We start from the raw sequence: 127,304 nt of genomic DNA, 5'->3' as shown, positions 1-127,304 counted from the left end.
CGGCACCAATACAACTGACTGGCTTCGAAATCAGGCTTACTGAACAACAACACTTTCTGAGGCAAACAGAAGCAGAAGGATCTGTGCACCCCATTTAATGAAAATGCAACAGAGGTAATTTGGTGATCCATGTATTTGATGAGCAACCTTGCCTGAGACCTGAAGACGTGTTTGTTTGACTGATGGAGTTCTAACCATAGAAACAGTGATATCTTGATGGTTCTAACCCAGGTCTCCTGTGCACCAGAAAATGCAACTCAGACAAGATACTCATAACACAAGTGTGGTCACCGAACCACCTGTGTTACACTTCACCCCGCCCCCCACCCCATTGACCTGCTTCTTGAAGAGACCAGTCCAAGTGACAGGACCAATGCCTAGGCTGTAGCTCAACAGGGTGCGACAGTCTTAACCCAGCCAGTCACATTTTAACCTTACACTGAGTGTACAAAATATTAAGAACACCTGCTATTTCCATGACATTGACTCACCAGGTAAATCGAGGTGAAAGGTATGTTATTCATGTCACTTGTTAAATCCACTTCAATCAGTGTAGATGACTGGAGGAGACAGGTTAAAAGAAGGATTGTTAAGCCTTGAGACATGGATTGTGTATGTGTGCCATTCAGAGAGTGGATGGGCAAGACAAGATTTATGTGCCTTTGAACGGGCTATGGTAGTAGGTGCCAGGTGCACTGCTTTGCGTCAAGAACTGCAACGCTGCTGAGTTTTTCCACACTCACCAGTTTCCTGTGTGTATCAAGAATGGTCCACCACCCGAAGGACATCCAGCCAACTTGACACAACTGAGGAAAGCATTGGAATCAACATGAGCCAGAATCCCTGTGGAACGCTTTCGACACCTTGTAGAGTCCATGGTGGGTTGGAATGCTTCAGGAGGACGGTCACCTGTGTTTGCAAGGCAGAGGTTCTCAATACGAGTCTAGGTATCAGGGGAAACAGTACTCGTCAAGCAAGCAGCATGTTGTCCTTTACATTAACTTCCTGAACTTATCCCTATAGGCTTTAGCTAAGTGGGCTAAAACAGTCTTATGACATGAATTTTGGGCAAATGCCAGATGGGCTGGTCCACTTTTAGACCGCAACTTTTTAGGCCGCAACTGCTCAGCTATAGCGACCAATACATTTCAGTTTGCTACTAGCTAATTTTGCAGTCTGGTCGACATGGATAAATTTATTGTAAAAACAGAAACGTAAATCTATTGACAATGAACATGAGGGAGAAGAGCTGGAGAACAACGTGACAGCTATGAACGAACAACCACCGGAGAACTAGGAAGATGGCGGCGGAGAAATGCAGATAGCTACTTTACCTAACGTGCCTCCAGTGGCTAAGGATATGGTCGATTCAAGAGGAACACAAAGTTCCAAGAGAAATTAACATTCAAGTATTTTTTTGTACTTCATGATGGGACTAGCTCACTTTGTCTTATTTGCCAGAAGGCAGTCAATTGTTTTAAACGAGCAAATTCAGGGCAACATTTCCATTCACACCATGCCCACTTTGACAAAACATATCCGTCCCAAAGCAACCTTAGAAACAACAAAATAGCACAACTCAATAACAACAAATGATGGACAGATCTAGCACTGTGGCAGAGAAAACATATGAGCTTGCTTGGATACTCGCAAGAAACAAGAAGGCCTTCACAGATGTGGAGATTGTCAAATAATGTTTTTTGGCCTCAGCCAAAATGTTGTATGCTGATTGCACAAACAAGGAGGCTATTTTAAAGCAAATTAAGGGACTGCAACTCTCAGACTCAACCATAACAAGACATCGGCAAGGACATTGGTAAGCAACTGATTACTGACATATCCGTGGCGCTGTGTTTTAGTATTACGCTTGACGAAAGCACTGATGTAAGTGACATTGCCCAATTGTTTTTGGGTCCACTTCCCTCAAAACGAGTCATTCAGAGAGGAACCTTTATGTTTACTGCCCCTTCAGGGTCAAACACGAGAGGATATTCTGAAAGCCCATGTTGTTTTTTTTGCTGCTAATAATATTGACTGGTCAAATCTGGCGCCCCAAACACACGGGGAGAAGGGACTCATAGGCCTGATGAGAAAGAGAGAGAATATTCCCAAATTTGTTACGTTTCATTGTATCATTCATCAGGAAGCACTTGTGGCTAAACTCAAAGACTGACTTACAGAATGTGATGCAGCAAGTCATGCGAGTGAGTGGTGAACCTTATTGCGAGGGCACTGAATCCCCGGCAATTCTGCAAGTAGCTGGAGGAATACCAGACAGAATACAGCGACTTGATATTTCACAATGAGGTGAGATGTCTGTCTCGTGGCAGAGTTTTGGAAAGATTTCTCTCTCTCCTCCCTCAAATCCATGAATTTGTTGCAAGCAAGGTGAGAGAGGAGCCAGAGCTGGATGATCCACAGTGGATATTAAAGCTGGCTTTTTTAACTGACATCACCTGCCACCTGAACATGGTGAATCTCCAGCTCCAAGGGAAAGCTAAAACTCCGGGCAAAATGATGTGTGTGGTCACAGCATTTCAAAATAAAATCATTTACAACATTAACAATGTCTACACTGTATTTCTGATAAATGTTAATGGATAAAAAATATGCTTTTCTTTCAAAAATAAGGACGTTTCTAAGTGACCCCAAACTTTTGATCGGTAGTGTAGATGTTTCCAAAAATCCCTGTGAGGTATTGGATGGAGACAAACAAATTAAGATATCAAATTGGGTCCATTTGCTAATAGGTTTTTATTTACTAAGAATATTATCAAATCAAATCAAATTTTATTTGTCACATACACATGGTTAGCAGATGTTAATGTGAGTGTAGCGAAATGCTTGTGACACATTACATGCTACAGAAAATAAAAGGTCAAATTTGAACTTCAAATAATATGGTTATAGCAGAATGACACAACTTGAAATCAATAAATCAGTCATCTTTCTTTTTTCACCTGCTCCTGTCCTCTTCTAAAATATAGGGATGGCACAAAAGGAAAATTGTGATTGGGTACAAAAATACAAGACAATGAACACCATTTGGCATGATCAAAATAAAACCTAAAATGATGGCTAACGGGGGTAACATAGCAGATAAGATGCATTAAGGGGATTCAACATTGAGGAACTTTTGTGAAAGGACACCATTTTAAAGTCACAGATTCAAATCCAAGTATTAATTGGTCTACAGGCAAAAATGGCTTTACCTGACTGGCCTATAATCCTCTAGACAAATCAGTAATAATATAATCATCTCCCTCTATGAAATAGAGACAGTCTTTTCTCTTCAAGGAAAGCATGAAAAGGAGTTGGATGACAGACAGGGGTCACTGGAGGCAACATGCAAGGATGACTGACGCGTGGGGTCCATATTTGCGAACATTTAAAACTTTCTCCTCAAAATCGTCATCACCCAATTAAAATTGTCAACGTAATTGCACGTGATAAAACGCGACATTAACTATTCCCATTACATAACTTGGCACATTTAGCCCTAATGCTAACCTGACCAGGTGGCAGTGATTATTTCCTGTAACAAATTCTGCATCAGCCTATCAAAGATCTTAGACCTTATATCCACCAACCAATAGATGGGTTAGCTGAAAATGAAAATGATGCACGCTCTTCAATGGAGTAGAAAGACCCCATTGAAGAGCGTGCATCATTTTCGTTTTCAGCTAACCCATCTATTGGTTGGTGGATATAAAGTCTAAGATCTTTGATAGGCAATGAGCTCTTTTTAAAAATGGCGGGTGGGGAAGCGAAACTAATGCGTGATAGTGAGGAGAGATGTCATGAGGGAAAATTTATTTTTATCCACTCAATCTGTCCAATTTATCAACTTATCGCCTCTAAAATGTAAATAAAACACTATAAAGATGTTCTATAATGTGTCATTACATACATATTTGAAGGTTTGTGTCGAATTTAAATCGGGTTTTTAGGGCGGTGCTAAAGTGATCTTAGAAGTAAACGGCTTTGAGAATGATGATCGCATGCAATGATGATGCAAAAATGACTAGGTATCCCCCCTTACCCCCGTCACTGTCCATTTCTTGTTTTTAAAGGATGAGAGAAGTGCTACACCTGGTGGAAAGAGATTGTAAGACAGAAATAGTTGCTTTATGCGTGCACGACATGACACGTCCCGATGTAACAGTTTTTTCAACATTTCTCCAATACTATAGAGCCATTCCCATGTGGATCAACGCTTGAATAGAAACCTAGTTCACACCCCCGATTTTGAAGTCAACACAGGCCCATTAGTTTTCTTTGTAGCCTCGTTAGAATGTTGTGGTTACGCACATTTGTACAGAATGGGTTGAATTTACGTTAACTACTAACGTTCAACAAAATTCCAAAGGCATATTTTCGAAATGACAAAATCACAAATGTTCTTATCCTTTTCACACATCTTTGTGCTTTTACGGGAAAAAGATAAAGGTCTATAAACAATATATATGTTTATCGTACATCGTAAAAACCAAACTGGATGAGCCTCATGGTCTTGTTAAATAGCTGTGGAAGAATGTGCAAAGTAGAAATAAATATTACCTAGTTACAGTTCATAGAAGGAAATCAGCAATTTAAATAAATTAATTGGGCCCTAATCTATACATTTCACATGAGTGGGCATGTGCGCAGCCATGGCTGTGCCTGGGAGGGCATAGGGAGCTATATAAAAGTCCCACAGTTGACAGTGCATGTCAGACCAAAAACCAAGCCATGAGGTCGACTGAATTGTCTGTAGAGTGCCGAGAGAGGATTGTATATGGCACAGATCTGGGAAAGGGTACCCAAAATATTCTGCAGAATTGAAGGTCCCAAAGAACAGTGGATTTCATAATTCATAAAAATGGAAGAAGTTTGTAACCACCAAGACTCTTCCAAGAGCTGGCCGACCAGCCAAACTGAGCAATCGGGGGAGAAGGGACTTGGTCAGGGAGGTGACCAAGAACCCAATGGTCACTGACAGAGCTCCAGAGTTCCTCTGTGGAGATGGGGGAACCTTCCATTTCTGCAGCACTCCACCAATCAGGCCTTTATGGTAGAGTGGCCAGATGGAAGCCACTTCTCAGTAATCTCAGCCCACTTGGAGTTTGCCAAAAGGCACCTAAAGGACTCTCAAACCATGAGAAACAAGATTCTCTGGTCTGATGAAACCAAGATTGAACTCTTTGTCCTGAATGCCAAGTGTCACATCTGGAGGAAACCAGGCACCACTCATCACCTGGCCAATACCATCCTTACGGTGAAGCATGGTGGTGGCAGCATTATGCAGTGGGGATTTTTTTTCCAGCGACAAGGTCTGGGAGACTAGTCAGGATCGAGGGAAAGATGAACGGAGCAAAGTGCAGAGCGATCCAGAGCACTTAGGACCTCAGACTGGGGTGAAGGTTCACCTTCCAACAGGATAATGACCATTGGCACACAGCCAAGACAATGCTGGAGTGGCTTCAGGCCAAGCCTCTGAATGCCCTAAACTGGCACAACCAGTTTGAACCCGATCGAACATCTCTGGAGAGAACTGAAAATAGCTGTGCAGCGACGCTCCCCATCCAACCTGTCAGCGCTTGAGGATCTGCAGAGAAGAATGGGAGAAACTCACCAAATACAAATGTGCCAAGCTTGTAGCGTCATACCCAAGAAGACAAGAGGCTGTAGTCGCTGCTGAAGGTGTTTCAACAGGGTCTGAATACTTATGTAAATGTACGTTTTTTTACATTTTTTAATACATTTGCAAAAAAAATTCTTGCCATGTCAATATGGGGTATTGTGTATTGTGTGTAGATTGAGGAACAATAATAAATAATTTTAGAATAAGGCTATAACGTAACAAAATGTGGAAAAAGTGAAGGGGTCTGAATACAGTCCACAGTAGCCTTCCCAATCAATGTATTGACTTTATAAAAAAATATTAAATGTTGTGCAATGGGGATGGGAACTGCAATGGGAACTGCAGTTTAATGTCACATTTTCAGTTTGAGTTTCAGTCACATTCATTCATTTGTGCAAGTCTTTCTCAGTCATTGCTAATTACAGATTGCATAATTTCAAATTCACAAAACGCTTTGAAATATTCTTACACAGGGGCGACAAGGGTTGTTGGTTCTAGCAGTGACCCTGGTCTTGTTCAGTAGGGAGAAAACATTAAGACAGAGTGAAACTGGGAGGTACTACCTGAACTTGACCAATAAGAACACTGATTCCCCCCATTGCAAACATTTTGCTACATTGTACCCTACTGAACACAACACTGGTGCTTTCTGTAGAAGTCATAGTTCAATAATCCTCTTGCCATACTACTCCGTCACTGAACTCAGTTTATATCACAAACAGAGCATAAAACCATTAGACATTACTATTCATTGTCTCATAAATACAATCCCACTGCAGTCAACGCAACTTATGCAGGTTGCCCTCAGTGTTGCTTTCAATAGAGCAACCATATTGTCTATGTAAACTTTAACAAACATCTGCATAGGGCTTGTTAATAGTCTAACTCTTACTTAGTATTATTAAAAAGCCTTGCAGCTTCATTAGAATTGGACTTGGAAGGAAAGGGGGGGGTTCTTACTCTCTTGTGAAACTTGTGCACCTAGCAGGCCAATTCCCAGCACATATTTACAAAATACCACAGGATATAGTTGAGGGAGTAAGGAAAGAGTGTTTTGGCTATAATTGCTCCTTAAAACAAACAAAAAACATTTCCACAAAAATACTGATGAACTGAGCATGGCACTTCAGATCAGCTTTTTTCCATATGTCTGAGGGGAAAAAATCTATATAAATTAAAACAATTCAGACACGAGCTAGAGAGGACAAATCAACAGGCTCTCCCTAAATGACAACGATTGGCCTAAAACGCTCCCATATGCCTACGATTGGTCCACACACCCACCCATGTTACTATGATTGGCTAGTGACTATGTGCCTTTCACCCACAGTCCTTTAGCAATGTGGTCATCTGCATATGATAACGTTTAGCATCCTGCAATGCATCTGGCATGTCAGTGGCTTTGTGTGTCATAGCTGAGCCCAGAGGGTAGGTATTGGGTGAGGGTGACAGATTGGCACCAAGGGAGAGACTCTAGGGAAATTACTATGGTTGTGTTTAGTCGGGAGGAGAGAGAGAGACATTTTGAAACTGGGAGGTACTACTTGAACCTGTCCAATAAGAAACATTCATTATTGTTTTCTGTTACAAAAACGTTAACACTTTCAACACTGTGCCTTACCAAACTCAACCCAGACCTAACTCGGAGCTCCGAGTTGAAACTAAGCGAGCAGAAATGAATTTAGTACATGTAAAAACGTGTATGTACTGTTTGTTACAGTCCGCATGGGATGGAAACAAGCGGAGAGACCAAAGGATTAACGCTGTGGCTTTGTGTTGATTATGACAATGTGAGGTTCTGAATCATTTTAAATATGTTGACACATTTCCCCCTGCCAAAAAGGCCTTTGTATACAATAACACATACTCAGCAGGTGTATCTAGTGTCTTTGACATGGGGGAGGCCGGGAGGAAATGGATCGGACCATTATATAAATGAATGAGACAGGAGGAGATCAAGAGGATGGGAAAGGAGGGGACCGGGGCAGACCAAAGTAAGAGGAGAGAGAGTGTTCAAATATCTGCTTGGTATTTTTATATACAAAGCTGTTGTTTGGCCATTGTATCTCTCACAACAATGAGGTGGACTGGACAAAGGCCCCATACTTCACAGTCCTAAGGAATGTCTCCACTTACTCCCCAGACACAGACAAGACACAGTCATCATAGCATTTCAGAAAGTCAGTGATCACACAGGGCGGCGAGGGTCTGATCATGCACAGGGTAAAAAGAAACACACAAAAAAACATTTAACATAATATTTAGTATGTAATGGTGTCATATGTCATAATATTTTCCATTTAATTTCCGTACAAAAAGAGGACTTCGTAGTGTGGGGTTTGTAGCAGAGGGGGTTGGTTAGGGCCCCGTTGGTGGGTGTCCTGTGGTAACTTGTCCTATCTGTGGAGTGCAGCAATGGTCGGTTTCAGTCGCAGTGAGCGTCTTTCTCCACTAGAGGGAGTCAATCAGGAGTCAGTATGGCCACTCTTCTCCTCTAGGTCCCAGATTCCCTGTCCTGTACTACAAAAGGGTGATCCATGAGTCTGTGAGAGAAACCACATATACACCAGCGTCTGGTCCGTGTGCGGGCATGTGTGTGTGTGCGTGCGGACAAATATGTGTGTAAAGGACGATTTCATGCCAAACATGGGAGACTGCTGTGTGTGTGTGTAGTGTATCAGGACTTCAATACAGGGGTAGAAGTGTAAATTATATTATGTGTGTGTGAGTGAGAACTTCATATAAATAAATTCTCTCTCACACACATTAGCAACAACAGCGAATGAGTTGCAACTTCTGACCACTGCAGTCCGTATATCATGTGTTATTTTCGATCATAGGTGAAAATCACAGAGGAGGAATGGATTGGACTTATGTGAAGTGAGGAGTGTGGCTGTGTAAGTGTGTGTGTGTGTCTCAGCTCTCGTCCTCGGAGTGTTGGTGGTCCAGCAGCCGGACATGCGTAAAGGGAAAGTGGCCTCGCTTGCCCTTGCACTCGCCCTCCCACTGGCCGTTCACGTTGATCTTAGTCACTTTCACCATGTCTCCGACCTGCACAAAACACACACAGGTTAGACTATAGAGACAAATTGGGTAGAAGCAATACCTTTTTGGTTAGGGGTCTGCAACGTGTGGCTCTGGAGCCGCTTAAAAAGACCCTATGGGGCTCAATGATGTTCAATAGTTATTTAAAGCAGCCTAATCAATCAACTATAATAGTAGTATAATTAATACATCAAATCAACTCTATTCACACTTGAACCACATTAAAATGATTTAGCCTAATTAGTTGGCTACAGCCCTTAGCCTGACGACTCAAAGAGAGAGAGTGCACGCCGCAGCAGGTGCCAATGGTGGGGGGAGGGGGGGGGGAGAAAAAAAAAGTAACAACTGACCCCTGCTAGTTGACAAACTTGTAAATGCCATAGGTTATCTATCATCCCATCTGGCAGGGCCTGTCTTTACTGTATTAGGTCGAGGTAAAGAAGCTAGCTATGATTGCCCGATATTATCTAGCCAGCTTGCTAGCTATGCCAGTTGAGGCTATTTTGCTGCGCTCCTCGTCCTCTACACCAACTCCATGCATTAAAAACAGCAGCCTAACTTTTGGTTGCTCGTTGTAACCTACTTCTCATTTAGCTAACTTACTTCAATTTTTTAAATTTGCATTAATTTGAGACCTCCCACTTCACAGCCTCCGACTGTAGTGCCAACAACAAGAAACCTGTGTAGGCAAAAAGTATTTTGATTGTAAGTCAGAACTCCATTCAAAAGTTTGTTTTATTAGATTAAGAATTTCAAATATCATGGCATATGTGTGTAACAACGTCAGAATGATTTGATTTAATTGAGACAAACTTTTCATTGTAGGCCTGTGACCCCCCCTCAAATAAATACTCTCACAAGTATTCTAATACTAACGTGCCCATCCATACTGACAAGCACAGTAGCCAAACTCTTTATTTCGTTTCGCTAACCCAGGCCAGGGTTGGGGTTGCTTCCATTTCAAATACACTCAGTTCATGAACAGTTTCAATTGGAAATCAATGTGAACTACCGGTATGTCCACTGACTGACCAATATTGGTATGGAATTACCCGAACCCTGATTGTGTAGATCAGCAGCACAGTCCTACTAAGCCTTTACCTTGGGATACACACTCCATGCCAATTCCCCACCATTCACTATAATCTCTGTTGCTCCCCCCCCCTTTTTTTTTTATGGTCCAAAATTGCACCCTGGCCTATTCCTTAGATGGTGCACAACTTTTGACCAAAAGCAGTGCACTAAATAGGGAATAGGGAGCCATTTGGGACAAAACCCATGTTCCTCTCATGACATACAGTTATACCTGCAGGTGTGGTACTACAGGAATGCTCTTTATCAACTAGAGGTCGACCGATTAATTAGGGCCGATTTCAAGTTTTTATAACAATCGGAAATCTTTTTTTATTTTTTGTATTTTTTTAACTAGGCAAGTCAGTTAAGAACACATTCTTATTTTCAACCTAGGAACAGTGGGTTAACCTCTTGAAGCAAGGGGGCAGTATTTTGATGTTTGGATAAAAACGTTCCCAAAGTAAACTGCCTATTTTTCAGGCCCAGAAGCTAGAATATGCATTTAATTGGCAGATTAGGATAGAAAACACTAAAGTTTCCAAAACTGTCATAATATTGTCTGTGAGTATAACAGAACTGATATTGCAGGCGAAAACCGGAGGAAAACCCAACCAGGGAATGCTGTTATTCTGAAATCTCTCTTTTCCATTGCAAGCCTATCCTCCATAAAAAGGGATATCAACTAGATTCCTTTCCCTATGGCTTCCACATGGTGTGAACAGTCTTTAGACAGTTTCAGGCTTTTATTCTGAAAAATGAGCGAGAATGATCACACCAGATTTGTGCATGTGCGAGCAAGACCTTTTCTCTCTCTCCTATTGAAAAGGCTACTGTCCAGTTGAAATATTATCGATTATTTATTGTAAAAACGACCTGAGGGTTGATTATAAAAAAACGTTTGCCATGTTTCTTCAAACTTTACGGATACTATTTGGAATTTGTGTCTGTCCGTCGTGACCTGCACGAGCCTGTGGATTACTAAACAAAACGCGCCGACCAAACAGAGGTTTTTGGATATAAAAATAATCTTTATCAAACAAAACAAACATCTATTGTGTAACTGGGAGTCTCGTGAGTGCAAACATACGATCATCAACGGTAAGGGATTAATTTGATTGCTTTTCTGACTTTCGTGACCAATCTACTTTGCTGCTAGCTGTTTGTAATGTTTTGTCTGCTGAGAGAGCTGTCCTCACATAATCGCATGGTTTGCTTTCACCGTACAAGCTGTGCTTTGGTGTATTGCACTTGTGATTTCATGAAAATGTAATATTTTTAGGAATTTAATTTGAATCTGGCGCTCTGCAATTCACCGGATGTTGCAAATGATCCCGCTAAAGGGATCGGCGCGCCAAGAGGTTAACTGCTTTGTTCAGGGGCAAAACGACAGATTTTTACCTTGTCAGCTCGGGGATTCAATCTTGCAACCTTACAGAGTTAACTAGTCCAACGCTCTAACCACTTGCCTCTCATTGCACTCCACGAGGAGCCTGCCTGTTACATGAATGCAGTAAGAAGCCAAGGTAAGTTGCTAGCTAGCATTAAACTTATATTATAAAAAACAATCAACCATAATCACTAGTTATAACTACACATGGTTGATGATATTACTAGTTTATCTAGCGTGTCCCGCGTTGCATATAATCGTTGTACAATGTAACAGCAATATTTAGACTTAGGGATGCCACCCGATAGATAAAATACAGAACAGTTCCGTATTTCACTGAAAGAATAAACGTTTTGTTTTCGAAATGATAGTTTCCGGATTCTACCATATTAATGACCAAAGTCTTGTATTTCTGTGTGTTGTTATGTTATAATTAAGTTTATGATTTGATATTTGATATAGCAGTCTGACTGAGCGGTGGTAGGCAGCAGCAGGCTCGTAAGCATTCATTCAAACAGCACTTCCGTGCGTTTTGCCAGCAGCTCTTCGCTGTGCTTCAAGCATTGAGCTGTTTATGACTTCAAGCCTATCAACTCCCGAGATTAGGCTGGTGTAACCGATGAGAAATGGCTAGCTAGTTAGCGGGGTGCACGCTAATAGCGTTTCAAACATCAATCGCTCTGAGACTTGGAGTAGTTGTTCCCCTTGCTCTGCAAGGGCCGCGGATTTTATGGAGCGATGAGTAACGATGCTTCGAGGGTGGATGTTGTCGATGTGTTCCTGGTTCGAGCCCAGGTAGGGGCGAGGAGAGGGACGGAAGCTATACTGTTACACTGGCAATACTAAAGTGCCTATAAGAACATCCAATAGTCAACGGTATATGAAATACAAATGGTATAGAGGGAATTAGTCCTATAATAACTACAACCCAAAAGTTTGTACCTGGGAATATTGAAGACTCATGTTAAAAGGAACCACCAGCTTTCATATGTTCTCATGTTCTGAGCAAGGAACTTAAACGTTAGCTTTCTTTCATGGCACATATTGCACTTTTACTTTCTTCTCCAACACTTTGTTTTTGCATTATTTAAACCAAATTTAACATGTTTCATTATTTATTTGAGGCTAAATATATTTTTATTGATTTTATATTATATTAAGTTAAAATAAGTGTTCATTCAGTATTGTTGTAATTGTAATTCTTACAAATACATTTTCTTAAAAAAAAGTTTTTTTTTTTAAATTATTTTTTTTTTTTTTTTTTTAAATCGGCAGATTAATCGGGATCTGCTTTTTTGGTCCTCCAATAATTGGTATCGGTATCAGAGTTGAAGAATCATAATTGGTCAATCTCTATTATCAATACTGACAAATTGGACTCTTAAACTGCAAGCTATGATCTGTGAGGCAACCTTTGTTCAGGCATTGCCATTTCTACTGTACGACTCGCAACCTTCAAACAGCTTCTAATCTTAAAGGGTTAGTTCTACAAAACTACATATTTATGTGGAGCTGAACTATACCTTTAATAGGTATTTAATAGGCGTTTGTCTCATTTTGTCCGTTTGTTTCTCTACTTAATTATACAAGAGGAGTAGAAGAGCACAAAAAGTGTAGTCTTTGGTACAGAGAGGGATGAAGGTGAGAGAAATAGAAAGAGAGGGTGCACTTCTTCATCTCTAATCTGTATTTGATAACCAGGACAGTGACCTCTCTGACTCCAGCCAGCCTCATTTATTCATTGTGTTATTATTTTTTAACTGCATTGTTGGGAAGGGCTCGTAAGCAAGTATTTCATGGCCCGTTCTGAAGGTTGGGCCCAGGCGTGTTGAAAAAGGGCTGAGCATACTGGCCCGACTCCCCTAGAGGCAGGTAGGGCAGCTGGGGCACTGCTCCGTCCATAGTACTGCCCCCACTATAATTTATATATATTTTTTTACTTTACTTTGCATCGTTGTATTTAGCGCATGTGACAGTACTAGCTCTCCTCTCGGTCTGCTTTTCTCTATATTCATGAACCCATTATACATGTCATTGTGTATGTGTGTGTGTCTGTGTAAGCATGCAAGTGTGCCTGCCCACATGTGTATGGATGGTTGTGTATACTTAGAGGAAAGAGTAAGCAATTACAGCAGCAGCAGCCTGGCTCTCTGAGCAGAGAGAACATATAGGGGACATGAAACAGAAAAGAGGGAGAGAGTGCCATGAGGCACAGAGGAAGGCGAAGGGGGTGAACCAATACCTCCAAGGCGAGGGCCGTCTTGTCGTAGGCGTTGGGCACCCTTTTCTGAATGGCGCGGGCATAGACGGGCCCGTTCTGCAGGTTGGGCAGGGGAGTGTTAACCATGGGCTGGGCATACTGGCCTGGCTCTCCCAGAGGCGGGGGCAACTGAGGTACTGCTCCATCTGTAGTGCTGCCCCCAACACCCGCCGGCCCTCCCGCCACCGAGGTGGGCGAGGCGGGTCGGTACTTCTCCACATAGGGTACGGGGATCATGCCGGCGCGGCACTCCTGGTTAGCCGCGTTCCACCACTGCTCCTCAGGCTTCTCCAGCACACGCAGCACGTCACCCTTGCGGAAGGGCAGGTCCTCCTCGTCGTTGCCGGGGAAGTCGAAGAGGGCGCGAACAAACTCTGCCTCCTGCGGGGCACTGCCCGATGCAGTGGGAGGGGCGGTGGCGGCACAGCTCACAAAGCTAGTGTGCTTGGCCTTGCTGATGGGCTCGATCAGCGTGGTGGTGTCCAGGTAGTGGATCTTGTAGAACTCCAGAAGGATGGGCAGGGCGTCAAACTCCTGGTCCCCGATGCGGAACCGCGGAGGGGCCAAACCTGGATGGCGAGAGGATGACAGATTTATTTTTTAAATTATCTTGGAACCCTGAGGCTACTGAAACTTAAAGTGCCTCACAGCTGAGCATTCTTCTGACAATCGAGTCCTAACAAAACAATTAGGCTTAAGCCAAGGACTTAGCTGAAATAGTTTGTTTAAGCCTCCCACGGCTTCACATACAGCATGTATACACTCCCTGTCACAACTTTTGCAAGTTTATTAAGAAAAACAATCTGTTCCAGAAGATATAGACCTACTCATTCGATAGTTTTCAATTCAATTTGACAGCTTTGCTAATGGTCACACACTCGCAAAGCCTGCAAGTTAGGACATGTATGGTGAAATTTCCAAAAGGAAGTAGCCTAAACAAATAAAAAAGTCCTGAGTGTGTGTGTGTGTGTGTGTGTGTGTGTGTGTGTGTATGTGTGTAATTAAAACAGGGCAGGACCACATGCATTCCACACACACCATTCGAGAACAGTCATCCTCCAATTGTGACAGCATGTCCATTCATTCATAGGATCAGCCCAATCCGACCACTCACTCACTTTCTACCTGGCTCTTACTAAAGGCAAAGTACCGAAAGCCTGCAGCTGACAAAACTAAACAAAGACATTTAAAAACCCACCATTACTACGGTTACAAAAACCACAGCCAGGTATGTGTAGCAAGGTAAACACACTACAAAATCCCTAAGTAAATACTGTATTTCCAAATCTTGGTGACTGTTCACATTTGAGCTCACTAGCGAGCCCAGACCACGACTAAGTTAATTGACACAAACTACATAATGACTGTCAAGTAGTTAACATAACTAGGGGGTTACTTGTTTCTGTGCAGCCATAGTTTGCCTTCCGTTCCAAAAGCTAGCTTCAGTCCGACCGTAAACAAGAATGATAGCTAGCTACTGATACTAAGTGTTCATAGTGTAATACAGTTTTCAAACGTATACTCAATTTTGTTTAGCAAACTAACATTAGCTATGTCTGGTGTAGCCAGCCGAACTAAATTATCTTAAACGTAGACGTAGTTATGTACCGCTAGCTAGCGCCCGCTATAACTGGGTCAGTGGTGTTTTCCCACGTTAGCGAGCTAGTATGAGACAGTAAACTAGTTATCTAATCTTACCTGATCCAGATTGCCGGTTGTTGCTGATGCTGTTGATTATATAATGTGATACTTTTGAGTTCTCTGAAACGGATAGCACGTAGTCCCCGGGACTGGTAATAGAGTCTCTGACGAGAAACACGCCATGTCTCTGACCCTGCAAGAGGAAAACCGCCTCCTGTCGGCTCAACCTTCCCCAGTACCAGCTAGCACGATCCTCCGCATCAAAATTCCCGGCCATTACTGCAAATCCACTCCGAGGCCTTCCCCTTGCCTCTCCCTGTCCACAACTAGGATTCAACTCATACAACTTTGTTTCACTGTAAGAACACGCTCCGGGAAAAGACACGGCATCGATACCGCTTTAAACCGTTAGATGTATATAAATGTAACCGACTACCACAAAACAATACTGTCCCCCCCTTAAGAATTAATTGTTGCAACCAGAACTATATAATGTATTTATTTATCAAGGCGTTTTTAAATTAAATCTGAAGTCATTTGCAACGTGAAACTCAGGGGCTGAAATGGCGGATCTTGGGGTAAAGGTTGACTTCATCCCCCTGGATTTAACTGGGCGTAGTTTGTCACGATGGGGCATGTCCGCTAGAGGCTGCCACTGAGGTATGGAATGTCATGATGGGCATCACATCCATCCATTTTGAGAAGGTCGAGAAATGTTGATCACATGCTCTGACTTCAAAACTCAGCTGGCTGCTTGTTAAATATTACAATACCAGGTTATTTCGCCTGGACCGAAATATTTTGTTATTGACAAGTAAAAAACAAGAAGACGAATATGCCGTTTCAACAATTTGACACTAGATGTCATTCAAATGTCACTCCTGAACGCCAAGGTAGGTGTGGTGAGAACTCGTTCTGGTGGAATACGAAGACACGAGCGCTTATTTCAAAGAGCGCTCCGTAAGCCACGCCCCAGTGGGTAGAGCTGGACATGTTGAACTGGATCACGTTTTAATACGATTAAAAGACTCTCATTTTACAGTGGGTCCGCCATGGTTCTGTGTAGCTTAGTTATGCTGATATATTTCCAGTTAATTTGGTCTTTGACGTAGTAAGTAAAACATGGAAACAACAATGATCGAGTCACAGACAGTTCGCAGTAGAACTAAACAGAGAAGGGCATCGTTTACTACTTAAATTATTGGGATCATCTGGTTACCGCCAGTGTTTGGAATATGACGAGCTCGTTGACAAAACAGACCATGAGACGCCTTTTTTACACCGATATTTATTTGTTAAAGGTCCGCGGTGGGTCGGTGTAAACTATGCGATTAAATTGGAAGAACGTTTATAGCAGTGAATGTAATCTATTAATGTACTTTTATAGTATTTTTAAGTAGCAGCCATACAACAGCCAGGGAAACTTATTGTACTCACTCTCTAACATTCCGATTTTTCTGCCTGACTGGCGCTCTTTATCTGAATTTATCCATGATTTCCAGGTAATCACAACAAAACTACTTATTTTGCTCAAATAGAGATAATTAAATGGTGTTTTCTTTGAAAAGATTGGTCAGGCCAGAATACAACATTCTGTTTTCTGCATGAGTTTGGCGCTGTTTATTGCAATTTTCTGGATTGTCATGTGATCAGAATAAAACGTAAATATTGAAGACTCATCTCTTCAGTAGGGCCTATGATTGAGTGTAGTCTGGCCCAGGAGTGTGAAGGTGAACGGAAAGGCACTGAAGCAACGAAACGCCCTTGCTGTCTCTGCCTGGCCGGTTCCCCTCTCTCCACTGGGATTCTCTGCCTCTAACCCTATTACAGGGGCTGAGTCACTGGCTTACTGGTGCTCTTTCATGCCGTCCCTAGGAGGGGTGCATCACTTGAGTGATCTTCCTGTCTGGGTTGGCGCCACCCCCTTGGGTTGTGCCGTGGCGGAGATCTTTGTGGGCTATACTCGGCCTTGTCTCAGGATGGTAAGTTGGTGGTTGAAGATATCCCTCTAGTGGTGTGGGGGCTGTGCTTTGGCAAAGTGGGTGGGGTCATATCCTGCCTGTTTGGCCCTGTCCGGGGGTATCATTGGATGGGGCCACAGTGCCTCCCGACCCCTCCTGTCTCAGCCTCCAGTATTTATGCTGCAGTAGATTGTGTCGGGGGGCTAGGGTCAGTCTGTTATATCTGGAGTACTTCTGTCTTATCCGGTGTCCTGTGTGAATTTAAGTATGCTCTCTAATTCTTTCTCTCTTTTTCTTTCTCTCTCTGAGGACCTGAGCCCTAAGACCATGCCTCAGGACTACCTGGCCTGATGACTCCTTGCTGTCCCCAGTCCACCTGGCCGTGCTGCTGTCCAGTTTCAACTGTTCTGCCTGCGGCTATGGAACCCTGACCTGTTCACCGGACGTGCTACCTGTCCCAGACCTGCTGTTTTCAACTCTCTAGAGACAGCAGGAGCGGTAGAGATACTCTAAATGATCGGCTATGAAAAGCCAACTAACATTTACTCCTGAGGTGCTGACCTGTTGCACCCTCGACAACGACTGTGATTATTATCATTTGACCCCGCTGGTCATCTATGAACATTTGAACATCTTGGCCATGTTCTGTTATAATCTCCACCTGGCACAGCCAGAAGAGGACTGGCCACCCGTCATAGCCTGGTTCCTCAAAGTTTATTCCTAGGATCTGGCCTTTCTAGGGAGTTTTTCCTAGCCACTGTGCTTCTACACCTGCATTGCTTGCTGTTTTAGTGTTTCTGTACAGCACTTTGTGACATCAGCTGATGTAAGAAGGGCTTTATAAATACATTTGAAATTTGATATAATTATTTACTCAACTACAGCTTGAAATAGTATTTCTTAAAAAAGATGCGCCTGGCTGACATGGACTGTTTCCCTACCTTATTCCCTTTGTGGTTATCCCTGGTTGTTGGTTATTTACCAGGTAACAAGTGAAAATGAAACAAGGACCGAAGCAATAGGCTCCTTATTTTACTCAACTAGAGGGTTTCTTTGAAGAGATTGTCCATGGCTGACTTTAAAAATACATTAAGGGGAAAGGATCCACAGAGAGGCTGATTATCTTTCTGCACATCTCTTTATGTCCAATGCTGGCTGCCATTGATATCATATCACAGGGGCACAACTTTGATTTTTAAAGTGGGGGGGACATAACCTGGCGAGGGTCTGGGGGAGGACTTTTTTTGGCCATCTAAAGCTGCTTTCCTGCATTTCTACACAATCCAATATGTTGTATTTCTGTCTGTAATAAAGCCCTTTTGTGGGGAACAACTTTGATTGGCTGGGCCTGGGTGATGCCTGTGCACCTGCCTAGTCATTTGAAATCCATAAATTAGCGACTGATTAACTTATAATGAATACTTTCATGTGACTGTTGCGCAAAATAAATTCAATTGAAAAAAATCTCATCTTTTAAATGGTTGCATGTTGTTCAGTATAATTAATATCACTGTTGAGCTCTTTTTACTTGCACACAATATAGCTGGATCCACCGCTCTGCAGCACCCCAACCCAACACACCCTACTCAGCTTTAGGATCTTAGTGAAACATTTATTACTGGTTTCAGGTGTGTTAGGCCAAGGCCAGAGTGACAACACACAGGACAGCAGAGCAGCCAAGCAGTTAGGGACTGCCTAAATAGATATCTCCCCTGAGATATTATGTTTTCAATACAGACTCCTTTCTATCGTTCACTGATATTGTTAATATACTGCAAAAGTCACAAGCTCAATAGACTGGTCTTCCCTGGCTGTCTGTCCCTGCTGGGACACCTGTCACCATCTGATCCTGCTTAGACATGATGAGCATAGTGTTGTGTACTGACTGCACCATGACAGTGAAGCCAGTAGAGATGTTAATTACTGTGTTTGAAAAGTGAAAAGTAGGGAATTAGCTTGGGAAACTGACAGATCAATAACGTTACATTGCTATACTAACTAATATAAATTCACATTGCACTGAAAAAACGTTTGGCCGCTGGTTTCATAGTTTGATTCAGGTCTAGTGTGATTCAGGCAAAAAAATAATAGCTACCGTTAGCCAACATTTGTCCAGCTCTCTCTCTAACGGTACATCAACTGGTGAAAGCTAGCCAAGTTAATTTACGTATGTTGAAACAGGACAAAGCAAAGGATAAAAAACATTTCCATACAAACAGATTTTAGATAGTAATAATAACCTCATATCTGACATAGCTAGAGGCTAGAGCTGAACTGGCTGTTAGGTAATTTAGCTACTAGCTAGCTCATTTATTAATCTCAGTGAAGAGGGGATGAAACATTAGCTAACATTACATGTTAGTTACACTAGCTAATAGCTCAGCACTGGGAATAAACACTAGTTTAGTTTTTTTCTTTTAAGTTAACCAGCAGTTACCTTGCCAGCTGCATCACTGATGATGATCAGTCAACAAAAGACTGGTCAATTTCTGCTCTGCTTGCTTTAACAACTCAGAAGAAAGTGCACATACAGACAGCAGCTGCCTCTGATCAATTATCCTGTGCTGGTCCAGCCACCCTTCCAGAAGCTTTGCCTTTCACACAGCCTGTCCGCCCACTCTGCACTGTCCTCGTGGTCCTAAATCCAGACGGCTGAAAACTAAACAGCCTACCCGACTGTTCTAAGGCGTCCGAATGGTCCAAAAGCACAACCCAGTGTCTCTTCTTGTATCACATTGCAATGATAAAACTGGGAGAGACAAAAGTGCAATTTTAGAATGTGGAGGGGGACATGAACCCCCCATCCCCAGTGAAAGTTGCGCCCCCGTTATATCATATGGTTATTATTCTTATGCTTAAGACATGCAAATGTACAGACAATATGAACATTCCAGATGTTTTCATATACAGTTGGTCTGTTATGTCACCAAAGACCATTCTTCTAAAACTACATGAGATCCAACTGAATCAGGAGAACTTGACCTCATAAGAATCTGACTTTCTGGGCTAGAGTTAATGAAACTAATTCAATGGGGTAAAATGTACAAGCAGACCAATACGATAGTCACAGATTCTTAACAAATGTACTGTGCATATAAAAATATACATACTTAAATGGAATAAAAATATTGGTAGTTACATTTGGCATAATGTTTATGCTTAAGCCATGCATAGGCCTATAAACAAGCAACGCATGTGTTCCATTATTTTCGTTACTTTGACATTAGCAAACTAAATGACCTTTCTCAGACATTGTAGATCCCCTCTAACTTGCATACAGTGTACTTGGAAAGTATTTAGACCCCTTCCATGTTTACACATTTTGTTACATTACAGCCTTGTTCTAAAATGGAATTTAAAAAAAATCTCAATCTACACACAATAACCCATAATGATAAATCGAAAACAGGTTTTTAGAAAATGTTGCTTATTAATAAAAAAACACAAAACAGTAATACCTTCTTTACATAAGTATTCAGACCCTTTTGTATGAGACTCGAAATTGAGCTTGTGCATCCTGTTTCCATTCATTGGAGTCCACCTGTTGTGAATTCAGTTGATTGAACATGATTTGGAATGGTACACACCTGTCTATATGGTTGACAGTGCATGTCAGCGCAAAAACCAAGCCATGATGTCGAATAAATCGTCCGTAGAGCTCCAAGACAGGATTGTGTGGAGGCGCAGATCTGGGGAAGGGTACCAAAACATTTATGCAGCATTGAAGGTCCCCAAGAAAACAGTGGCTTCCATCATTCTTAAATGGAAAGCTTTTGAAACCACCAAGACTCTTCCTAGAGCTGGCTGCCAAACTGAGCAATTGTGGGAGAAGGGCCTTGGTCAGGGAGGTGAGAACAAGATGGTCACTCTGACAGAGCTCCAGAGTTCTTCTGTGGCGATGGGAAAACTTTCCAGAAGGACAACTATCTCTACATCACTCCACCAATCAGGCCTTTATGGTAGAATGGCCAGACGGAAGCCACTCCTCAGTAAAATGCACATGACAGCCATCTTGGAATTTGCCAAAAGGAACCTAAAGGACTCTTTAGACCATGAGAAACAAGATTCTCTGGTCTGATGAAACCAAGATTGAACTCTTTGGCCTGAATGCCAAGCGTCACATCTGGAAGAAACGTGGCGCCATCCCTACTGTGAAGCATGGTGGTGGCAGCATCTTGCTGTGCGGATGTTTTTCAGCGGCACGGACTGGTAAACTAGTCAGGATCGAGGGAAAGGTGAACAGAGCAAAGTACAGAGAGATCCTTGAGGAAAACCTGCTCCAGAGCGCTCAGGACCTCAGACTTGGGCAAAGGTTCACCATCCAGGACAACGTCCCTAAGCACACAGGACAACACAGAAGTGGCTTCAGGACTAGTCTCTGAATGTCCTAGAGTGGCCCAGCCAGAGCCTGGACTTTAACCCAATTGATCTCTGGAGAGACCTGAAAATAACTGTCAAGCGATGCTCCACATCCAACCTGATAGAGCTTGAGAGGATCTGCAGAGAAGAATGGGAAAAACTCCCCAGATACAGGTGTGCCAAGCTTGTAGTGTCACCCAAGACTCAAGGCTGTAATCGCTGCCAAAGGTGCTTCAACAAAGTACTGAGGAAAGTGTCTGAATACTTTTGTAAATGTATTTCAGTTTATAGTTTTTATTTTTGATACATTTTCAAAAGATTCTAAAACGTGTTTTTGCATTGTGATTATGGGGTATTGTGTGTGGATTGATGACGCAACAAAACAATTGCTGGCCTTCTAGGCAGAGTTGCAAAGAAAAAGCCGTATCTCAGACTGGCCAATAAAAATAAAAGATTAAAATGGGCAAAAGAACACAGACACTGGACAGAGGCACTCCCAGAGTCGCCTCTTCACTGTTGACGTTGAGACTGGTGATTTGCGGGTACTATTTTTAATGAAGCTGCCAGTTGAGGACTTGTGAGGCATCTGTTTCTCAAACTAGACACTCTAATGTACTTGTCCTCCTGCTCAGTTGTGCACTGGGGCCTCCCACTCCTCTTTCTATTCTGGTTAGAGACAGTTTACGCTGTTCTGTGAAGGGAGTAGTACACAGCATTGTACGAGATCTTCAGTTTCTTGGCAATTTCTCACATGGAATAGCCTTAATTTCTCAGAACAAGAATAGACTGACGAGTTTCAGAAGAAAGTCTGTATCTGACCATTTTGAGCCTGTAATCAAATCCACAAATGCTGATGCTCCAGATACTCAACTATTCTAAATAAGGCCAGTTTTATTGCTTCTGTAATCAGGACAACAGTTTTCAGCTGTGCTAACATAATTGCAAAAGGTTTTTCTAATGATCAACTAGCCTTTTAAAATTATACATTTGGATTAGCTAACACAACATGCCATTGGAACACAGGAGTGATGGTTGCTGATAAATGTGCCTTTGTACGCCTATGTAGATATTCCATTAAAAATCAGCAGTTTCCAGCTACAATAGTCATTTACAACATTATCAATGTCTACACTGTATTTCTGATCAATTTGATGTTATTTTAATGGACAAAACATTTGCTTTTCTTTCAAAAACAAGGACATTTCCAAGTGACCCCAAACTTTTGAACAGTAGTGTGTGTCTGTGTGTGTGTGTACACATATATATATATATACAGTGCATTGCGAAAGTATTCGGCCCCCTTGAACTTTGCGACCTTTTGCCACATTTCAGGCTTCAAACATAAAGATATAAAACTGTATTTTTTTGTGAAGAATCAACAACAAGTGGGACACAATCATGAAGTGGAACGACATTTATTGGATATTTCAAACTTTTTTAACAAATCAAAAACTGAAAAATTGGGCGTGCAAAATTATTCAGCCCCTTTACTTTCAGTGCAGGAAACTCTCTCCAGAAGTTCAGTGAGGATCTCTGAATGATCCAATGCTGACCTAAATGACTAATGATGATAAATACAATCCACCTGTGTGTAATCAAGTCTCCGTATAAATGCACCTGCACTGTGATAGTCTCAGAGGTCCGTTAAAAGCGCAGAGAGCATCATGAAGAACAAGGAACACACCAGGCAGGTCCGAGATACTGTTGTGAAGAAGTTTAAAGCCGGATTTGGATACAAAAAGATTTCCCAAGCTTTAAACATCCCAAGGAGCACTGTGCAAGCGATAATATTGAAATGGAAGGAGTATCAGACCACTGCAAATCTACCAAGACCTGGCCGCCCCTCTAAACTTTCAGCTCATACAAGGAGAAGACTGATCAGAGATGCAGCCAAGAGGCCCATGATCACTCTGGATGAACTACAGAGATCTACAGCTGAGGTGGGAGACTCTGTCCATAGGACAACAATCAGTTGTGTATTGCACAAATCTGGCCTTTATGGAAGAGTGGCAAGAAGAAAGCCATTTCTTAAAGATATCCATAAAAAGTGTCATTTAAAGTTTGCCACAAGCCACCTGGGAGACACACCAAACATGTGGAAGAAGGTGCTCTGGTCAGATGAAACCAAAATTGAACTTTTTGGCAACAATGCAAAACGTTATGTTTGGCGTAAAAGCAACACAGCTGAACACACCATCCCCACTGTCAAACATGGTGGTGGCAGCATCATGGTTTGGGCCTGCTTTTCTTCAGCAGGGACAGGGAAGATGGTTAAAACATCCCGGAGTCATCAATTCCCTGTTGATGTTGAGACTGGTGTTTTGCAGGTACTATTTAATGAAGCTGCCAGTTGAGGACGTTACAAGTGGCCTCACCAGGTCCATTCCCACCAACGCCCAAGGTTCTGAGGTCTGAAAAACATTTTGATTGACTTTGGGACGATACATAGACAACTCCAACATTATAACTGTGCCTTTTTTTTAAGACTAGATTTTCACAAATGTATAATTCACTTCCTGAATGGCACAACCAGAACTGGCCACCACTCAGAGCCTGGCTCCTCTCGGTTTCTTCCTAGTTTTCTGCCTTCTAGGCATTCACTCTGCTTCTGCATTGCTTTATTTTAGGGGCTTTAGGCCAGGTATCGTGAAAGCATTTTGTGACAACTGCTGATGTAAAAAGGACTTTAAAACATAGATTTGAATAGAAAGGATTGACTTAGCGATTTGGACTCCATATCCACCAGAGACATGTCCACCTGTACATTAAATGCTATGAGTATTATCATCACCCAGTTAAAAAGCACTTTTTATTTGAATGATTATCAAATGCAATGGCATATAGAAAGGTGTTGAATCAATGGCTCATACGTTTGGGCAAAAAAAAAAAAAAAAAAAACAGGAATACTGTCAGAACCAGTCACTTTGAAACCTATAAAACATAGTGTCACGACAATTTTCAATCACAATGATAACTAACAATCAATAGCTTTGACCAATCCCAAGGTTTGTAAGACCATGGGTTTAATAATAATTAGGCAAAGACTCAGCTTATGCAAAAGGTCCGTACAGTTTATTCATGAGAACGTTCTGAAGTCCATAATACAAAGACGTCCATTTTATAACTCGCTCCCTACTTACGCACATACTTCCACACAAACTGTAGATATCCTATGCACATACATACACACGAACAGTAGGTGAGTTGTATCCTTCCCCAAAGTTCCCACCACTGTTTATCACTACCCAGTCAACAGTTCCATCCCCCAGAGATTAGAGGAACCCTGAGAAGGACTCCCTGTCCTATCATAAGGCTACGCTAGGCCAATTGTGCGTCGCACCACGGACCTCCCGGTCGCGCCGGTTACGACAGAGCCTGGGCGCGAACCCAGGGACTCTGATGGCACAGCTGGCGCTGCAGTACAGCGCCCTTAACCACTGCGCCACCCGGGAGGCTGCAATACCACTATTAATGGCCAGCAGGCTTCGACAATATCCAGAAAGTATTAACACTTCAAGGCTTTTCATAAAGATGTCACGGTAAGTAATGGAATCCAAGTATCTGGGTGTTTGGGTGAGGGTGTTCTATTCTGGCAAGACCCATCTTTTCAAGGAAAACACCATTTAATTCTCTCTCAATTTGAGCAAAATAAGTAGTTTTGTTGTGATCACCAGGAAATCCTAATAATTCAGGTAAAGAGCGCCACTGTCAGGCAGAAAAATCTGAATGTTCTATCATAAGGTGAGTACAATAAGTTTCCCTGGCTGCTACTTAGAAATACTATAAAAGTAAATTAATAGATGACATTCACTGCTTTGAACCTTTCTCCAATATAAATAGATAGTTTACACAGAACCACCGCAGACTTTTGACAAATAAATTCCTGTGTAAAAAGGCATCCCATGGTCTGTATTGTCAATGAGCTCATCATATTCCAAACACTGGTGGTAACCAGATGATCCGAATAATTTAGGTAATTACACGATGCCCCCATTCGGTGTGTTCTATTGTGAACTGTCTGGGACTCGATCGTTGTTGTTTCCCAGTGTTCTACTCAAAGACGTTTTACTTATTAAGTCAAAGACTAAATTTACTGCAATACATCGGTCTCAAAAATATGAGCATAACTAGGCTACACAGAACCATGGCAGACCCACTGTAAAATGAGAGGATTTTAATAGTATTAAAACATGTCCCAGTCACACATGCCAAGCTCTGCTCAATGGTAGCGCTCTTTGAAATAAGCACTCGTTTTGTCATATTCCACCGGATCTAGTTCTCTCACCACACCGGTGAGAGATTGGTCAACCTCTGTGGTTCTCTCCTCCTGTAACAATGCTTGAAAAATACAAACACACACTTGATGTCTCCTTCAATTGTGATAATTTAGCAGTAGGGGAGAGAGGGGTATGTGGAGATTTTTTCACATTTAGCATCAAGGGAAATATAGTATTCTTTCTAAGAAAGATATCTACATATAAATATACAGTACCAGTCAAAAGTTTGGACACACCTTTTCTTTATTTCAACTATTTTCTACATTGTAGAAAAAGAGTGAAGACATTAAAACTATGGAATAACACATATGGAATCATGTAGTAACCAAAAAAAGTGTTAAACAAATCAAAATATTTTAGATTCTTTAAAGTAGCCACCCTTTGCCTTGACAGTTTTGCACACTCTTGGCATTCTCTCAACCAGATTCACTTGGAATGGTTTTCCAACAGTCTTGAAGGAGTTCCCACATATGCTGAGCATTTGTTGGCTGCTTTTCCTTCACGCTGCAGTCCAACTAATTCCAAACCATCTCAACTGGGTTGAAGTCGAGTGATTGTGGAGGCCAGGTCATCTGATCACTCTTGGTCAAATAGTCCTTACACAGCCTAAAGGTGTGTTGGGTCATTGTCCTGTTGAAAAACAAATGATAGTCCCACTAAGCCCAAACCAGATGGGATGGCGTATCGCTGCAGAATTCTGTGGTATCCATGCTGGTTACGTGTGCTTTGAATTCAAAATAAATCGCAGACAGTGTCACCAGCAAAGCACCCCCACACCATCACACCACCTCCTCCATGCTTCACGGTGGGAACCACACATGCAAAGAGCATCCGTTCACCTACTCTGCGTCTCACAAAGACAGGGTGGTTGAAACCAAAGATCTCAATTTGGACTCATCAGACCAAAGGACAGATTTCCACCGGTATAATGTCCATTGCTCATGTTTCATGGCCCAAGCAAGTCTTTTCTTATTATTGGTGTCCTTTAGTAGTGGTTTCTTTGCAGCAATTCAACCATGATGGACCGTCATTTCTCTTTGCTTATTTCAGCTGTTCTTTCCATAATATGGACTTGGTCTTATAGGGCTATCTTCTGTATACCACCCCTACCTTATCACAACACAACTGATTGGCTCAAACACATTAAGGAAAGAAATTCCACAAATGAACTTTTAACAAGGCACACCTGATAATTGAAATGCATTCCAGGTGATTACCTCATGAAGCATGTTGAGAGAATACCAAGAGTGTGCAAAGCTGTTTGAAGAATCTAAAATATATTTTGATTTCTTTAACACTTTTTTGGTTACTACATGATTCCATTTGTGTTATTTCATAGTTTTGACATCTTCACTATTATTCTACAATGTAGAAAATAGTAAAAATAAAGAAAAACCCTTGAATGAGTAGGTGTGTCCAAACTTTTGACTGGTACTGCATTTCAGAATATTGTGTATCACTGGAAATAAAACATGATTCATGTAAGAATAGTTTTTAAAAAATAGCTTGTCCAAAAAAAAGTGGTCTCTCGGCACAATTTAGGGTAAATTGAGCGTAGGTACAGGTTAAGTTGAGCCGCTTTGGGGTAAGTGTCTACATATTTTCTTCTTCCAATTTTTTTTTAATCTCTTGCAGCTGCTCGAATGGACTTCTTCCCTTCTCTCACTTCTTTGGCTGGTCTCTCAAGCAGCCAGGTCACCCGTGATACAAGTCAGTATTCGACATCCATCCTCGTCTGAGGACATCGGGAGATGAAGTGGAAACCGGCCATTAGGGGCAACAGTGAGCGCTGCTACCTTAAAAGTAGGTTTCGGTTTTGTGAGGTTGTTGTAGACGGGGATGGCAGATGGGCGTAAGCATATGCTTCTGATTCCCAAGGTGGCAGTTTGAATCCAGCGATAGAAAGTTGTTTTAGGTATTTTGATTTAAGCCTATCCAAAACCTTTACCTTAACCATTCTGAGTTAATGCCTAAGGTTACGATTTCTGAGTCAATGCCTAAATTTAACCCTATCCTTAAAAAATCTAAATTTGATGTTTGGAACAACTTTGAGAAACATGGATGAACATCTAATTCTGACCTGAGACTGTGAGAGCTAGTTGCTCTCAAGAACCTCAAGGGCAGGTAGACACCTGCATGTTTTAGGTTTGTATACACAGGGCATGATGATATCTTCTCTGTAAGAATACAAATACATCTTGAGTTCATATGCATGACACATTGCCAAAATACAATGTATAGTATTCCGAAAACTGACAAAATAATTTCTATCATAATTTATATTGGGTATGGTGGCCATTGTCTATATTAGCCCAGGATGGATGCACTTTCATGTGAGGTTTAAGACCTCATATTGTAGCTCTATAATGTATAAAACAATCTTAAAACTATCTACTTTGGTTTAGATACGAGCATCATGAAACCTATAACACTTACCACTTCCTTCACAGACTCCATGAAATGCTGACCTCTCCCTATATATTTGGTCACATGATTCATTTTGTTTATGGTTTCCTAGAAACAAGGGGTGGCTCGATTAACCCTTTGGCTCAACTTACCCCACTCTCCCCTACTGCTATTACTTGACTTCTGCCTCACCAACACAAGTGACTGTCCTGCTTGACAACGTACTAACTGTGGAAACACCACTGAAAAGGATTCAATTCAATGGCGCCATTGACAACTTTTCAAGCTGTGGGGTAAATTTTTCCAGTACAATCTCAGTCTGTTACATCAATAAGAATGCTGACACTGTATTTTACGATCAACATCCATTGTATCATCAACTTGGCCACAATCACTGCTATCACTGGTGACAGAAATGACTCCTCATATAATCAGAAATGTTTCTATCTGTCCTTGACATGTTATTGGAGAAAAGTGGGTGAGAGCAGGGGAGAAAATAAGTGGGTACAGTCCAGCACGGCGTCCCAGCAAAATAAATTGTGGGGGTACGCCGTACCGGTAGAACATGAGCCTATCGCAATAATTAAAATGAAATGCCAAGGAAACTATAGGCAAATAATTATTTAACATTACCGCATGTCAGGTGCATTACAATGAGCAAATTGACTTTAAAATGGGTGGTATATGCTCCAAATTGTGGTTTAACGAGAACACAAAAGTTTTGCCAAGGTGGAGATTAGTGGCAGTCTCGAGGTATGGTTCGCCTAAAGTAGAGTACCATAAGCCATAAGCAAACAAGAAAATGCTCATCCAGAAGCGGCGCTCCTAGTGGCCGTGGACTTTAATTCCAGCCAAACTTAAATCAGTTTTACCCCATTTTTACCAGCATATCACATGTGCAACCAGAGGGAAAACAACTCTAGACCAACTTCACGCCACACACAGAGATGCATACAAAGCCCCCCCAAGCCATAAGACTGCTGAACAATTAACAAAATGGCCACCAGACTATTTACATTGACACTCCCCCTCCATTTGTTTTGTGCTGCTACTCACTGTTCATTATCTATGCATAGTCACTTCACCCGTACAAATTACCTCAACTAACCTGTACCCCCGCACACTGACTCGGTATCGGTACCCCTGTATATAGCCTCATTATTGTTATTTTATTGTGTTACCTTCTTATTATTTTTACTTTAGTTTATTTGGTAAATATTTTACTTAACTTCTTGGTGACAGGGGGGCAGTATTGCGGTCCCGAGAGAGTTACCTCTCGTTCCATTGCTTTTCTACAGACATAGGAATTGTTCGGTTGGAACATTATTGAACATTTATGATGATAACATCCTAAAGATTGATCCTATACTGAGTTTTACAAGTTTCTACGGGCTGTAACGGAACTTTTTAAAACTTTTCGTCCGACGTTCGGCTGGACCTGAACGCGCGCTAACAAAAGAAGCTATTTGGACATATATTATTAACTTTATCGAACAAATCAAACATTTATTGTGGAACTGGGATTCCTGGGAGTGCATTCTGATGAAGATCATCAAAGGTAAGTGAATATTTATAATACAATTCTGACTAATGTTGACTACACAATATGGCGGATATCTTTTTGGCTGCTTTGTTGTCTGAACGCTGTACTCAGATTATTGCATTTATCCCTAAAGTTTTTTTTAAATCTGACACAGCGGTTGCATTAAGGAGAGGCATATCTCTAATTCAATGTATAACACTTGTATTTTCATCAACATTTATGATGAGTATTTCTGTAAATTGATGTGGCTCTCTGCAAAATCACTGGATGTTTTTAGAACTACTGAAAGTAACGCGCCAATGTAAAATGAGATTTTTTGATATAAATATGCACTTCATCAAACAAAACATACATGTATTGTGTAACATGAAGTCCTGTGAGTGTCATCTGATGAAGATCATCAAAGGTTAGTGATTAATTTAATCTCTATTTGTGCTTTTTGTGACTTTTTGTGACTCTTTGGCTGGAAAAATGGCTGTGTTTTTCTGTGAGTTGGTGGTGACCTGACATAATCGTTTGTGGTGCTTTCGCTGTAAAGCCTTTTTGAAATCAGACACTGTGGCTGGATTAACGAGAATTTTATCTTTAAAATGGTGTAAAATACTTTCTCCAATTTAACTTGGATGAATTTTTTGTTTTGTTTTGTTATTATGCTGTTGTTGTATTCGTTGCATGTGACAAATAAAGTTTGATTTGATGACAGACTTGTGCATAAAGCAGTGGACACATCAATTCAGGCTACAAGTGTATTGGGCCTAATGACAATCACTTAGTTTTTTTTGTAACAGATGTATTTATCCATTTATCAAATTGTGGGTGTACAGTGCACTGTTTGGCTGCTGGAATTATTTTGTGAGTGGACAAACGTGTGTGGCTAGCCAACAGGAGCGCCTTTTGTTAAGTTATTGTTTGACAATCAGATGAAAACGTTGTAACTGGTTGTGTTTACTAGGCCTACGGCGTGCACACATAGTAGGTCACGTACCGGTAAGAAATTAAATCTACTTGCACCCCTGGGTGAGAGACATTAGTTCAGACTAGGCACCCTCTGTAATCTCACCCTATCTTTCAGCCTCATACTGTATGTACACAGGAAGGTGTAAGGTTGCAAATTGTGGTTTCTTGAATCTCTGGAATCTTCCCAAATTCCCAAGTTCATTCCCTCCTGATCCCGGGAATCTTCCAACCTGGAAAACCTGGGAATTTTGGAAAAATTACCAAAATATTGCAATTCTAGAGGTGTTAATAATACCCATGTATCAGGGGCCTGCTCAGAAGAGAACTATGTTACAGATAGTAATGTTTTGTGTAGAAATGATCTGTCATGCAGAATAGGGAAAGGTGTCAGCTCTCTTCATGACGTTTCTATCTGCAATTTTCTGAATGTTTCACCTCACTCAATACACAGCCAAAAATAATTTTTCAGTTCAGATTGGTTGACTGAGGGGACCCGTGATCATCAATCTCCCTGCCACGGGACGCAACGCTCTTTAAATAATTTTGTCCTCTGTCTCCATTCATTGGATCTCTCTTTTCCTTACTCTTCGTTTCACTGCTTTCAATCTCGTGCGTCCTCATGTTATAGTCCCATAGTTCACCCTCTAACTCCTCTGTCTCGTCCAGTGTCCTCGATCCCTGCCACTCATTAGAGACCCCAGCTCTTTCCTCTGGTAGCCTGCCATTTGGGTCTTCTCCCTGGGCATGGCCCCCCTGTCCCTGGGCCTCTCCCTGTTCCTGTATGGTGGGCAGCTTGCCCTGCTTGGGACAGCGCTTCCTCAGGCCCATGAGGAAGGGTTGGGGGAGGGAGAAGATGTCCACATTATTGCCCAGGTCCATCCAGGTGAGGGCGGGGAAGCAGCGCGGGTCCTTGAGGGTGTCGGTGAGCTGGCGGAGGACGACGCGCGTCAGCCGGTTGCCATTGAGTGCCAGCGTTTGGAGGTAGGGCAGCGTGGACAGCGTGGGCAGCAGCAATAGCAGTGCCTGTTTAACAGAGGGAGTAGGGTGAAGATGCCTTTAGTCACTGATGCATTTTCCCCACACATTTTTAAGGTTAAGATTGGGGAGGGGGTACTGATCCTGGATCTGCACCTAGGGGAAACTTCCCCCTGGAGCATAACAGAGATGAAATTGCATCCCTTGTAATATTGTGATTAAAATATATAGTTATTTGGTGACAACATCTGTGCATTACTAGTAGGGTGTAATTTCCTTTCTCGGAAGATGTTCCATGCTGTTCTAGGGATGGGTTACAGCATAGAGATAAAACTATTTAGGGTTCCATCTCTGTGGATTACACAAGCTCTTGCTCAGTTTAGAATTTTTGTTTGAGAATATGAAATACCATGATTTTTGGTTGAAATTAGAATGTGTTGTAGTCATTTAATATATTATACAAGCTGTATTCGTAACGATGAGCTGTTTTCATAATACCTGGTCTGTGAGCTCGGTGAAGCCCAACTCGAGGCTTCGCACAAGGGCGGCGTGCAGGCAAAGGTGTGCGGCCAGGCGTTCCGTGTCCCGTACACCCAGTGGCACGCCAGAGAGGTCCACAGTACCGCCCACGGGAGGGGAAGAGAGGGTGGCTTTCAGACTGGGAAGAGGAGAGACATTAACACGGTATATCAGGGGAATAAGAAGAAGTAAAGGCCTTGTTCCAGGTCTGTATACAAAATGGCACCCTATTCCCTACATGATGCACTACTTTTGACCTGAGCCTATATAGTAGTAAAATATTGTGTCTTCTGAGGGAAAATCTCTATGAATGTGCCCAGTTAATGTATATTTGAATAAGTATTTTAGTTTGCTTCAGGACATGGGTATGGGGGTTGGAATGTTTTTCAGGGTCTGCCTGACTAGAAGTGCTACTGCACTTCTAGTCAGCCAAAGAGTGACAAAGAGTGACTTAAAGCTGGTCTTTATTAGCTGAGAGAAAAGCAATAACTCGGTAACACGCACACACTGTAAAGTACACCAAAAATGAGGGTCAAATGACACTGAAAGGGTATCTTGTCAGCCCATTGATCAATGCTAAGCCAATTAGGATAGATCTCCCACTGAGGCCAGGGTCCCACTGACCCTCTGGAGAAGATTAATGGCACTGGGGATCATACACAAGCACACACACACTCAGAGAAGCAGGCGCTCACACACACACACACACACACACAATGGGAAATGTTAAAATGCTTGGCTTCTGGCCAATTGGGGAAAGAAGATGCAGTATGAGAGGCAAATGACTGCAAACACATCAATCCTCTAAACACACACTGTCACCGTCAGTAATTACCTGACTGCTAAATGAACGCCTGCTTTCAGGTTTGCTCACTGATTCAACTGGATTAGGACACAGGCCTTTGTTGGCTTTGAGGTCAGGGCAACTAATAATAAACTTTCCTTTCCCTGCATCCTCTCCTTAATGATCACTGATAGGTGAAAAGACTTGTTTCTACATCATTGGTTTCTACCATATGATGACAAGTGAGATGAGGGCAGTGGGAAGGTAGGCCCCTAAATGGCAGGTAATCCAAGAAAGAAGAAGAGCAGGCGGCCAGTACGTTGCAATAAACTTTTGTGAACTATTACAGTTTTTTCCAACTGCTTACACACAAAATCTTTTCATGTCACACGATTTTTGAAACCTCTCACTCAAAGTGCAAAACTACACACCAAATATCCAAAACCATAAGCTATTTCTCAGCCTTTGATTCAGTTGTCAATTGCATAAAACACTTTTTTCAAAACACTACACATAGTACTACCTAAAACACAAAAATCTAACAGGAAGTGACTTGCTTTCCTTTTCTAAACACAACCAATCAAAATGCTACACTTATTCACCTGGTCACTCACATGTGCAAACACTAATAGCCTAGTATAGGCCTATAAATAGGTCAAAGGTCAGATTACCTGTTTTGAACAATGGATGCCAAAAATGGACAGAGAGCAAGAGGAGTAGGAGGGAGAGGAAGAGGAAGAAGAGGACGAGGGCAAAGAAGAGAAGGAAGGAGAGCCATCTCTGATGAGATTAGGGCAACACTTGTTGATCATGTGATCAACCACGGTTTGACCATGAGAGAGGCTGGACTGAGAGTCTGTGTTTGAATTCTGTACAGAGTGGAAAGGCAAAGACATCATGGAGGACGAGGACTCTTGTTTAGAGATGTACAAGAGACTGCAATTATAAATATGGTTTTGGCCAATAATGCAATTAGGATTAATATTTAACAACATCAATGCTGTAAGCCTGTCGACCATACAACGCATCCTCCAAAGGCACCGAATGACAATGAAACAACTTTACAAGGTGCCATTTGAGAGAAACTCTGACAGAGTCAAGGATATGCCACATGACTTTGTAGAGGTATGTATGCAACACTACTTCCAGTACTTCAGACATAAACTATTTACTCATCTGTATATCATTTTGTCTGTTACAGAGAGTATTGGAGCTGGATGCCCATGTTATTCGCCATTAATTTATTTATGTGGATGAGGTTGACTTCAACCTCACCAAAACCAGGCACCGCGGAAGAAATGTAATAGGACAGAGGGCAATTACCAATGTCCCTGGACAGTAAAATAACTGTGTGCTGCCATCACTCAAAACGGGGTCCTCCATCACAATGCCACACTGGGTCCGTACAACACCGGCCATATGCTCACTTTTCTGGATGCAATTTACACAATGCTTGTCCCTGATCCAGATCAGGAGCCTGCTAGAGTTTTATGGGACAATGTTAGTTTTCACCGGGCTGTTCTGGTCCAAAACTGGTTTGCCACCCATCCACAATTTGTAGTTTTGTACCTACCCCCATATTCACCTTTTCTAAATCCCATAGAGGAATTCTTCTCAGCCTGGCGCTGGAAAGTGTATGATCGCCAACCCTATGCCCGCATGCCGCTTCTCCAGGCAGGGACATAGAGGTTGCCTCTGTCAAAGGTTGGATACGCCATGCTAGGAGATACTTCCCTCGATGTTTAACAAGAGTAAACGTATCTTGTGATGTGGACGAAGTATTGTGGCCAGACCCAGGCCGGAGAAGAGATGAAGCGTAGCTTAGCACTGGTGACTGCCCCCCCTACCAATTCCTGGACTGCCCCCCCGGGACCCCACACACACAATTGTGTTCTTTACTGTATTCTAAAGAATATACCTTTGGTTTACATATGTTTATGGTTTTGTTGTATGCTACTGTATACAACAGTAATGTTTGGCCGAATAAATATTTTCTGTTTCTACATTGCATTGGTGTTTACAGTGTACTTGTTACCCCTCTCGGCAGATTACCTTCACTGTAGAACATTGTATTGAAATGTAGATATAAGCCTATGAAAGACCAAAGAGCTTTAGATTTAGAACAACAGTGTTAACATAGTATATCCAAAAATGTACTAGTAGGGGGCAGTATTTTGATATTTGGATGAAAAACGTACCCAAATGAAACTGACTATTTCTCAGGCCCAGAATCTAGAATATGCATATAATTGTCAGATTAGGATAGAAAACACCAAAACTTCCAAAACTGTCAATATATTGTCTGTGAGTATAACAGAACTGATATTGCAGGCGAAAACCTGAGGAAAATCCAACCAGGAAGTGCTGTTTTTCCTGAAACCTCTCTGTTCCATTGCATGCCTTCCCTCCATTTAAAGGGATATCAACCAGATTACTTTCTCTATGGCTTCCACATGGTGTGAACAGTCTTTAGACATAGTTTCAGGCTTTTATTCTGAAAAATGAGCGAGAAGGATCACATCGCGTCAGTGGATGCCTGGGTGCCAGCAGAGTTTTGCATGCGCAATAGCTTGGAGCAGACCTTTTCTCCCTCTCTCCTATTGAAAAAGCTACGGTCCGGTTGAAATATTATTGATTATTTATTGTAAAAACAACCTGAGGATTGATCATAAAAAACGCTTGACATGTTTCTACGAACTTTACGGATACTATTTGGAATTTTCAACTGCCCCGTCGTGACCGCTCGAGCCTGTGGATTTCTGAACAAAACGTGCTAACCAAATGGAGGTATTTTGGATTTAAAATTTTCTTTATGGAACAAAATGAACATTTATTGTGTAACTGGGAGTCTCGTGAGTGCAAACATCCGAAAATCATCAAAAGGTAAGCGATTAATTTGATTGCTTTTCTGACTTTCGTGACCAATCTACTAGGCTGCTAGCTGTTTGTAATGTTTAGTCTGATGTCCTAACATAAACGCTTGGATAGCTTTTGCTGTAAAGCTTTTTTTAAATCTGACACGCCAGGTCGATTAACAACAAGCTAAGCTGTGTTTTGCTATATTGCACTTGTGATTTCATGAAAATGAAATACTTTCAGGAATTTAATTTGAATTTGGCACTCTGCAATTCAGCGGATGTTGACGAAAATAATCCCGCTAACAGGATGGGTGCGCCAATAAGTTAAGTGACTTGCTCAAGGGCACATTGACAGATTTTTCACCTTGTCTGCTCGGGATTCGAACCAGAAATATTTCAGTTACTGGCCCAACGCTCTTAACCACTAGTCTACCTGCCTCTGATTATAGTTCAAAGTTTATTGCAACGTACTGGCCGCCTTACTCTTCTACCATATGATAACTCATTCTCTACCTATCAATGAAAGGGAAGGAGGATAGGGAGCAATTTAGGATACATAGACCACATTGTCATCTCACAGCCCAGTGTGTTCCCAGACAAAGAGATGTGAGGGATAAAACTGATAGGAATTAATTTCTCTTTATCTCGATGATCAGAGGTACCAAGAATTGGAGACGGTCCAAAATGGGACCTCTCCCCTCACATCCTCTGCCATCTCTTTCTTGGCAATAATAGCCTCTTAACGAGGGGGAGGGCACTTAGTTTAAAGTGGCTTAACGATGGAAAACAACAGCTTACTAAATTGATGCCTTATCTCCAACAGACATAATGGGTAGAGGATTGCTTCCTGTTCCTGTATTCCAGACGCTAAAAGTTGCCTCTAACTGCTGATCCAGAGTCAGATACAGTGCCTTCGGAAAGTATTCATACCCCTGGACTTATTCCACATTTTGTTGTGTTACAGCCTGAATTCAAAATTGATTAAATAAAAACTCACCCATGTACACACAATACCCCATAATGACAAAGTGAAACATGCTTTTATAATGTTTTGCAAATGTATTGAAAAGGAAATACAGAAATGTCTAATTTACTTACATGCAAGTATTCACACCCCTGAGTCAATATTTTGTAGAAGCACATTTCACAGCGATTACAGAGTCTTTCTGGGTAAGTCTCTAAGAGATTTCCACACCTGGATTGTGCAAAGTAAAAAAATAATAATAATCTAAATTCTTCAAGCTCTTTCAAATTAGTTGCTGATCATTGCTAGACAACCCTTTTTCAGGTCTTGCCATAGATGTTCAAATAGATTTAGTATTGTGGAGTAACTACAACTTTGATCCATCCTCAGTTTTCTCCTATCACAGGCATTAAACTCTGTAACTGTTTTAAAGTCACCATTGGCCTCATGGTGAAATCCATGGTTTCCTTACTCTCTGGCAACTGAGTTAGGAAGGATGCCTGTATCTTTGTAGTGACTGGGTGTCACACCGACCAAAGTGTATTGAATATTCAACGTCTGCTTTTTTGAGCTCCACAGTGGCGCAGCGGTCTAAGGCACTGCATCTCAGTGCTAGCGGCATCACTACAGACACCCTGGTTCAAATCCAGGCTGTATCACAACCGTCTGTGATTGGGAGTCCCATAGGGCGGAGCACAATTGGTCCAGCATCGTCTGGGTTTGGCCGGTGTAGCCCGTCATTGTAAATTTGAATTTGTTCTTAATTGACTTGCCTAGTTAAATAAAGGTTAAATAAAAAATACAATTTACATTTTTTTTACCCATTTACCAATAGGTGCCCTTCTCTGCATAGCATTTGAAAATTGCCCGGGTCTTTATGGTTGAACTTTTGTTTGAAATTCATTGCTCGAATGAGGGAGCTTACAGATAATTGTATGTGTGTGGTACAAAGATGAGGTAGTCATTCAAAAATCATGTTAAACACTACTATTGCACACAGAGTGAGTCCATCCAATTTACGTGACTTGTTAAGCAAAATTTTACTTCTGAACTTAGACTTGCCATAACAAAGGGTTTGACTACTTATTGACTCAAGACATTTGTTTTTACATTTTTAGGTACATTTGTAAACATTTCTATCAACATAATTCCACTTTGACATTATAGGGTTCTGACAAAAGAAATCTCAAATTAATCCATTTAAAATTCAGGCTGCAACACAACAAAATGTGGAAAAAGTCAAGTGGTGGGAATACTTTCTGAAGGCACTGTATATTTCATAATCCTAATGGTTATGGGTAGGATTAGTAGTAGGATAATATGATCATAGATCTGAGATTAGGGCCAACCTTCACAGTATTTCAAGCAGAAAGGTAGTGATTGGTGTGAATTTGCAAGACGGCCTGCATCCTGGAGTCGCCTCTTCACTGTTGACGTTGAAACTGGTGTTTCGTGGGTATTATTTAATGAAGCTGCCAGTTGAGGACTTATGAGGCATCTGTTTCTCAAAATAGACACTTGTGTACTTGTCCTCTTGCTCAGTTGTGCACCGGGGCCTCCCACTCCTCTTTCTATTCTGGTTAGAGCCAGTTTGCGCTGTTCTGTGAAGGGAGTAGCACAGTGTTGTACAAGACCTTCAGTTTTTTGGCATTTTCTCGCATGGAATAGCCTTCATTTCTCAGAACAAGAATAGACTGACGAGTTTCAGAAGAACGTTCTTTGTTTCTGGTCATTTTGAGAATGTAATCGAACCCACAAATGCTGATGCTCCAGATACTCAACTAGTCTAAAGAAGGCCAGTTTTAGTGCTTCTTTAATCAGGACAACAGTTTTCAGCTGTGCTAACATAATTACAAAAGGGTTTTCTAATGATCAATTAGCCTTTTAAAATGATAAACTTGGATTAGCTAACACAGGAGTGGTGGTTGTTGATAATGGGCCTCTGTACACTTATGTAGATATTCCATTAAAAGTCTGCCGTTTACAGCTACAATAGTCATTTACAACATTAACAATGTCTACACAGTATTTCTGATCAATTTTATGTTATTTTAATGGGCAAAAAAAATATGCTTTTCTTTCAGAAAACAAGGACATTTCTAAGTGAACCCAAACTTTTGAATGGTTGTGTATGTGATATCAACAGAAGTATATTTTCTGGGTGATTTAAATATTGACTGGCTCTCATCAAGCTGCCCACCCAAGAAAAAACTTCAAACTGTAACCAGTGGCTGCAACCCGGTTCAGGTTGTCAGTCAAGCTACCAGAGTATTTACAAAGAGCATAGGAATGAAATCATCAACATGTATTGAAATGTGCTTTAAGCAGTATCCAAACCCATAGGACGTAGTGATCACAATAGAGTGGCCATATCTAGGAAAAGCAAAGTTCCAAAGGCTGGGCCTAATATAGTGTATAAGTGGTCCTACAATAAGTCGTGTAGTGATTCATATGTTGATGATGTAAAGAATATTTGCTGGTCTGTTGTGTGTAATGAGGTGCAACCAGACGCTGCACTTGACACATTTATGAAATTGCTTATTCCAGTTACTAAAAAGCATGCACCCATTAAGAAAACGACTGTAAAAACTTAAATCCCCTGGGATTGATGAGGAATTTAAAAAATGGTATGGTTGAGAGGGATGAGGCAAAAGGTATGGCAAATAGGTCTGGCAGCCTAACTGATTGGCAAACATACTGCAAAGTAAGAAATCATGAGACTAAACTAAATAAACTATACCTTGAAACAAAAATATATGATATAAAGAACAATAGTAAAAAGCTTTGGAGCACCTTAAATGACATTTTGGGAAAAAAAGGCAAACTCGGCTCCATCATTCATTGAATCAGATGGCTCATTCATCACAAAACCCACTGATATTGCCAACTACTTTAGTTACTTTTTCATTAGCAACATCAAATGCTGACACTACACATCCAAGTATGTCTGACCAAATTATGAAAGACAAGAATTGTACATTTGAATTCCGTAAAGTCAGTGTGGAAGAGGTGAAAAAAATATTGATTGTCTATCAACAATGACAAGCCACCGGGGTCTGACAATCTGGATGGAAAATTACTGAGGATAATAGCAGACGATATTGCCACATCTTCAATTTAAGCCTACTGGAAAGTATGCGCCCTTAGGCCTGGAGGGAAGCTAAAGTCATTTCGCTACCCAAGAATAGTAAAGCCCCTTTACTGGCTCAAATAGCCGACCAATCAGCCTGTTACCAACCCTTAGTAAACTTCTGGAAAAAAATTGTGTTTGACCCGATACAATGCTATTTCACAGTAAACAAATGTACTTTAAGCATGATTATAGGGAAGGACACTCAAGCACAGCACTTACACAAATGACGGCTGTTAGGACTGACAGAAATTGATGATACAATTATTTTGGCGGCTGTCTTGTTTGACTTCAGTGCAGCTTTTGACATTATTGATCATAGTCTGCTGCTGGAAAAACGTATTTGCTATGGCTTTACACCCCCTGCTATATTGTGGATAAAGAGTTACTTGTCTAACAGAACACAGAGGTTGTTATTTAATGGAAGCCCCAAACATTATCGAGGTAGAATTAGGAATTCCGCAGGGTATCTGTTTAGGCCCCCTACCTTTTTCAATCTTTACTTTGAGTAAAGCCAGTGTGTCTCTGTATGCAGATGACTCAACACTATACACGTCAGCAACTACAGCAACTGAAATGACTGCAACACTTAACAAAGCGCTGCCATTAGTCTCGGAACAGGTAGCAAAGAATAAGTTAGTCCTACATATTTCCAAAACTAAAAGCATTGTACTTTGGACAAATCATTCACTAAAACCTAAACCAAATCTCACAACGAATAATGTGGAAATTGAGCAAGTTGAGGTGACTAAACTGCTTGGAGTAACCCTGGATTGTAAACTGTCATGGTCAAAACATATTGATACAACAGTAGCTAAGATGGGGAGAAGTACATCCATAACATAGCACTACTCTGGCTTCTTAAAAAAAATATATATATATTTCACCTTTATTTAATCAGGTGGGCTAGTTGAAAACAAGTTCTCATTTACAACAGTGACCTGGCCAAGATAAAGCAAAGCAGTGTGACACAGACAACAACAGAGTTACACATGGAATAAATAATAAGTCAATAAACAAGTCAATGACACAGTAGAAAAAAAGAAAGTCTATATACAGTGTGTGCAAAAGGCATGAGGAGGTAGGCAATAAATAGGCCATAGGAGCGAATAATTAGAATTTAGCAGATGAACACTGCAGTGATAAATGAGCAGATGATGTGGTGCAAGTAAAGATACTGGTGTGCAAAAGAGCAGAAAAGTAAATAAAAACAGTATGGAGATGAGGTAGGTAGATTGGGTGGGCTATTTACAGATGGACTATGTACAGCTGCAGCAATCGGTTAGCTGCTCAGATAGCTGATGTTTAAAGTTGGTGAGGGAAATAAAAAAGTCTCCAACTTCAGCGATTTTTGCAATTCGTTCCAGTCACTGGCAGCAGAGAACTGGAAGGAAAGGCGGCCAAATGAGGTGTTGGCTTTGGGGATGATCAGTGAGATATACCTGCTGGAACGTGTGCTATGGGTGGGGTGTCTTAAAAACACCATCAACAAGGCAGGTCCTACAAGCACTAGTTTTGTCGACCTTGACTACTGTTCAGTAGTGTGGTCAGGTACAACAAAGAGGGACTTAGGAAAATTGCAGTTGTCTCAGAACAGGAAAGCACGGCTGGCCCTGAAAAGAACACAGATTGCGAACAGTAATGACATGCATGTCAATCTGAATGTACCAAGCTTCTGTTTAAGATACTTGCACACAGCTCGGACACCCATGCATACTCCACGAGACATGGCACCAGAGGTCTCTTCACAGTCCAAGTAAATAAACAGACTGTGGGAGGCACACAGTACTACTGTTAAGGGAATTTTTATCAATAATGACTAATGTATACATTTCAATCAGGACTGACTAATCAGAATACTATCATATTACTGTATATGTATGCATTTTCTTTATAATCCTAGTACTGAATATAATGTGTGTAAAATGTATCATGGGCGGTATTCTCGAGAATAAACACTGCTGGTTGACTTTTAAGACTGGTCTCTGTCCATTTTATACAAATAAGAGTCTTACAAATTCTTATGAATTGACAGAGTGTTTAATTTTATTTGGGTATTAAAACAGATATATATATTATATATTATATTCCTGTAACAACTACATAGAGCTATGACCACATGGAACTCTATTCCACATCAGGTAACTTATGCAAGCAGTAGAATCTGATTTTTCCACACACCTTATGGAACAACGGGGACTGTGAAGAGACACACAAAGGTACAAAGACATGCATACGCATACATTGGGATATTGTTGTATGATTTTTTTATTTATTTCACCTTTATTTAACCAGGTAGGTAAGTTGAGAACAAGTTCTCATTTACAATTGCGACCTGGCCAAGATAAAGCAAAGCAGTTCGACACATACAACGACACAGAGTTACACATGGAGTAAAACAAACAAACAGTCAATAATACAGTATAAACAAGTCTATATACGATGTGAGCAAATGAGGTGAGATAAGGGAGGTAAAGGCAAAAAGGCCATGGTGGCAAAGTAAATACAATATAGCAAGTAAAACACTGGAATGGTAGATTTGCAATGGGAGAATGTGCAAAGTAGAAATAAAAATAATGGGGTGCAAAGGAGCAAAATAAATAAATAAATTAAATACAGTAGGGAAAGAGGTAGTTGTTTGGGCTAAATTATAGGTGGACTATGTACAGGTGCAGTAATCTGTGAGCTGCTCTGACAGTTGGTGCTTAAAGCTAGTGAGGGAGATAAGTGTTTCCAGTGTCAGAGATTTTTGTAGTTCGTTCCAGTCATTGGCAGCAGAGAACTGGAAGGAGAGGCGGCCAAAGAAAGAATTGGTTTTGGGGGTGACTAGAGAGATATACCTGCTGAAGCGTGTGCTACAGGTGGGAGATGCAATGGTGACCAGCGAGCTGAGATAAGGGGGGACTTTACCTAGCAGGGTCTTGTAGATGACATGGAGCCAGTGGGTTTGGCGACGAGTATGAAGCGAGGGCCAGCCAACGAGAGCGTACAGGTCGCAATGGTGGGTAGTATATGGGGCTTTGGTGACAAAACGGATTGCACTGTGATAGACTGCATCCAATTTGTTGAGTAGGGTATTGGAGGCTATTTTGTAAATGACATCGCCAAAGTCGAGGATTGGTAGGATGGTCAGTTTTACAAGGGTATGTTTGGCAGCATGAGTGAAGGATTCTTTGTTGCGAAATAGGAAGCCAATTCTAGATTTAACTTTGGATTGGAGATGTTTGATATGGGTCTGGAAGGAGAGTTTACAGTCTAACCAGACACCTAAGTATTTGTAGTTGTCCACGTATTCTAAGTCAGAGCCGTCCAGAGTAGTAATGTTGGACAGGCGGGTAGGTACAGGTAGCGATCGGTTGAAGAGCATGCATTTAGTTTTACTTGTATTTAAGAGCAATTGGAGGCCACGGAAGGAGAGTTGTATGGCATTGAAGCTTGCCTGGAGGGTTGTTAACACAGTGTCCAAAGAAGGGCCAGAAGTATACAGAATGGTGTCGTCTGCGTAGAGGTGGATCAGAGACTCACCAGCAGCAAGAGCGACCTCATTGATGTATACAGAGAAGAGAGTCGGTCCAAGAATTGAACCCTGTGGCACCCCCATAGAGACTGCCAGAGGTCCGGACAGCAGACCCTCCGATTTGACACACTGAACTCTATCAGAGAAGTAGTTGGTGAACCAGGCGAGGCAATCATTTGAGAAACCAAGGCTGTCGAGTCTGCCGATGAGGATGTGGTGATTGACAGAGTCGAAAGCCTTGGCCAGATCAATGAATACGGCTGCACAGTAATGTTTCTTATCGATGGCGGTTAAGATATCATTTAGGACCTTGAGCGTGGCTGAGGTGCACCCATGACCAGCTCTGAAACCAGATTGCATAGCAGAGAAGGTATGGTGAGATTCGAAATGGTCGGTAATCTGTTTGTTGACTTGGCTTTCGAAGACCTTAGAAAGGCATGGTAGGATAGATATAGGTCTGTAGCAGTTTGGGTCAAGAGTGTCACCCCCTTTGAAGAGGGGGATGACTTCAGCTGCTTTCTAATCTTTGGGAATCTCAGACGACACGAAAGAGAGGTTGAACAGGCTAGTAATAGGGGTGGCAACAATTTTGGCAGATCATTTTAGAAAGAAAGGGTCCAGATTGTCTAGCCCGGCTGATTTGTAGCGGTCCAGATTTTGCAGCTCATTCAGAACATCAGCTGAGCAGATTTGGGAGAAGGAGAAATGGGGAAGGCTTGGGCGAGTTGTTGTGGGGGGTGCAGTGCTGTTGACCGGGGTAGGAGTAGCCAGGTGGAAAGCATGGCCAGCTGTAGAAAAATGCTTATTGAGATTCTCAATTATGGTGGATTTATCAGTGGTGACAGTGTTTCCTATCTTCAGTGCAGTGGGCAGCTGGGAGGAGATGTTCTTATTCTCCATGGACTTTACAGTGACCCAGAACTTTTTTGAGTTAGTGTTGCAGGAAGCAAATTTCTGCTTGAAAAAGCTAGCCTTGGCTTTTCTAACTGCCTGTGTATAATGGTTTCTAGCTTCCCTGAACAGCTGCTTATCACGGGGGCTGTTCGATGCTAATGCAGAACGCCATAGGATGTTTTTGTGTTGGTTAAGGGCAGTCAGGTCTGGGGAGAACCAAGGGCTATATCTGTTCCTGGTTCTAAATTTCTTGAATGGGGCATGTTTATTTAAGATGGTTAGGAAGGCATTTTTAAAAAATATCCAGGCATCCTCTACTGACGGGATGAGATCAATATCCTTCCAGGATACCCCGGCCAGGTCGATTAGAAAGGCCTGCTCGCTGAAGTGTTTCAGGGAGCGTTTTACAGTGATGAGTGGAGGTCGTTTGACCGCTGACCCATTACGGATGCAGGCAATGAGGTGATCGCTGAGATCTTGGTTGAAAACAGCAGAGGTGTATTTAGAGGGCAAGTTGGTTAGGATGATATCTATGAGGGTGCCCGTGTTTAAGGCTTTGGGGAGGTACCTGGTAGGTTCATTGATCATTTGTGTGAGGTTGAGGGCATCAAGTTTAGATTGTAGGATGGCTGGAGTGTTAAGCATGTTCCAGTTTAGGTCGCCTAGCAGCACAAGCTCTGAAGAAAGATGGGGGCAATCAGTTCACATATGGTGTCCAGAGCACAGCTGGGGGCAGAGGGTGGTCTATAGCAGGCGGCAACGGTGAGAGACTTGTTTTTAGAGAGGTGGATTTTTAAAAGTAGAAGTTCAAATTGTTTGGGTACAGACCTGGATAGTAGGACAGAACTCTGCAGGCTATCTTTGCAGTAGATTGCAACACCACCCCCTTTGGCAGTTCTATCTTGTCTGAAAATGTTGTAGTTTGGAATTAAAATGTCTGAATTTTTGGTGGTCTTCCTAAGCCAGGATTCAGACACAGCTAGAACATCTGGGTTGGCAGAGTGTGCTAAAGCAGTGAATAGAACAAACTTAGGGAGGAGGCTTCTAATGTTAACATGCATGAAACCAAGGCTATTACGGTTACAGAAGTCGTCAAAAGAGAGCGCCTGGGGAATAGGAGTGGAGCTAGGCACTGCAGGGTCTGGATTCACCTCTACATCGCCAGATGAACAGAGTATAGGAGTAGCATAAGGGTGCGGCTAAAAGCAATAAGAATTGGTCGTTTAGAACGTCTGGAACAGAGAGTAAAAGGAGGTTTCTGGGGTCGATAAAATAGCATCAAGGTATAATGTACAGACAAAGGTAAGGTAGGATGTGAATACAGTGGAGGTAAACCTAGGTATTGAGTGATGAAGAGAGAGATATTGTCTCTAGAAACATCATTGAAACCAGGAGATGTCATTGCATGTGTGGGTGGTGGAACTAATAGGTTGGATAAGGTATAATGAGCAGGACTAGAGGCTCTACAGTGAAATAAGCCAATAAACACTAACCAGAACAGCAATGGACAAGGCATATTGACATTAAGGAGAGGCATGCTCAGTCGAGTGATCAAAAGGGTCAAGTGAGTGGAGAGGTTGGTTGGGGGTCACGCCGATTTAGACAGCTAAATCGGTAGCAAGCTAGCATAGGAGCAAGCTAGCATAGGATGGAGGTCTGTTATTAGCCAACTCTTGCGTTCCGTCAGTAGATTAGTGGGTTTCCGTGTGGTAGAGGGGATTAATCCAAATGATGGTATTAAACATTTTGTATTGTGCATATGTAGTGATGTACTGTTTTAGATTTTGTTTTATATGTAATGTAAGTGCTTTGGCAGCACCTAATGTGGATCCCTAATAAATACAAAATATACAAATGTGTGTGCATGAGTGCAGGTGTCCTTTTGTAGGCCAGTGGCCTGTCCTAACTAGCCTCCCAATGGGACTCACCTGGGCTGAGGCTTGCTATTCAGGAGCCCCTGCCTGCGCCACTGGGAGTGAGGGCTCAGGTGGTACATCAACTGACGACACACCTTCTCCATAGCACCCAGGAAATCCTGTTCCTGAGAAGAGAGTGAAAGAAGCGGAAGAGAGAAAATGTAGAAGTGAGTGGGAGTGAATGAGAGAACTAAGGCAAGCGAGTGATGTTATTGGACCTTTCTTTTTCATAACAGCCTTGACATGTAGCCCAGGGTGCTTTCTTTCCCTGCCAGATATTGACTGAGGCTACTATCAATCCCTGAAACACACCTCTGTCTTGACCGATGATTCTGAGGAGGATTCACACACAGTGGACATTCTGGACGGGGGAAGAGGCCTTTGACCAATAACATCCACAAATAGAGGCCAAATATGATGGCAACAGGCTACCACAACTGGAGACAGTCATTTTTGGAGACAGGTGTTTGACAGGACAGTGCTACGGTAGTTAGCAAAAGAGTGTCGTAGTGGTTGCTAACTGTAAAACACCTTAGCTAGCTAGCACTGCTTTCAAAGCATATTCAATTCAAACTACTTTATTGAAATAACTTTAAAAATCCCCGGATGGGTGAGCATAATACAGGAGAGCCAAAGTGAGACATGGGCTGAATCAGAGGACAAAGTTCGAAAGTAGTTTTCTGAAGAGCTACAATTGGATCAATAGGTTGAACTGGAACGTGCTCACCGGTCTGGGAAACCAGGGGTCACTCATGATGCCAATGGAACCAGACCCAGGCCAATTGTAGTAAAATTCCTCAGTTTCAAGGATAAGCTTGCAGTCTTTGAAAAAGCCAAACGCATTAAAGGGTCCTTCATCTTCATCAATGAGGATTTCTCAGACGCAGTCCATCAAAGAAGGAACTAATACCAGCTATGACGGCTGCAAGAGAACGAGGTGACATAGCATATCGGAGGTATGACAAACTGATTGTTGACCCTCCTTCCCAAGGAGTTAGGAGGAGCGACAGACAAGTAATTCCAGCCCCCCCCCCCCCCCCCCGAAAATATATTTTTGGGGAGATATAAAAATCAATATTCCTATAACACCAACTGTCCAAAAGTATTTATATTGCCAATGTATGTAACCTGACCGAAGTTGTGACATTTTGTTTTTTACCTTGCAGTGATCATAACTAGGCAAGTCAGTTAAGAACAAATTCTTATTTTCAATGATGGCCTAGGATTAACTGCCTTGTTCAGGGGCAGAAGGACAGATTTTGACCTCATCAGTTCGGGGATTCGACCTTGCAACCTTTCGGTTACAAGTCCAACGCTCTAACCACTAGGCTACCTGCCAACCAGAACATACACTAATATGTCTGGTATCACATCATCAACTTTATTCGATCACATTTTTACTAACATGGCTGAACATTGTTCTAAACCTCTATCAGTGGCACTAGGTTGCAGTGATCATAACTTGGTTGCACTAGGAAAACTTAAATACCAAAGGCTTCCCCTAAGGTAATCTACCGCAGGCCTTACAGGGGGTTCAATCAGGACTCATTTGTGGATGAGATTAAGAATGTGCAATGATTAGAAGTGTGTAGTTAGGATGATCCTGAAATGTCATTAAATTTGTTTATGAAATTATTTACGAGTATAGCTGATAAGCATGCCCCTTTAAGAAAATGCACTGTGAGGTCAAACAGTGCTCCATTGATTGATGATGTGCGGAGAAATTTAATGATTCAACGGTATGCGAAAAAAGTAGAAGATAAATCTGGCACTCTGTTTGATAAGCAAAGTTATTGTAAATTAAGAAATCTTGGGACCAAGCTAAACAAAGGAAAGAAGGGATTCTATCAGCACAAAATTGATGAAGCAAAGGGTGATGGGAAAAAGCTGTGGAGAACGTTGAACACTATTATGGGTAGGAATTCGAACTTGTCCGTCTCTTTTTTTGTATCAGAGAGTATAATTATTACGAAACCACATGACATCGCAAACTACTTTAATGAATATTTTACAGGCAAAGTGCACAAGTTGAGGAATGCTGTGATTCCAACTGATGGCTCCATGTCATATACCCTCATAAAAGACTATCATGAAGGAGAGGCAATGTATGTCTGAATTTCAAGTAGAAAGGGAAGAGGCAGAAAGGATGCTGCTGTCTCTTTCAAATGACAAGTCAACTGGTACAGATAATCTTGATGCCAAATTGCTTAGAGTTAAGGCTAATCAAATATCTACCCCAATCTCTCAAAAGTGCTTGATGTATAGGGTGTACCCAGAAGTCTGGAACGAGTCAAAGGTTATTCCACTACCTAAGGATAAACAAATCTGCATTCATTGGTCCTAATAGTCATCCAATAAGCTTGCTGCCTGCGTTAAGTAAATTATTGGAAAAAATTGTATCTGTACAAATCAAGGATTATTTCTCATGTAACGGGTTTCCAGTATGGGTTTCCAGTATGCATACAAAGAAGGGCATTCTACGAGTACAGCCTTAGCACAAATGACAGATGATTGGTTAAAGACTATGGATGACAGGAAGTTAGTTGGTGCAGTGTTGCTAGATTTTAATGCTGCTTTTGATGGAATTGATCATGAACTGTTACTAGGTAAACTCAAATGTTATGGTTTTAAGTCTGCAGCTCTATACTGGATGGAAAGCTATCTATCCAGTAGAAGGCAAAAAGTGTTCTTTAAATGTTTGCTTTTCAAACAGTACAGATATACACTGTGGTGTTCCTCAAGGAAGAGTCCTAGGCCCACTTCTCTATCTTTACTCATGATTTACCTTCAGTAATGAACAAAGCAAGAGTGGTCATGTATGCTGATGAATTTACAATGTATAGTGCAGGATCAGAATGTAATGAGCGAACAGATGTACTGAGCAGTGAACTAAGAATGGTGTCTGAGTGAGTTGATATGAATAAATTGGTGTTGAACATTTCTAAAACAAAATGTCAATCAAATGTATTTATAAAGCCCTTTTTACATGTCACAAAGTGCTGTACAGAAACCCAGCCTAAAACCCCAAACAGCAAGCAATGCAGGTGTAGAAGCACAGTGGCTAGGAAAAACTCCCTAGAAAGGCCAGAACCTAGAAAGAAAAGAAAAGGGAAAAGCATACTTAAATTCACACAGGACACCGGATAAAACAGGAGAAATACTCCAGATATAACAGACTGACCCTAGCCCTCCGACACAAACTACTGCAGCATAAATACTGGAGGCTGAGAGGTTCAAAATATATGCTTTCTGATGATCTCCAATTGAATTTGTCAACGAATAGAATGCATGTTGAGCAAGTGAAAAAAAAAACCCTAATAGGCGTGATGTTGGATGCAGCTTTATCATGGTCAGAACACATAGATAATATTAAGATTGGTTTAAAAAAAAATGTTCAGAGTATATAACATCTAGCACACTGAATCAGGTGATTCAATCTCTGTCCAGTTATATGGTAATCTGCAGCAAAGAAAGATACTTAAAAAAAGCCCCAAATTGCTCAAAACAGGGCTGCCAGATTATCTCTTCATTGCTCTTTCCATATGAATATTATCCAAATGCATCAGAATCTCTCATGGCTTCACGTTAAAAACGAATGACTACCCAGTCTTCTGATTTTCTTTAGGAATGTAATATTTTTTTTAAAAACTGTATTTTTCAGGACAGTTAGTACATACTAGCAACATGCATAACCACCAAACCAGACAGGCAAATTCAGGGCAGCTAAGACAACCCAAGCCAAGGACAAATCGCCTTAAATCTACAGTTTTATATAGAACCATAGCTGAATGGAACTCTTTACCAATCCATATTTCTCAGGCATAAAGTAAATCCACCTTCAAATCCACCATGTGACTGGACAGGAAATAGAAAGCATAAACTGAATGTTAAATGTGTTTCCTGTCAGGTATTTCAATTGTCTGTATTGTCTACTTGTTGAATGTTTGTAAAGTCTTGATTTGTGGTTGTTTGTAATGTCTTGTTAATTGGTGTTGGACCCCAGGAAGATTAACTAGTTTTACGGCATTAGCTAATGGGGATCCTAATAAAAACGTAAATTACAAATACACAAGGAATCTCTTAAAGCTGCTAATGAGAACCTTGACGACTTCGTACCTAGCTGGTGAGAATTCTGGTGGAGTAACTCCACCCAGGTAGTGGCAGTGCTGGCAACACTAGCTGCAGTAACCCATGGGGAGGGGGTCACACTCGGACAATCAGAGGGGGGGAGATTAGTGGCCCTGGCGACAAAATAATCGAATTATTTGACTGCAGAGTGCTGCTTGGGAAAATGGTCACAACGGGGGACCAGCATGTGTTTTTGCAGAGAAAAGGGTGTATCTGAGCTCCATCAGATAGGACTAGAAATTGTTTAATCAAATCTCCCCATTCCTGCTCAATTTGGCATGCCTTCTCAAACAGCTTCCACTGTATATGCATTCACACATCAAGTCTTCTCGAGTTGGGCTCGGGGTTGGAACAACTGTTGAACATCTGAGCTTGTGGTTGTTTGTGGGGGAGGGGTGGGGAGTGTGTGTGTGTATGTATCCACATCTGTTGCTATGAGGTAATGTTGTTAGGGAAAGGATAGGATGAATCACAATTGTTTGCTTGCAGAGGATGTATTTTGTCTGTTTGTGGATACTGATTGGAAAGTCAAATAAGATTTTTTTGTAATGTCAGTCCTGGTTATAGGTAATAATCCTTTGCAGGAAGTGCCAACATTATTACGCATATGATTTGTTAATTGTGGAAATAAATTGAGAGATGTAATAATTTTTTTATATATACATTTTTTGAATAGCTGTATACAGTATATTCGGGGTGGGGGAGTTAGAAATGCTTCTGTTCTGTAGGTGGCACTGTGTACTCTTTCAAAGGATGGGTCACTATCTCTCAAAGGCCCTAGGATCCAGGTGGACAGGGGTGGTCTGCATGTCACTGGGACGACAAGGTTCTAGCGGGTAGTGGAGAACAATTGGAGGTTTACTGAGTAGCAGTGCAAATATCACGGTACAGCAACAGTGGGGCAAAAAAGTATTTAGTCAGCTACCAATTGTGCAAGTTCTCCCACTTAAAAAGATGAGAGAGGCCTGTAATTTTCATCATAGGTACACTTCAACTATGACAGACAAAAGGAGAAAAACAATCCAGAAAATCACATTGTAGGATTTTTTATGAATTTATTTGCAAATTATTTGCAAAGGTCCATAACACACTGTGTGTGTGAGAGAGGGAGAGATGTGTGTGTGTGTGTGTGTGTGTGTGTGTGTGTGTGTGTGTGTGTGTGTGTGTGTGTGTGTTTGTGTGTGAGAGAGAGAGGGAGAAATTGTGTGTGCGAAAGAGAGAGAGAGAAAGATGGTCCCACCGTCTTGGGGCAGGTCACGTATCTGGCCAAGCGGATGATGAGGTCGTGGGTGATAGGATCTACCAGGTTCCTGAAGCTGGCGTAGCAGTACAGAACATCGTCCAGAGACGTGGACTCCATGCCTAGATCCTACAGCCAGGGGAAAAGGGATTAACTGTTTACATTGAATTCACTTGGTGGCAAACCTTAACTTCCACTTAAAGATGCACTCTCAAACCTTTGTATAATTTCAGCCAGTAGTTTTGAAAGCGGTGCTCACAAGCCAAAAGTTTTTTTGTGTACTACGTCATCCATTTTGTATGCTGCTACATCCTGCAAAAAATGTAATGCATTTTATTTATTTTTTTGCAATTCATATGATATTTTGGTAATGCAATTTGTACTATATGTTACGAAATTGTTGTGCTTAAGTTCCTGGAGTGAATTTTTAAGTTTTCATTTAGTCATACATTGATGTCAATGGGAGACTACAGCAAAATGTGATTTAAGTGGAAGTCCGGATTCTCCCCTTGATTAAAAACATAATGGATACAGTGTAGTTGAAAGAGAGTACGCTGCCTTTCTGACTCACATTTATCCTACCTTACCTGTCTGCCCTACCCGTTCAATATAACTACAGAAAATAAAACTAAATCAAGAGGTGTGTCTAAATGTAGCCTACTGATTTACTTTCCCTGGGAGAGAACATCTGCATGCAAAATGACTGTCCATCTCCAACAGAATATGTCCCAAATGGCATCCTATTTCCTATGTAGTCTACTTTTGACTAGGGCCCATAGGGATGCAGATGTTGTCTCCCAGGGAAAGTAAATCAGTAGGCTACATCGAGGACCAGTTTCCAGAACACAGATTAAGTGTAGTTGTGGACTAAGAAACACTTTCTATGGATAATCTGCATTGAGCATGCTATTCAGGCCATGACTAATAATGAGGAGTGACGGACTCCATCCTAGCTGGAGGGGTGCTCTCATCTTATCTACCAACATAGACAGGGCTCTAACTCCCCTAGCTCCACAATGAAATAGGGTGCAGGCCAGGCAGCAGGCTGTTAGCCAGCCTGCCAGCATAGTGGAGTCTGCCACTAGCACAGTCAGTGTAGTCAGCTCAGCTATCCCCATTGAGACCGTGTCTGTGCCTCGACCTAGGTTGGGCAAAACTATACATGGCGGTGTTCGCCTTAGCAATCTCACTAGGATTAAGACCTCCTCCATTCCTGTCATTATTGAAAGAGATCATGATACTTCACATCTCAAAATAGGGCTACTTAATGTTATATCCCTTACTTCAAAGGCAGTTATAGTCAATGAACTAATCACTGATCATAATCTTGATGTGATTGGCCTGACTGAAACATGGCTTAAGCCTGATGAATTTACTGTGCTAAATGAGGCCTCACCTCCTGGCCACACTAGTGACCATATCCCCCGTGCATCCCGCAAAGGCCTGGGTGTTGCAAACATTTCCGATAGCAAATTTCAATTTACAAAAAATAAAAGACGTTTTCGTCTTTTGAGCTTCTAGTCATGAAATCTATGCAGCCTACTCAATCACTTTGTATAGCTACTGTTTACAGGCCTGCTGGGCCATATACAGCGTTCCTCATTGAGTTCCCTGAATTCCTATCGGACATTGTAGTCATAGCAGATAATATTCTAATCTTTGGTGACTTTAATATTCACGTGGAAAAGTCCACAGACCCACTCCAAAAGGCTTTGGGAGCCATCATCGACTCAGTGGGTTTTGTCCAACATGTCTCTGGACCCACTCACTGTCACAGTCATACTCTGGACCTAGTTTTGTCCCATGGAATAAATGTTGTGGATCTTAATGTTTTTCCTCATAATCCTGGACTATCGGACCACCATTTTATTAAATTTGTAATTGCAACAAATAATCTGCTCAGACCCCAACCAAGGAACATCAAAAGTCGTGCTATAAATTCACAGACAACACAAAGATTCCTTGATGTCCTTCCAGATTCCCTCTGTCTACCCAAGGACGCCAGAGGAAAAAAATCTGTTAACCACCTAACTGAGGAACTCAATTTAACCTTGCGCAATACCCTAGATGCAGTTGCACCCCTAAAAACATTTCTCAGAAGAAACTAGCTCCCTGGTACACAGAAAATACCCGAGCTCTGAAGCAAGCTTCCAGAAAATTGGAACGGAAATGGCGCCACACCAAACTGGAAGTCTTCTGACTAGCTTGGAAAGACAGTACCGTGCAGTATCGAAGAGCCCTTACTGCTGCTCGATCATCCTATTTTTCCAACTTAATTGAGGAAAATAAGAACAATCCGAAATTCCTTTTTGATACTGTCGCAAAGCTAACTAAAAAGCATAATTCCCCAAGAGAGGATGGCTTTCACTTCAGCAGTGATAAATTCATGAACTTCTTTGAGGAAAAGATTATGATTATTAGAAAGCAAATTACGGACTCCTCTTTAAATCTGCATATTCCTTCAAAGCTCAGTTGTCCTGAGTCTGCACAACTCTGCCAGGACCTAGGATCAAGAGAGACGCTCAAGTGTTCTAGTACTATATCTCTTGACAAAATGATGAAAATAATCATGGCCTCTAAACCTTCAAGCTGCATACTGGACCCTATTCCAACTAAACTACTGAAAGAGCTGCTTCCTGTGCTTGGCCCTCCTATGTTGAACATAATAAAACGGCTATCTATCCACCGGATGTGTACCAAACACACTAAAAGTGGCAGTAGAAAAGCCTCTCTTGAAAAAGCCAAACCTTGACCCAGAAAATATAAAAAACTATAGGCCTATATCGAATCTTCCAATCCTCTCAAAAATTTTAGAAAAGGCTGTTGCGCAGCAACTCACTGCCTTCCTGAAGACAAACAATGTATACGAAATGCTTCAGTCTGGTTTTAGACACCATCATAGCACTGAGACTGCACTTGTGAAGGTGGTAAATGACCTTTTAATGGCATCTGTCCTTGTGCTCCTAGACCTTAGTGCTGCTTTTGATACAATCGATCACCACATTCTTTTGGAGAGATTGGAAACCCAAATTGGTCTACACGGACAAGTTCTGTCCTGGTTTAGATCTTATCTGTCGGAAAGATATCAGTTTGTCTCTGTGAATGGTTTGTCCTCTGACAAATCAAATGTAAATTTCGGTGTTCCTCAAGATTCCGTTTTAGGACCACTATTGTTTTCACTATATATTTTTCCTCTTGGGGATGTCATTCAAAAACATAATGTTAACTTTCACTAGTATGTAGATGACACACAGCTGTACATTTCAATGAAACATGGAGAAGCCCCAAAATTGCCCTCGCTAGAAGCATGTGTTTCAGACATGTGAGACATGTGAGAGACGCAAACTCGGTCTCAACCTTTAAGTCTTTACTGAAGACTCATCTCTTCAGTGGGTCATATGGTTGAGTGTAGTCTGGCCCAGGACTGTAAAGGTGAATGGAAAGGCTCTGGAGCAACGAACTGCCCTTGCTGTCTCTGCCTGACCGGTTCCCCTCTTTCCACTGGGATTCTCTGCCTCTAACCCTATTACAGGGGCTGCATCACTTGAGGGGTGCGTCACTTGAGTGGGTTGAGTCACTGATGTGATCTTCCTGTCTGGGTTGGCGCCCCCCCTTGGGTTGTGCCGTGGAGGAGAACTTTGTGGGCTATACTCGGCCTTGTCTCAGGATGGTAAGTTGGTGGTTGAAGATATCCCTCTAGTGGTGTGGGGGCTGTGCTTTGGCAAAGTGGGTGGGGTTATATCCTTCCTGTTTGGCCCTGTCCGGGGGTGTCCTCGGATGGAGCCACAGTGTCTCCTGACCCCTCCTGTCTCAGCCTCCAGTATTTATGCTGCAGTAGTTTATGTGTCGGGGGGCTAGGGTCAGTTTGTTATATCTGGAGTACTTCTCCTGTCCTATCCGGTGTCCTGTGTGAATTTAAGTATGCTCTCTAATTCTCTCTTTCTTTCTCTCTCTCGGAGGACCTGAGCCCTAGGACCATGCCTCAGGACTACCTGACCCCTAGGACCATGCCTCAGGACTACCTGACATGATGACTCCTAGCCTGGTTCCTTTCTAGGTTTCTTCCTAGGTTTTGGCCTTTCTAGGGAGTTTTTCCTAGCCACCGTGCTTCTACACCTGCATTGCTTGCTGTTTGGGGTTTTAGGCTGGGTTTCTGTACAGCACTTTGAGATATCAGCTGATGTACGAAGGGCTATATAAATACATTTGATTTGACTAGCCTTAATCTGTGTCTGTGAAACCGACCCATGAACGTGTTTTGTGGGGATGCAGTAGAGTAGTGCAGAGTAGTGATTAGCAATGCACACGTGCACAGGGATGTGAAAGGAGACAAGCAGCATTCACGTCATAATGGATTCTCCATTTGAAAGGGAACAACGCCTCTGCTCTACAGCTGGCCTGCTAACATTAGCATGAAAATACACCGGACATCATGGGACACAAAGCGAAGGAAAACATAAATCAAATTTATTTAAATCAAAAAAATATATTTATAAAGCCCTTCTTACATCAGCTGATGTCAAAGTGCTGTACAGAAACCCAGCCTAAAACGGCAAGCAAAACACGATGGCTCGGAAAAACTCCATAGAAAACATGACGTAGTAGATACTTTTAGACCTACATAGAGGGAGTTAAATCCTGTGTAACTCTTTTGCAGGGTTATGACAGTGATGCCAATTGAGCAATTTTGTTGCTCGATTTAGCAACTTTTCAGACTACCCTGTCAACTTTTTTCACGAATGTTTGATCTTGAACAGAACTTACAACATCAATCAACATGTCTCAATCAAAAATGTACAGAAAAGAGTGGGAGTCTGTACCTGAATAAACGTCAAATCATATTTTTTTGCCATGATGGCCCATCAATTTGAGTAACGTTATTGTGTATTCTACGTAATGACGTCTGTTTTACGTTGTCACGCAATGACATCACAACGTTATTTAGCAACAACCCAACCTGCCTCTAGCAACTTACCCTGAAAATTAGTTGGCAACACTGGTTATGACATATGCATCCATTCGATAATTCATAATACTCTCGGGGGTCTATTGAATTGCAGCTATGCAGTGGAGAGGGGGAGCCATGGCACAATGGGCTCGACATCAGGGTCATATTCATTACTGCAAAACGTAGCTAAACATTTTGCAACTAAAAACAAGCATGTTATTGGAAAGTTAAGGCAGTCCCTCCCCGTTGTGGTCGGGTTTCTTCTGTTTGCCGTCTAGTCAAGTGAATAAGAACCAGATATGTCGGGGGTTGAAGGGATGAAGCACCCTCCACTAATTTCAAATGTACAAATCCAAGCAGCAACACCCTCCCCGGGGTCCCAGCTGGGTCAGCATGTGATTCACCTCATACCGATTTCCACGAAATCAAGCACCTACAGCAATGTCACAAACATCCTGTGTGTGTGTGTTAACATGGAACGCTGTATTTTTTTTTATCTCAACACTGATTCTGACATGATTTTTTATGTCACACAACTCACCTGTCGGAGTGTCTTCAGCAGCTCCGTGGCGTCCTCTTGTCTCCCCTCCCTAGCCATCACAAACACCTCCTGGATCATACTGATGCGTTTCTGGTAGGGTGGAGGAGCCCCGCTGCGTCCCAGCCGATCACCCGAAGACCACCGGCTGAACGAGCTCTGCGTCCGTCTCCAAGCGCTGAATAGTGAGCAAGACCCGCCGGTGTCCGACGCGGCTCCCTTCGTCTGTTTAGTCCCCATTGTACATTGTAAACAGACTTGGCAAATCGTGAATAGGACACCTATTCATCTGCTAATTTGCTACTCACTCAACCTCCCATAGCGCATGAGTGGCGAACCAACGCAGAATTATGATAAAAATCTAGAAACACCACATTTGAAGGATGAAGAACCCATGCACAAAAAAGTTATATTGCGCAAAGCCAACATGGCTCAATATGGAAAAATAAAGATGGCAAATGTGAGTATCCAGTCCATATAGGCTACTGTATAAAAAAAATAACCAGGCAGACGAAGCTTCACGACCTACACAAATCGCAATGAGCCAGAGAATAGGCTACTGAACCACTTGAACCGCAAAAATAAAATAAAAATCGCTTGATTTCCTCAAACGGTTCCACAGATTCAAGCGCACGCAATTAATCCAGAGAATAGCCAAATGGGTAAAAATGTCTAGCCAGACTTGATGCCAATCGAAAAGGCAATCAAATCCCATATGCGAAACCAAATTGAACTGATCTCATCCAGGCAGGTTGTGAGAGAAGAGAGAAAGAGCGAGGGTGATTTTAAACTGAGCAGACTAGCCTTCAAGCAAGCCTTGACAATTCAATTTAGGCTATAGGCCTACCCCTTCACATTATTCCAAAAGTGGTGTATCTATTTTATTTGCTATGAACAACTACACATCTGTAGGTTTTAGGAATTGCTAGAGAGCATGGATGTCTTCTACAAAGCAGGATCAACGAGCTAACTTTGAAGTAACTATTTATTTTCTGGTTCATTAAGACAGCTAAACTTGTTTATTTTGGTTGTTGAGTCAATTAGGCCCATAAACAACTCAAACATTAAGGTTTAACTATATCCATTGAGTTATACTGTGCAAATATACAGTTCATTATAGTGAATTATATACAACGGATGGGTCTAATCCTGAATGCTGATTGGTTAAAAGCGCATTCCAGCCCGTGTCTATTCCACAAATTACCACCAACTAAATCTATGACATTAAAATGCCTATTTACTCTATTCCATCTGACTGCACAATCAACTGTCTCATCAGCCCAGCCAGGCACTTTATACACTTGACCTCCGTGGCGGAGGACTTTGTGGGCTATACTCAGCCTTGTCTCAGGATGGTAAGTTGGTGGTTGAAGATATCCCTCTAGTGGTGTGGGGGCTGTGCTTTGGCAAAGTGGGTGGGGTTATATCCTTCCTGTTTGGCCCTGTCCGGGGGTGTCCTCGGATGGGTGTCACAGTGTCTCCTGACCCATCCTGTCTCAGCCTCCAGTATTTATGCTGCAGTAGTTTGTGTCGGGGGGCTAGGGTCAGTTTGTTATATCTGGAGTACTTCTCCTGTCCTATTCGGTGTCCTGTGTGAATCTAAGTGTGCGTTCTCTAATTCTCTCCTTCTTTCTCTCTCTCTGAGGACCTGAGCCTTAGGACCATGCCCCAGGAATACCTGACATGATGACTCCTTGCTGTCCCCAGTCCACCTGACTGTTCTGCCTTATTATTATTCGACCATGCTGGTCATTTATGAACATTTGAACATCTTGGCCATGTTCTGTTATAATCTCCACCCGGCACAGCCAGAAGAGGACTGGCCACCCCACATAGCCTGGTTCCTCTCTAGGTTTCTTCCTAGGTTTTGGCCTTTCTAGGGAGTTTTTCCTAGCCACCGTGCTTCTACACCTGCATTGCTTGCTGTTTGGGGTTTTAGGCTGGTTTTCTGTACAGCACTTTGAGATATCAGCTGATGTACGAAGGGCTATATAAATAAATTTGATTTGATCTCCACTATAAAAAGCATCTGGAAATTCTCACATTTCTTTTAAACTAACATTTAGTTTTCAACATCGGAGATTAGTTTAAACCTTGCTGTCTGTCTCTCCGACATTAGCAACATTGTTTCAATATTCAAATTCAATCTCCAGCTGTCCCCTAGTAATGAACGTGTAGGGTCGGGACGAGACAGACAGGCAGCGTTTCTCAGCCAGTCAAAATCATGAATCAGATGGCATTATTTTTATGGATATATACAAAGAAATGGCAATTGAAAAAATGTAAAACGAAACGAAGTGCAGATAGTTTGCAGTCTTAGAAAACACTAGAGAACACTAGAAAACACTAGAAAACTTAAACAAATGCAAATGTAGCTACTGTTGTTATTCTGACTGCACTGTTTGACGAGACTGTAAATTAGCCGTAGTTGGCTGGCTAGCAAGCAAGTGATAAGAACGTAGCCAGTCAGTATGGTAATGGAACATTTAGAACGAACAACTGGGTCACGTCCATATATACAGAACAAAAAGACTGAGCGACTGGGTCACGTCTCTGTCAAACGAACCAATAGAACCATAGACCAGCCGGCTTGGGTAGCAACCCTAGATTTGTGGAAGCATGAAATAGTATGAATAAATGCATCAAAATAACATTTTTAATTAAAATATGTCAACCATTATTTGAATATGTTGGTACCCCAGTTGAAATAAAAGTGATAATGCCCTTGACTTCATATCAGGTCTAACAACACCCTTGCCAATATATTCTCCAAACACCAGCTTCTCTGGCATTATCACTTAAATAAAGCATTATAATCCAGGAATTTTGTAAGGGATAATCAAGGAGTGGCTATGAATTCTATAGAAAATAATGAATGATGTGGAAGGTGTGTTCTATGGCACACAAAAAACGTATTTCTCTCAAATTTTGTGCACAAATTTGTTGACATCCCTGTTAGTGAGCATTTCTCCATGTCCAAGACAATCCATCCACCTGATAGGTGGGCCACAGGTGCACCTTGTGCTGGGGGCAATAAACGACCACCCTAAAATGTACAGTTCTGTTACTGTCAAGTAAAGTAGGCCAGAAGGCTAAACTGAAAAACCTAACCATCAAATAAAAAAGATGGCGGGCCGCAAAAGTACTTCTGTGCAAGTGTGTTTATTTACATAGTGAATTAGGAAGAAAAAGAACAGTACTGCCATTCAAAGTATACATTATGGGCACAGCTTAAAAACAATGCTGCCCCGATCAACAGCTTAATCCAAAATGGTTCCCCCCCTTGAACTGGGAAGGGGGAACCCCTCTCATCAGAACATACCCAGCACTAATTAAGCAATTATCTTCATCAAAGACTACATTTTCCACTCAGCTAAACATACTGAATTATATACAGTGGGGCAAAAAAGTATTTAGTCAGACACCAATTGGCAAGTTCTCCCACTTAAGAAGATGAGAGAGGCCTGTTATTTTCATTAACATGGAAGAAAAAAATCCAGAAAATCACATTGTAGGATTTTTAATGAATTTGTTTGCAAATTATGGTGGAAAATAAGTATTTGGTCACCTACAAACAAGCAAGATTTCTGGCTCTCACAGAACTGTAACTTCTTCTTTAAGAGGCTCCTCTGTCCTCCACTCGTTACCTGTATTAATGGCACCTGTTTGAACTTGTTATCAGTATAAAAGACACCTGTCCACAACCTCAAACAGTCACACTCCAAACTCCACTATGGCCAAGACCAAAGAGCTGTCAAAGGACACCAGACACAAAATTGTAGACCTGCACCAGGCTGGGAAGACTGAATCTGCAATAGGTAAGCAGCTTGGTTTGAAGAAATCAACTGTGGGAGCAATTGTTAGGAAATGGAAGACATACAAGACCACTGATAATCTCCCTCGATCTGGGGCTCCACGCAAGAGCAAAATGAGCAAAAATCCCAGAACCACACAGGGGGACCTAGTGAATGACCTGCAGAGAGCTGGGACCAAAGTAACAAAGCCTACCATCAGTAACAGTACGCCGCCAGGGACTCAAATCCTGCAGTGCCAGACGTGTCCCCCTGCTTAAGCCAGTACATGTCCAGGCCCGTCTGAAGTTTGCTAAAGAGCATTTGGATGATCCAGAAGAAGATTGGGAGAATGTCATATGGTCAGATGAAACCAAAATATAACTTTTTGGTAAAAACTCAACTCGTCGTGTTTGGAGGACAAAGAATGCTGAGTTGCATCCAAAGAACACCATACCTACTGTGAAGCATGGGGATGGAAACATCATGCTTTGGGGCTGTTTTTCTGCAAAGGGACCAGGAAGACTGATCCGCGTAAAGGAAAGAATGAATGGGGCCATGTATCATGAGATTTTGAGTGAAAACCTCCTTCCATCAGCAAGGGCATTGAAGATGAAACGTGGCTGGGTCTTTCAGCATGACAATGATCCCAAACACACCGCCCGGGCAACGAAGGAGTGGCTTCGTAAGAAGCATTTCAAGGTCCTGGAGTTGCCTAGCCAGTCTCCAGATCTCAATCCCATAGAAAATCTTTGGAGGGAGTTGAAAGTCTGTGTTGCCCAGCAACAGCCCCAAAACATCACTGCTCTAGAGGAGATCTGCATGGAGGAATGGGCCAAAATACCAGCAACAGTGTGTGAAAACCTTGTGAAGACTTACAGAAAACGTTTGACCTGTGTCATTGGCAACAAAGGGTATATAACAAAGTATTGAGATAAACTTTTGTTATTGACCAAATACTTATTTTTCACCATAATTTGCAAATAAATTCATTAAAAATCCTACAATGTGATTTTCTGGATTTTTTTTCTCATTTTGTCTGTCATAGTTGAAGTGTACCTATGATAAATTACAGGCCTCATCTTTTTAAGTGGGAGAACTTGCACAATTGGTGGCTGACTAAATACTTTTTTGCCCCACTGTATTTCATAATTTTGACATCTTCACTATTATTCCACAACGTAGAAAATAGTAAAAATGAATGCCCAGAGATACCGTGACGAGATCCTGAAAAAACCCACTTGAGTTAAAATCAGGTCTGCATTTTATCAAACACAAACAACATTTATACACAATTACTATGACAGGCCATTGGACAAATTCTTCAGTAACTGGCCATCACAGTAGTATGTCGAGACTTACGGACAAAAAGGACAACCAGATATGAAGTCACTTTGACATGTTTATTAGTTACAGAATTGCTATAAATCCCATTGAGCTATCCTGTATATAGCGTGAAGGAGAAATAGGGCCAAGTTTCACATGCCATGTCATCTGTTCACAATATGAAAATAAATACATAACACCAGTTTTTAAAAGGCATCTAATATTTGTCTGTTACACTGCAGTGTACAACAGTTACCAGATAAAAATGGTGTGAGCGTACTGGAGGCTTTGAACCAGTCGCATACCCTACAAGCTGTAACCTAGGAGGGTAGTCAAACTGCCCACATCACCCAAGTCATAAGAACAAATGTCTATTTAAAACACTAGTTAAGTTTATAAGTGCTCTGGGTACTTGATAACATCATGTAATGTTTTCTCATTGTGACCCTTTAAAATATTCAGACTAATTCTTAATTTCTTGTGGGCAGATGTACGAAAAGTTGTCCGGAGGCCAGCGCTCACGGATGATTCCGAATATTTTCCGAGATAACTATTACCTAATACAGACTGTCAGCACGGTCAATTAATTATCCCTGATGACATTCAAAGTGAAGAGGCAATTTCCCATGTAACAGGATGCAGCCACATGCACTCCCATGCTGCAAACATCACATACAATTTTAAAACAGCTATAGTTCTCAAACCCATGATTTCTTTCCATTGGTTCTTAACCATCTTAAAGATAGAATTCACAGTATGGTGAAACAGCACCACTGTCCGACCCACGGCCATTGTTTTGTTGACGAAGCAGAGCTGGGGGAGAGTCGTGCATCGTAATAATAACTAAAAAAAATCAGCACTACATACAGTAGTGTTCTATTGCACGTGCAATGATGTCCGGAGAGGTGAGGCTGTTTGCAGTAACTTTGTTGTAATATCAGGCAGATGTGACAGTTTCACTATTAAGAACTCCAGCTTTAATATCACTGAGCAAAACATATATTTTTACTGTTAAAATACATGAAATAAAATAGTTGAAAAGATAAAATAAAAAAACGTTCATATATGCTAGATAAATGTAAACAGAGCTAAGTAGAAGTGATTTGAGTGTTAAAACAAAAAAAGTGTGGTATGAATCTTTTAAATGAAAACCATAAATTCTAATCATCATTTTAAAAAGTGTCTGAGTAGTAGCGTATAATAAGGTAACACGTATATAACAGCGTCTTCAGAAAGTAGTCACAGCCCTAGACTTTCTCCACATTGTTTTACAGACCGAATTTGTTTTGATTAAACTGAGATTGTGTCACTGACCTACACACAATGTCAAAGTGGAATTACATATTTTTTTATGAAAAGCTGAAATGTCTTGAGTCAATAAGTATTCAACCCTTGTTATGTTATGCCTACATAAGTTCAGGATGTGCTTAAGTCACATGATAAGTTACAAGACTCACTCTGTGCTTAACACAATTTTTATACCGAAACAAAAATATAAATGCAACATGTAAAATTGTTGGTCCCATGTTTCATGAGCTGAAATAAAAGATCCCAGATAATTTCCATATGCAGAAAAAGCGTCTCTCTCTCAAATGTCGTTTACATACCGGTTAGTGGGCATTTCTCCGTTGCCAAGACAATCCATCCACCTGACTGGTGTTGCACATCAAGAAGCTGATTAAGCAGCATGATCATTACACAGGTGCACCTTGTGCTGGGGCCAATAACACACTAAAATGTGCAGTTGTTACCCATGCAATTTCCATGCTGACAGCAGGAATATCCACCAGACCCGTTTCCAGAATTTCTCTACCATAAACTGACTCCGTCATTTTAGAGAATTTGGCATTACGTCCAACTGGCCTCACAACTGCAGACCACAAATAACCACGCCAGCCCAGGACCTCCACATCCGGCTTCTTCACCAGCAGGATCATCTGAGACCTGCCACCCAGACAGCTGATTGAACTGTGGGTTTGCACAACCAATGTGTATTCCCAGTCATGTGAAATCCATAGATTAGGGCCTAATACATTCATTTCAATTGACTGATTTCCTTTAAATGAACTGTCACTCAGTAAAATCTTTGAACAAATTTCAGTGTAAATGACTACCCCATCTCTGTACTGAGTGGCATAGCGGTTTAAGGCACTGCATCTCAGGGCAAGAGACGTCACTAGTCCCTGGTTCAAATCCAGGCTGTATCACAGCCGGCCGTGATTGGGTGTCCCATAGGGCGGTGCACAATTGGCCCAGCACCATCTGGGTTTGGCCATCATTTTAAGTTTTAAACTGACTTGCCTAGTTAAATAAAGTCAAGGGGTGTGAATACTTTCTGAAGGCACCATGTGCACGTCGTCTTTGCTCCCTCACGCTCGGCTGTATGTCCATCTTGCTAGCCGTCACTCAAATAGCAACACTCTGGCGAGGGGCTGAAGCTCATTGGCTAGAACTCAAATTGTTAGGGAGCTGGCCCACGTGGGGGAAAATGTTTTTCTGGAAGATCAGCTCTTTCAAACTCAGGATTTCGTGGCTAATTGAGGTAAGACAGTAATTCTGTGCATTGATTATACAAGGATGACCTACACATTGAGACATCCAGCCCAAAGTGTGAGGTACAAAACAATTAAAATACTTAGTCGCCAATGTGCCACCGCATGTCTTTAACCGCTTTACACAACCTCAGTGTGAGGTGTGTAACTTGTCTAATATCGGACCTCTGGCTGCATGCATAAAGGATTGCCTTAAAGGTGAAACAACCTCAGTGTGAGGTGTGTAACTTGTCTAATATCGGACCTCTGGTTGCATGCATAAAGGATTGCCTTAAAGGTGAAAGCGTAAATAAAGTCCCTGAGGAGAAGAGATAAAATACAAATGTGGGGGGGGGGAACCATTTCCACCATAAAGAAGAGGAGCCAGTATTGGCAGCCTATGTAGCAGTCATCTCTCCCAGCAGACAGTCTCTCTCTCTTTCCGCCCCTCTCTCAGAAGAGGAAGGAGTAGGGGCTGTCCCTACGGCCGTGGCTCTCCAGGGAGAAGGAGGGGATGGCCACCTCGAACATGGCGCCGCCATGAGCCCGTTGGCAAGTAAAAGTCCCCCTGCAGAAGGCGGAAAATACCAATCAGCAGGCGCAGAATTTTTTTTTTTTAAATTCAAAAAACAATTAAATTCAACAAGGATATGGCAGAGCATTCTCTTTCGCCCACTCACTCAGGGGAAATGGCTTCAGTCCCTGTGCTATGAAAAGTTTTGCTGAGGTACTAGACCAAGGGTGGGTAACTCCAGTCCTCGAGGGCCTGATTGATGTCACTTTCCTCCATCGCTAGCAAACACAGCTGATTGCACATTTCATTCTAAACTGAAGATCATGATTAGGTGATTATTGGAGTCAGGTGTGTTAGCTGGGACAAAACTGACACCAATCAGGCCCTCGAGGACTGGAATTGCCCATCCCTGTACTAGACTGTAGTAGCCTGTACCACTGTTGCCACTAGCCACAGAAATACAGTATCTAGCACAGCATGCTGGCTAGTCTTTAGACAGTAACATCTCACCGAAAAGCTAAAAGGGATCTATTCTGCCAGTGCCAACAAAGCATGTTTCCATGTGTGAATCCTGAGTCAAAAATGCTGTTGATCATTCAATATAAAAATAATAATTATTAAGTTGAGTGTTATCAACTGTTTTGGCCACAGTGTGATCCTCACATCAGGACCTGCTAGTGGGTGTAATGCAGAACAAATGAAAAATAGTAGACAAAAGTGAGCAGGTCTAATTTTTGGGGAAAACATTTGTAAAATGAGCAAAAGTGGCAGCCGGGCCCATCTGCCTGTTAATTAACATTATGATTTTTGCACAGAATGAGCATTTGGCTCCTGTCCCTTTTCAGATACTGGCTCCAAATGGTCCGCAATAAAATAATGACTATCAGAAATGCCTGATTTGTGGTCCCAGTCCGCCCCTAATGCATGCAAATTAAAATGGGAGTACACTCAGATAGTGATGGACGGAACAATTTCAATGATTCACAGAAGCGTTTATTTAGGATTCCCAAACTGAAGTCCACAAATCCAGTCACTGATTCATTTAGCCAGTCACAGTAACACAAATTTGACATTTCCATTCAAATGCATTGACTAATCAGTGTCACTTCAGCCACATTAATGCTATACAAAACTGATTCCGTCACATAAAATTGTTTATATATACACATATATACACACACGCTAAAGTATAAATTAACATTAAGAAATATACACGTGTGACCTCAGTTGTGGTCACTGTGTGGCAGTGCCTTGCCTTTACTGGAGAAACAGGAAAGTGCCAAAAAGATGAGCATGAATACTTAAATCACCATGAAATTACTAGATATACAGTAACACATTGACAACAACTTCAAATGTCTGCCATTGATTGAACAATCTAGTAATTGAGCATCTATGATTAGTGACTGGCTATTTGATCAGCAGTGAATTAGCTGTGATCATATCATAGCAGCACAAATTAAAGCGGGAATCCTTAATAGTGAATCTGCCACATTTGTTTTGGATATTACAACAAAAAAGTTACTACAAATGAACAAACAGTTTGACGCACCTCACTTCCGTTTCATCAACAAAACAAAGAAAGGTGCTGGGGCAGACAGTGGGCTGTTACCCCTAATGCGGATTCCATCATTAAAAGGGGATGTACAATATTTTACAACTTAATGTTAAATCTTGAAAGTAGTCTCTGGCCCAGGAGAAACTATAATCCCTGGTTAAATTCTTTAAACAGCCAACACAAAAATGGAAGCGATAGGGTCATGCAGCATACTTTCAGGGTGAGGAACCATTTAACATTAAGTTGTAAAATACTGAACTTCCCCTTTAACAGCTCATGTGATAAACAAAGCAGCATGATTATAATTAGTAGGCGTGTACTACGTCACAGCTTTGCTGCCTCTGTGTTAGAGGGTTGAGGTCCTGATAAATACAGCACTGACAGGGAGTAGAAAACACAGATTATGTAGTCACCTCAGTTCTTTTTGGAAGATGTTAAGCAACAGACTATTATAGGTGCTATGATGTTCAAATAAAACACTATACTTATGTTCCTCATTGCAAACAGTCAACTGCTCTTCTTCATTTGTGTACACACACAGTATGCTGTTGACAGACAAAACATAATAGATAGTGTTTCATTCACAATGAGTTATACTTATTGATTCACTATGGCTTGGCGAGAAATGGACTTAAAATGTCTTAGGAAACGTGTCAGAGCACAGACTCAAATAACATTTTCTTTTAAACTAACGTACCATTGGAAATGTAAAGAGATGATCCAAAAACAGAACGGGTCGCTCAGTAGGATACTGAATACCATGTTTGTGTTCCTCTCAGCCTGAGCTTCTACTCTGTTTGTCCTTTTCACAGTCAAACCGGCACTGGCCTAGTTAAAAATAGTCTAACAGTATTAGGCCTAATGGTTTCAAGTGTCTAAAAGTCTTATCATTCTGGAATAGATGCAAAAGTCAGAATAGTCTGATGGTTTCCTTTCCTCATCCACTGCTGAGCCTGCCCTGCATATGACTGGTGAAAAACAGGATGGCAGAAACCTAGCTCTTTAAGTCATAGGAGTTGTACTGAAGGGCAGGAGACTGGAGGAGAAAAGGAAGCAATTTAAGAGTATTGACTCATCTAGGTGACTGACTAAATGTTGGGTAGACTACTTTTCATTAGAGAACCACAGTCTGCACCTGTCTTGACCACACTGCCATGTGCTACCAAAGCAAAGGTCACTATTGAAGTGCCACTGTAGATGTAGTGCAGACAAGGTAGTCCCCGGGTATGTACACAATGCTTAGCTCCACAGGGCTCTCTGCAAGGTTTGGCATAGAGTCACATTCACACTTCCCAATGACTTAGTCTTGACATCGATCCAAGAGTCTAGTGCATTTGTGTGGGAAGGAGGGGCTACAGTTGTTGATTAGGTGGTACAGCCTATGTGGAGAAGAGAATGGGTGGTGAGCAGGACAGGGGCAGGCTTTGAAGAGGGTGATATGAGTGTGGGTGGAGCAGTGGGGCACTTTGGAGGATGGCATGGCATCACTCAGGCCAGTGAGGTGAAAGGGCCGGGCAGGAAGCCGTTGGGTGTATCGTCTTTCTTGCTTTCGAGGGAAAAGGGAGGGATGCGGACATCGAAGAAGGTGCCGTTGGGCCTCTCGAGCCGATAGGAACCCCTGCAGGGGTCAAAAGACAACGACAGGCACCGTCAGAGTCCGAGCCCCTTCTGCCCTGCCCAGCCCAGCCGCTGCCCAGTCCAGAGTCCTACAGTAGTACTGCTATGACTCATTCTTTACTACTAGCTTCCCAAGTATTCTACTTCAACTACTACTGCTCCTACAATTAGCCTACTTCAGCTTCTACTATGACTAGGGTCATTTGACTACTACTGTTTCCACTGACAATATCCATGCTTCTACAGTATGCTACACAAACATAGCAATTTACTTACATATATACACACGCACAGCGTGTCCCTCATCGACTAATACAACAGACCTGGCACAGAGTGGGCAAACCTGGCCAAATTAGGTAAATAAATTGCCCGATATCACGAGTCAGAAAACTTGAGGAAGTTTTCAGAGCGTATTAACCACAAACAAAGTGTGTTTGTTCATTGGAGCTCAGACCCATACTTGAAATTCCATATTAGGATGATTGAAAATAGAGATAGCTCTCACACACACACACAATGCAGTAGCCAATGTCAGTTTCCATATAGACAAGAGTCCGAACTACGTGTTGCTAAAGCTCAACCATACTAGTCTCTACTAGGTTTGCAGAATTCTGGTAACATTGGGGGAATCTGGCATTGCATAGTCCAGATAGGGTGAAATTTGAGGTACTTTCAGTAAATTTTTCTTCTGTTTGGCACCTAATGAACCATTTTACAATTCTGCGTGATGTTTGCTATATGGCACATATTGTCTATTATGTTGATTAGGCTAGTATTCATATTAGGGTGGAAATAAACCCTGCCATCATAGTAGGTTACTTGGACCAGGAGGAACAAAACATGGTCACCACTTGTGTGACATTCTGCCATACGTGTTCTGCTGGTACAAAGTGTCTACTTTTTGACAATGGGCAGGTGTTTCACAGTGCGTGTGTGCATTTCTTTGCAAGACTCACCACATGTGCCCGCTGGGTGCCTGCAGTGAGACGTGACTGCTGTACTGGAAGGCAGGCTGCTCTTCAGACAACACTGGCTCCTACACACAGTGCGGGGGTATCATTTGGTAGACAAGTCTTTACCACACTTTTTTTGACCTTCTCCAATAGATTTTGAAAAGGAGAGGATGTGAGGAATCAGGAAAGATGAATTGAAAGCTGCCGAGACTCACCCGTCCCACCACTCCTCTGCCACGGACCGTCTCCAAAGTGCCTGAGAGGCTGAAGATCCTCCAGTGTCTCTCCCTCAGTTGCACCACCTCCTCCCCCATGTTCTCCAGACGGATACAGTACCGCCACTGTCACACACACACCGAGCAGTGAGCCAACGGAAACCACGCTGGGCGCGTCTGAAATGCCACCCTATTTCCTATGTAGTGCACTACTTTTTACCAGGGCCCATGAGGCTCTGGTCAAAGTAGTGCACTCCAAAAAGAATAGCATGGCATTTTGGATGCACACTGACTACAGTAGTATGCAGGTACGTCGGCACAATCGGCGGTTTCTATGGGAATGGGAAGCTAGCTTGTATGGCTAAAATTGTAGCTAGATTCAGAGATTCTAAAAAATAATGACAGCACCACCCAAATATCACTGTTTTTAGCCTAAAGAACACCATGAAATGGACTGAAGTGAATATAATTGTTTCCTCATATCTGACAGTTTGCTAGCACACAGTAACAACAGTCGCTAGGCTACAGTCATCAGTGGCAGCTTCTTTGACTTACCCAATATACGTGGGAATTCTGGGCTTCCTGACAGAGAAAATGACATACATAAGCAAAAGTACATACAGGTTCTAATCATGACTGGGGCACATTCAGCAGGGCGGAGTTGTGGAACCAGATAGAAATACAGGGAGCTCTAAAAGTATTGGGACAGTTACACGTTGTTTTGACTCTGTACGCCAAATTATACAATGACACTGAGGTTAAAGTGCAGACTGTCAGCTTTAATTTGGGGGTATTTTCATCCATATCGGGTGAACAGTTAAGAAATTACAGCCGTTTTTGTACATGGTCTTTCTCACTCACTCATCATTCATTCAGTAGTATTCGTAATCATGGTAGCATAGAAATATTGTATTCTTATTTACAATAAAAGTGACTCCAAAATGACAATGTTATTTACCATTAATTTCTATTGGGAACTAAATAATCTGAAACACCCAAAATAAACCAATGCCGCCAACAAGTTTGTAGAGTCACAAGCTTGATGTAATCATTGGGTTCAAGGAATATGGGACCAAATACTAAACTTGTTACTACTTTAATACACACAAGTGCATTTGTTCCAATTCATTTGTTCCCCTAAAATGGCGGGACTATGTACAAAAATAGTTGTAATTTCTAAACAGTTGACCTGCTATGGATTAAAATACCCTAAAAGGTCTTCACTTTAATCTCATAGTCATCACATCATTTCAAATCCAAAGTGCTAGAGAAGAGCCAAAACAAAAAAATTAACTGTCCCAATACTTTGGAGCTCACTGTATGTTATGTAGAACAACATGCCTCTGACATCTAGAAAGGGAATCACGTCAGCTCTATTCATTAAATTTCTTCCACAAAACGTGACCCTGATTCTTTATTCCCTTAGAGAAGTGGATGTGGTGTGGGGGCGTACCCTCATGCCCATGTAGAAGGGAATAACAGTAACGCGGATGTTCTCCGTGGTCTCGCGGTGCACGTCCGACAGCTCCAGCCATGGGTGGTTCTTCTCCTGCCACGCCTGCAGCGTGTCTCGTGGTATGAATGGGGGAACTGGAGAACGGGTCACAGCGCAACGGTCACATTTTAAACTTTGGGATTTACCTGCCAACAAGTTCTCATTCATACATACGCATTACGTTTACTGGCTAACTGACTGAATACACTCAAAAAGACTTTTGGTTTGTAGTACCTTTGGAGGCATTGAACTGGAGGAATCGCTCAAACAGCTCATGCTGAATGGGGACCTGGTCTGTGGAGTTGTAGGGCAGGATGTCTTCATGACTCACATAGTCCAGCCCTGAGAGAGTGAGAACGAGAGTTAGCTCAGGGCATTAATTCCTTTGTGCGACAGTAACTAAGTATTAGCAACACTTAAAATACATCTGACTCACCTGGAATGGCATAAAGCGCCCTGCTGTCATCGTGATTGGCCAGAAACGTCACCGCCTCAGTCTGTGATCTCTGAGACTGACCGACACAGACCATTTATAAGGAGACAATTAGGGTTGCAAAATCAGAAGAACCAGGGTTTGTGGAAAACCTAGGAGTTTTGGGGAAAGTTACCATAATTTTGCGGTGTGTGATTTACACAATAGTGATGGGGGGAATCTCGTTACACGTCTCAATATTATTTTTCTACGAAATTGATTTGAGATTCCAAGTATCTATAAGAAGAGAAAAAAAATGTAAGTAGTATTGTTTGCACTAGTCAGGTGTACCTGGGCCAAAATGCAAGTATTTTTTAAATTCTATAGCTTCTTCTCTAGCTCTTTAAATAGTGAGCCAACGTGTTTACAGCATTTTAATTTCCCTAACTGATAAAAACTTGTTTTCTCATGCTCCCTCATCTCTCTGCAGCAGACATGTAGTGAGCAATATGTTTGGAACACCAAATCACAATACATATAGAACGATAATATCACATCATGAGGTCCCTGGCAATTCCCATCCCTAACAGACAATGCAGAACCAAGTCAGAGTACCAGTGGAGGTAGTTGACAACCTTTGGGTCAGATACTCACAATGTGGGGACAGTCCCTGGTGTCTATCAGAACCTGATAGTATGTGTGAGTTTTCCCTTTCACCTCTTTGGACCGGTGTGCCCCAGGGGGTTCCGTAGGCTTGCTGGGGGCAGAAAGCAAGCAGAGGAAAGGTGTCAATGAAGAATAACCAGTCAACGAGAGCTAGACCACTTCCAAACCAATCCATTTCCATTACAAACTGCCTGTGACATGTTTGGATCTTATGGCTACATCGGATATAGCACCCTACTCATTATATACAGTGGGGCAAAAAAATATTTAGTCAGCCACCAATTGTGCAAGTTCTCCCACTTAAAAATATGAGGCCTGTAATTTTCATCATAGGTACACTTCAACTATGACAGACAAAATGAGAAAAAAAAATCCAGAAAATCACATTGAAGGATTTTTAATTAATTAAATTTGCAAATTATGGTGGAAAATAAGTATTTGGTCAATAACAAAAGTTTCTCAATACTTTGTTATATACCCTTTGTTGGCAATGACAGAGGTCAAACGTTTTCTGTAAGTCTTCACAAGGTTTTCACACACTGTTGCTGGTATTTTCGCCCATTCCTCCATGCAGATCTCCTCTAGAGCAGTGATGTTTTGGGGCTGTTGCTGGGCAACACAGACTTTCAACTCCCTCCAGTCGTCCTGGTCCCTTTGCAGAAAAACAGCCCCAAAGCACGATGTTTCCACCCCCATGCTTCACAGTAGGTATGTTGTTCTTTGGATGCAACTCAGCATTCTTTGTCCTCCAAACACGACGAGTTGAGTTTTTACCAAAAAGTTATATTTTGATTTCATCTGACCATATGACTTTCTCCCAATCTTCTTCTGAATCATCCAAATGCTCTCTAGCAAACTTCAGACTGGCCTGGACATGTACTGGCTTAAGCAGGGGGACACGTCTGGCACTGCAGGATTTGAGTCCCTGGCGGCGTAGTGTGTTACCGATGGTAGGCTTTGTTACTCTGGTCCCAGCTCTCTGCAGGTCATTCACTAGGTCCCCCCGTGTGATTCTGGGATTTTTGCACACCGTTCTTGTGATCATTTTGACCCCACTGGGTGAGATCTTGCGTGGAGCCCCAGATCGAGGGAGATTATCAGTGGTCTTGTATTTCTTCCATTTCCTAATAATTGCTCCCACAGCTGATTTCTTCAAACCAAGCTGCTTAGTCTTCCCAGCCTGGTGCAGGTCTACAATTTTGTTTCTGGTGTCCTTTGACAGCTCTTTGGTCTTGGCCATAGTGGAGTTTGGAGTGTGACTGTTTGACGTTGTGGACAGGTGTCTTTTATACTGATAACAAGTTCAAACAGGTGCCATTAATACAGGTAACGAGTGGAGGACAGAGGAGCCTCTTAAATAAGAAATACTTATTTTCCACCATAATTTGCAAATAAATTCATTAAAAATCCTACAATGTGATTTTCTGGATTTTTTTCCCTCATTTTGTCTGTCATAGTTGAAGTGTACCTATGATGAAAATTACAGGCCTCTCATATTTTTAAGTGGGAGAACTTGCACAATTGGTGGCTGACTAAATACTTTTTTGCCCCACTGTAGGTCTAGTGGACTACAAAAGTAGTGCTCTATATAGGGAATAGGGTGGTATTCCAGACAGTGGAAAGCACGCTAAGCAGACAGGTGTTGCGGAGACATGGGCGACCGTGTGAGGTGGTGTCATCACCTCTCCGTCGCAGGAATGACGTCGCGGTCGTAGAGGCGGGCGTGCCAGGGGAAGAGCACGATCCCTCTGTAGCCAAACACACTGTGCAAGAATAACTGGGGAGAGAGGCAGACAAACTTAAGGCTGTGTGTGGAATAGCTTGGCAGTGAGTATAACAGTTGATTAAATTGAAAACCCTGCCAGGTTGGCACAGTATTTTGCTTATCATAGAAATTGAATTAGCTATATAATTAGTACTTTTATTGCTATGGCCCTAAGGCAGATCCCTGGGGAAACCCCATGTAAAATTGTTAGTCTCTAATGTGGAGTGAAATATCAAGTTGTGGTTGGAGACCCTCTCACCTGTCCTGTTTCATATTTCCCCTGCTGTTTGGGAGCCTCAAACACTCCTACTGTCTCCAGCACCTTCCCCTCTGGCCTGTAGGACAAAGCAAATCAAGACGTTAGGAGAAGAACAAGTTATAAGACAGACACTGACTTATGTCATGACTTGTCCTTCCAAAGTTATCCATGTAACTCCCTCAGCCAATTATTGATCAAGTTGTTGACAGTGTCTTAATTGCAGGCGTGATTTGTTCATTGCATAGGGGATCATGTCACTAAAACCAGTGGAGTGGAGAACAATAAAATAAGTAGACTCAAGTAGGGCTGAGGCAGACATTACATTGTGTCAGACGGTTATTGTCATGCAAAAAGACTGCCAGTCTCACCGTAATTGACCGTTAATTAACAAACACGTTTAGCATCTCCAGGAATACTCGCTGCATATAGTATAATAAATCAATTTGATATACTCCATCTCAAATCCATTATTTTAGTCAGGTCTAAAGAAACATATGATGAACAGAATATGAGTTGACCTACTGTATGTTATCTGGCTATGCTCCATGCCAATACCCGAGTGACGCAGCGGTCCAAGGCACTGAATCTCAGTGCTAGAAGAGTCACTACAGACCCTGGTTCGATTCCAGGCTGTATCACAACCGGACGTGTTTGGGAGTCCCATAGGGAGGCGCACAATTGGACCAGCGTCGTCCGGGTTAGGGTTTGGCTAGGGTATGCAGTCATTGTAAATAAGAATGCTCTTATCGTCGTAACCGGCCGCGACCGGGAGGTCCGTGGGGCGACGCACAATTGGCCTAGCGTCGTCCGGGTTAGGCCGGTAGGGTTATCCTTGTCTCATCGCGCACCAGCGACTCCTGTGGCAGGCCGGGCGCAGTGCGCGCTAACCAAGGTTGCCAGGTGCACTGTGTTTCCTCCGACACATTGGTGCGGCTGGCTTCCGGGTTGGATGCGCGCTGTGTTAAGAAGCAGTGCGGCTTGGTTGGGTTGTGTATCGGAGGACGCATGACTTTCAACCTTCGTCTCTCCCGTGCCCGTATGGGAGTTGTAGCAATGAGACAAGATAGTAGCTACTAAACAATTGGATACCACGAAATTGGAGAGAAAAAGGGGTAAAAAAAAAAAAAAAAAAAGTGTGTGTGTGTGTATATATATATATATATATATATATATATATATATATATATATATATATATATAGTCCTCCGATACACAACCCAGCCATATATATAAAATAATGTTCTTAACTGATTTGCCTAGTTAAATAAATAAAAAATACAATGATAGAATTTCAATTCAATGTGTTTAATGCAGGCCCTGAAATCTTCATCCCTAACTACAACATTTTCAGACAAGATAGAACAGCCAAATGGGGCATTGTTGCAATCTACTGCAGATATAGCCTGCAGAGTTCTGTCCTATTATCCAGGTCTGTACCCAAACAATTTGAACTTCTACTTTTAAAAATCCACCACTCTAAAAAAGAAGTCTAACCTTTGCCGCCTGCTAAAGACCTCCCTCTGCCCCCAGCTGTGCTCTGGACAGCATATGTGAACTGATTTGCCCCCCCCCCCCCCCCGTTACACTATTGAGAGTTGTACAAGACGTAAAAAGGAGCATGGTTTGTTTACTTGCTGTTTTGAATACAGATTGCCCCATCTACAATTTGATCGATTATTAACGTTTAAAAATACCTAAAGTTGTATTACAAAAGTAGTTTGAAATATTTTGGCAAAGTTTATAGGCAACTTTTGAAATGTTTTGTAGTGACGTTGTGTTTTTGTAAGCTGTTTTTTTCTGGCTCAAACGCGCTTTATAAAATGGACATTTTGGGTATATATGGACGGAATTAATCGAAAAAAAAGGACCAATTGTGATGTTTATAGTACATATTGGAGTGCCAACAAAAGAAGCTCGTCAAAGGTAATGCATGTTTTATATTTTATTTCAGCGTTTTGTGTAGCGCCTGCAGGTTTGAAATATGCTACCTTCTTTATTGACATTGTGCTATCATCAGATAATAGCTTCTTAATGCTTTCGCCGAAAAGCTTTCAAATATGACATGTTGGCTGGATTCACGAGTGTAACTTTAATTGAGTATCTTACATGTGTGATTTAATGAATGTTTGATTTTATATCATTATTTGAATTTGCCGCGCTGCATTTTCCCTGTTTTTTTTCCCCAACTGGGATGCAAGCGTCCCCTATACCATAAGAAGTTAACACCCCAGCCATCCTACAATCTAAGCTTGATGCCCTCAATCTCACACGAATGATTAATGAACCTACCAGGTACCACCCCAAAGCAGTAAACACGGTATCATCCTAACCAACTTGCCCTCTAAATACACCTCTGCTGTTTTCAACCAAGACCTCAGCGATCACTTCCTCATTGCCTGCATCCCTAATGGGTCATCGGTCAAACGACCTCCACTCATCACTGTCAAACGGTCCCTGAAACACTTCAGCGAGCAGGCCTTTCTAATCGACCTGGCCGGGGTATCCTGGAAGGATATTGACCCCATCCCGTCAGTAGAGGATGCCTGGTTATTTAAAAAAAATGCCTTCCTCACCATCTTAAATAAGCATGCCCCATTCAAGAAATGTAGAACCAGGAACAGATTTTGCCCTTGGTTCTCCCCAGACCTAACTGCCCTTAACCAACACAAAAACATCCTATGGCGTTCCGCATTAGCATCGAACAGCCCCCGAATATACACAGGCAGTTAGAAAAGCCAATGCTAGTTTATCAAGCAGAAATTTGCTTCCTGCAACACAAACTCAAAAGTCCTGGGACACTAAAGTCCATGGAGAATAAGAACACCTCCCAGCTTCCAGTTCTCTGCTGCCAATGACTGGAACGAACTACAAAAATCTCTGAAACTGGAAACACTTATCTCCCTCACTAGCTTTAAGCACCAGCTGTCAGAGCAGCTCACAGATTACTGCACCTGTACATAGCCCATCTATAATTTAGCACAAACTACCTCTCCCCCTACTGTATATATTTTGCACCCCATTATCTCTCTACTTTGCACATTCTTCCACTGCAAATCTACCATTCCAGTGTTTTACTTGCTATATTGTATTTACTTTTTTTTTTTGCCTTTACCTCCCTTATCTCACCTCATTTGCTCACATTGTATATAGACTTGTTTTTCTACTGTATATTTGTTTTACTCCATGTGTTGTTGTATGTGTCGAACTGCTTTGCTTTATCTTGGCCAGGTCGCAATTGTAAATGAGAACTTGTTCTCAACTTACCTACCTGGTTAAATAAAGGTGAAATAAAAATAAATGTAAAAAAATGCCACACCTGTCAGGTGGATGTTTGTATTGGCAAAGAAGAAATGCTCACTAACAGGGATGCAGACACATTTCAGGGATCTTTCATTTCAGCTCATGAAACCAACACTTTTACATGTTGCGTTTATATTTTTGTTCTGAGTAGTTACGTAAACCTGAAGACTAAAGGTGACTAGAGATAGTATGTGTGTATTGCTGCCCTGACAATGATCAAAAAAAAAAAAAAAACAGCTTGCTTTCAAGGTACTGGCATTGGTCCAAAGAAGCTCACACCTTATTGCATTGACAAGGTTACTGGTGTGGCCTAACTTTTGGGCTCCCATCAATAGTGGAAAACTGTAATAGTGTGTCAATCATTGTCTCATTTCATCAGTGTTGCCTAAACGTTCTATCTACCTGACTTGCACATACACCTAGTGAACAAAACATTAGGAACTCCTTCCTAATATTGAGTTGCACCCCCTTTTGCCCTCAGAACAGCCACAATTCATCGGGGCATGGTCTCTACAAGGTGTCGAAAGCATTCCACAGGGATGCTGCTTACCCATGTTGACTCCAATGCTTCCAGAGTGGTGTTGTTGGCAGGTTGTCCTTTAGGTGGTACACCATTCATGAGACACACGGGAAACTGTAGAGCGTGAAAAACCCGGCAGCAACGCAGTTCTTAACACAAACCTGTGCTCCTGGCACCTACTACCATACCCCGTTCAAAAAGGCACGTCTTGCCCATTCACCCTTCGAATGGCACACATACACAGTCCATGTCTCAAGGCTGAAAAATCCTTCATCTGCGCTGATTGAAGTGGATTTAACAAGTGACATCAATAAGGGATCATAGCTTCCACCTGGTCAGTCTCATGGAAAGAGCAGGTGTTTCTGATGTTTTGTACACTCATGGCTATGGAACGCGTCTTTGCGTGTCAAAAAAGACACGTAAAATAACACCGACTAAGTATCCCCCTTTCCCTTTGACGTGTCAAATAAGCTTGATGACCAATCAGGACCTGAATATGACTGCACATCAATTTAATGCGTTCATACATTTTTTACGTATTTATTACACCATCACTCGTATTTCATGTCACAACGATACGTATGCTATGATGCTGGTATTGCTGTCTTGCGCATATACAGTGCTGGTCATAAAAAAAGCTATCTAGCTGCTCCGTTACAAATGTTCTTCCCCAAAAACATAGCAAAATGACAATCTGTTACAGTAGCTATAGTTAGCTAGCTAACTATACAGCTTAGTTGTCATCGAGTAAAATAAACCTAATTCACAAGACAGTTCTTATTTGAAGAATGGTGGTTGGACCCATCTATGTGAAGCTACCCACAATAAGGATTAGCCACAATAGTGGACTTTGCAGTTAGCCTTCAAAATAAAAGTATGTAATTAACAGTGATGCAAATGAACACAAATCGTAGAATGCCATAATTGAATAGATGTAGCACGCAGTGGGTTACCCAGTAGACCTGGTTTATACTAGAGGTCGACCGATTAAATAGGGCCGATTTCAAGTTTTCATAACAATCGGAAATCGAGTATTTTGGGGCGCCGATTTCCTTTTTATTTTATTTTTTTAAATACCTTTATTGAACTAGGCAAGTCAGTTAAGAACACATTCTTATTTTCAATGATGGCCTAGGAACGGTGGGGTTAACTGCCTTGTTCAGGTGCAGAACTACAGATTTTCACCTTGTCAGCTCAGGGGTTCCAATCTTGCAACAGTATAGTTTACTAGTCCAACGCTCTAACCATTGCACTCCACGAGTAGCCTGCCTGTTACGTGAATGCAGTAGAAGCCAAGGTAAATTGCTAGCTAGCATTAAACTTATCTTATAAAAAAAAAACAATCATAATCACTAGTTATAACTACTAATCCAGTTTAGCAGGCAATATTAACCAGGTGAAATGTTGTCATTTCTCTTGCGTTCATTGCACGCAGAGTCAGGGTATATGCAACAGTTTGGGCTGCCTGGCTCATTGCGAACTAATTTTCCAGAATTTTACGCAATTATGACATAACATTGAAGGTTGTGCAACGTAACAAGAATATTTAGACTTAGGGATGCCCCCCGTTAGATGAAATACCGAACGGTTCCGTAATTCACTGAAATAATAAACGTTTTGTTTTCGAAATGATAGTTTCCGGATTCGACCATATTAAATCACCAAAGTCTCGTATTTCTGTGCTTATTATATTATAAGACTATGATTTGATATAGCAGTCTGACTGAGCGGTGGTAGGCAGCAGCACGCTCGTAAGCATTCATTCAAACAGCACTTTCGTGCTATTGAGGAGCCAACATGTTTGTCGAGTAAAGAATGGATTCCAATAGACTTTGTCACAAGAGAAACTCACTCTACAGTTCATGTTTGACAAGCAGCGCTCACCCACCACCATTAAGGTGTTCGCGGCAGCGATTTCAGCTTGTCATGAGGGTTTGGCAGAGACACCGTCTTGTCACCCTCTAGGGAAACGGTTTCTATTGAAAACGCAGCGACTTAGGCCAATGCCTAGAGCCATGCTGCCCCAGTGGGATTTAACTTTGGTACTCGAGGCGCTCTGCGAGACGCCGTTCGAGCCACAATCAAATCCCCCTAAAGAAGTTCTATTAAAACCTCTTTGGCGCAGGCGTGCCGCTAGCGACCCACATCGACAACATCCGGTGGAATTGCAGAGCGCCAAATTCAAATGACAGAAATAGTAATAAACATTCATGAAAATTCAAGAGTTATTCATCGGTTAAAATATTAACTTCTTGTTAATCCAGCCGCTTTGTCAGATTTCAAAAAGGCTTTACGGTGAAAGCATAACATGCGATTATTTGAGGACAGTGCCCCGTTTACAAAAGCATACAAACATTTTCCAACCAAGCAGAGGAGTCACGAAAGTCAGAAATAGCAATAAAATAAATCACTTACCTTTGAAGATCATCTGGTTGCAATCACAAGGGTCCCAGGAACATAAATTGTCCTTTTGTTCAATAAAGTCCTTCTTTATATCCCAAAAACTCAGTTGTTGGCGCGTTTTGTTCAGTAATCCACTGGCTCTAAGGCGATCAAAACATGCAGACGAATATACCCTAATAGTACTGGTAAACTGCGTCGAAACATGTCAAACGATGTCTATAACTAATCCTCAAGGTGTCAATTATCTAAATAATCAATCATATTTAAACTGGACAGAGTATTCAAAAGAAAGGAAAAAGAAGGAAGGGCGCGCAGTGACGCAATCCAGTACGGCATGCTTCCCCAGTCCCCTAACCAAAAGGCCTTTTTCTTTGTCGTTTTTCAGAAAACAAGCCTGAAACCATGTCTAAAGACTGTTGACATCTAGTGGAAGCCATAGGAACTTCAATCTGGGCCCTTACCAATTACAATGGAAAAACCACTCACATCAACAAAACAAAATCCACATCCTGGATGGATTGTCCTCGGGTTTTCGCCTGCCATATCAGTACTGTTATATTCACAGACATTATTTTAACAGTTTTTAGAAACTTCAGAGTATTTTCTATCCAATGCTACCAAGTACATGCATATCCTAGCTTCTGGGCCTGAGTAACAGGCAGTTTACTTTGGGCAAAAGTTACGACGGCACTGTTGCTTGCTTTGACTACGGCCAAGCGCATCAGTGATTTGTGTGCTCTTTTGACGAGACCCGACTGCCTTGCCATTAATGGTGATCTGAACAGAGCGGTGTTAAATCCTAATCCGGCATTAATGCCGAAGGTTATGAAGAGCTCATATAGGTCACAGACCGTTAAGCTGTGGGCCTTCTCCTCCTCCTCCACACAGAGCAGAGAGAGAGGCTTCGCCTGTGCCTGGTGCGCACCTTGGCGTGCTAAGTGCAGAGCACGGCGATGATTAGGTCGACGCCTCAGCTGTTTGGGTGTCACGGTGCTAGTACACTTGGTAGACCGCTGTCTCATTGGCTTTGCGAAGGCATTGAGACGGCTTATGAGGTGGCAAGGTGGCCATTGCCTCAGGGCATAAGAGCCCACTCCACCCGTGGAGTAGCAGCGTCTACGGTCCTTTTCAGAGGAACACGGGTAGAGGATATTTGTGCAGCGGCGTCGTGGCCGTCATCGTCTGCTTTTATCAAATTCTACCTGTTAGACATGTCGTCTAGCTCTTTCTGTACTCAGCGTTGCTGAATGGAGAACTTGAGTTAAGGATGCAGGGCTATTGGGCGGGGTTCCCATTAGGTCTGCTCTTTTTTCAAGGAGAGAGACGTTTGACATGACCTCTGTTTGACACTGTCAGTACAGTAGGGAATGTCTTGACTGCCCACCAGTATCACTGTGTTGGGGCTGCGTGATGAGGGAAATAGTACTGTAACTAGTGTTACTTTACTATTAGACCGGTCACTAAATTTGATGGAATATTGAGGTATCAACTATCTGCCGAGTCAGATTAGTATGACCTATTTTCTAATGTCTGCCCGCAAATCATTGGCTTTGCCTATGGATTGAGTGTGGCGGGTTACACTGAGAAATCAGTGAGTATGCCTTCTAAATTGGTTCAGCCTGCACTCAGCATTGCTGATGGGAAGGCTAGAACTAAGGTGAGAAACGCAGGACCAATGGACAGAGTTTCCATCAAGTCCGCTTTTTCCTATTAGAATGACAGTAGAGTCAAATGTTACATCCAGCCCACAAGTCTATGACTGTGTTTGGGCGAATGGATTAGGGATATAGTACTGTAATACTAGTTACAGAACTATTAGACCAATCGTAATCCCAACCCTATAAAAAAGGTATATCAAAGGTCCTTACACATTGAACACACCGACAGAGTCATTGCGCAAAATGGTACACAACATAATGTGGATGTGTGTGCAACAAAAGTTCACCATTCACCTTCTGCTACCATTTCTGTCAAGCCGTCTATGCAAACAATTTGATGCATACTAGTATACCATATACGGGGGTATTTGTAAAAATCCATGGGATGGTTTTTCAATACTGTCAAAACTATTTATTTGAAGTTAACAAATGTGAATATTTTTTGCTACTTTTTAAATTATTACCTGCAGTCAACTTGTGCAATACGTTAGGAGATAAAGCAGATTGCGTTCTTCATTTCACTTGTCACATTATGAAGCTTACCATAGTTCCCCAGAACAGTTGAGCCAGATACGTGCTTGTTTGTAAATAGAAATATGTATCGGGAATCTGTGCGACGCACATGAGGTGATGGAAGTTACACTTGTATGCAATCCACTACTTACTACATGTTAGCCATCAAATAGATATCTTATAACTGCTTTCTGACAGAAGTCAAAGAGTTCTGGATGAGTTCTGTACAGTTGCCATTTTTCCAGTGCTTAGTACAATAGTTTATTTTCCCTCTGCTCCATGTACATATGTTGCTCTTCCTTCAGAAAAGCATGTACCACAACTTCTCATTTACACAATTTCCCTCATTCACATTTTCTTGTAAATGTCCACACTGGTTGAAAATGACATTTGGTAGCTACTAGTTATGTTTGTATAACTTTATGAGCTGGATTTGCCTGCCTTTGCAATTAGTTTGTTCATTTTCATTTGTTACCAGCATTAGTTTGTGCTAATTTTGTTAGCATTCTGGTACTTGAGGCCCAATGGGCTTTCCTTGAGTTTTTAGCGACCCCTTGTGTGCCAAAACGCTATGACCCAGTACAGCAGGCAATGCGTGTTAATGTGCAGCATCAAAAAACACCTTAATTCAAAGACTTGTGTAATGGAAAAAAGCATCCTGATCAAGGACTAACAGTTAGATTGCTAGCTGTTATGTATTTGAGGAGCCAATAGTGCGAAGCTACCATCTGTGGGATTATGACTTAACACCTCTAAGTCAAAATACCCCTAAATGTAATGATGCCATAGCGCCGCAGATCTTCGGTTGGCCAGGGATAGCCTGCCTCTTTTGGCAGGTGAGTAGAGTTGTTCGTGATGGGGTTGGGGTGCAGCTGGATTAGTTACAGCCCCTCTCCTGATGCGCACCGCATGTTTGTGGGGAACCTGGTGCTAAATAACTTGTTTATGACCCGATTCTTGCCATTGGCCAGATGACCAGATGTTGACATTGGCAGATATTTGTGTTTGAATCAGGAAAGTTTCCTTTGACGACCTCTACAAACCAGAATGTTGAATACACTTAAATTTTTACATTCTTTACCGGTTGTTTTGCGGTTGGTCCTTTTGGCAGGAGGCATGAGACAATATATCCACAGGGAAGTATATGTAGCCTAGTGGTTAGAGCGTTGGACCAGTAACCAAAATGTTGCTAGATCAAACCCATGAGCTGACAAGATAAAAATCTGTCGTTGTGCCCCTGAACAAGGCAGTTAACTCACTGTTCCGCCATTGTAAATAAGAATTCGTTCTTAACTGACTTGCCTAGTTAAATAAAAGGTACAATTATAAAATAAAAAAAGCGCTGGTAGTGCATTCCGATTACTATCACCTGACGCATGCAAAGAACCATAAACCCGTGCACGAGCTCAGCAAGTATGCGGACAAGTCCTGAATTTATTTATTTTCTTCGTCCTCACATACTTCAGGTGATAGAAATCTGAAAACACAACCAGCGCTTTGAAACGTAATTATACTTTCCTGTGGATATAGTGCCTCACATTTTTACAGCCAAAAGGACCAACCGCACGGACAACCGATAAAGTACATTAAAATATAATTGTATTTAACATGCTGGCTTGTAGAGGTCGTGAGAGGACACCTTCCTGATTCAAACGTTAATTTCTACCCGAAGTAGAATCCAATGCCATTCAACGTCGGGTTTCCAGGCAAGTATTGTAATTAACGAAGTTGCTATGATACAAAGGATGCAATGACAGTAATTGGGAACTTGACCTTGACGTGCAATAGATTCTGTAGTCAAAACAACCTGCGTTCGCTAACCAGCTAACCTACCGATCTAACGTTAGCTGGCTAAAAACAAGTAACTAGCTAGCTAACAATGCTATTAATGAAAGGGTACTATACCCAGCTTTTGGTGGTTTTGTTTTAGCACAGACGCAGGACAGTAACAACTGTTACAGCTAACTGCTAATCGGTCAGGCTAAATTAGTTAGCTAACAAACGTGAGTTAACTAGCTAATATCTAACTTACCTTGACGACATCAACCGTTTCTGTTGGACGTTGAACAAGCTACATGATAAACGCTTCATATTCGGAGTTTGTCTACTGTTTAAATCGACATTTAGTACACTGATGGCGTGTTTTCTATTATATTTATTAACCGTGGACAACAAGGTCCGACGAATGACACAGGCCGCCATCTTTGTTTAAATTAGCATTTGCAATGGCCTGGACACCACACGCGCCTACACAGTATTTTTGGTTTGTAGCATTCTTCTTCTTCGATGGTATATTGGCGATCTCTCAATTTAATGTGCATTCCGCCACCTACTGTACAGGATTACCAAATATATATTTTTTTTAAATTAAAAAAGAAAGAAAAGAAATCAAACAACTTTTCTGAAAAATACATTCTAAAATAAAACAGGCTCAAGGGGCACCTGAGCCTTGGTCTTCCAGCTCCAGTGCCCCTTGCAAGTCGCAAAAAGCCACAATAATGTCCAGTTTCTTAGATTTCTGCCATACAGTTTATAACTGTGGCAATGAACACCACAAAATCCATCTTTTGCCTGGCAGCAAACATATATATTTACTATGTATTTACTATAATATATTTATTTATTTAAGTAGGCATGTCAGTTAATTAAGAACAAATTCTTATTTACAATGACAGCCTACTGGGGAACAGTGGGTTAACTGCCTTGTTCAGGGGCAGAATGACAGATGTTTACCTTGTCAGCTCTGGGATTCGATCTAGCAACCTTTCAGTTACTGGCCCAATGCTCAAATCAAATTTATTTATAAAGCCCTTCTTACATCAGCTGATATCTCAAAGTGCTGTACAGAAACCCAGCCTAAAACCCCAAACAGCAAGCAATGCAGGTGTAGAAGCACGGTGGCTAGGAAAAACTCCCTAAAGGCCAGAACCAAGTTTTTTTTAAATGTATTTTTATTTCACCTTTATTTAACCAGGTAGGCTAGTTGAGAACAAGTTCTCATTTGCAACTGTGACCTGGCCAGGATAAAGCATAGCAATTTGACACATACAACAACACAGAGTTACACATGGAATTAACAAAACATACAGTCAATAATACAGTAGAAAAAAATAAAACCAAAAAGTCTATATACAGTGAGTGCAAATTAGGTAAGATAAGGGAGGTAAGGAAATAAATAGGCCATGGTGGCGAAGTAATTACAAAATAGCAATTAAACACTGGAATGGTAGATGTGCAGAAGATGGATGTGAAAGTAGAAAGTATACTGGGGTGCAAAGGAGCAAGATAAATAAATACAGTATGGGGATGAGGTAGATAGATGGGCTGTTTACAGATGGGCTATGTACAGGTGCAGTGATCTGTGAGCTGCTCTGACAGCTGGTGCTTAAAGCTAATGAGGGAGATATGAGTCTCCAGCTTCAGTGAGTTTTGCAGTTCGTTCCAGTCATTGGCAGCAGAGAACTGGAAGGAAAGGCGACCAAAGGAGGAAGATACACTCCAATTTTAGACAATTTCGTTTTTGTTCCAGTTTTTGATACCATACTTTTGTTCCAGTTTTCGATACTACTGTCCATTCAGTACATTCGTCTTCACCAACTTTGCTCAACGCACAGCTTGATTCGACCTGTTCATCCACTTCTGCCATCTTTCCACCACTCCCCCCTCCTGCACCATTATGTAGCATTATATTGGATCACTTCATATGGTATATTTTGCGTGGCAGGATACATTCCGAATAAGGATTTCCAGATTAGTCCCATGTAGTGCTGTGGCTGACTCCGTTAAAAAGCTGCCTCGGCACTACTTCCACCTCTTCTTTTACTTGGTTCCTTCCAGAGAGAGTTAGCTTGGTAAGAGCTCTATGTTAGTGTATTGCAGAAGTATACTTCTCCATCTGGGTGCTCTGCTGTCCCCCCACTTGTTTTGTTTTTTTTGTCCATGTTTTAATTACTTGTGACAGTGTACCAACCTGGGCGATACACAGTTTGGTCGACCAGTATTGCGGTGCTGAGGCTTTGTCCTAGCTGTCCATGTGACTTGTCTGTCCACCTAAACCCTCCCGGGTTTTAGCCTTTGGGAAACTTGCAGCTTTAACCCTGAGTAGGCTCAACCTGGTATCAGAGCATTTCGTATTATTCGGTACGTAAATCCGCTACACCCCATTGAGTATGGTATGTATTAATTTGTGAATGTCCATCACCCATTTTCATATTTGGTATGAATTACAATTCGTATAATATGTTTTGAATTTGCAAAACGTATTTGTATTTGTTTACAAATTCTAGCAAGGTTAACTAGGCTAGGGTTTAGGGTTAAGTTTAGGAGTTAAATGGATAGTGGAAGGGTTAGCTAACATGCTAAGTAGTTGCAAAGTAGTAAGTAGTTGCTAAAATGCTTAATCTGTCCATGATGAGATTTGAACTCGCAACCTTTGGATTTGCAACCACCCTACTTTTGTTTTTTTTGCTTTAAGTAGCCAGCTGTCTTGTATAACCATACCAAACGTAACATATCATACATATTTTGAGTGTCTCGGATTAATGTTTACTATGTTAAGTCTATGCTATGAGACCAGGCAAGGTGTGGCAAGGCCACCTCACTTTCATCGCTCACAGGGTGCAGCTCTCTTGCCTAGAATATTGTGTTCCACAGTGAACAAGCTATGTAAAGTTTCTAGCTTAATGAGAGGTGACCATTGCAGGATTAAGCACAAAGTTATAAGCATGCTTTCCCTTAAGTCCTGCCAACCTGAGCCCCCACGTATAAAGCGAGAAATAAGCTATAAACATGGCGTGAGTAACAGCCTGGCTCAGCTCCAGGATGACATGCCTAAAAAGAGGGTATTTTAAAACCATGACGGGGGCACAACTATTGTAGTATTGCTTTAGAGTCTTAATAAAACAAGGTAGATTGGTCCTACTACTGTTCAAATGTACAAAAATGTATATGAAATGTATCAGCAACTGTCGTTGTACAGAATAACACAAAGATATGCGCCCCACTACAAATGCTGCCGTAGGACTACCAACACGCGCAGATCAGCTCGACAAAATGAGCACCACTAGGCTATCAAAGATTCTTACAAGCTTCATAGCTTAAACTTCAATAATTAGAAGTTATAGGCTACATTTCTGTCAAATCTGTGACACTACGCAATAGGGCTGTCCCTAACAAAAAAAACAATTATCCATATATTGACATATCCTATGTGTTTTAATCAAATGAATTATATTCACTAAGTTAGTCTGATGCTTTAAGCACACTGTTTGATTAAATAATTAAGACACATCAACTCAGGAAAAAAAATAAACGTCCTCTCACATTTCAACTGCGTTTATTTTCAGCAAACCTAACGTGTAAATATTTGTATGAACATAACAAGATTCAACAACTGAGACATAAACTGAACAAGTTCCACAGACATGTGACTGACAGAAATGGAACAATGTGTCCCTGAACAAAGGGGGGGTCAAAATCTAAGTAAAAGTCTGTATCTGGTGTGGCCACCAGCTGCATTAAGTACTGCATTGCATCGCCTCCTCATGGACTGCACCAGATTTGCCAGTGTTACCCCAGTCTTCCACCAAGGCACCTGCATGTTCCTGGACATTTCTGGGGGAAATGGCCCTAGCCCTCACCCTCCAACACAATCCAACAGGTCCCAGACGTGCTCAATGGCATTGAGATCCGGGCTCTTCGCAGGTGTCTTACTTCATTTTGAAACTCAGGTGTAAGATCTCTGGAATACTTCATGATCAGTGGTTGGCACACAGAAGGGACTTTATCCTCACTAATCTGCCCAACTTTCAGAACAAATACTTCTACATTTTTTTGCAGTGGTGTGGAACCTAGTGTTCAAGTCACTGATGCTGTTGTCCATAGCAGTAAAAAACACAGTGTTCCGAAACACCGTTGCTGCACTGTCCTGAGCTGTCTCCTCTTGAGAGGTCTTATCATGGAATCTCTTTATTTTCCTCTGGCAGCTGTGTTCCTTGCTAAATTGAGGTGTAACATCCATTTGCGTAGCAATCAGTGTTGCCTCAGACAGGAGAGACTCCCATCCATCTCTAAGAGCCTGCATCTCTTCCTTTAAGGCTCTGATATTGGCTGCCTCTGTGTCAAGTGAGATTTTTCCTGACTGGAGAATCACATTCCTGTCCTCAATGCATTGCAGTACTTTCAGCCAGACAGTGAGGAGGACAATAGCATTGAATGACATTAAGTAGTTCTTCAGACCACTAGCTTCTGATCTGGCCTCACTGGTGAGACTGCATGTTAGGATTACGCTATCAAGGACCTTGACGACACACGGTAGGTGTTTTACTACAGGTTTAACAGCGTCAATCCTTGCACTCCAGCAGGTATCAGAGAGGCGATACAAAGAGCAACCTGTTTTCTCTTTGTAGATGGCCCATCGCTCTGGGCTGTCACTAACAAGTGTGTAAAGGTGAACTATGTTGATACTACTGGGCTTGACTCTGCAGCATGCGCACCTACAAGATTTAAGGGGTGAAAGGGGCACAAGGTGAAAATGTAGCCAGATAATTTTTCTTTAATATTTGGGCTTGGACTCCCTTGACTTTCCCTGACATGTTTGCCCCGTTGTCATATCCCTGCCCTATGCAATCTCCGAGGTCTATCCCTTGGTAATGAAGCACATTTTCAATCATCTCTGCTATCTCACTTCCTGTCTTTTTGTGAAAGTCCTTGAATTCAAGAAACCATTCAGTGATCTCCCAGTCATGTTTCTTTGTTATAACTCACATATCTTATGAACACAACATTCTGCTCAGTATGGGAAATATCTGTCATAGCATCACAGATGACTGAATAATAAATAGCATCCTCCCTTTAGAATTATTTAGAAAACTCCTCTGCCACATAATTCAATGAATTCATTTTGAATGTCAGAGCTCAGATAATGCGTCAGCCTGGTTCCTTTTTTTTGTCCCTGATATTTTGTAAGTGCTGATTCAGCAGTGGATCGTAATGAGACAAGAGCTCTAGTGTGCCTAGGAAATTACCATTGTGGATGTCATCTAGGTCTTTGGTTTTACCCCTGAAAGGTAAATTCCTTGAAGCCAAGTGAAGCTCTATTTTTCTCAGTTTCTGTTTATCTTCTTCTGCAGCTGACAGTCAATGCTACTAACTGCCATTACAGATTGTTGCAAATTCTTCCACTTCAAGTTGCAGTCTCTGTGTGCCTTATTCCTCTCATGGCTTGGGAATTTATGATACATACGACGCTACTTCACATCGGACATTTTATATCCATAATGACTGTTCAGTGCAATGTTAGAGGAGCAAAAGTAGCATATTTCACTATGGACTAAGCTAACAGGTACATTTCCACCACTCACGGACTACACCCACCTTCCTTTGTGAAACAATGGGTGACATACTGTCACCCTTTCTTTTCTCTCTCATGTCTTTCTTTTTCTTTTTTTTCGATTTTGGAAGCCAGATTTTTCTTTAGGAAGCTGAGACATGATGCTCCACCTCACTCGCCATTCACTGCTAGCAAGTACCGTTCGCGCCTGGTCTGGTTATTTAAATGAATGATCATAAATGAATGATCAATGATCATGAGGACGGTGAGGAATCAGCCCAGAACTACACGGGAGGATCTTGTCAATGATCTCAAGGCAGCTGGGACCATAGTCACCAAGAAAACAATTGGTAACACACTACGCTGTGAAGGACTGAAATCCTGCAGCGCCCGCAAGGTCCCCCTGCTCAAGAAAGCACATATACATGCCTGTCTGAAGTTTGCCAAAGAACATCTGAATGATTCAGAGGACAACTGGGTGAAAGTGTTGTGTTCAGATGAGACCAAAATGGAGCTCTTTGGCATCAACTCAACTCACTGTGTTTGGAGGAGGAGGAATGCTGCCTATGACCCCAAGAACACCATCCCCACCATCAAACATGGAGGTGGAAACATTATCCTTTGGGGGTGTTTTTCTGCTAAGGGGACAGGACAACTTCACCGCATCAAAGGGACAATGGACGGGGTCATGTAACGTCAAATCTTGGGTGAGAACCTCCTTCCCTTAGCCAGGGCATTGAAAATGGGTCGTGGATGGGTATTCCAGCATGACAATGACCCAAAACACACGGCCAAGGCAACAAAGGAGTGGCTCAAGAAGAAGCACATTAAGGTCCTGGAGTGGCCTAGCCAGTCTGAAGACCTTAATCCCATAGAAAATCTGTGGAGGGAGCTGAAGGTTTGAGTTGCCAAATGTCAGCCTCAACCTTAATGACTTGGAGAAGATCTGCAAAGGGGAGTGGGACAAAATCCCTCCTGAGATGTGTGCAAACCTGGTGGCCAACTACAAGAAACGTATGACCTCTGTGATTGCCATCAAGGGTTTTGCCACCAAGTACTAAGTCATGTTTTGCAGAGGGGTCAAATACTTATTTCTCTCATTTAAAATGCAAATCAATTTATAACATTTTTGACATGAGTTTTTCTGGATTTTTGTTGTTGTTATTCTGTCTCTCACTGTTCAAATAAACCTACCATTAAAATTATAGACGGATCATTTCTTTGTCAGTGGGCAAATGTACAAAATCAGCAGGGGATCAAATACTTTTTTCCCTCACTGTGTGTGTGTGTGTATTTATTACATATGTACGCATGTGTGTATATGTCTGTGTGTATGTATGTATGTATGTACACTACCGTTCAAAAGTTTGGGGTCACTTAGAAATGTCCTTGTTTTTGAAAGAAAAGCACATTTTTGGTCAATTTAAAATAACATCAAATTAATCAGAAATACAGTGTAGACATTGTTAATGTTGTAAATGACTATTGCAGCTGGAAACGGCAGATTCTTTATGGAATATCTACAAAGGCGTACAGAGGCCCATCACTCCTGTGTTCCAATGGCACGTTGTGTTAGCTAATTCAAGTTTATCATTTTAAAAGGCTAATAGATCATTATAAAATTATTTTGCAATTATGTTAGCACAGCTGAAAACTGTTGTGATGATTAAAGAAGCAATAAAACTGTCCTTCTTTAGACTAGTTGAGTATCTGGAGCATCCAGCATTTGTGGGTTCGATTACAGGCTCAAAATGGCCAGAAACAAAGCACCCTCTTCTGAACCTCATCAGTCTATTCTTGTTCTGAGAAATGAAGGCTATTCCATGTGAGAAATTTCCAAGAAACTGAAGATCTCGTACAACGCTGTGTACTACTCCCTTCACAGAACAGCGTAAACTGGCTCTAACCAGAATAGAAAGAGGAGTGGGAGGCCCCAGTGCACAACTGAGCAGGAGGACAAGTACATTAGAGTGTCTAGCTTGAGAAATAGACGCTTCACAAGTCCTCAACTGGCAGCTTCATTAAATAGTACCCACAAAACACCAGCCTCAACATCAACAGTGAAGAGGAGACTCCAGGATGCTGGCCTTCTGGGCAGAGTTCATCTCTGTGTTCTTTTGCCCATCTTAATCTTTTATTTTTATTGGCCAGTCTGAGATATGGATTTTTCTTTGCAACTCTGCCTAGAGGGCCAGCATCCCGGAGTCGCCTCTTCACTGTTGATGTTGAGACTGGGCACTCATCATGCTCCGCACTGACACAAATGATTGATGAATTGCTGAAAGAAATTGATAATAAGAAGATTGTGTGAGCTTTTTTGTTCGATTTCAGTTCAGTATTGTAAAAAAAAAAAAAAATGTAAAAAAAGCTGCAATATGTAACTAGCCAGCCTGAGGTCCGCTGTATTCACTGGTATTCATTTTCCCAGTCGGGTCAGATTTCCCCGCCAGATTTTGTGGGGCGCACAATGAATTAAGTGTTTTCCGTCAGTGAGGAGGTGTTGTGATAGCTAGCTGGTCAACACTTGGGTAATGGCTAGCGGAGATAGCTAGCTTACAGACATGGTAGACGTGATGGGCAAACAACCTGACCTAGCAGCAACTACTCCTCCATCTAAGCCAAAGATACAGAGAAATGTGGAGAGCACAGGCAAAAAGGGAAAGCGATAGAGACCATGCCAAACGATAGTAAACCTCTGATTTGCGTTCACACAGTGGAGAGAACGAATGGAGTTGAAGTGATTCAAAAGCTTTTTTTCCTACTGAAAAGGTAAGGTAAGGCATAGCTAGCTAGATTATATATATTGCTAGATATAAAGTGAAATGTTGCTATTTAGTAAATGTGTATGCAAGTAATATTTTAGATGACTTATTTTGATTGTTTTCAAGCCACACGTCCAATAGTTCAAATTTGCCAGCAAAGTTAGGTAGTAGCTTGTTATTAGAATGTGATATTGGTTTGTTTCAGTTGAATATAACATTTTGCTTCACTAGTTAGACCTAACTAGCTAACTTATGTGTAAAATGTTACTTGACCTTGTTATATTTCTAATGTCTGGTCTGAAAATCACGCTGATAATGGCCAGCTTGCTTGCTTGCTACTTCAGTTCACACAAGTGTACAGGCACGGAATAGCCACAAAGCCCAGTTCAGATATACATAAGATGAGACACAACGCAACGGTTTGTTTGATCTGAACAGTCTAGTTTTTAAACGTCTCATGTTGTTGGCTGGTATATCCTTATTCAACATGTCAACTTTAGCTAAAGTCTTGTGACGAGAGAGCCATTTAGCCATTCAAGAACAGTGTGCTAACATTCTATGTTCAGCTAAGCAGCTAGCTAGCTAGCCAAGCAGAGAGCTAGCTATTTTTATGTACAGAGCTAGCCTGGCTTGCTGACATTTCTGACAAGTGAAAAACTACGGTTTCTGGTGCATGTATTTTATGACACACAACTTTTTGTTTCAAAGTTTCTTTACGGAATTGTAAAGTGGCACTGTTACCGTGGAAACGTTCTCGTGTTTTTTGATCTGAATGGCTGTCTCTAGTCAGCTGTTGTACAACACATCATTCTAAAACTAGCTAGTTTTATCTCTGATCTTGGTCAGGGATGGTCAACTCCAATCCTCTAGAATTTTTTTGGTGACACACTTTTGCCCCAGTTAACACATGAATCCAATAATCAACTAATCATGGTCTTCAGTTTAGAATGCAAATAGTTTAATCAGGTGTGATAGTTAATTCTATAAACAAAATACTCACCAAATATTATATCTTTCAACTAAAGGAGACTGCAATATCTAGTCTCAAAGGTGAAGTGTATACCCATTAAAAACTGCATAGGACTACACCGACATCTCAGAACTTCAGAGAGCTGTATTGAGAAGACTCTCAATTGGGTCTATCAAGGAGTATGATCCTGAGATCAGATGACCCGAGACTCCCTGAAGTGCCACCACCAACAATGGTTGAGCTGCTACAACTTCAAGGAGATGTCACCACACAACACATGGTGCAGTATGCACAGATTTGAGCTGGGAAGGACCGAAGCTTTCCCGGTTGTTAGACTTGGTGGTTCCCGGGAAGTGCAAAAACCTACAGAGTACTCAGAATTGTTGCTAAATGAGGTGGGCCTACAACCAAACATATAAATCATATAAATAAGGGAAGCAAACTACCTGCCCTCCAGGACACTTACAGCACCTGATGTCACAGGAAGGCCAAAAAGATAATCAAAGACAACAACCACCCGAGCCACTGCCTGTTCACCCCACTATCATCCAGAAGGCAAGGTCAGTACAGGCGCATCAAAGCTGGGACTGAGAGACTTAAAAACAGCTTCTATCTCAATGCCATCAGACTAAAAAATAGCCATCAGTAGCACCTTAGAGGCAGCTGCCTTATATACATAGACTTGAAATCACTGGCCAATGGGAAGGGAACACCGGTCACTTGAGTAATGTAAAATATGTAGACATTATTAATCTCATATGTATATACTGTATTCTGTCCTATTCTACTGTATCTTAGTCTATGCCACTCCGACTTTGCTCGTCCAAATATTTATATATTCTTAATTCCATTCCTTTACTTTGGATTTGTGTGTGTTGTTGTGAAATTGTAAGATATTACTTGTTAGAAATTACTGCACTGTTGGAGCTATAAATACAAGCATTTCGCTACACCCGCAATAACCTCTGCTAAACACGTGTATGTGACCAATGAAATTTGATATGAGTTTGTGTGGGCAGCAATAAACTTGTGAGAAACAATACTTGTGCATTTTTTATCTAGCACATTGTCATCATTATTGTACTTCTGGAACTGTTTAAGAATTATTTACTAAACTGTTTTCATTATGCTTGAAGGTTTACACTTCAAATTAGCAGATTTACTGTACAGGTGGGTAGTTATCCAGAACAGTTGGATTACCCTGGTGTAAATACAGTTCAAAAGAAGTTGGCCCAAATTACACAGATCAGTTGAAATAGTTTTATTAGGGAGATAAACAATACTTCCTCAAAATAACAAAAGCACCTTGTAAGGGAAACATTCTGTTAAAGAACTGCTATCACCCAGACCATGTGAATATTTACAAAAAACAACTTACTCCATTTGGTGATATCTTTGTATTTTTTCTAATTGGGATCCAAATGAAGAACAAAGTACAGTGAAGTTGTGGAAACCTGTTTTGTAAACATACTTGGTAATAAATCAATTGAATATTATAATGGAGAAATGGCAGCACTTGTATGTTGTAAGGTGCAAGAGTCTCCCTGCAATTCATGCAGGTGCACCAGTGAGGTTGTCTGGAGACCCTGGAATAGCTCTCCAGTACTCCATGATGTCAGGAATTACTCCAGGTAGAGGCCACCTCCAGTACCTCTCCCCTTTCTTTAAAGGACAGCTCTTGCAATTGAGCCTTTAATGATAAGAAAAAAAGTTCATAACATTACAGAATGCAGCCAAATGTGTGATGTGATTATAAGATTTTTACTCAAATTAATCTCGGCCAGCCTGTCTTCTTGCATTCGGGCAGCCCTTTCAAGATCTTTCTGTCCAATTCTTTCTGCAGCCCTGCCTGTGCCCCTGATGGTCTGCGGCTCTTCAAAACTGGAATCCTACAGAAAAAAACATGTACAGTATACAACACTTATTAGGATTGTAATGTTTACTACATGGTCTTTATGTATAACCAATAAGGATTTTCATGCAGATATAGGATTTTCATAGCCATAGCTCTCGAGAATCAAGGGGCCATCCCTGTAATCTTATTCAGTAATAGTCCGTTTTAGAATGGGTAACTAGCAATAGCCTGGTACTAAATTTCTCAAAAACCAAAAGCATAATTTTTGGGACAAATCACTCACCCAACCCTTAACCTCATCGAGCTATATTATTGAATAATGTGGCGATTGAGCAAGTTGAGGAGCCTGAACTGCTAGCTGGCGCTGGAGAAAGCAGATGTTTTACGTGCCCCCAGACGATTGTGTTTTTTGTTTGTTTATTTGCGTTGTTTGTAACTTATTGTTTTACTTATTTTGTACATAATGGTGTCGCTACCTTCTCTTATGACCAAAAATAACTTCTAGACTTCAGGACTGCAATTACTCACCACGGACTAACAGAATCCTTATTTTTGTTTCACAACCCTGACGAGCCCGACGCGAAGGATATACTGCTTCCTCGAGAACAGGCCCCGATCCCCGTGATCTGCATGAAGAGGAGGCGGAGAATCCACAATCATGTCCTTTGTCTTGATCACGTTGAGGGGGAGGTTGTTGTCCTTGCACCACACGGTCAGGTCTCAGACCTCCTCCCTATTAGCTGTCTCATCATTGTCGGTGATGAGGCCTACCACCGTTGTCATCAGCAAACTTAATGATGGTACTTGAGTTGTGCCTGGCCGTACAATCATGAGTGAACAGGCAGTACAGTAGGGGACTGAGCACTCACTCCTGAGGGGCCCTCCCATGTTGAGGATCAGCGTGGCGGATGTGTTGTTACCTACCCGTACCACCTGGGGGCGGTCTGTCAGGAAGTCCAGGATCCAGTTGCAGAGGGAGGTGTTTAGTCCCAGGGTCCTTAGCTTAATGATGAGCTTTGAGGGCACTATGGTGTTGAACGCTGAGCTGTCGTCAGTGAATGGCATTCTCACATAGGTGTTCCTTTTGTGCAGGTGTGAAAGTGCGGTGTGGAGTGCAATAGATATTGCATCATCTGTGGATCTGTTGGTGCGGTATGCAAATTGGAGTGGGTCTAGGGTTTCTGGGATGAAAGTGTTGATGTGAGCCATGACCAGCCTTTCAAAGCATTTCATGGCTTATGTCACTGGTCAGCTCTCGGCTGTGCTTCCCTTTGTAGTCTGTAATAGTTTGCAAGCCCTGCCACATCTGACGAGCGTCCGAGGCGGTGTAGTACGATTCGATCTTAGTCCTGCTTTGCCTGTTTGATGGTTCGTCGGAGGGCATAGCAGGATTTCTTATAAGCTTCCGGGTTAGAGTCCTGTTCCTTGAAAGTGGCAGCTCTAACCTTTTAGCTTAGTGCAGATGTTGCCTGTAATCAATGGCTTCTGTTTGGGGTATGTACGTACAGTCACTGTGGGGGCGACGTCCTCGATGCACTTATTGATGAAGCCAGTAACTGATGGGGTGTACTCCTCAATGCCATCGGAAGAATCCCGGAACATATTCCTATCTGTGCTAGCAAAACAGTCCTATAGTTTATAGTTTAGCATCTGCTTCATCTGACCACTTTTTTATAGACCGAGTCACTGGTGCTGCCTTCTATCATTTTTGCTTGTAAGCAGGAATCAGGGGGATATAATTATGGTCAGATGGAGGGCGAGCTTTGTACGTATCTCTGTGTGTGGAGTAAAGGTGGTCTAGAATTGTTTTCCCTCTGGTTGCACATTTAACATGCTGATAGAAATGAGGTAAAACGGATTTAAGTTTCTCTGCATTAAAGTCCCTGGCCACTTGGAGCGCCACCTCTGGATGAGCGTTTTCCTGTTTGCTTATGGCGGTATACAGCTCATTGAATGCATTTTTAGTGCCAGCATTGGTCTGTGGTGGTATGTAAAACAGCTACAAAAAATACAGATGACAACTCTCTAGGTAGATAGTGTGGTCTACTGCTTATCATGATATACTCTACCTCAGGCGAGCAAAACCTTGAGACTTCCTTAGGTATCGTGCCCCAGCTGATGTTTACATATATGCATCTGCCCCCGCCCCAGAGGCTGCTGTTCTATCCTGCCGATAGTGTATAACACGACAGCTGTATGTTCTTAATGTCATCATTCAGTCACGACTCGGTGAAACATAAGATATTACAGTTTTTATGTCCCATTGGTAGGATTTACCTGCTTTCAGTTCATCCCATTTTATTTTCCAGCGATTGAACATTAGCTAGCAGGACGGAAGGCAAAGGCAGATTAGTCACTCGTCGCTTGATCCTCACAAGGCACCCTGATCTTTTTCCGCAAAATCTGTTTCCTTCTCCAGTGAATGATGGGGATCTTGGCTTGGTCGGGTGTCTGTAGTATCTCCCTCCCATCCAACTCATTGAAGAAAAACTCTGTCTAATCTGAGGTGAGTAATCACAGTCCTGATGTCCAGAAGCTCTTTTCGGTCATAAGAGACTGTAGCAGCAATATTATGTACTAAACAAGTTACGAACAACACAAAAAAATATATATATATTATGGTTGGTTAAGAGTCGATAAGACGGCAGCCATCCCCTCCGGCGCCATCATGTCAACTGTGAGACCTTATATAGACAGGTGTGTGCCTTTCCATATCATGTCCAATCAATTGAATCTACCACAGGTGGACTCCAATCAAGTTGTAGAAAAATCTCAAGGATGATCAATGGAAATGTGCTCAATTTCGAGTCTTACTGTATAGCAAAGGATCTGAATACTTATGTAAATGTGATATTTCATTTTTGATTTGCCTAGTTAAATAAAGGTTAAATAAATATATGCACATAGGAATGATCAATGTACTAGTCACCAACTCACTCTGGTACCTATTTGGCATATCTGGCCTCTGTTCACATTTTGGTGTGTGTGTGTGTGTATCAATGACTATTTGAGAGGATTTCAACAAGATTCATAGCTAGCAAGTCAAAATTGTCTATATACGTATATTGTAGAAATACATGGAGAAAAAAACATGCCTTTTGGTCTTAAGATTAGGCATATGGTTAGTAGTGTGGTTAACGTTAGGATTAAGGTTTAAAATCTAATTTTAAGAAGATAAAGTGTCGAAATAGGCAGGGTTTATGACTTTGTGGCTATGGAAGCAAGTGACAATACCTTGAATGGTGTAGGCTAGGGGATAGTGTGCCTATAACCAAATGGTCGCTGGTTTGATGCTGTGTTCATGTGTTATTCTGAACTAGGAAACTCAGACATTTCCGACTTGCTAACTGGTTGTAGTTATACACATGCCGTGTTCAAACAGTTAGCAATTTGGTCATTTCAGAGTTTCCTAGTTCAGACTAGCACATGAACGTGGCATAAGCTCCACTCTGGTTTCATTCTCAAGATATAACAACAACAACAATTCAGAAAGTGATAACAAATAGTGTACATCACTATTTTAATACAGTTGAAATAGAAGCTAATCCAATACATTTGATTGACATTGAATACAATTTGTAGATACAGCTATTTATTTGTAACACTGACAATCTGGACTTTTTATTACATAAAAACAGACGTCTTTTGAACATCAACATACCTGAAAATATCATGATCTCACTGCAAGACAGTCCTTCAAAAATGCCTTGAGTCCAATGGCATTAGCAGAAGGCCAAACTGATTCAAGACCAGTGTGTACAACTAACAAGTTGTTCCTGCCACCTTTCTTTGCATTTACACTTCTTTCATTTTCACTTTCTTTACAACTTGAATTTTAAATTGTCTTTCAGGTGTTTTGCTAGCTTCATGCATGACAAACACTATTTTAGAAATCTTGTTTCATTTAGTTTATGATCTACATTGAATTCTAATTACACCACTAAAACAACCAGCAGGTGGCTCTCTGAGTTAAAAAATATATTTGTAAAACTACAATCTTTTCTCCAATTCACTACCTCTATTTTCTAAACGAGGCAAAATAAGAGCCCCAAACCATATGCACAGCACATTATTACATGACAAGACAAATTCAAATAGAATTGTACAAGCACAATCGTTATATACAGTTATCGAGAGTTGAACAAATAGGGAGTAGTGCTTTGGCTCGCTGACAAAGTGTCAGTGTGCCTGGTGATCGGGGTGTCACTCAAACTTCTTGAGGTGGTTGTAGAGGGACTGGACATAGGTGAAGATACACATGGGGTCTGGTTTGTTACCCATCACCATCATATCCTCTACCTCTATGAGACGCACACAGTCAGCCTGCTCCCTAAAAGAGACAGAAGGAGAAAGAGAAAATAAAAATATATAACCCACAATATTTAAAGATAAGGTTTCTAATACATATATATTATAACACCATATGCCACAGACTTGTCCCAGGATCTCCTCCTTGGGGTATTACCCCCCAACACACACATACACACTTACTCTGCTGTGGTGAAGGCCACTTCAAAGTTGTGTTTGCGATTGGCAGGATTCAGTGTGTTGTAGTCAAACTCCAGGGGGAAGAAGGAGTGGACCAGGGCAGCAAATGCCATTCCATCACACCAGCTGGATGAGAAGTTCTGGATGTCTATGTTCTGATGGAGGAGAAAATGGTAGGAGGAGCCAAATGCAGTGTTAATTCCATAGAAGACCAGTTAAAAACGTAAGTATTCCTATATATTGACTAACTTTAAGGGACACATTTGCTGGTAAATCTTCCAGGTAAATCTTCCATTAACATAACACTCCAATTATGAACAAAAGTTAATGGTATGTTAATATGGAGCCTCTTAAGCTGTCTAAAGCCCTGGGAAGAATTGAGATGGACAAATTGCTGGAAACCAGAAACAAATCTCAAGTGTGCTAGCTAACATTTATCACATTGTGAACAGTCTGTCACAAAGGACTAGGGCTTGACTTACCTGGTAGCTAAAAGTTTTGGATCGGCACCACTCCAGGAGCATTGCCTTGATGCTGCTGGCGCTGTTAAAACTCTGGGAGCGCTGCAGTTTGGGCTTGGAGCCTGCAGCCTTGGACCTGCAGAGTGGAACATAGAGGTGGTCAATTGTTTGTGGCTGTGTAGTTCACTTGGTAAGAACATGATTCTAGCAACACCAAGGTAATGAGTTCAATTCCCAAAGGGATTCTTTACACACACATTACAAATGTATGCACACACTATGCTTTAAGTCACTTTGGACAACAGTGTTTGTTTCTGACTTCTCACACAATGATAGTGATAATATACATGTAATAAAGGGTTGAGGGACATGTACAAATGTGATACAAGGGCCTGTTTGACACTCAAAACAAAGTACTGGGTTGATAGGAGTAGGGTTATGGTCTCAACCTAGGGTTCAGCATTTACTCAATAGGGAGTAATAGCTAGCTAAGTCGGGCAAGAGAGACAATGGGTGAAGTCAGGGTGACTGACTGTGCCTTTTGTACCTGTCACACTCAGAGGCCAAACCCTCAAACAGAGACCGTTTGCTCTGCATCCCGAGGTTGCGAGGCAGCGTTTGTGACCTCTGCAGTTTCCGCTCCCCACCGCCCCCAAACTTGTCCAGCCCACCAAGCCTGTCCGGACCGCCTAACTGGTTTGGACCGCCAAACTTGTTTGGACCACCAAATTTATTTGGACCGCCAAACCTGTCCAGGCTCCTAAAGATTATGTAAAAATGTACATCATTGAGCTTCTGAATAAATACTAAAATGCCAGGTTTACATGGTTGTGATTTACATGTATTTGAATAGTGTCTCATTTGATATGTTTTATAATTTGTCAAGGACTGACCTGTCTGTGCCAGGGGGTGGCACTTTTCTGGGGGGTAGGAGTTTTTCTGCACATCACACCGAGAGAGAGAAAGAGACAGACAGAGAGGAGGAGAGCGAGACAGAAAGAGAGAACAATGTTAACCTGACAATGAACAAAAGACTAAGAGAGGCAAAGGCAGACAACAAAACACACAATGAACAAAGATTCACAAAACACTTTACACAAAAACAAGCTTCTTAACAAAAAATAGGAAGTTCATAAGATAGTTTGTAAGTGCAAACTAATATTTCTTAAGAATTCATTATTTTTCTCACAAACCTCTCAAATATCTTCTAATGAACTTCTTAACTATCTTCTTAAGATAATTGTTGCTAGACAACCGGTCTAGCTAGCAATCTAAAAATGCTAGCATATTTATTACTGAGATGTTCTTGGGTTTAAAATAATCAATACTGAAAATTTCAGAGGAAGTTTGTGAGTGAATTAAACATGTTCAATTGCTTTCATTAGCTTATTCTCTCACTGCCCATAGTTTTTAAGACTAGGGTTTAGCTATCTTGGAATTAAGAACATTTCCAAGAAGAAATCCAATAACTTTATTTTCAAGAATCTAATTTCCTCTGAACTTCTTGCTTAATGAGAAGCATAAGAAATAACGTAAGCACCTTATTAAGGAATAGCAACTTTTCATAAGTTCATAGTTAAGGAAAAAATGACAATTAAGAAGAACATTATTCTTAAGAAGATTTAGCAAATTCGGGCCCAGTTCCTAGTTTTACCTGTGGTTGCTGGGAAGCTCATGCTACGCGTTAGACTCGGGCTCACTGCCTTAACTGCAGGTGCTACTGTAAAAGAAAGAAAGAAGGGAAAAAAACTGAAATAGAACGGGAGGTCAGAGAAAGAAATGTGAAAGAACAAAGTCGGAAATGGAAAAGAGGAAAGAGATAGTAGGGAGAGAGTCCTTGTGTCCCTTACCACGTTCACCACGTTTGAAAGGAAATTCTCCCGATGCTTTGGGTGTGGTATCCTCAAATACTGGTTGACTAGGTGTTTTGGGTGCAGGGGACGGAGATGGAGGGGCTGCAGGAGCCTGAGTTGGTGTTGCAGAAGATTGAGTTGGGGTGGCAGGGGGCTGAGTTGTGGCAGAAGGAGACCAAATTGGGGTCGCAGGAGCCCAAGTTGGGGTGGCATGGGACTGAGTTGGGGCAGCAGGAGCCCATGATGGGGGGGCAGGGGACTGATTTGGGGCAGGTGCCGTTGATAACTCTGGACTAGTTCTGCTCAAGGCACTGACAGGGGTATGAGGTGGGGCCAGAGATACAGAGATGTTCTCCTTCTGCACTGCATGACTGCTGACTGGTGACCTCACTTGCATTTGTTGTCCAGAAAAACTCTCTGATTGGGTGAGAATAGACAGAAGAGGAGAAAATGTTTGCTGGTAAAGTTTAGCTTGTATGCAAGGTGTGATTTGAACTAGAGGGTGACATCCGGTCAGATGGATTGTGTCAACCAGACCTGAGTTCAAACAGTATTTGTTTTCTATCAAATACTTTAGCTGCACTTGATTGAGTTTGACTGCTGCAATGAAACCAATGGAAACATTGTACATTTGACATTCCAGGCCGGCTTAATCAACAAGTATTTGTATTTGAAAGAAAACAAGTACTATTTGAACCTGGCCAGGTGTCAATGAGAGTAGATGACAGACACAGATTCCCAATCTGGCAGATATTGACTACATGTTACAATCTAGGCCCACTGAAAGCAAAACATATGATGTACCTGATCCTTGTGATAGATCTGGAAGGGTAAATGTATGCATTGATACAGGGGTCTCTCTCTTCAATGCTGGTGCTGAAACAACCAAGACAAGTCAAAAACGTCAGCCATGGATATGTTCCTTCATTTACCTTTTATTAATAATAAAGGTTGATTTTTCAAAACACATCTTAGGGGGACAGTTCACCCCAAAATTACTAGACTTTTGCACAAAATCCAAGGGTAAGGGTAGAGAGTCCAATCCATGTTCAACTCACCAGGACTTAACAGAGCATCAAGTGCTGTTTTGGGAGTGGCGACGTCAGCAATTGGGTAGGTAGGAGACTTTAGTGTTGAAGCAGGAGATTTCCTGGCCAAAGCAGGAGATTGGGCTGGCGGTTTGGGGCCAGTCGGGGAGTCGGTTTTGGTTATGGCAGTGCAGGGAAGATGTGGCTCGCCGAATGATGAGTCGTCTGATTTGTTAGGAGTGTACATACAATATGAGGATTACAAAATTATCAATAGCCTGCTTACAAGGTAAGTAAACAAACATGTAACATATAGCTAGCTATATTATATTACAGTTATTTTACTCACCAGATTTAAACAAAAAATCTGGTCTGGCTTTAGGTGAGGTGACACCTGCTAATAAATGACCAGGAGACTTGAGCTCCACTGAGGCTCGCCTGGGGCCAGTTGGTGACTCGGGACAAGTCCTGGTCATGGCACTGACGGGGAGATGAGGCTTGTGCTCCTCTGCCTCCTGACCACTGACTGAATGGGAGGTAGCAGACATGCATGAGGAAAGAGGTGTGTGTATGTCAAATCAGTTTCAATTCAATTCCCTAATATAAATTGTTTTCTAAAATCTTGAATAGTAACTTAGAATTTTCAACTGAATTGACCCCAACACTGATGTGTGTTTAAACCTTGGTCTTTGTGATGTCCATTCTCCAACACAACAGCAACATTTTTGTCTTCCGTTTTGTCAACACCTTTGTGACCCTATATAAAAGAGAAACAGAACACACTTAACTACGGCCCCACTACTACACAATAGGCACAATCTAAAAGAACACACAATAAATAAACTGTATAACAAAAGTTAAATCAGGAACAATAAATGATGTGAGCACGGCTCATGGCCCTGTTAAGAAATGTTATTATGATTTTTGCTAATGCATACGAACGGCCAACACGCTTCCCGTGGTTACTTTTTTTATTGACATTGCTGTGAAAAGCAGGTGAAGGACTTTTGAATGTGTTGATGGGCTTCCCGCCTTCGCTTATACTAGTCTGGTGGGAGTATCCAGGACGTAACCAGGACTGAGGCGGGGCTCACTCGAGACAGAGAGGGATTGCTGGTTGATAACAAGTGAACTCGGCAGATGTTGCCCGGGCCAGCAAGCAGCCCTGATTGTCGAGCCCTGCAGTCTCTTTCGCTAATCCACTCCCTGTACTCCATGTCATTTGCCAAATAAAATGCCACCTGCTGGAGAAGACAGACTTTGGTCCCAGTTATCCCTCTTGCTCCCGCCTTGGGCTATAGTAATCAGTGTAATTTTGTAAATGCTGGATCTCTATGGCAAGATGCATCACTCACCCAAGTTTTGTCAAACTCTGGCCAGTGTTGTCTGAGATATGGTGTGTGACTTCCCAATTTCATAGTGGGGGACAACAACCTGGAATTTGCTACAGGCCCAAAATGGCACCAGGAACATAGCCTTAGAATCTAGCATTGCCTTAAATGGCCAGATGAGCAAATTGAAAACATGGTCCACCTTGTGGATACAAACAAAAGTACAGCTTTAGGTCTTCTTTAACCCCCCCAAGAACGAAAAAACAGAGCCATTTTGACCCCCCCCTGACAATGACAACATTGGACATTTGGTCTGGGAATGGTATTATTCCTATTCATCTCTGGGTCTCCATAAGTCCCAATTGTGACTGTAGTCTTTAGTGGCACTGGGGCCTAGCGAGTGGGTCTAACTGAGAGGTGTGGAGAGACAAGCCTTAAGTCCTGGAGCTATTTTGGATTTGTAATCAGTCACCCCAATGTCCCCCACTCCTCTTACATCCTAATATAGCCCCAAACAGGGCCTTTTGAGATCAGGGAGTTAGTAGTGGGACAGCCAAACTGTTCCAATGCTATCATTCAGTGCCAGAACTCAATACTTCAGAGCCTTCTAGATTGGCAGCCGCACCCGCTATCCCCCATGGCTGCGACTGCCAGCGATAGAGCCACGATGAGAGCCCGGTCAAGTCATAGCAGAGGCTAGGGACACTAGAGACTAGGGATTAGCTGTAGAGATGATCTGTGTGCACGGCTCACATACCTACTGTATCATTGTTGCTCTCTATTTGTCTCACCCGGTCTGCTTCTCCATTTAAAAAATGTTCCCGCTCACTCGCTTTCTGAATCTATTTGACTTTTAGTCGATCTCTCCCTTTTTCCTCAGAAACACGCAAACACACATACAGATACAAACACACAGAGTCAAACAAACACAGTCAGACACACATTTGCAGGAAATTTAGGGTTACAGGGTATACACACACACATTTTAAGATGTCATTTAGATCTACTTTTAACTATAAAGATGCTTTTTATTTATTTCCATTGTCCTCCAAGACTTGCTGAATCTCAGGATTACAGTACTATGGTTACAAGGGATATACACACGTACAGACGTAAGATCTTAATTTGATCCCTCTTTTGTTGCTGAGAATTTTTCTGCAGATGAGCTTTGTGATTTACATAAATTCACTGAAAACCTGCACTAACACACATTAACAGTATTGCACTTTCACGAAGCCTAATTTTGACCAGCTAATCCGTAGGAACGCATTTCTGACGTAGTCAGGGTTGATGGGGGAACATCCAGGTGACATCAGCGCTGTGGAATGTTGGCAGGGTGTGTGTTTCGAGAGGGGAACAGCTGGCAATCCAGCTCAGGGGGATATTGACAGGGAGACGGAATTCTACTTTCGGAATTCTACTTTCCGTCCCGTCAGGAGGCTCAGCTCAGGACTGGGATTGGTTGGACGAAGCACTCCCTCATGTGCTGCTCTGAAGTGAAGAGATATGGAGACCCAGAATAGTTCCTTAAGGGCCTACACCTGGTACTTGCTGCCCCAAGATAAATGTGTGTGTGTGTGTGTGTGTGTACCACTTGTAAGCCTAACCCTTTATTTCATTGTAGATCCAAATACAAATTCAAGTGTGTATGTGTGTTCAGATACATTAGGGGTGGAAGTCAAATAAGAATAACAACAATCCGTGTCAGACTATCACCTACCACCTATCATAATCCTACCAACCACTAATCCTATCATCGATCCAACAACCAAACCCTTCTCATTCTCCAAGAGCAGTTGATATGAAACACGAAAAATCCTGACCTGTAACCAGCAACAACGCAACATAGCCTCTCAGCTAGCACATAACATTCTGAGAACCATGTTTCTTAGAGCATGGTGAGAGTGTGGTTGTCCTATGGTTATTTTGCATACAACCTTCCCACAACTTTCCCACAAAGTTGCTTGGCTTTGGAACTTTCTCAGCACATTTAAAGGGATACTTCAGGATTTTGGCAGTGAAGCCCTTTATTAACTTCCCCAGAGTCAGATGCTCATGGATACCATTTTTATGTCTCTTTGTGCAGTTTGAAGGAAGTTGCAAACTAGCACTAGCGCAATTGCTAACGAGTGTTAGCGCAATGACTGGAACTAGCAGATACCCATAGACTTCCAGTCATTGCGCTAACGCTAGTTAGCATTGGCTTTCTAAACTACAGTACCTCTAACTTACTACATATTGGACACAAAGACAAACAAATTGTATCCACGAATTCATCTGACTCTGGGGAAGAAGATAAAGGGGCTCTCTTCTAAACTCTCGAAGTATCCCTTTAAGGAACTTGACAAAAACAGTTTCCTAAAAGTTTGGTGGTTTCTTTTAAAAACATAGTTACTTTCAATTTAAATGTTGGTAGTGTTCTAGGAAACTTCTCCTACTGGTTTGATATTTGGAATTTTCTCAAATACAGTTGAAGTCAGAAGTTTACATACACATAAGCCAAATACATTTGACTGAGATTTTCACAATTCCTGACATTTAATCCCAGTAAAAATTCCCTGTTTTAGGTCAGTTAGGATCATCACTTTATTTTAAGAATGTGAAATGTCAGAATAATAGTAGAGAGAATTATTTATTTCAGCTTTTATTTCTTTCATCACATTCCCAATGGGTCAGAAGTTTACATACACTCAATTAGTATTTGGTAGCATTGCCTTTAAATGGTTTAACTTGGGTCAAACGTTTTGGGTAGCCTTCCACAAGCTTCCCACAATAAGTTGGGTAAATTTTGGCCCATTCCTCCTGACAGAGCTGGTGTAACTGAGTCAGGTTTGTAGGCCTCCTTGCTCACACACACTTTTTCAGTTCTGCCCACAAATTTTCTATAGGATTGAGGTCAGGGCTTTGTGATGGCCACTCCAGTACCTTGACTTTGTTGTCCTTAAGCCATTTTGCCACAACTTTGGAAGTATGCTTGGGGTCATTGTCCATTTGGAAGACCCATTTGCGACCAAGCTTTAACTTCCTGACTGATGTCTTGATGTTGCTTCAATATATCCACATAATTTTCCTTTCGCATGAGGCCATCTATTTTGTGAAGTGCACCAGTCTCTCTTCAGCAAAGCACCCCCACAACATGATGCTGCCACCCACGTGCTTCACGGCTGGGATGGTGTTCTTCAGCTTGCAAGCCTCCCCCTTTTTCTTCCAAACATAACAATGGTCATTATGGCAAAACAGTTCTATTTTGATTTCATCAGACCAGAGGATATTCCTCCAAAAAATATTTTTTTTGTCCCCATGTGCAGTTGCAAACCGTAGTCTGGCTTTTTTTAATGGCGGTTTTGGAGCAGTGGCTTCTTCCTTGCTGAGCGGCCTTTCAGGATATGTCGATATGACTCGTATTACTGTGGATATAGATACTTTTGTACCTGTTTCCTCCAGCATCTTCACAGGGTCCTTTGCTGTTGTTCTGGGATTGATTTGCACTTTTCGCACCAAAGTACATTCATCTCTAGGAGACAGAACGCGTCTCCTTACTGAGCGGTATGACTGCTGCGTGGCCCCATGGTGTTTATACTTGCGTACTATTGTTTGTACAGATGAACATGGTATATTCAGGCATTTGGAAATTGCTCCCAAGGATGAACCAGACTTGTGGAGGTCTACAATTATTTCTTGGCTTGGCTGATTTCTTTTGATTTTCCCATGATGTCAAGCAAAGAGGCTCTGAGTTTGAAGGTAGGCCTTGACATACATCCACAGGTACACCTCCAATTGACTCAAATGATGTCAATTAGCCTATCAGAAGCTTCTAAAGCCATGATATCATTTTCTGGAATTTTCCAAGCTGTTTAAAGGCACAGTCAACTTAGTTTATGTAAACTTCTGACCCACTGGAATTGTGATACAGTGAATTATAAGTGAAATAATCTGTCTGTAAACAATTGTTGGAAAAATGACTTGTGTCATGCACTAAGTAGATGTCCTAACCAACTTGCCAAAACTATAGTTTGTTTACAAGAAATTTGTGAAGTGGTTGAAAAACAAGTTTTAATGACTCCAACCTAAGTGTATGTAAACCTCCAACTTCAACTGTACATTCCATTCTCACCCTCAACAAAACTCTCTCTATCCTCCATCTTAAATGTGTTCAGGTGTGCACGCTAATTGGCCACACCTGATCTTAATGAGTGCTTGTTTCCTTTGAAATGGGGTCTGTTTGAATAGACTAAAATGAACAGATTTGTATGCTTAAAAAACATGGCATGCCAGCTCCATCCTGGTGGTGTAGTGGACTAATTCCATGGAGAGACGACAATTTGATTCTCACTGATGCTATGTCACAATAAAATGTGTTTGCATGATTAATGCCTAAGGAAATTAATTTCCATGTGTCCTATCTGTGCTTTGAGTTTAAAAATGTTAGCTCAAAATACGCACCTATGAAGGTGCTGGGAAGGGTGGAGAGGTTTGCTGCTATGTCTGTCTCCTATTCCAGCCTTTCTCTCCTCTCTCTCTGTTTCTATACATCCAGAGTTGCAGTTATGGGAAGTTATGTTAGCTAGGACTTTGTGGTGCTATTAAAATCTGTCCTGAACCAAGACTGGAAATTATACTTTCAGGTGAAACACACACACACACACAGCTGAGGACTCAAACTGGCTTGGCGTTGGATATAAAAAATGAGGCCTGTTTTAAAAGTTGATGGGAGGTTTAAAGCTCCACACGGAGCTGTCTGGACCAGGGGGGTACAGAGCGGTCCCAAAGAGCTCCAACCCAAATGTCCAGGACCAGAGCCATCAATCAGACCTGCCCTGCCAAAAATACATGTGCCCTTTTACGAGGACGGAAGGAGCGGAGAGAGGGGAATGGAGGAGCAGATAGCACTGACTGGCCTCTTGGCTTAACCGAAAAACACACAGACAGATTTAAATCTTTGGATTCAATGAGAGATTAGAAGTGTACGAGCATCCAGTTAGTTCAAGGTGCACTACAGGGTACAAAAAGTACACTTAAAAATAGCCACGAAAGAAAAATAGATACCCTTACACAGTCTGAATAAATAATAAAACTGTGGGAGCATTCATGTGTGTACAAGTACAGTATCTTCTTTCAACGGAAGGTACCTAATGACACACAGACAGACAGGCAGACAGTAAGAGGTCCTCTGGATGTCATGCTCATGGTCCCACTGGAGGAACCACCAGCAGAGATGCTACATTGAATGTGTAGAATTTGGGTGTCTGCAAAAATGTGTATGTGTGTTATTTTTTTATTTAAAAACTTTTTCAAATGATGTGGCCCGAATCAACTAGTTCTATTTGATGTACAGTGTATGTGAACGTATTTTCAAATAATTTCCTATAAATAGCCTACTATTTGAAAGTATTTTGAAATACTTATTTCTATTTCAGATACATTATTTCAAACACCGAAACCACTTGGGTTAAATGTATGGGAGTGTATTTGGGTATTCTCAAATATATACCTTTACTTTCCAAGTGTATTTCCAAATACATTCCACTACTTGTATTTTCTGGTGTGTGTGTGTATACCACAGGAGGTTGGTGGCACCCTAATATTATAATATATATTTTTTGTACCTTTATTTAACTAGGCTAGTCAGTTAATAACAACAAATTCTTAGTTTCAATGACAGCATAGGAACAGTGGGTTAACTGCCTTGTTCTGGGGAAGAACGGCAGATGTTTTACCTTGTCAGCTCGGGGATTTGATCTTGCAACTTTTTGGTTACTAGTCCAATGCTCTAACCACTAGGCTACCTGCCGCCCCTAACAGGAAGGATGGGCTTGTGGTAATGGCTGGAGTGGAATAAGTGGAATGGTATCAAATACATCCAACACGTGGTTTCCATGTGTTGGATGCCATTCCACTCACTCCGTTCCAGCCATTATTATGAGCCGTCCTCCCCACAGCAGCCTCCTGTGGTGTACACATAGACGCTTGAATTCGTTTTTTGGAGTGTCTCCAAATGCAAAAAGTGACATGTTTAAAGAAGGTCATTCGGGTGGAGGATGGGCAGCTTGCCCTTGTCCCATTACTGCCTACTGTAGATACACACAGCTTCACACCATTTAATTTATTAGTACTACACTAAGCCAGGAGCTTTAAAATGAATGACCAGGGACAACACAGCACTTTCCCCACTGAGAGAGACAACAGATTTACAACTTAGCACTGTCTCAATCTCTCTTTCTCTCTCACACACACACACACACACACACACACACACACACACACACACACACACACACACACACACACACACACACACACACACACACACACACACACACACACACACACACACACACACACACACACACACAAACACACACACACACACACACACGAAAGGCTTTCAATTTTCCCAGATGACATTCCCTTGCATTCAACTAAATGATCTTCTCCAGTAACAAGGCAATACTCACATTAACCATGTTGTCCTCCATGGGCTCTCTGCTGGAGAGATGGGCTGATGTGGAACTAGAGGCGCCAGAACCAGAAGACCCAGAACCAAGACCAGAAGAAAAAGACTCTGACGGTCCATTGGGGACCATGGTGGAGGGACTCCCGTGGCTCCTGTTCACCATCCCCTGGGACGAAGTCATGGGGATCTGTCCCCTACTGTCCCTGTCCTCCAGGGCGCTCCTGTCCACCCCTTTCCCTGTCAGACCCTCCACCAGGCGGGCCAGCGCCTCCAGCTGACTCCGGAGCTGCAGGTTCTCCTGCGTCAGCCGTTGCACCGCCTCGGCCAGAGGCCCTTGGGCTTGACATGCCTCGTCCACCCGCCGCTCCACGGCCCGCTTGAAGGCACTCACGTCCACGTGCACCTCGCGCACCGCCGCCGCCAGCGTGACCTCGAAGCGACCCAGTGCCTCACACACCGTCTCGTCGCACGTGGCACCCCCGGCTGCCGACACGGTTGTAGGAGCGGCATCCATGTCCCCACTAGCAACAGACACCCTCAGCTTAGAGGAAATGGAGCGGTGCATATGTTTAATGGACGATGGCGGCGGCTCTACTGTTCTTTCCTCTTCTTCTCCTTCTCTCCCCGTTTCTCCTGCCTGGGCTACTGAGAGGAGGTGATGAGGGAGGGATTGATCTTTCTCTGATACCACAGAGAGGTCTTAGAAGGAGGGAGTTTTAGAAGGTGCTCTATAACTGTTTCCCAGTACAGTTAAAATAGTTTTCAAGGAGGACTGTGCTGGAAAATAGACTCAATTAACTCCACAGAGGTCTTTCAGTCTCGACACAGTCAGATTCTCTCACTTCCACAGAGGACAAGAGCTATTATTCCTAGGCTCTGTGGTTCTGTTCAAAAAGAGAGATGCAAAATTATACCCTTCAAAATCAAGTTGTCAAGTTGTCAAAATCAAGTTGTCAACTGTCACACTGCGGAGGTTATGGAAAATTTGAGGAGGTAGACATATCAAACAAACCTTTTGAAGAGTCCTGCTGAGGGAGCAGTCCAGTAGTGTAATCCAGTCCCCATGTGTGTATGTTTATATAAGTGTGTGTATGTGTCTGTTTGTTTGTTTGTGTGGATTTCATCCACACACCTCTAAAGTAATGTCATGAGAATTGCTTTATTGTGTGTGTTCTGTATGCTGTGCAGCTCTGCTTTAAACCACCAGCCTTGTGAGTAGGTTCATCTCTGTATTAGGGGAATAAGCAGGAGGAGGGAGTAAAAGGGGAGGGTACAGACTTCATGCAGCACTCCTCCTCCCTCCCTCCCACCCTGATGTGGGCCCAACTTGTGCTGGAGTTAAAAGTAAGTGTGTGTGTGTGTGTGTCAGTGGAGGCTGGTGGGAGGAGCTATAGGAGGACGGGCTCATTGGAATAAATGGAATGGTATCAAGCCATCAAACCATGTTTGACTCCGTTCAATCAATTCCATTCCAGCCATTACAATGAGCCCATCCTCCTATAGCTCCTCCCACCAACCGCCACTGGTGTGTGTGTGTGTGTGTGTAGGAGATAGAAGATTACATCACCTAAATATGCCCGATACAAGAAAAGGGAATGCATTGGGAGATTAGAGAATGACAAGCCTGAACCAGTGATTTCACATGACTGTATATAGCTAGTGACTGTATAGTTAGAAACTGTATAGCTAGGGACTGTATAATTAGTAACTATATAGCTAGGGACTGTATAGTTAGTAACTGTATATAACTAGGGACTGTATAGTTAGTAACTGTATATAACTAGTGACTGTATAGTTAGTAACTGTATAGTTAGTGACTGTATAATTAGCAACTGTATAGTTAGTAACTGTATAGCTAGGGACTGTATAGTTAGTAACTGTATAGTTAGTGACTGTATAGCTAGGGACTGTATAATTAGTAACTATATAGCTAGGGACTGTATAGTTAGTAACTGTATATAACTAGTGACTGTATAGTTAGTAACTGTATATAGCCAGGGACTGTATAGTTAGTAACTGTATAGCTAGGGACTGTATAATTAGCAACTGTATAGTTAGTAACTGTATAGCTAGGGACTGTATAGTTAGTAACTGTATAGTTAGTGACTGTATAGCTAGGGACTGTCTAGTTAGTAACTGTATAGCTAGGGACTGTATAGCTAGGGACTGTATAGTTAGTAACTGTATAGTTAGTAACCTATATTTTACCCAAACAAAGATGTTCTGATTTGGTCCCATCAGGATCGGCCTTGATTTAGCCCAAACATAGACATCTACTGTATGTTTCACAAGTTTGGACAGCATAGGACAGCACAGTACCGTACACAGTACAGTACAGTATAGTACAATAGAGTACAGTACAATACAGTAGAGCACACTAGAATACAGTATAGAAAAGTATAGTGTACTGTATTGTACCCTACTCTACTGTACTGTACTGAATTAAAACTATACTACTACTACACTGTTCTCTCATCAATCACTCCAGTGTTTTAATTGCTATATTGTAATTACTTCGCCACCATGGCCTATTTATTGCTTTACCTCCCTAATCTTACCTCATTTGCACACACAGTATATAGATTTTTTCTACTGTATTATTGACTGTATGTTTGTTTATTCCATGTGTAACTCTGTGTTGTGGTATGTGTCGAACTGCTTTGCTTTATTCTTGGCCAGGTCGCAGTTGTAAATGAGAACTTGTTCTCAACTAGCTTACCTGGTTAAATAAAGGTGAAATAAATAAAGAATAATAATAAAAAGAGTTGAAATTTGGCCATAGAACCAATGACTGAAAAATGACATATTTTAAACTTCCAGAAAATACATATTTGTACCTTTCATTTAGCATCTAAAATGCACTTGATTTCTATGTCCGAAAAATATGTATCTTCCACGTCTGGTAAATACTTCTGGAACGTCTGGAAAATACATCTAACTTTTCATTCTGCACCTGGAAAATACGTCTAAAATCCATATTTTCAACGTCATTTTGGTTACTGGGGTCTAATGTTTCATATAGTCCTGATGTCGACCCACCACACCATGTAAGTTCACATAAGATACAAACAGACACCTGTATAGACATATCCCATGGGTGCTATAGAGAAAAATATGCACAAACAGTCAGCTAGACACACTGGAGACACCAAAAAACAGCTTCCTTCAATGCGTCGACAAATAACTATAAAAAGTGTCTATCGATGATGGATTGATGTCGGTGTCTGTTCTGTCTCTGCCGTGACATCACGGTTGCTATGAGAGCCGGATTTTAGAACCAAACAAAACATTGTGCCAACATTATGATATCATGGTTCTTTGAAAGGAAACACCTAATCAGTCAGGAAGGGTGGGTAGAGAGGTTGGTAAAAGTGATTTATTATTGGAGGTAATACAAGGTATTGTTCATGTTGCTGGTGGTGTTTCTTCAAGTGTGGAGTGATTTGGCCCTTGGTCCAACAAAAACATTACAGGCTACATTGAAAAGTATGCAAGGACACTCATCTGTTTGCCTTAGGGCCACTAGTAGTATGAAGAAAGATTGGACTTTAGAGTCTTTCAAAGAGCTTCAGCCCTCTCTGAATCTAGCAGGAATCTAAACTGAGCCCTACTGCTTACAGAAACAGGCGTAATGTAGATATCAAATGATTAGACGGTTATTAGCTGTATTACTGCTACCTTACCATATTCGGTGTCATTATTGCTGTTTTGCTGGCACCATTTAATCTCTCTAGATCTAGAAAGGTTCCTAGTGGGTAGGCAGTAGCGACCATTTTGGAATTGGGACACTATGGGGTTCTCTCATTTGGGCAAAAATCTGTCCTCCGTCCTCTCTCCTCCGTGACCCAGTAACCAATAAGAGGTCAAGGAGTGTGTGAATTCGTTAGTAGGCAAACTAAAGATGGTCATCCCCTCTTCAATAGCCTCATTTTGGCAAGTGTAGCCTACCGGAGGCCTTTGTCCGAATAGTTTTATAAGCTGCAATATGTCACTTTTTGAGCAACCTGACCAAATATATACATGTGAGTTATAGATATGTTATTCTCATTGAAAGCAAGTCGAAGAAGCGGTATATATGTTCTATATGCGCTATTTCCATGCTTCCCGTTCTTAAGTTTCATTTTTGCTTCTGGTTTTGTACACCAGCTTCAAACAGCTGAAAATACAATATTTTTGGTTATTGAAAATATATTTCACAGCGGTTTAGATGGTAAATGATTCTCTACACTACAGTTGCTTTTTTTGTCACAAACAGAAGTTAGGTGAACCATTAGAATTTTAGCAACCAGGAAATTGCAGAGCGATTTCTGCATGGTGGACCGACTCTCTTCTCTGTATACATCAATGAGGTCGCTCTTGCTGCTGGTGAGTCTCTGATCCACCTCTACGCAGGCGACACCATTCTGTATACTTCTGGCCCTTCTTTGGACACTGTGTTAACAACCCTCCAGGCAAGCTTCAATGCCATACAACTCACCTTCCGTGGCCTCCAATTGCTCTTAAATACAAGTAAAACTAAATGCATGCTCTTCAACCGATCGCTACCTGCACCTACCCGCCTGTCCAACATTACTACTCTGGACGGCTCTGACTTAGAATACGTGGACAACTACAAATACTTAGGTGTCAGGTTAGACTGTAAACTCTCCTTCCAGACCCATATCAAACATCTCCAATCCAAAGTTAAATCTAGAATTGGCTTCCTATTTCGCAACAAAGCATCCTTCACTCATGCTGCCAAACATACCCTTGTAAAACTGACCATCCTACCAATCCTCGACTTTGGCGATGTCATTTACAAAATAGCCTCCAATACCCTACTCAACAAATTGGATGCAGTCTATCACAGTGCAATCCGTTTTGTCACCAAAGCCCCATATACTACCCACCATTGCGACCTGTACGCTCTCGTTGGCTGGCCCTCGCTTCATACTCGTTGCCAAACCCACTGGCTCCATGTCATCTACAAGACCCTGCTAGGTAAAGTCCCCCCTTATCTCAGCTCGCTGGTCACCATTGCATCTCCCACCTGTAGCACACGCTTCAGCAGGTATATCTCTCTAGTCACCCCCAAAACCAATTATTTCTTTGGCCGCCTCTCCTTCCAGTTCTCTGCTGCCAATGACTGGAACGAACTACAAAAATCTCTGAAACTGGAAACACTTATCTCCCTCACTAGCTTTAAGCACCAACTGTCAGAGCAGCTCACAGATTACTGCACCTGTACATAGCCCACCTATAATTTAGCCCAAACAACTACCTCTTTCCCTACTCTATTTAATTTATTTATTTATTTTGCTCCTTTGCACCCCATTATTTTTATTTCTACTTTGCACATTCTCCCATTGCAAATCTACCATTCCAGTGTTTTACTTGCTATATTGTATTTACTTTGCCACCATGGCCTTTTTGCCTTTACCTCCCTTATCTCACCTAATTTGCTCACATCGTATATAGACTTGTTTATACTGTATTATTGACTGTATGTTTGTTTTACTCCATGTGTAACTCTGTGTCGTTGTATGTGTCGAACTGCTTTGCTTTATCTTGGCCAGGTCGCAATTGTAAATGAGAACTTGTTCTCAACTTGCCTACCTGGTTAAATAAAGGTGAAATAAATAAAAATAAATAAATAAATAAATAGTGCATCTTTAAAACCTGCCAGATCCCCTTTGAATCAGCTACATTTTTCTCCATGGGAAAATAATGGAAACATTTAAAAACGATATGCTACGTATCCTTTTATCAATAAAATGTCTTGCATAACTAGCTAAATTAGTTTGTATCACTTTATACATTTATTTTGGAAATCTACCCTGTAAATATAATTTGCCAAATGAAGCACGATTGTAGAAGGAGAGTCCCAAATCATACAAGTGCTTTTTCCCCCACTTATCCTCAATGACTTTTGAGCTTTTTCAAAAGGAGGCCAGAGAGGATGCAGGAGTTGAGCAAATCAAATTGACCCTGTGACCTGTCCTGTACATGTGTCCCCGCAAGTGCCACCACAGCCTGACCCTACTCTTTTAACTTTAACACACAGCCTGACATGGACCGAGACATAAACATTATATAGTTTAACCTGACTCTGTGAGAAGGAACAGAGCCAGTTCCAAATTGCAAACTGATCCGACAGATAGACAGGTCATGAATTCAAAATGAATATCTTTTATAGGACTATGTTTCCTCTGCGTAATGGAAAGCTGCTAAGTGGCATTTTAATGGCTCAACTAGATAAGTATAAACCCAGTAGCCATCAAAATAAAAGCCTTAGACATTTCAGATCAAACTGAGAGAGACAAGTGACATGAGATAACTCTCTACAGTGGTACAGGATAAAAAGAGCTTCGGGACCAAATAGAGCTGCCTTATAATCGCCATCTGCTCCACCAACTGTCCAGGACAGGGAAATGGCCTTTCCCATTGCATCTGCTCTAACAAACTCCAACACCCGCCCCATGCAACCTAGTTTGACTGACGAGCAATGTACAAATCAAATAAATTCCTCCATTGATGGCAACTGGAGACCTGCGAGAAAATTTGAGTTAGGTTTCGAGATCTGAAGGTGCCTTATTGTGTTGCGTGTGATTGCCACCTGCTGGTTTTAGAGAGAACATTTCATTTTCTAAAGGAATGTGGCAGCCTGGTCCCAGATCAGTTTGTGTGCGCAGGGATCATCAACTAGATGTAGCTGCAGGACAATTTTTTCTTGATCTGACGGTCGGGGGGCCGGAACATAATTACAAATCATTTGTAAACTGCAAATTAACCGCAAGAAGCACAAACAGATAAAATATTTGACTAAAATATAATAATTTCAAACCTTACATTTGTATACGATCACATATATCTCTCTATTATGTGTGGGGATACTTTGGCACAGATTTTCAAAATTAAAAATCAGTTGGAGCAGATTTTCTGGTGTTTTTTTTTTAGGTCCAATAAAAAATGTAAATGACCTGTTGGGGAACCCTGCTCTAGTGGTTATACGACTATAGGAGTTGGCTATACAGTACTAACAGATCTGGGACAAGGCTAGGAACGTGGGAGGAAAGAAACAGAAGGTGCATCTCAATAAGCTGAAGTTGCATCCTCTTCTACCGAAACCAGCTTTCACTTGTCCAGATCTTTCTCATCTGTTACGTCAAAGGACTAGAGTGGAAGACACTGCAGACTTCAGAGATGCACCCAGAGTGAAACAGAGACCAGAGATGCGTTTAGTTCGGTTCAACGTTTTCTACGTTGTGTGGCGGTTTGTACTGAACAACATGTTTCCACAAAAATGTGCACAGCGTTCTTCCACAGCCTTTGAAGTAGTGCTACGCTTGCTCCCGTTTAGTGGGTGTGACAAGTTGTAGCCTGATCAATATGGGAGGGACCATTAGAAATCACAAAACTCATGCAGCCAAACATACACGATCGCCCTCTGGGCCACCATAATCACACCGTTCTTTTACTGGTCGTTCAGTCCAATACCTTTTCCATTAAATCAAACAATGTTCTGTCATTTCGAACACAACCCTGGGTGGTGTTCATTGAGTCCCACCATAGAAAAACGATAAATCTTAATGAGTGTTTCTTCTTGGACAACTTCAGATAGTACCTCCCTGTTTCACTCCGTTTTGGAACATTTTCTCAAATTTTGTAGCTACTAGAGAAACCCTAGAGTTCTCTGTGCAAATTGAGGAAGAGGCATGTACAGACAAATAACAGACTCTGGTTCAAAATAATTCATCAAATCAGTTTTATTTGTCTTTAAGGGGTGTCTGATTTCACAAGTTGCAACTAAATATTTCCTCTCAATCAATGCTTAGTTTATTTAATTAAAGAGCCCATTCTCTTCTCAGATAAGAAAATCCTCAAAAAGGGCACACTACAAACAAACAAAAACATATATGTATATATCAAAGTAGATACATAAATATATATGAAAAAAATCAGATAATGTTATCAAAAAAATAACAGGAGGCAGGGAGTGTTGAAGGTTGTGAATAAGCTGCATATGGTAATTTACACAGCCAAGATGGGACATGAGATGACAGACACTATTGTGTGTGTGTGTATATATATATATATATATATATATATATATATATATATATATATAGATATATATATATATATAAATAAATAAGAGAGAGAGAGCGAGAGAGAATATAATTTGAATTCAAAAACAACGAAGCACAGCAAACTAATTCTGAACTGGAGTACATTAAAAAAAAAGGTACAGACGAAGGAAGAGAGAAACACATTGGAAGACTCCCCGTAGGAGTCGACAAACACCCTTTTGTCTTAAGAAAATTAAGATAAAAGTTTGGGGGATTTTTTAATACGTGTACAGTGGTATTGTACTAAGAGAACGATGGGAGTGCATGCAACGGATAAAACTGCCGCCTCCTCGTTTGATAATGCCCCAAGGGTTTGCTTTCATTTTCGTTTTTTGGAGTTGACACAGAAAGAAAGACAGCCACAACCTGTAAATGATGCCTGCCAACTCTATTATCGCGCCGAGTTTTGTGGGTATCACAAAGGCAAGGGATACCAATTTGGTTCATTATATCCAGAGTTCCAAATCAAATCAAATTTTATTTGTCACATGAATAACACAACAGGTGTAGAACTTACCATCAAATGCTTACTTACAAGCCTTTAACCAACAATGCAGTTCAAGAAATTGAGTTAAGAATATATTTACTACAAACAAATTATAAAATCAATCTGGACCATACATTTGCCCAAAAGTTCTAATCCATTTTTTTCCCCTTGATAGTTTCAGCCCAGTTCTACTAATATAACTCCCTTCCCTCTTGTTTTTTTACAACCCGATTGATTTAGTCTTAAATTGGAATTGAAATCCACTGGCCAGCCAGTCAGTGGGCCATACCCTCGATAACCCTCCAGGCCCATATGTCCCTTGATAGGAGCGACTGGCCCTGTATGGATGTATGAAATCAAAGCAGCAAAAATACTGGAAATGTAAGTCTGCCACCTCAACACAGCCATTAATCCTGATCACACTGGCCATGCACACCTCACGGTCCACCCCACCGATGTTCCTGCATAGACTGGATGTGGATGGATGGTGACCTGGGATAAGGGTTGTGTTAGTGGGGGAGTGGAGACACTGCCATGCAGTCTGGTTGGTAAGGCATGCACTCCCAGTCCTCATTCCTCCCTGGCCGGGTGGGGGTAGGCGGGTGGTTCAGTCTACAGTAAGCCCAAGAGGGTAAGCCCTCTCTTGAGTATGAATAGTGGAGAGTCCCCCCTGGAGAACCAGGCTGGAGGAAGGAAGATGACAGTGTGAGATGAGATGACACACTGAGGGTGGTGGGGGGTGGGATCTAGATCTGTGCTACAGTGGTTTGGAGATTAATGTTAATGATTATATGATAACATGGTTGACTAAAGTGCCTGACAATCTTTGGTCTACCAACCCTACAGGTTGCGATACCGCAAGCCATGCCAGAACGCATTTGGAAGAAAGCAAAAAAACAACAGAACAAGCAGGAGAAGACAGCACAACATTCCAGGTATTTTCATATTTCAGAATCCATCATTTTCATCTAAACTCTTGTTTCACTCACAGCTTCACAAATGTTAAAATAAATCTAAGCTATACAGATATATGTTAACATTTTCTTCATCAAACCCTGAGCAAAGAGAGGAACCTCCAAGGATGCCGAACATAAGACTTCATACATTATTGTAAAAATAAAAAATAAAATACATCTGTCCGGAATAAGAATGAATATAAAGAGGATTATCAGGATATGTGTTTTGAATGCTGACCCTTGAACCGCGGGATTCAAAGGCCCTGGATTGCATGTCAGGGAAGGGGGATTGCACTTTAGCGACACATCGAGGTGCCCTAAGTTCCAAAGTGTAGGAGACTACTGGCTCTCTATACTCCGCCTCAAACCTCACAACAACGACATCGAGCTAGCAAGAGACAAAGGGACATTTTAAACGTATACCATAAAAATCCCTAAAGCCATCATTGTCACCCTTACTATATCAGGCCACACGACATATGTCATCGGCTTAAACATCAAATCAATCAATAACAACCCATATGAGAACAACTGAACACTTCAAGATGGGGGCAAATGTCTCTGAAATGTCGATTTAAACCATAAAAGGCTCCCCACAGTGGCTGTGCTGCATTGAGAGGACATAAGTGGCGTCGTCTTGTGAGGGCATGTGTATTCTGCTCTGGTATTCTGCTCTGGGTTCTGCTCAAAAGTAGTGCACTATATAGGGAATAGGGTGCCAGTTGGAACAGAACCCATGTGTACAGATGATGAGTCTGTCCTTCAGGCATCTCACTGTGTGCTGTGGACTGACTCAGGAGAGCTGCAGACTGCAGTGAGCAGCACATCCAGAGAGCCTTTTTAAAGCCATAATGGCCTCGTTAAGAAAGGGCCCCGTATCCCAATTAACCCGGTGTTCCCTGGACTCTGAGCTGCTGAGTAGAGACTGGACACCTGAAGCCAGTGGCAGTGCATCTAGACAGGGTACGAGGAGTGAGCGAAAGATGAAGAGACATGAAGGGAGAGAGAAAGTGTAACAGACAAAGAAAGAGGGAGGGCAAGAGAGTGCATGGCAGGGTAGCCTAGTGGTTAGAGCATTGGACTAGTAACCGAAAGGAGAGTCCCCCCTGGAGAACCAGAACTCTGTAAATCTCAGAGCTGACAAGGTACAAATCTGTCGTTCTGCCCCTGAACAGGCAGTTAACCCACTGTTCCTAGGCCGTCATTGAAAATAAGAATTTGTTCTTAACTGACTTGCCTAGTAAAATAAAAATAAATAAAAAGAAGGCCTGGGATGTTTCTAGAAGGAGTGCCGTGGTCGTCTCAGGCAGACAGACAGAAGACTTGAGTCGAGGCACATTGATAGAGCTAGACTGAGCCTCACCACTCTCTGCCTCGGAGTCCGGGCCAAACAAGCCCGTCATTTTGCAGTAGCAGCATTCAGCTTCCCTCCTTCCCCAGCCTCCTGCCTGCTCTCGCTCCAGTGGTTACAGAACAAGCCGTCTGCCAGCAGGCCCGCAGTGCACTCATCACTTTCACACACGACCGCCCCGGGAAGCAGGGTCCAACATTAACTTTTTTTTCTACTGGACCGAACAAAATTTCTACTGGCCCAAACATGGGGTAGTTTATAAATGTATTAGGGTCATGGCGGGCCTAGGTTGACCTGCTTTCACTCTATTCAGCAAGTAAGAGACAACATTTGGTTATTAGGGTATATATTACAAATCTGTGTAATATAATTTAGCAATGTAAGACATTCTATTCTTTAAAATGGCATTGTATTAATTGTTTTTTGTTTCTAAAGTAGGAGATTTGTTTTCTCAAAATAGGACGCTGCCACGTTAAGACAACTGCTTTTCAAAAGATATCTGGCTACAGTAGGCTAGCCAAGATGAACGCTAGGTGTCTTTTAGCATTCTTTTTGCAGACTAACAGTAGCTACTAGCCAGTCTATTGCTAGCATTTTTTCACTATTAAAAGGTTTACTTTTGTGATTCACTTTCCCTAAAATAAAAAAGCTCAGTGAGTGGATTGATGAGTGCTTGTGTGTGCAGTGTGAAGGCATCAACTAACTTATTGAGTGCTCGAGAAGTTGAGGATCGTGGTTGAATGAATAGCCAATCATATTGCTCAGATACAAATAGCATGACTTCTGTGTGCAGTCTTCAATGGTTTTCTATGGCAGACTGCGATACAGCAGGTAAATGTTCAATTGGAACTCCAAAATGCACTGAGAAGTTACTGACCCGGTCGGGCCAGTGGATCTTGTCAGTCACTGGCCAGACCGGGTCAGTAACTTCTCAGTGCATTTTGGAGTTCCAATTGAACAATTTTTCCAATTTTTACCTGCTGTACATTTTTGTTTTTTTAACAAATGTTTTTTTTTTTCACTGGCCCTGGGCCAGCGGGCCATCGTTAATGTCGGACCCTGCCGGAAGCACAGTGGCCCGGTTTAGTTTGGGTCCGGTTTGGCTCTGGACTGGAGTGTTTTCTGCAGAAAACAGCTGAGTCCCCACAATGCAGTGGTCTACAGAGAACAGCAGTCCCCACAATGCAACTGTCCCCTATAAAGTAAAGCAGTCCCCACAATGCAGCAGTCTCCTACACAGGAGAGCAGAACCCACAAAATACAGTAGTCTCCTACAGAGAGCAATGTCCCCACAATGCCCGGAAGCACAGTGGCCCGGTTTGGCTCTGGACTGGAGTGTTTTTCTGCAGAAAACGGCTTTGTCCCCACAATGCAGTAGTCTCCTACAGAGAGCAAAGTCCCCACAATGCAAGCTTGAACTTGCAAACAGAATTTCAGGGGACAGGGACACGTTGACATAACTGACGCAAAGGAGCAGAACGAGGGTCTGTACATAAATCACCTTTGTTGGATGTGCCACAAATAATGCATCCTTACAAGGGACCACTACTTATTAAAATAGCCTCCAAGACCTGATAATGTTAATTAAAATCATTATGATTAACTCAAGCTAAAAATGTAGTCGGTGCATGTAGGTTTGAAGCAAAGTTGTTTTTGTTACCACACACAAACTCCCCTCCTTTCTCAAATGTATTCAATTGCCTAGGTCAGACTTTTTATGTCTGCTCAGCGTTAAAACTAGAATCATGTTTTGAGTTTGAGCAGAAATACAGTGTGTGTGTGTGTACACATGATATAAATGTACCGCTCAAGTGCAGTTTGATGGCTTCAGACTTTAAGTGCTAACAGAATCTACAGAAGCTGCTAATTAAGGTTGTCATCATAAAAAAAATTGCGTTCATTTGGTAATGGTTTCTCTAAAAACACATGTTGTTATTATTATCCTGTATTTACAGCCCTATGATTGGTGCTCCATGCTAGCAGCGCTGATGCCAACACAAACGCCACTTCCTCGTTGCCATTATAAACACATGCCATGGATGGGAACTCTGGTTAAAATCATTAGCACTTAAATGTAGCTGTAAATTTGTAATAATTATCTACACGTTAACATTATTTAATTCATTTATACAGAATTATTGCCTTCAGATTGGAAGGCTAAGGAGGAATATTTTTAAGAGAATAACATAAAACTCAAGGCTGTATGGGTTTTGTGACCAATATGAGGTGGATCACATTTAAAAATTGTGCATTGTATAAGTATGGGGTCATTTCTGTATATACTGTATAAGTATGGGGTCATTTCCCACCTAGCTGACCTTTCCTAAGGACCCAACCAAGTAAGGGACAAACTCTAAATTCATTCCCACAACAGGAAATCATAAGGGAAAGTAGAATGTATGAAATGAGTGTGTCGCCACCACCAAGACTTTCTTCTTCTTCTATTCGACAATCTTTGTGAAAATAAATCATTTTGGAGCAGGGTCGCATGCAGCTGTGTAGTCATCCTGCTCAAGCATCATGCTAGGAACCTTACTGTTTTTCTATCAAACATCGGGTTAAACTATTCTACGTGGGGTTTTACATTGTCCTCGCCGTTTTCAACCTTGTTTTATTGCTCTAACTCAGTGGTTCCCAACTCCAGTCCTCAACAGCACACACTTTTGTTGTAGCCCTGGACAAACATATCTGATTCAACTCATTGAGGGCCTGATAATTAGTTGACAAGTTGAATCAGGTGTGCTTCTCTGGGACTACAATAACAATGTGAACTGTTGGTGGTACTCGAGGACCTGAGTCGGGAACCAGTGCTCTAACTGGCGCCTTGTGAGCGGTCCCCGGTGGGCACCATTTGACGTTAAAGAGGAACTGACAGCGTTTTGGCACCATTAAAGCTCATTCAAATATGGCGCATTTCTTTACATTTTGTGACAAGTGAGCACATAGATATGGTCATTTCACGTTTTTATACATTCATAGAATGTTTGGGAATGACGTCGAGTCGGTATTTGTGAAAATTCTATAGTAATATAAGTGGGAAAGTGGCTGTGTGTCGGAGCAATTAATAGACACAGCATACCGCATTAAATAAAAACTTGTCAGTATTGTCCCGGATCGGAATCTTCACAGAGCAGTACGCCGTACCTAATCAGAGCTACAATCGGCCTATATGCAAATAAGCCATTGCCATATGGGGATAATGCCATTCACTTTGAACTGTGTTTACAGGCAGTTACAACAGCACGACATTAGGTCATAGAAAGCACTCAGCAAAACCCACAAAATACACCTGAATGGTTTTCTTTAAAAGGGGCAGTTCAGTCAAAAATGTGATTTCCAGTTTTTTTTAAATGATATTCCAACACTATAAAGGCTGAAATAACACTCTGAAATTGTGAAAATTATGATAATAACCTTTTAGTAAGAGCTTTGTGGAAGACAAAAAACATATTCTTGGAATTTCAACCTGTTCAGGTGGGATGGAGTTTTTGGCCAACAGCATGACATCACATTCTGATCGAATTATTCTGACCAATGACCATTCAACTTTTATTTGCATATGTTTCCTCCTACTTTGAAGGGGTAAGCAGGGTAGGTTCTAGACCAGGAGTGGGCAAACTATTTGGCTCGAGGGCTCGAGGGCCACATCAGGTTTTCGAAATTCAACGTACATGTTTTGTTTGTCAAAATCTTTTTGCGGGCCAGAAAAAGTGCAGTTATTTGAAAATATATAGGTCCATTATAATTTCTACATATCTTCTATCTAGTTTTAGACATTCAACACAGTGGCCTGGAGTGTTTTCTTTTAAAAAAAAATTAGCCCTTTTTCTCCCCAATTTTTTTTTTTTTTTCTCCCCAATTTTTGTTTTAGGAGCTACTATCTTGTCTCATCGCTACAACTCCTGTACGGGCTCGGGAAAGACAAAGGTTGAAAGTCATGCGTCCTCCGATACACAACCCAACCAACACATGGTGTCAATGGCCATCCAACCCGGAAGCCAGCCGCACCAATGTGTCGGAGGAAACACCGTGCACCTGGCAACCTTGCACTGCGCCCGGCCCGCCACAGGAGTCGCTGGTGCGCGATGAGACAAGGAAACCCTCCCTAACCCGGACGACGCTAGGCCAATTGTGCGTCGCCCCACGGACCTCCCGGTTGCGACCGGTTACGACAGAGCCTGGGCGCGAAACCAGAGTCTCTGGTGGCACAGCTGGTGCTGCAGTACAGCGCCCTTAACCACTGCGCCACCCGGGAGGCTGGAGTGTTTTTTTTAAACCCATAATCCCCCCCCCCCCCCCCCCCCAAAAAAAAAAAAACTCCCACCGGCCGGATTGAATGGGCTTGCCAGCGGGCCATAGTTTGCCTATCCCTGCTCTAGACTAGAGTCTAGACGATCCTATCCATCAATTAGGGCTGTGTATGTAAATATATTAACATTTTTATCAACACACCCACACAATCAGACTGAGCATTTCAATGGCAAAACGAGGCTCAGGTAAATAAAAAATATATTTTCATTAAATAAAACAGTGATTTATTAAACATATATCATTGATTTAAAATGAAAAATAATGCATCGGGGCTTTAAATATGTAAATACCAGAAGAGTTAAATCTAGTGAGGGATAAACTCAGTCAAACCTTTTCAGCCTGTAGTTACACTGATACGATGGGGAATAGCTTGCTTGCTCGCCCTGTTGTAGCCTGCCGTCTGTCCCATAACCCACGTTTTTGTAAATTTAACGGGAATTACCAGCTTGCTAGCCTGCACATTTGATTGACAACTAAGATATATGGTAACTGTGGATAACAGTCATTCAGGTTCAGAAGTGAGTCAGATTTCTTGTTAGCTAGCGAACCAAATGACAACTGCAATTTAGCAGTCTGTCAGGGCCTCCCGTGGCGCAGCGGTCTAAGGCACTGCAGTGCTTGACGCATCACTACAGATCCGGTTTGTGTTGCAGCTGGCCGCAACAGGGAGACCCATGAGGCGTCGCACAATTGGCCCGGCGTTGTCCAGGTTAGGGAAGGGTTTGGCCGGTCGGGTGTCCTTGTCCCATCGCGCTCTAGCGACTCCTGTTGCGAGCGGGGCGCATGCATGCTGACACGGTCGGCAGTTGTACGGTGTTTCCGACACATTGGTGCGGCTGGCTTCCAGGTTGAGCGAGCAGTGTGTCAAGAAGCAGTGTGTCTTGGCAGGGTTTTGTTTCGGAGGATGCATGGCTCTCAACCTTCGCCTCTCCTGAGTCCGTAGGGAGTTGCATCAATGGAACAAGACTAACTACCAATCGGGGAGAAAAAATATCTAAAATCATATAAAGTCTGTCACTTACCCACTCATCCAAGCGTTGACATTAAATCCTCCCAGCAGCTAGCTAGGTACAACAAGGTCATGTGTTTTTAGCTTGCCAAAAATACATAAAAAGATCA

At 41.9% G+C, this 127,304-nt stretch overlaps 4 protein-coding genes across 6 annotated transcripts; all 4 read right to left on the bottom strand.

Moving 5' to 3' along the window:
* Positions 1-5,887: 5,887 nt before the first annotated feature.
* On the bottom strand, positions 5,888-15,684 carry LOC110533469 (adapter molecule crk). Its single transcript, XM_021617703.2, has 3 exons — positions 15,088-15,684; positions 13,372-13,958; positions 5,888-8,674 (listed from the first exon to the last, which is right to left on the bottom strand). Exons 1-3 carry the CDS (start codon positions 15,305-15,307, stop codon positions 8,540-8,542), a joined length of 942 nt encoding a protein of 313 aa, XP_021473378.1. The 5' UTR covers positions 15,308-15,684; the 3' UTR covers positions 5,888-8,539.
* Positions 15,685-30,088: 14,404 nt separating this feature from the next.
* On the bottom strand, positions 30,089-57,811 carry LOC110533468 (leucine-rich repeat-containing protein 75A-like). The gene is made up of 5 exons (XM_021617702.2): positions 56,948-57,811; positions 51,459-51,587; positions 46,103-46,215; positions 32,007-32,166; positions 30,089-31,556 (listed from the first exon to the last, which is right to left on the bottom strand). The coding sequence occupies exons 1-5, from the start codon at positions 57,182-57,184 to the stop codon at positions 30,999-31,001; spliced, it is 1,197 nt and encodes a 398-aa protein (XP_021473377.2). The 5' UTR covers positions 57,185-57,811; the 3' UTR covers positions 30,089-30,998.
* Positions 57,812-65,012: 7,201 nt separating this feature from the next.
* On the bottom strand, positions 65,013-84,759 carry LOC110533467 (polymerase delta-interacting protein 2). 2 transcript variants are annotated; one of them, XM_021617701.2, is made up of 11 exons: positions 84,473-84,759; positions 74,047-74,122; positions 73,705-73,799; positions 72,011-72,113; positions 71,381-71,456; positions 71,179-71,286; positions 70,903-71,039; positions 70,005-70,031; positions 69,450-69,575; positions 69,238-69,317; positions 65,013-65,160 (listed from the first exon to the last, which is right to left on the bottom strand). In XM_021617701.2, exons 1-11 carry the CDS (start codon positions 84,640-84,642, stop codon positions 65,046-65,048), a joined length of 1,113 nt encoding a protein of 370 aa, XP_021473376.1. In that variant the 5' UTR covers positions 84,643-84,759; the 3' UTR covers positions 65,013-65,045. The 2 variants fall into 2 exon arrangements, with proteins under 2 accessions (XP_021473376.1, XP_021473375.1); XM_021617700.2 differs by lacking the exon at positions 65,013-65,160 and adding an exon at positions 66,082-68,282.
* A 14,101-nt stretch (positions 84,760-98,860) lies between these two features.
* LOC110533466 (smoothelin-like protein 2) lies at positions 98,861-112,217 on the bottom strand. Of its 2 annotated transcripts, none has more exons than XM_036989859.1 (13): positions 111,985-112,217; positions 110,974-111,856; positions 103,869-103,944; positions 103,537-103,713; positions 103,218-103,412; positions 102,964-103,035; positions 102,157-102,576; positions 101,961-102,023; positions 101,200-101,245; positions 100,854-101,066; positions 100,328-100,442; positions 99,849-100,000; positions 98,861-99,687 (listed from the first exon to the last, which is right to left on the bottom strand). In XM_036989859.1, exons 2-13 carry the CDS (start codon positions 111,535-111,537, stop codon positions 99,561-99,563), a joined length of 2,220 nt encoding a protein of 739 aa, XP_036845754.1. In that variant the 5' UTR covers positions 111,538-111,856; positions 111,985-112,217; the 3' UTR covers positions 98,861-99,560. The 2 variants fall into 2 exon arrangements, with proteins under 2 accessions (XP_036845754.1, XP_021473374.2); XM_021617699.2 differs by having other exon boundaries at positions 101,961-102,026; positions 111,985-112,216.
* Between the last annotated feature and the right edge of the window lie 15,087 nt (positions 112,218-127,304).

The sequence above is a fragment of the Oncorhynchus mykiss genome, chromosome 10, assembly GCF_013265735.2.
Source record: "Oncorhynchus mykiss isolate Arlee chromosome 10, USDA_OmykA_1.1, whole genome shotgun sequence".
In the NCBI taxonomy this organism is placed as follows: domain Eukaryota; kingdom Metazoa; phylum Chordata; class Actinopteri; order Salmoniformes; family Salmonidae; genus Oncorhynchus; species Oncorhynchus mykiss.
The sequence above is the reverse complement of the archived record's forward strand: the minus strand, read 5'-3'. Positions and strand labels throughout refer to the sequence as shown.

Excerpts from the sequence above, each read along its gene's own strand:
- LOC110533469 (XM_021617703.2), bottom strand. The coding sequence starts at position 15,307 with ATGGCCGGGAATTTTGATGCGGAGGATCGTGCTAGCTGGTACTGGGGA. Across the intron at positions 13,959-15,087 it reads CAACCGGCAATCTGGATCAG|GTTTGGCCCCTCCGCGGTTC; the intron begins GTAAGATTAGAT and ends CTCGCCATCCAG. Across the intron at positions 8,675-13,371 it reads AGACGGCCCTCGCCTTGGAG|GTCGGAGACATGGTGAAAGT; the intron begins GTATTGGTTCAC and ends TGTTTTGTGCAG.
- LOC110533468 (XM_021617702.2), bottom strand. The coding sequence starts at position 57,184 with ATGGGGACTAAACAGACGAAGGGAGCCGCGTCGGACACCGGCGGGTCT. Across the intron at positions 51,588-56,947 it reads TGCTGAAGACACTCCGACAG|GATCTAGGCATGGAGTCCAC; the intron begins GTGAGTTGTGTG and ends CCCTGGCTGTAG. Across the intron at positions 32,167-46,102 it reads AATAGCAAGCCTCAGCCCAG|TCTGAAAGCCACCCTCTCTT; the intron begins GTGAGTCCCATT and ends TCCTCTTCCCAG.
- LOC110533467 (XM_021617700.2), bottom strand. The coding sequence starts at position 84,642 with ATGGCGGCCTGTGTCATTCGTCGGACCTTGTTGTCCACGGTTAATAAA. Across the intron at positions 73,800-74,046 it reads GGAAATATGAAACAGGACAG|TTATTCTTGCACAGTGTGTT; the intron begins GTGAGAGGGTCT and ends CTCTCTCCCCAG. Across the intron at positions 69,576-70,004 it reads AGAATTCCCACGTATATTGG|TGGCGGTACTGTATCCGTCT; the intron begins GTAAGTCAAAGA and ends TGTGTGTGACAG.
- LOC110533466 (XM_021617699.2), bottom strand. The coding sequence starts at position 111,537 with ATGCACCGCTCCATTTCCTCTAAGCTGAGGGTGTCTGTTGCTAGTGGG. Across the intron at positions 103,714-103,868 it reads TGGACATCACAAAGACCAAG|TCAGTGGTCAGGAGGCAGAG; the intron begins GTTTAAACACAC and ends CCTCCCATTCAG. Across the intron at positions 102,577-102,963 it reads AGATCTATCACAAGGATCAG|AGAGTTTTTCTGGACAACAA; the intron begins GTACATCATATG and ends TCACCCAATCAG.